This window comes from Sinohyriopsis cumingii, chromosome 1 (genome assembly GCF_028554795.1).
Source record: "Sinohyriopsis cumingii isolate HCF-2022 chromosome 1, ASM2855479v2, whole genome shotgun sequence".
NCBI lineage: Eukaryota > Metazoa > Mollusca > Bivalvia > Unionida > Unionidae > Sinohyriopsis > Sinohyriopsis cumingii.
The window spans coordinates 176,240,218-176,371,930 of NC_142961.1; the positions used below are offsets into that span (position 1 = coordinate 176,240,218).

Sequence of the window (131,713 nt, forward strand, 5' to 3'; positions counted from 1 at the left end):
AGAGTATATGTTGAATGATAAGGCACCTCTTTATCAACGAAGGTTCGAAATATCACATTGATATTGCTTTCTACAATAATATCATGCGACTCTGCGCTCTTCAAAACACCTAGACAAAAGTTTATCTTTGCTAACTCCTTTTCTTGCAAAGTCAAATATCTGAATGTCAAATACCACGGAGCTGACAATCGAGATGTCTGTAGAAATCTTGCTCCATGCTCACGTTTGCATTCCTCTAGAGCACGCATTAAGTAGTTTGTCCCTCGCAACACAGGAACGCGACTACTGTAGTTGCTGTCTGGCACGACTAGCATTAGACAACGTTGACTTTCCACATTTGGCAGAATGTTACTTTCTATTTCAACTTCTATGTAGCCATTATATGGTAACTTCTCTCCATTTGCACATTCAACATTCAAAAGGCCTGTAATGGGCTCGATCGGAGTCGTCTTCAAATTCTTGTTATAAAATGCCTGACTAACTCTTGATACGGTCGATCCGGTATCAAATAGTGAATTTTACTCTAATACCATTGATGACAGCAGAAACCTCATTAGCTTGTCCTACTAGCTCTATCGTGTCCATTCCTTTATACTTTTTGGGGCAACCCCTTGAAAAGCATACTGCTTGCCCCCAGCCATAGGCCTCGTGAAGTTTTAAATCCCGTTTTGAATGGTCAAATAGAACACGACAAGCAGAAGCAATGTGTCCGATTTGCACTCAGCGCCAGCATATTCGGTCTCTCCTCTCAGCAGTATTAACTATCCTAAATCTATTCATATAGTGTTGCTGGTTGTTGGATATGTTGGATGCTGAATGCTCCTTAGGCATCTTCACTTCATTTGACAGCTGCTGGACAAGATCCCTCAATTCACTTATCTCCTTGTTTTGTGATGGGGTTGAAGTTGATGCCATATTAAGATTGGTAGTTTTCTTGGCGCGTTTTAGCTCATATTCCCGTTGCCTGTGTTCAGATTCAGTACGACGAAGAGCTACTCTCAATTCGTCAAATGTCTTGAGTCAAACTTATGGCCAGACACATCCTTAAGTATCTGTTTAAGTCCTGACCACAGCATTGCCCTTAGCATATCATTTGTCTCACTGGTCTTCACTAACCCTTTTTGGACGGCTTTGTTCAACAAATCTTCCAGCCTACAACTCCATGTAGAAATAAGTCCTCTTTCTGGCGAGCACTGTAGAAGTCTGCTAACAAAGTCTCTTTCAAATCTACATTGCCATACACACTCTCCAGCTTTGATAATAATTCCTTAATGGATGCTGTTTGACCCAATCGCATAGCAATCTGTCCAGCTTCTCCTCTCAATGAACGTCGGATGACATGAGATACCAACTCCTGTGGATACTTGCCTTGTTGCAAGCATGTAACTTCGTATCTCCATAATTCATACGATGTTTCACTCTTCTTTTCCCCTGAAAACACCGATATCCTTAATTCATGTGGTAGTGTGATAGATATAGGACCATTGGCCACGGACGCCATTGCATGTGATGCTGTCAGCTCTTCCTTAACAGGATATGCACCCAACGAAGACGTAAAGTCTGCCATCCACTTTGCGAAATCTTGAGGTGTGCCTGCCTTGGGCTTGACCTTTAAAGCCTTAAAGGCCCCTACTATGTTTTGAACTTTGTCCTCTGTGAACTCCATATCTGCTAAAGAAACGCGCGATCAAAACGACGAAAATCTGTGCAATATCTATATAGGGCCAGTTAAGCAAGGATATTGCAAAAATAAGGAACGCTCTGTACGAACAATTTTTTTTGTGTTGTTAATAGTAAATATTGTAAAATTGAGAAAAAATACAGCCTATGGGAAAATAGGTTCTAGAAGAATCAATTGAACCAGAACTACCTGTATTCTAACTCTGGTATAAAACAGATTTTAAGATGAAACAAATTTCCAAACATATTTACTAAAAATGTACTAAGGAGAAAAAAAATGAATGGCAACAAAATTAAAGTTCAGGAAGGAAATTCCATTAATATGAGCATCTGTTACGATGGATTGCTATATGATAGACTTAAGATATAAATGTACCAAAATATTCATAGATGTTTCTGTAATAAATACATATTAATTCAACTTGCACTGATGACAACCATTTTTACCTACTTCAAAGAATAATTTGGTCCACGTTAAATGAACAAACAAATTGTAGTGTCATAATGAGTCAAAACACATAAATATCAATCTATATAAGTATAGAATGAATATCAGTCTATATAAGCATAGAATGAATATCAGTCTATATAAGCATAGAATGAATATCACTGTTAATCATAAGGTTCAGATGATCCACAAAGTCTCAATGAAAATGCTTCACAAAACATTTCTTGAATCACATGAATGAAACAAAATAAACACAGCCGGAGTTCCATGTGCATTCTTCTATGATGTTTTCATAAATTGATATGACTGGAGTACCCACATGTACACATCCACTGACAGCGTGATACTGAAGGGAATTGCATCTCCGTCTATTCTTGTTTAACCCACTTGGTCCAGTCCTCCTTCCATCATACACATATAAAAGCATGTCTTTGGTATGCCTCAGTCGGGGTTCGAACCCACGACCTCCCGCTTCCGAGGCGGACGCTCTAACCACTAGGCCACCGGAGCGCTCACGGCGGAGTAGTCCCTTCTAATTTATTCCATTGTGCATTATATCAGCCCCAATTGCAATACTACTCGTGGAATCACACGATCAATTCGCACAAATTGATATTAATAGGAATTACTGAGTTACACAGAGTCTGACCTGAACTCACTAACATTGCACTCCTTGCTCCAAGTATTTGCCTAATAATTAGGGCTGAGGACTATCTCCCCAGTCTTCCCATAATCATACAAGTAATACAAAATATAAAAAAATTCTTAAATTGGAGTCTTATCAACAATTGCGCATACTCCTGATGTAATACAATATTGACGTTTCATTACATTACGAGCCATGTAATTGCACCCTTGAACGGAGAAACCCTGCCGTTTTCCACATGTGTACGAATTAATCGGATGTTGATTGACAACATCTGGGGATTAACCGATTTCAGTCAAAAACTTGAACACAATATTTGATGACATCACCGTTGTAAACACAAGAAACCAAAACCATGTCATATCGGATACAGTAAGCGATCCTTTTTAAATACGATATTCTCATTTTGCGTTTATATGATGCAGTACTCGGCCTTGCATTGACCATTTTTTTTTGTTTAAAGGCAAAACTGACATACATTATTTTTTACAAGTCCGTGTTGCATGCTGATCGGTGAATACGAAAATCAGCCCACAATAACTGGGTTTATCTTCAGCCCAAGTTCGCCCTTCAAAGTGTTACAGCTCCCCAGCTGATCACCTATATTCATCAGTCTTATTTTTATCTAATGCCTTCTTTTCTTTCTCAGATCAGCTTTAAAAAATGTGGACATACCTCTCTTCATTCCATCTCGAATCATTATGTGCGCACGTGCGACAATTGTTGTTATTAAATAAGCTAATACTCGCTCTCGTTTCTGCCTTAGTTAAGCTTGTACTTTCTACACGTAAATGATTCCAGAATGAGCCAAAGGCAGGAATCTCGTCTGCGCATGGCACAGTTATAGTTTTAGTGCAATTTTGGTACATACAATATTTGATTCTGAAAAAATTGTCCCTTTTATTCCTCCAATCAAACCAGAAGAATTGACATAGTCTCCAATGGCCCCGACTTCAGGAAAAAATGTACAAAACGGAACCAACTCAAGGGGAAAAAATCGGAAGAGATAAAATCATAAATAATCAAATTCTTATCTCAAAGTCAATTTGGAAACCAAAGGGTATCCGGGTTTACTGAATCATTACTATCTGAGGACTTCAAGTGGGAATTGCATATTATCAAATCGACAAAGAAAGTATACACTACACTAGCATTTCTAAAAGAAAGCTCAGACACTGTCCGCAGACATGCAGATGAACTACCTATCTAGCACTAGTCAGATCCGTGTTAGAATATGGTTGTGTTTTCTGGGATCCATGCTACATTAAGGGTGTTGATAGAATCGTGAAAGTTCAACACCAGGCAGCAAGATTTATTTCTAGCGACTGCCAAACCAGAGAAACAGGATGCGTCACCAAAATGTTAACTGACCTGGGTCTACCAAAACTCCAAGACAAGCGTAATGGGATTCGTTTGACACATCTCCATCAAGTAGTCGAGGGGTTAGTGCTGGCCCACTCACCAAATATATTTTTAAAACCATTAAGACAAAACCCCAGATTAAAGCCAAATCTTTTCCAGATTTGAAAATTATAAACATTGTATATAAAAAACGAGTATCAAACAATAGTAGATGTTTTGTAGTTGAGCAATGTAGAACAGAACAATTTTGAAATGCTTTCGTCGTAAAAACAATTGTGAACTGGAACCATCTGAGTGAGAGTATTGTGTGCGTTCAATCAGTAGAGAGCGTCAAGACAGCTCTTGAACATTACTACTAACTTCTAGCTAGCTCTCTCTTCCGGTGCAAAGTTATGCCGTAACTGGCCCTGCAATGTACACATTCAGTTTCCGGTGCAAATTTATGCCGTAACTGGCCATGCAATGTACACATTCAGTTTCCGGTGCAAATTTATGCCGTAACTGGCCCTGCACTGTACACATTCAGATTCAGATTTAGATTCGAAATATAGGATAGGGATTTAGAAGGAAACGTCTATTGCGAAGAATTTTTCTCTCAACTGACAGAGACCATGACTGTCAAACATGGAGATTAACCCCGCCCCCCAAAGGCACAGTGTTCGAGCTAAATTTTATCAGGATATGCTGAATGGGTGTTGAGTATATTCCAGTAAAGAACAATTTCGATTGATGGACATCAAGGCATACAGCTATCAGGAATGAAGTATACGAAACTATCCACCTAAAAGGCACCTACAAATATTCGTGATAAAATGCATTAGATTATGTTAAATGATACAGAAATATACTATTTGTGAAGATTTAAAACTGCACGATAAGGCACATAACTCTTGTAAAAAAATGAAGTAGAGGTACTAAAACCAAAAAAAGAGAACATCTCAAAGTTGGAAGACAGCGTTCAGACAAAACTGTACAATCTGAATGCATGAGCTATGTGGGTTAAAGCGAAATCAATTAAAAACTGGAATTGATCAACAAGGTCCACAACCTAAGTAAAACGTGAAGCAGTGGCGATCGAACCCCTCCAAGGCGTTGGTTTGGTTTGCAGTTTTAAGGCACAGCAGCACAAGGAGGTTATTTTGTACTGAGGTAATTAAAGTGCCTAGCCTAAGGACACACCATGGTAGCTGGTTTGATGGTAGGATTTGAACCAGAATCCAGCACGCTAACCACTGAGCCGCTCCTTTCATCAAAGGCACATCTAGATCCATGATGCGGTGCACCCACGAAAGTATCGTGTTACTTATTCCCGAGTTATGCTGGTTAAAACAAATGTGAAGATGTATAATTAATTCAAAGTGATCCAAAACAGAACTTAAAAAACCCAGCCTTAAAAGACATGTTCCCGTATAAAGCAGCTCACCTACAAAATAGGACTGAACTGTGTGCAGGGTAAATGGGCTATATTATTACAACTAGTGTGAACGAACGAACAAATGGAAAAGATTACAACTATTCGGCTATCACATCAAAGGAGTTGTAAAAATAACTTTTAATGTCATATAAATTCTGCAAAATTGAAAGATCAAAAGATTATAGGATTATTGAAATGCAAAATTATCTGATATAAAATATTCACAAAATCATATGAAAATTTTAGAAAAGCTAGAATTGCAAGTGGGTAGAAGCAAACATGATATCATTTATCTGGAAAGAACCTGGTTTTGCAATATTACGCAGTCCGGAAAAACAACTAAAAGAGTCGGCGTTTTAGATTTTTTTTTAAAGCAACAAATTCTTTTCAAGATTCACCCACTTAACAACTTTGATTACCACTGATGAAAATAGTATTAAGTGGGAGCTACAATAAAGCAGTTTCTCAGCTGTTAGATACAAGGGTGTTAGGGTTAGTTTGAGTGTTTTAGAAAAAAAGTTGCAGATATGTTGCAAGTCCTAAACCGTTATCCGTCATGCAAAATGAATAGTGTGGAAAAAAAATGAACGTGTGGAATGGGTAGCAATTTGTCAGAATGAACGGAACCGATTATATTATGGTAACTGAATATGCCAGATTAGTTATGTTTGGTCTGTTGGGCAGAACCTGGAAATCAGAATATGGAGTTATGTCTCCACAAGTGCAGCACAATATAAATTGTATCAGGATGAACAGATGGACAAAAGAAGATCAATATAACCAAAGCTGGGGTATAACATTTTTAATTTCTAAAATAAAGTTTCAATGGAGCCGAGATCAGGGTTAAACAAGAAAAATGTTCATCCTTGCCATCCCACCCCCACCCCCACCATGGGTATAAGTGCAATTATTGCTATTAAAAGTGCCAAAGAAGGTGTCGTTGTTGTTGTTGTTGTTGTAGGGGTTAACGCCATTTTTCAGCACAAGATAGACTATACATGGCAACCACTATAAATGGTAGAGGAAGAAAATGTAATGTAATTTGGTGAAAAAAGGCACAATTTCACTAAAAAGTGTAATGGATGACATTGTATGTAAATTCTATGAATTTTTGTACTCCTCCAGCAGCAGAGAGGCTGAACAAGCTCTAATTGGTTCACTCTCCGTTTCGCAAAATAAGCCTTCTTCGAAAATCGAAAGAAAAAAAATCACGATGAGACAACCCTGTCAACGAACTCTAATTGACTTACCAAGCCTATCGCGAAAAATCGCAGAAAAAGTCAGCGATCGCGTCGGTGCCAAGTTTGAGGCAGCGCCTCTCTGCTGATGTAAATTAAATCATTATTATATCAATAATAATGGCTAACCTCGGTGAAGCATGTACCACTAGATTAGCTCGAGAGCGACTAGAGACAATAAAAAAATTTCTTCACGTACGAGATAGTGTCAAAGAAAAACTGCAAGAAAGACAAGAATCCAAAGTTAAATTCGCAACGGGTGCAGAACAATTATTTAAGCCTGTTACAGCGGTTACTGAAAGAGTTGCAACGGCTACTGAAAAAAAGCAGCGAGAACTAAACAAACAAAGAAGATTTTACGAGCACTTCCAACTGAGATGGCTGCCGCACAACCTCAACCTAAAGAAGAAGGAAAAGCACCTGAAGGTGCTACTGGTGAAGAACCATAAAAGGGAAAAAAAGGAACTGGTTTTATGGAGAAATTTACTGAAAATGGTATACAAATAATAAAAGGAATTCAACCAATGAAACCTGATAAAATAGTCGAGTTTGGTGCGTTTGCTGCTAAAAGTTATCATTCAAGAACAAGTTTTTTTAAAACCTGAATATGTTAAAGATGTAATTCGTGATACATGGATTAATTGGGTGTTTAAAATAAATCAAAATGTTGATCAGATAGACAAACGAGAAATATTTTATACCACATATTTATCAGGAGTAACCGAATATGATAAAATGATGCAAGAACAGAAACAAAAACAAGAACAAGAGCGAGAACAGAAACGAAAAGAAAGGGAACAAAAGCGAGAACAGAAACAAAAACGACAACAAAAACTTCCCAGCAAAAGTCTTCCTATCAGCTTCCTCCTCCATTGCAACAAACGGAAAAAGAATCAACTGAAAACTTTTATAAACTATATGGAGAACCTACAGAAGAAGAATTTTACGATATACCTGACACCGGTGTTACTGGTAGTGGTTTGGGGAGTGGTCTTATTGCCTGTCCTAACAACGTCCTTTCTGACGTACACCGACTAGAAATTCTGATTGGTGGTAAACGAGCTGGAAATAATTAATAAATAACCAATGAAGCAGCTGATATTTGTCGACGATTATCATGGACATTAATGTTTATTGGGAACTCATTGATGAAATCGTTGATGACTATCATAGTGACTAGTTATCGCGATTAGATAAATGAATAACTAATAAGATGATTATACAGAATGCTCATCGTGGACCTGTAGCGGTTAGGGTGATAAGTTCGCGATTACCAACCTATAAGGCAACTTACGGAGTTGGACTCGGTGATGCTGTTCATGGTTTATTTAGAAAGATAGCCCCCAAAGCAATACCGATCGCAAAACAATTATCAATGATAGCTAATGACGTTGTTCGTGATAAAGCTCCTGGTGCTATTGGTAATGTTGCCAGTAAAGCGTTCTTGGCAATCAAGGACAGACTAGCACGATTAATACGCAGACCAAAAGCGGTCAAACCACAACCAGTGAAATTGCCAAGCACTGAAGTGATGCCTGCAAATGTCAGTAAAGTAATGAATCAAGCCGCAAATAAAAAACTAGCAGCCTTGATAAATCAAGGGGCTGAACAAATAAATACAAGTCTGATATCAGGAAGTGGTCAAGGATGAGTCTGTGCTTGATTATCAGTATTATTCTTATGAAGCACGACAGCCAAATCAGCGTGGACGAATTGAAATACAAGTTCAGGATACAAGGAGATATTTCTTGTCCGCTGAAGCATTTATTAAAGTTGAAGGTCAAATTGTAACAGACGTTGTCGCTAATACAGAATACGGAGCTAATGTCAGAGTTGGCTTTGTTAATAATGGCATCATGGCGTTATTCAAAAGTGCTATATATATGATCGATGGAAAAGAAATTGAGACAATCCAAGATAATGTTGGCGTTGCTACAACGATTATGGGTCTAGCAAGATATTCAGATGATTATAGTAGATCAGCTGGTCCGACTATGATGTTCTCCAGGGATAATGCTGACCATCCTGATGGCAGACCTGATATTGTAAGACGACCTAGAAACTTTGCCGACAACGCTGACGCTGATGTATGGCTGGTGGTTCATAACAACCCAGATTACAATTTAGGATTTAGAACACGTCAATTAATGCTGAAAACTAATCGTACATGATTTTCATGTGCAATTCCACTGTCCCACATCTTTGGATTTTGCAGAAATGTCAGAAGGGTCATTTTTGGAGCCAGACATACGATTGTACTTGTGCGAAAAGGTGATGGTAATGATGCTATCTGGCGAGAAAATGGCGCTGCTGCTGGTAAAGTAATATTATTTAAACGTTCGTTATGGATGCCGGTAATGACTCCATCACTCGATAAAGAACAACAGCTACTTTCTTTTATGGATTAAGGCGGTAAATCGATATTATCATGTTTAACAACAACTACCGATAGTGTTCAAAGTTCCATCGATGGTTTATTTGTCTGGCATATATCATCGCAGCAAGGTGATTCTGCACCAAGGCATATCTTTGTTGCTTTTCAAAATGCTGCGCGAGTAAACAATCAAGAAAGGAATCCAATGGTAATTGACAACCTTGGTGTCTCTGAAGTATCTTTAAGAATAAACGGACATCAAGAACCATCTGAAGATATATTATTGAATTTTAATCAAAATTATGTAGCACGTGCATATCATCGTTTGATGACATTTATGGTACGTGATCAAAATATTGATACTGGTTTGCAAATATCACAGTTAGATTTTACAACGCTGTACCCGATTTGTTACTTTTCGCTGGAACATCTTGATTTTGTTAAGCAATCTGTCCTTGATATTCATTTTCAAGCTCGCGTAACTGCATTACCTGAAATTGCAGCTGGTCCACCAGTTGTTTATGGTCCTTACAGAGCAATTGCTGTTATACCCAGCGACAAATCAATGTTACTTGAAGATGTTGGTGGACGAATGAGTCATTGATGCCCCAGTGGAAAATATATAGACAATTAGATCAATCGCTTTAATTATAAAAAATGTCATATACTGTCGATGTTACCTTGACTTCTGGTCAGACGAAAAAATTACAATAAAAAACGCAAAAATATGTGGGGCAATAATAACATTAAAAATGAGCAAATTGCTAATGGTGGTCCAAATAAGTTACCGTTGACTAAAACTCAACTAAAACATTTCAATAAAGCGCGAGAACCAAAAGTCGGATTTCAACTTGATTTAGCTCCAATTGCTGTAAAAAAAAATGGTTAAAACCGGTGGTATATTTCCACTTCTCGCAGCAATACCAGCATAAATTGCTGCTGCTGCGCCAGCTGTCGCAAAAGCAGCCGCGTTAGGCGCTGTTGGAACTGCTGCTGGAATGGCATTAAAGAAAGCAACTGGGAAAGGAATTTTACACAAGGAAAGGTTAAAAAAAATGATCATCACGGACACAAAAACCAACAAGGCGCCCAAAAAGTCAAATATGCCTCAGCCGGGTCGTCTAAGACTACCAGTGGAAAGATACGGAGCGGGTCTAAGACTTCCAGGAACTCCACCATCATGGTACCCCAAACGTTTTTGACGCCTATGTCAAATTTTGATTTACTTGATGCTGCTAAACAATTAAATATAAAAATTTTTAGAGGTGTTTTTATGCGAGATCAGTTACCACAACAACCAAACAGGGTTGAAACATGAATTATTAATCTTAATAACAGCGATGGTCCAGTAACTCATTGGGTTGCCTACGCGATTGATCCACGTGGAATTGTTTATTTCGATTTGTGAGGGTTAGCACCTCCAGTTGAATTTCTAAAATACATCAACGGGTTTCAAATTCAAGTTTGGTACTCAACGCTACCAACACAAACATTAACCGATCCACCAATATGTGGCCGTGAAGTAATTAATGTACTTGACGCGTTATCAAAATCAACCAAACCACCTCACAAAGTTGTGCATGAGTATACCGCAGGTAGGTTTGTTAACTCATAGTCGTTTTAAACAGCCCTTAAAGATAATAATGGTTGATATTTACGGAAGACCTCTCAGCGAAAGTAAAGGCAAAAAACGCGATGATATTGATTTATCAAAATATGCGACTAAAGATGTAATCGTTAATGTTATGAACCTCTCTGGAATTGACCGAGATGAGGTTGTTGTTTTTCAGGATAAATACGGTGTGTTAAAAACCAGCAATATCAAATGGAATGACATAGTTCGACGAGTACTCGGTGCGGTCACGGATAACATCCCTGTGTTTACTGGCAGCGGAAAAATCAGAGACTCAAGTATATCATTTACAACCATCACAGATGAAATCACAAAAAGTGTTGCTAATCGCTTAAAAAATACCGGTGACACAATGACAGGTGAATTCAACATGAACGAAAATAAAATAGTGGTAAATTATCCACGTTGAAAAATTAATGAAACCGCAGAGGAATTCTTTGGTACTCCGCTCACCGCTGACATAAAACTTCTGATATAAAGACAAACATTGATACGATTAAGAAAACGCAAGAAGATATCGTAAGTGGAATTCCTGAGATCGTTAACAAAATTAGTCTGATTAAAATTCCTCACAAACAGATCATAAGCGTGGTATACACAGTGTCATCGGGATTCGCAACATGGTCACAGCAAAATAAAACTCTCAAGTATACCACGGAAGTCACTGGAGTGTATAGGCTGTCTGTGTTCAGTGCTGCAAAATTTGAGATATTTACAACGTATCCCTGGCGGCATTCAACCGACAAGTTCTCCGGGGTTGTGTCTGTTGTGTTAAATAGCGGAAATAAAGAAATATTTATTCTGGAAACAGCTGATAAGAAATTAACCGCAACATCTTACTGGTGGTGTCTAGAATTTGTAGCTGAAACACCTCAATTGGTTACTGCGTAAAATAATAATGGCCTTAACGGAGTTAAGAACACCATTAAATGTTCAACAATATAGATGCGATCAAGTACGTGAATGGCAATCAGAGTTAAAAACCATCATTGCCCAGTATATCAGCTTGTATCCGACATGGAATATATTAACCAGCGAGTAATCCAGGCAACAATTGATTATACTGACAATATAAATAAATATAAACAACGATTTTTAGATGCATACTCGATAACAGAAGCTGATCTATCAAATTTTAAATTTTCTGGATATAACGCAGACAAACTAAAAAAATCAGTCAATGATATCATCGATGTTTTTTTTTTACTGAAATACTTGAACAGTGTAAAAAACACTACCGCCGGCAACTATTCTCCGATACAACAATAATCCACACGGAGAAGGTCGTCATGTGTCCTCGAAATCGTAAATATAACTCCAACGGTCGCAGTCAATCTTGTGTGTGATGTAATTGATGGAAGTTACAACACAGACACAACAATATCAAATCCAGCGCAGCAAGGATCTATTCTTTATTCGTTCACACCGAAAGAACCACCCGGATTTCTGATTGTACAAGAACCGATCAATCCGGTCGATCCACTGTTATCAAGAATAAATTTCAAACTAACTGACCGGTCCGGGCACTTACTGGATTTAAGGATTTGTAACGCTAAGTATAACTTTATATGTGAAATCCTAAGGATTTTCAATCGTAAAAATCTATGATTTTCAAATCTAAGAGTGTTATCAAGAAAACAGTACAAAAAAAGTACTCCGTCCTTGATATATATATTTTTTACTGACAAATAGACTAAAATCTGACATACTTACATTATCATTTCCACGATCAAGGGGAGTCTAACTTTCATTTTCATTTCCGGATATAATCTTTCTTAGTTGCCTCACGCGAGAATTAATTGTCTGTTTTGCCTCATATTCACGAGATAATTCTGATCTAATGTTTTCAATGGCCCGAGAGAGACTGACAAATTCCTTTATTTCACTTTCTTTTATTGTAGCCAGCGATTGACAAATAGCCGTCTGAATTTCCTTTACAAATCTGTACTCAGATGGCAGCGTTTATGCTCTGTCCTCTTTTTATTCAGATAAATTTATGCCGTCGCGCTCTAATTTTTTAATAGCAGAAATTACACCGTTGATATTTTCGTAATTCATTATACAGTATATTATATATACCTAATATATATTTAAAAGAAAAAATATTTTAAACCATTATGTGAACTACTAGGTTGCCATATAACATCCTATCAAGTCCAGAATGGTGTGTTTTTTTCACTAAAGACGACACAATCCCATGTGAACTCCTAGAATGCCTTGTGACATTCTAGCAGGCTCATGGTACGGAAACATAGCCCCCCTCCATGTGAACACCTAACCTGTCAAACAACTGTCTAGAACGCTCAGGAGGGCGTGTTTACAAGACGAAACATTCCCCATGTGAACTCTTAGCTTACCAAATGATATGCTAGCAGGCTCAGAGGAATACATATAATCTTAATTTTAACTTATCATAAGGACAGCACAACATACAACCTTAATTAACTTAATTCTAAGGACGGCACAGTACATATAGCAGTATATTTACAGCAGGTACTATTTACAGATATTTACAATATTTACAGGTATTTACAACAAGGACAGCACAGACAGACACGGGGTTATTTTCTATGCTCAACAGAATCTGCACATCCTCCTCCAAATCAATCCTGGGAGGTGAAAATAGCACCACCACGTGGTGACATGGCGGAAAGGTGTGTTTACCTGTTGAGTTTCGAAAACCCCAGTAAGAAACGAGTTTCATGGTATATAAGCTGAACTGATACTTGGAAACTCACGCGATGGGTGTGGTTTATTTGCTGCTTGTTTTCTTAAATATAATCGCAGAAAAAAATACAGATGGACCAGAAAACCAGACGGATTCAGTAAAACAAGTATATTGTCTGTGAAAATAAATATTATCTTAAATAAACGATTACACCTGCCCTTATTGACAGTCCTTGATTTTATCTACGGGAAGTAATCGTATATATTTTACTTCCGTGTTAACCCGTTACCACTTTTTACAGGTATTCTGAAATCAAGGACAGAGAATTATTTACCTTTACATTGAGAAACTGTAAGTGGCTTATTGATTTGGTGCAGAGAAACTAGGAGACGGTTAATCACCAATGCGCCACAGAACCTTGTTATTGATATATGTTATTACTGTTACTTTTGGATTGCAATAAAATAATAGTTACTTTTGGATTGTAAAAAAAAAAAACATAGTACAACTTGAATTTAGTTGTACTTAACAAGTCCGATGTTATTCTTTTGAGAAAAAGCCGATTTATATATTTTATTTGCGACTTTTCGTTCGGAAGGCAGGCAGATGTCAAAATACTTACCGGCTGCGTTCATTGATTGAAATATTATTTCTTCGCCGGTTTCTGTATTTAAAGATTTAACGACTCTAGGAACTTTTTTTTACATCTCCCATTATTTCCGAATGTACAATTTTCGCCTTGTGTAATAGCTCGAAGGTTAGATAAATTTTTATTAAGTTTTTGTCCATCAATATGATCGATCACAAGACCGTCTTTGATCTCCCCGTAAAAAAAAAACCTCGAATATGAACCTATGATTGTAATACCTCTTTTCCCAACAGTAAATCTAAGATAACCAGCATTATCAACTACACTAACTGGTTGTTTACGCTGGCAGATTCTGATTGTACCATCAAGAGATGCTTCATAATTCTTGACGATGGGATGTGGGACAAATTCTTTTTGCTCCATTTATATGTAATATTATTTATCTTCAAATCTTGCTATATAGTCTTCGGGGGTTCATATAACTTTATAAATTACCTTTTTCTTGTCATAATATCGCTTCAATTCTCTATATCTCTTACCACCACATTGCGCATATATCTGCGTTTATCCTCTAACTCCAACACCACATCTTAAACACGGCTGTGGACCAAGACTTCCTCGTCGTACGCTTTGCAAATGTCGACCGCAGAAGTCACTCACGCAGGATTTGTTACAAGGAATTGAAGATCCTACCATCAACCACTTGCACTGATTTCGTAATTGAGTCATCTTATATATATATATATATATATATATATATATATATATATATATATATATATATATATATATATATATATATATATTTATTTATTTATTTATTTAAATACTTGTCTGAAAGCCGAGTGGTCTAAATCGCTCACCGTTACGGATCACTGCCATCTCACCTCTGTCTGCGTCGGTTCTAGTCTCGGATTCGGCTAATGTGGGTATGTGAGAAAGCTTGCCAGTAGCTTCTCGTGGGTCGGTGGTTCTTTCCGGGGTTTTTCCGGGTTCTTCCTCCACCATTAAAACTGGCCGCCATGTATAGCCTATCACGTGCTGAAAAATGGCGTTAAACCCTACAACAACAACTTGTCTGAAATATAATATGGAAGAGTTTGAGAGATTATCCACAATCAAGCCTTGGAAAACTTCCAGATTCGATCTTGACAGATTAACCCCTGACTTGCGGTAACGAGCTCTGGCGGATCTGATTAATATTATCGAAAACGATTATTGATTACCTTGATATTCATCAAGGCGATCAGATATATTATTTTCAGAATAAAGTTTATTGTGCTAGCAGATTCCACTACGTGGATTATCCGTGACAAACGTGACCCTGTCCTTGCTAATGGAAAAAACTGTTGTGTGAAATAAAAATTCCAAGCCAGGAACACAGACTGGTATTGACAGACCATATTATGCTCGAGCGTATCCTCTGACCGCTGTTGTTTATGGAATTTATCAGCTAAATGATAAACTCAACATCGATGATCTTGCACCAGTGAGATTGTCAAGGTTGATTTGTGTAGCCGAACGAACAATCGAGCCTTTTACAAACGCGAAGCGTGGAAATGGGTTAACTAATCAGCGACGTGATTAGATAAACAAATGGGCTGAATCGGTCAAGGATACCGGAGCTACAATAAATGATGTCGCTGTGTTATGAAGTAAATTAAATTTCCAATGATAATAAAAACGTTAACCGGAGAGATTTTATATGAATCAAAGAACAAAGGAAATGGGACACCAATTGAAATTATTGATCACAATGCACACGCGTGGACTAACGCAGTAACAATATTTCCATGAGATCGAACTGTAAGATTTTAACCTCCAGAGTTTTCTGGGGCGAATATATTTGATTTTGTTCACGAAATAATTAAAAATGATCCTGTATCGGTATGGTTATTTTCAAGTTCAGATGATAAAGAATACGATCAATTTGTTCGACCCAACGGCGATTTATACCGTGAAGAATCTCTTCATGAAACGATGAGAAATCTCGCGCAAAGTTATTCAAAAATACTGAGCAATTATTAAAAAATTGTTTTACAGTTCCGTCAGTTGCTGCCCACGCTGCCAGAGAGAGAAATTCATGGAAACCAACGCGCTTTGAATTTCTTAAAGATGTGCAGTTAAGTTGTATCGAATATGGACAGGGCCACATGTATGACCACAATGATGTTATTTCGGTGGATATGGTCGCGTGTTATCCGGGAAGTTTTCTTGGGTTGGGTGAGTGTCATGGGTATTTTAAGAGATTAGGACATCCCTGTCATGAGATGACTAGAGTGGCAATTAATGGTCCATTACCTGATAATGACTTGACAGGATTCGCTTGTGTAGTGTCGTTCGAATTCGCTGAAGATCTTCATCCGATCTTTTATGTTTGGTTTGGTAGACACTTCTCAGAAAAACGCTGAGCACCAATAGTTTTATTACGAGATATGATTGATTGTAAATACTGATTTCGTTGACGGTCAGTGAGGCAATTATATCATATCGGAAACAAACCGAAGTTTGGTTACCTACACCTGAACTACTCCCTTATCCTGCTGACGCTGACGACTTTGATGTGCGATTAGACATTTTCGCGAAAAATACCACCAAAGAAAGCATTGCAAAGAATCTCGGTAGAAAATAATTGGTAAATTTACCCAAAGCGGAGCATATGATCCCCGACGGCATCACGCACGATTAATTCAAGATGATACTGAATATGATTTTATAATCGCTGATGCAACATTGAGAAATACATATTGTAGTCGAGAAAACACTTACTTATCCAACGGAAAAAAGTTAGGCACAATTGTTAGTTACATTGATGGAGAATCACCGCAGTGTACACATCTAAGATCCTCAATGCTCACTTATGTTTCTATAAATTCATTATTAATGATAAATAGATTTCCTGACACCGCGGTCAGAGTTGCCACGGATTCATTTTATATCGATAAGAAACATTCAGAATTACTGACTCGTTATATAAGCACCGATTTATCATGGGGGTCATGGAGAATAAAACAAGAAATGTTACATGATTATTCAGAATCCGCGGATGTTACGATCAAGGATAGTTATCGCAGCGATCAGATATCAGAATTATCATATGCAGAGTCCGTGTATGATCCGGTATCCAGACATAAGACGGTTTAACTAAACGGGCCGGGAGGTTCTGGTAAGACGACTCGAGTGATCGAATGTTTTCGACAGAATTCATATGATATGATTGTGCTAACACCAACACACAGACTCGCGAGAGAAATTAAACAACGAGGAGTGCAATCGTGTACTTATCACAGCTTTTTCAAATACAGCGGTGGCACATGGACTCCTGTTCGAATGGGAGATAAATATATTCCAAAGATCATCATTTGGGATGAAGTGTGCACAGTGTCGTTAGAAGCATTAAAAACATTTCTTGATTGGTTGTTATTGAAACACACAGCTGTGATAATGTGCGGCGATCATGGTCAACCACCTCCGTTTGTTGGACCATCTCCATATGATTGGCTAAAGAATTTTGTAGATTATTACTCGGAGATAACTGATGATCACAGATCTCTTGATGAAGAATTAATGGAATTTAAGAAATTAATCAGACTACAACCGAATAAAATTCAGTGTAAAATAGCGCGTAAAATTATTCCAGAAACTTTCTTGAACGACTTTTGGGAAAGATGGAGACCAAACGATTTGATAGTGGCAAGTAGAAAAATAGTCAGAGACACACTTCAACAGCGGTTATTTCAGTTACACAAGGAAAAATTGTCAGCGTTGCGTGTACCATTGTGTTATAGACCAGCTGATACGCGACGACAGAATATCGACCTTGATAAACCAGGACAGACCCGAGTCAAGGGAGAAACAGAATCTCGTATTAAATGATGTTTTGGTTCTTGTCAATGTTGTTGAAGATGCACTACACGCTGACAAATCTCCGTGGACGCTAGGATACGCAATGACGAAACATTCATCTCAAGGATTAACTATCACTGACACAGTTGTTTGGATCGTTGATGATCGTATCGAAAGGTCGAATTTAGTTTATCTTGCAGTGTCCAGACTCAAAAGAATATCTCAGCTGCGAAGGATTGTCATGGACGCGTCAGTGATCAATGATGATATTGACAGCGATATAATAAGAAAAAAATTAGTTATAAACAATGTGACAAAAAAAATAAAAAATATAAACGCGATTTTAATCTTGACGCTGAATTTATCAACGCGCTGAAACAACAACAGAATAATCATTGTGCAAGTTGTAATTGCATAATGTTGTGGCAGTACTCGAGTAATAATCCAAGACAATTTACCGTGGATAGAAAAGATAGTCGCGGTCATACACGCAAAAATACGATGTTGACCTGTCTTGAATGTAATCGGCGTAGGGGTGCTGGCACCCTTGGTGCTAGTAAAGTGATCGTGGTGGTAATTGAGTGTCTTCGGGAATTACTTGTAATTGTTCACGTGTAATTCCGCGTTGAGGACCAGTTTAATCTAATCTGTAGATTGCAGGTCTACCAGTAGATCTTACCACGCTGGAAATTTTATGTGATGTGATACTCCACATAGGATCAGTCGCTCTTTTTTTACCACCTTCAAGTTCACAAGGTTCATATAAATATCTTAGTCACATTACCTAATACTGGCTGTGCTGAAAAATCACGTCGGTGTATTGATATACGCTCGCTTGTAATTGCATTAACGGGTTTCAACGCAGTTGTTCGAGTTACTTCATTATTTAGCGCAGCTATCACACTTGGTAATCTTGTAACCCATTCACGAGATGTCTTGTCTTGAATGAATTCCTTCGCGTACTGATATCCAAATAACCGCTCAGCAAGTGTTCGATTAAATCGTTCAACAATTGCCTCATCACGATGAATTGCAGTATGTCCTCATCTGATGATGACGTTATGTTTTTTTATTAAAGATGATATTGCACCCTGAAATTCTTTGCAGGATCAACCTGTAACAGCTGTGGCCATCGCAGACCACTTTGTTGATAAATTCGTTCAAACGCAGAAGCAACTTCAGTTGCTGTCTTTGTTGACGTCTCTGCTTCTTTGCATCTACTTGCAACGTCAACGACAGTTGACGCGTATTTGTGTTTTAAGTCCACGTGCTTTAATAGTATCGTGTGGTAGAAATAATATATCAGCCTGATGAACTTCATTTGGCACCAAAATGTGAAAAGTGAATTCGTTTAGGTGGTGGTAGATAAATTTGCCATATTCCCCGTCATGCTAACCACGCTTCTGCAGCAGAATGTTCGACACCTGCTGCTTCGCCGAGTTTACTAATCACTGCTCTACCTTTCCAATATCCTCTTGGGGAATAATAAATCGATTCCATTGTATTAATTATCGGTTGATTAATTACCAGCACCTAGCACTTGTTTACCTTTCATTGTGGATCTTACTAACCAAGTAGCTAATAATTCCTTAAAAGATTTATTCGTAATGGAATTTAGCACATAAATTAATTTTACATCTGCGATATGTCTATGCTGCAGATCTTTACTTTTATAAGCTACATCATGAGCATGGCAAGCTTGATCAATTTCATTTATCGGATATTCACCAGGTCTTGGTTGATCTTGATTATCAAGTCTGGCTCCAGGGCCACAATAATTATATCCTGGGAGTTTTTTTTCTCCTTGGTATTTAGCCCACGGAGTCCCGGGTAATTTTCCCAATTTTGCTGCAATATCACCTCCGTGTTTCTTTTTTATTAAACCAGACTGTGCAGGAATAAATTTAAATTTCTTTGTACCACATCGTTCACACTTACATGTAACTGCTGATCTGTTATTTTTTGTTGTAATAGTCGTTAGTGTACTTGTTGGGGTATGCGTCCTGCATTTCACACAATATAAATCCACATTTATTTATTATATTTCAAAACAAGAGCTGGTCAAGCATCATGCAGCACTGCCAAATTCTGTCCGTATGATTATCATAGGTCCATCTGGAAGTGGTAAGATGCAACTGTTACTTAATTTGATGAGATGGCTCAGGTGGGAGAAGTTGTACCTGATTGCTCGATCTGTAGATGACCAGCGTTGCTATGATGTACTTAAGGATTTTAATGAAAATGCAAAATCATTAAATGAAAACGGCGATGATGTTATCAAGTTTATCACTGATATCGATGATGCGCCATCTGTAGACAATCTTGATGGATTCGTTGACAATTTAGTTGTATACGATGATGTAATGCTGGACAAACAGGCATACCCTGCTAAAATATTTTCTACAGGCAGACATAAAAACACAGATGTGATTTATGTAACCCAGTGGTATACACAAATTCCAAAAGCGATCAGGGATAATTGTAATATTCTTGCTGTGTCTAATGGAGTTGACACTCACACGTTAAGAAATATTCATCAGACCTGGTGTTGCGGTGATATGGACATAAGTTTAGAAATTTATTTAGTCAGGCTCAGTTATCTCTGCATGGATTTATCACGATAAATTTACATGATCCTTGAACATGTTACTGAATTGGTCTTGATAAAATTTTTGGATAATAGCAGCAGAGAGGCGCTGCCTCAAACTTGGCACCGATGTTATTGCAGACTTTTCCCGTGATTTTTCGCGATAGGCCTGGTAAGTCAATTAGAGTTTGTTGACAAGGTTGTCTCATCACGATTTTATTTGCGATTTTCGAGGAAGGCTTATTTTGCAAAACGGAGAGTGAACCAATTAGAGCTTGTTCAGCCTCTCTGTTGCTCCTCCTAATGTGAGGAGCCATAAATATTGTAGTGATAACTTTTAATCTTTTGAGACAAAGTATCCGTCTTTAGGTTTTACTTGCAAGCAACTGGAAATTTCTTAAACTACTCCTTATATATCTATCTCAAACTGACATTGATCTTTTAAGTTATCAGTTCAGTTCAAAAGACCAACAAATTGCATTAAAAGTATAAATTTGTATTGCTTCTATATTTCCTTGTAAGAAGGAAATGCTTAAAGTTTAAGCAACTGTTAACGAGAACCTTGTTTTATAGCTTGATAAAGTCAGTTACAGAAAAAATTGTGTGTCAAATATTCAAAACAATTATAAAATCGAAATAAATCTGTACCAGTTTATAATGTAAACCGACAAGCATTGGTAATTCTTCACCAAGATGAGGAAATCCCGGAGTAACCTTGTCTCGGTTGATGAGAAGAACATCACAAAATGCAATTAATATAACCCTTCAGCTAGTCGAGGTACCGTGTAAAAGATTCTATTAGCCTCACCTGAAAATGTACTTTCATATATTTCTTATAAAAGCCTCAACACAAACAAGTGACATTGTTATCAATGTTGCCTTCAAAAAAAACATTATCAACCAGGGCTATTAGGGGTGTGCACATTGCAATGGGTCTTGTACTAAAATTTGCATGGCATCGCTTTCAGATGAAGAACTTGCACTTGTAAACAAACATTTGGACAAGATGGACATTCAGGGATCCCAATTTCTTCCTAAGTCAGGAGGATGGCCCAACAGGGGCCTTAACTCCAATAAATGTTGTGGAACGCTTCAGATGAAATCCCTCAATGAAAAGGAACATTAAATATGGTTAATTCCAAAAAGATACTCTGGGGGAAACCAAAGTTTGGAAGATGGACAATCAAGGGCCACAACTCTTCTAAATGGCATTGCAGAATGCTGGAGCTCATTTGAAATCTCATCAGTATAAAACCACATGCCCAATCGGGTAAAAATCCAAGAATTCTTAAAGTCAAATGGCAGAAACCACAAGTTGACAGGACGAATAGGGGATATAACTCTGTTAATGAACCAATGATGAAATCTGAACTTCTAGGTCTCATCAATATAAATCTACATGCCAAATCTGGTTTAAATCCAACAAAGCAAGATATGCTGTGGAAACCCAAGTCAGGAGGACAAGTAATCAAGGGACATAACTTCTGAAAATAGTCGTAGAATGCTGGAAATTTAGCTCATTCAATAAATAAGATCTCACTGGATAGTTTTGTATTTTGACACCTTCCTAATTGTTAAGGTAGAAGGCATGAACCCATTATCACAAGCCTAGCATTTATAAATTCACACAGAAGCTAAATCTGTAATGTCGTTTACATCGAGTTAGGCTTGGAAATGGGTTGGCTTGTTGGTGACTGCCTGTCACAGTTGCACAAGCATTGGAGATCAATGTGTAATTGGGCTGCAAATGAGCAGCCAACTTACATATTTACATGTGTCTGCTACATAGGTAAACATCTACAAATCTAGATGGTTGAGGGGTGATGAAAAGTATGCTAATTTGTTATTGTGGGGTTTAACGCCATTTTTCAGCACATGATAGGCTATACATGGCGGCCAATATTAATGGTGGAGGAATAATCTGGGAAAACCCCCGGAAAGAACCCACGACCCACGAGAACCTACTGGCAAGCTTTCTCACATACCAACATTGGCCGAATCCGAGACTCGAACCCACACAGACAGAGGTGATATGTCAGTGATCCGTAACGGAGAGCGCTTTAGACTACTCGGGGGCCCCCGCTAATTTGTTATAGTACTAGTGAACTTTATTCATGCATAAGGCACATACCGATTCTTTTAACTGCCTTGTCATCAGAAATTATTCAAAATAGCTCTTTGCTGTCAGAAATGAATGTAAAATTTAGGGGTTGGTGGCAGTGTTGGTTCATTATAAAAGCCACCAGTTGCATCAGGCATTAACCTGATTGCCGCAGTCAAAATCTCGCACTGATGCTTTCTACAAAAATCATTAGTTTGTTTTTATTTGTATCTTCAGTGTATAAGTTTGTCTCATTTTTCTCCAATAGGTCATTTGTTGGATGAAAATTCTCCAGATAAACTGTCCAGTGAGACCTAAAGTTCTGCATGCAAAACTTGTTTGAAATCTAACAAAATCACTTGGGAACTATTGCAGAAATGGCAAGCAGATGGATGGGCAAGCAGGGGCTACAACTTTAAATGATGACAAAAACTGAACTCGGTCGAAGTTTCAATATATAAAAGCCTCACATGAAATTTGTTTGAAACTCAGCAGTTCCCAGCAAAGTCTTATTGTGGAAATGAAACTGATGACAGATGGATACAATTACTATAGGTCTCTGTGATATTCATCAAAATCATGACAGTCATGACATAATTTCAGAATCTTTTATAAAGAAATGAAAAGAAAAAGAAACGTGCTTGCATTTAAGCCGGTTTATTACAAACTGAACTTTCCAGTCACAATATGCATCATTCTGTTCTCATCATTTTATAAACCACAATTATTTTTGCAATAAATAGTTCTGTTTTTTTCCAAAGAATTAGTGTCTGCACAATCACTTGAAGATTTTTCCCTGGTTGAATTTCTTTCCTCCAAAGTTTCCTTCCCAGGCTAGGTATTCCTTTACAACTGTCTTGGTCTCCTCTACATCAGGATCCAGTTTTGTCCAGGTGTAGGATTCATAATCCACTTGCCAGTCTGTGCTTAGCTGGAACAATTAAACAGTTTATCAACAATATTTTTTTAACATGACAACCATGCTTTTACAGTCCACTACATAGAAACTTGTAGGGCATTTTGACTCTGCATACAATTCTTTAATCGATATCAATTTTATGGATATTTGGTCAAGGTTTGGGGTCTTGAACAAAAGTTACTGTGCAGAAACCATTATTTTCTTGTTAGACTTGACATTACCTTTATCTCTGACCTCTAGATTCTCTAATCTAAATAAAGTTTTTTTTCATACCATAAATGTAAGCTGTCCACCAACAGGGCTCTAAATTCACTTGTCCTGCCCCGATAAAAATAGGTTGTACTGAGAAAAGCAAATACTTGTTGATCTAAGAGCTGTGCATATGCCGACTCGCACTGTGAAAATAAATCTATGTCTGTTTGATACAAATAACTGAAGTTGGTTCAACACTGCTTTAGATTAGGCATGTGTGAATTGCTTGGGTATCCAAACACAAAATTTATACTAAAAGAGGTCCAAACATGAAATGTTACAAGTCAAGTGAGCAGGTTTAAAAACCTTATCATAAATGGTCCCTTACATAAATACACAAGACACAAGGTTTGTATTCTGGATTGAGAAATCTCCGATTAACATCAGGCCCCAATTTCTCAATGATATTTACATTTACAGTAATACTTTTAGGTAAACAAAGCATGAAGTCAAAAATCTAAAAAATTTGATACGCAACAAGAGCCAGAGAATATATTTTCAAAAAAAACAACAGATTATCATCAGTGTTGCACTTGCTCCAGATCACCAGAATTTTCAAGACAATACCTTTACTAATAGTGACTGTGCAAAGTGACAACACCAGCAGACATTTCATTAGGAATGTAAATCTTTTCACATGTCTTTGCTGATTCACCCAGTTTCACATAATGCATGCAACTGTAATTTATTCAGAAAGCACATATTGTTGAGAGAACATGTTTTTGGTCTTAATTTAAGCAGGGTCATTATACAATAACCTTCCAACACTTAAAGCCAATCAGGAATCCCGGTGAGGAGTTTAATAGGCGAATAATGTAGCTCTCTAGAAATGAGTATAACTAAGCATACGTGTTGGTGAAAATGGCACAAAACACTTGTAATTTTTCTTTCCAACGCAAGTCAGTGACATTTCTTTTGGTGTTCAAAATAGTAATTAAATATTGATAAAAAATATCTGCTGGTAACTCTGTTTTGGCATGCATGGGGCCTTGGGTGGCCGAGTGCTCAAAGGTGCACAACTTTACAGATCTTGTGTACATTTGAACTCTGTCCACACAAATTTGATCCTCAGCTTGACCAACATGGGTACACAAGAAAGCTTGCCAGTAACTTCCCGTGGGTCAATGGTTCTTCCTCCACCAAAATATACTGTCTGCCATGTACAGCCTATCATGTGCCAAAATGGGGTGTTAAACCCTTAAAAACCAAACTAAACCAAGCCAAATGCTAAACCCTATAAAACCAAACTAAACCAACTGCTAAACCCTATAAAACCAAACTGAACCAAGTAAATATGCTTAAACCCTATAAAACCAAATTAAACCAAGCCAAATGAATTGGCCTGACAATGCATCAATAAAATCTTGAAAACACATGTGACCTTGGCAGAATTTACAACCATTCGACCAGATGAAAAATAAAAAAAATGTCAACATCTTCAACTTCTCAAGTTCCCAGTGTGCAATATTTAAGATTTGTGCAAGTCGATAAATGGATGCAAAACTAATGTAGGAGACAAGTTTACTGATTTGGTTTGGTGTTGCTGGGTTAAATGCCATTATGCATCACATGATAGGTCATACATGCCAGCCAGTATACTTGGGTGGAGGAAGAAACCATGGGAAAGCTACTGGGCAAGCTTTCCAACATACCCATGTTGGTTAAGCTCAGACTTGAACTCCTATGGACAGAGGATGGATTTATTGAAGGATTTGTACAAGGTGAGTGCATCTGAGCAATTGGCAACCTGATGCCCCTGGGAAACTTTACTGTGTTGAGGAAATGATGACAGGGACAAGTATCTGTCCTACTCATTCATCATCCCAGTGAAGAAAATGCATGAAAAATCTTTCCCCAGCCCTGACGATTGTGGTCAAGTCAAGGAACCTGCTCACGAATAAACTTTATTCTTCACAACCCATATTTTTTTTAAAGGCATCATGATGACCCTGACCATTGATCTTTATACTCCAAATTCATTATAACCTTCCAGACCATAAGTGCAAGTCCTCCTCAAACAATGGTCTAGCAATGTAGTATAGGATTAAATGTATGATGCAAAAAGATTTTCTTCATTTGGTCCATGATTTTGATTCTTTGACCCCTCAAATCAATAGGCTTATTTATTAATCTAAGTGCAAGCCATCCATCAAGTTGATTCCAGGACTGTTATGTAGAACTCCAGTTACTGAGCCGATTTTTATTCTACCAGGCACTGACTTTTGGCTTTGACCTCAAAATCAATAGGTTCTTTAATGGCAAATATGCAAGTCATCTACAAACTCTGGTGAAGGTACATGGTTGAAGAAAAAAAAATTGTGTACAGAAGCAATCCCGTCCAACCTTTCAGTGACCTTGACCTTTTGAATTGTTTGCCAAGAATCAATAGGGTTATTCCGTACCCCAAGTGCAAGCTATAGACTAAGTTTGGTCATTGTTCATTATGCAGAACCTTTGTGCAGAAACTGTTCAACTTTCAATGACGACCTTTAGGACCCTCCAATTAAAGGGTCATTTCTTGTCCTATATGCAAGCAATTCACAAAGTATGGTAGCTGTAGATGATTAGGAAGTGAGGTTTTCGTGTGGAAAAGATGGACATAGCAAAATTAACTCCACCAAAAGACCGTTTTTCCAAAAATGAGGCCAATGTTTGTCCAAGTGCTGAACAGTTGGTCTAAAAAATCTGGTTTAGTATGATGCTTTCTGTAGAAAGTGCAGTGCAAAAACGCGTTTGAAGGCTACCCTATTTTCTGTTACTCCACTACACATTTGAAAGTACATCAGCATCACTGGTCCAATATTCAAAGGGTCTTTTTGTCAGAAGTCTTTCTTTATACTAAGTGTTTTTTTTTTAATAGGGAAAAAGGTTATTTAAATGTCTAGATTTCAGTAAATGTAATATTTAATGGAGAACAAGCTATCCAGTTAACAAATTTTAAAAACTTTCAAGTTAGGATTCCTTTTGTCAAATTTGGTCAAGTTCTGTTCACAAGTTGTCGAGACACTGTAAAAGGTTTGTCTACTTTATTAACACTAGCCATATCTGGTAGTTAATCAGCTTTACCTGTACACAGTTTAAATCTAGTTATACCAGCATGCTTTCTCTTCAATTTGGTAAAATACAATTAAGCAGTTTTCTGACAAGATATTTAACGGTTGATGTGACTTTAGCAATAACAGCCAAAATGTAAATCATTTGTAAAAATCTGAAAACCCTTCATGCCAGGTTGCTTTCCAACCCATTTAGTCAAATTCTACTCAGCAGTTTTCCAGACATCATTTCAAGGTTTTCTATTTCGGTAGTGGCTGCCAGATTCTGATTTAAAAATCAACCTCAATTAAACACAATTAACAAGTTCTTTATGCCACAATTTTCTTTTGATAAGAGGGTATTTAAAGATTTTTCTACTTTTAACAATGGTGACCATACTAAATGTTGAACCAGAAACAAATGTACACATTTTACAACCTTTATGCTCCCTAAATGTTTATTTGCAATTGGTCCAATTTTTAAGGGCATTCTTTACGAATTTAAAGTAGCAAATTGCGACAGACAATGCATGTCTGATGCAAGAGTATAGCATAAACTAGCTAGATTTTATGCATAAATAATTACTATCATTTACAGTGTATTATTTATACTTGAGCATAGAATCAAACATTGTACCTTGTCACAAACCGACTTATCGTGTGCTGACAAATGGCATTAAACCCCACATCAAGTGAACCATGTGCTCTTAACAAATTTAAGAACAGAGAATGACACTTGAGAATGGTTTAACTTCAGTTTTTTTTCTCACTTTATACTATTATACATGAACATGAACTTTTATTTCTTCAAATTCATAATAATATCATTAAATCATCTTCCAGTTTTTGTGAGTGTTGCTTCTATGTTCTTCATATGTTGCAGTCCAACCACTGATTTATACATTGTGACTCACCTACATCTGAATGCAATGTTTATCTCCCCTCTACAGCAAATACTTCAACTTAAAACTTGATACTGCCTCTGCCTACTCTCTATGCTCACAGATGCAAGGTACAATGGAACCGATACATACATCTGATGGCATTCTTTCACTTGTGCTAATCCATAACTTTAAGATACAATCATCAGTTTTCCTCATTTCTTGTCCTAGATAATGTTTACATTCTAAAATAATAAAACTGCTGATCTACGACGAAATAAAGCCCAAAAAATGATCAATATGCATACTGTTTATACTCACTCTGAAGCCTACTCCAGACAAGACAAACTGCAAACACTGACCCTGATCTGTCTATGCATATTTTACTGGCGGATCATGGTCAATGTTGTTTGTTTTACCGAGTACTCCCAACAAACTGAATAGATATGGGCATTGCATTTGTGGCCCTGTTTGGAGTTGGTATATGTCGCTGACCTAGTTATATGGATTACCTCTTTAGATGGATATATAATACTTTGAATTAAGTTGTGTGTACTTGTGTTGGGTGAGAAAGTGAAGATGTAAAATTTGCGAAGTGTGGCAAATTTTAAAATCAATGGGGGAGGGATATACATGGCCAATTTGACATCCAGCATACAGACTGTAGGTTTTGGTAAAAATTGAGGAATGGCATCAATAATAGTATTAAAGATTAGCAGAAAGAACCTACCAAAAAAGCAAGGTCCTTGCCTCGCCATATCCATACTCCTGATATGGTATTGTTGTTATCTTCACCAAAAATACACATGCTGCCAAAGGCACATTTTCTCATCTTGTCAATACGCTGGAACATACCTGAATGATAAAAGATTGATACAAATTATTAGCCAAAATTCCCATGTTGGATAGTATATTTGCTTGTAATTACAACATGCTTTGCTGCAAACAGCATGGACCCAGAACTGCCATCCCATAATGCATCACAAGAGTCCTGATTTGCAAGTATATCATGTAACAGCAATCTAAACCAACCGACTGACAATCTATACTCTTCTTTTGAATGACAGTGGATATGTCAATATGGCATCTTTGGTCGATAATTACAATATTTACATACAAAGTTTCAAAGCAATCCATCAAAAACTGGGCAACTAGCAGTGTTCACAATATCTGTGTGCTGAATAGTGGCCATCAGAATCCCTACAGTGGTAGAGGGATACAAAAAACTAGTACCATGAACAATAAATTATGTGCCTGCTTTGTCTTTAACAATCCCATTGGGTACTATAAAAAGCATGAGCTAAATTTATTGTGCAGAAACCATTATCATCTTGTAACAATGACTCTGGCCTTTAGACCCCAAATTTAAGATTTTCTTAATTAAAGCGAATACCATACAATGAACTTGTTCTAGAACACAAGTAACTATGTAAAACCCATTTTTCTTTGTGTATCAATGATCTTAACCATGGGCTTTTTTAAAGCAAAAATCTATAAGCTTTTTTCTCACTTTATTGCAAGCTTTTGACAAACTTTGGTGAAGTTATGTGGTCTATAACTAAAGTTGGTACCCCCCCCAATTCTTTTTGTCAGTGGCCTTGACCTTTGATCTATTGACCCTTATATTATTTTTTAAAACCTAAAATAATTACCATTCACAAACTTTGGTAATGGTGAATAGCTGCGAGGTAAAACCAATTAGATGTTTCATACTTGCTCTTAACTGTTGAAAGTTTGACACACAAAGGGGCTAGTTTCTTCTTACTCCAAATGCAAACCATCCATAAAGTTTTGTCCTGATCTGTGTAGAGCTCAATTTGCGCAAAAACCATTTTACAAAGTCAGTGATCTTGACCTCTTATATAAAAAGCGATGTACTACTTCTTTACCCCATGTGCAAACCATTCACAAAGTTTGGTCAAGGTCTAACATGTACCAATTTCACTGTATGAAAACCTTTGTCTTTTCAACCAGTGACCATTGACCATTTCCTCCATCTCCCTCCTTAAAATTGGGCTTCTTCCTTCATCCAACTGCATGCCATCCACAAGAATGGGTAAAAGTAGACGGTGTAAAACAAAAGCCATCAGGTGGAAACAATAAGGTACCAGATGGATTGACTGATGGACAGTGTCAAAAATTTATATGCTCACTGACCTGACAAAACGAGACCTTTGTAAGGGGTTGATTTTTTTCTTAAGTTAGACCAATTTTCAGTAACCTGTAACACAAAACCATGAACTGCTTGTCATTTTGGAAACAATGCATATAAAATTTCAGAAGTGTGACTTCAGACTGATGCAGCTATGGTAAACATCATTTTCAAATTAAAAGTTTGCAAAGTATGCTTAGGCCTGAAGTACCCTCCAGTAGTTTCACAAACTGCAATTCCGATGCTAAAGAGCTCATATCTTCTAGTTATCTCACAACTTGACGTAACTAGATTTTTAAAAATATATTTCATGTGGCGAAGGCAATCACCTATCCTGCTATGTGATATGCTTAAATCAACACAAGACATCCAATAAATATTCCAGCTTTCTCCTCCAAGAATCTGAGTTTTCCTTTTTTATTCTTCAGTACTGACCATTACAACCTTTTAAAAGGCTTTTTATACCTTTCGCATAGAACATGTATTATTGCTTGCTGGATGCCACAATCAGAAAGTTCTACTAACAGCTGCTGCATCATGCAGACATTTTGTATGAAAAAATATGTGCAGTTTAAAGTGTCCAAGGAACTCCTGTAAATTCAGTCTGGTTTCCTGACCAGCTCCAATGAATTCCAATATCTGAATCAAACACGGACAAGCCAGCATTTGCATTTTACTGCAATCGTTTTGCCAATTTCCACTTTTTAGTTCTGAAGTCCATATTTTAAGGGTCTTTACTGCAAGATGTATGGTAAATTGTAAGAGCTGGCAAGTCTGTGCCACACCTTTTGGTATATACAATTTTTACACACCTTATATACCTTACTTTGAGCAGTTCATTTGCAAAGACTGAATTTCAGTATTATATGTGTAAGGAGTTCCAAGCCAAAGGAAGCAGTTATCATTGGGTCTCAACAACAAAATAGTGAGGTGCACAAGGGTTTGGGTAATGTTGCCGAGGTACTATAGAAAACACTTTACAGTGCACAAACGATGAAGTACTAACATTTTGCTAGAAAAGCTCACTAACTTTAGGTTCACTACAATTTTGAAACTTGCATGCAATCGAAGTGGAAAGTCATTCTTACACGCACACATTTTCAATGACAGACTTTAACAATGAACCAGGTGCATTAATCAGAATATTCTCATAAAAGTATGGTTATAAATCAAACCCTGATATCCTGCAGGTTTCTGGGTATAATTCTTGGTTCCATCACATGTGTGAGTTGTGCCCTGGCTATCAAATATCAGTTTTCAGGTCAAAGATTATGACAATCATATAACTACCAGATGTTCAAGCCACAAATTGGAACTTGTACAACAAGAGACATGGCAATGAAAAAGTTCAAAATAGACATGGTGGACTGGCCAAACCTGTCACATGGATCATTTCAAGATTTATAGCTGGGTGACTTGTACAAAATGTATTCTCCAAGATCAAGGAATATGAAGATCATCCTGAAAGCATTTTTGATCATGATTTGCAAGGATGTTATGGTGTTACACAATATCCAAGTTTTATATGCAAGTACAGGGTTCCTGCACCAAAGTAATTTTTATTTGCTGGAGCTTTTAATGAGAAAATGACAAATTTCAAAAGTTACTTTTAAAGTCTGATATTTAGATTAAAAATGCAACACTGCAATTCAAGGCATATGTACAAATATCTCTTAGTATCAGACTCAACCATGGCTACTGATGCAACATGATGATCACTGCAAAATCGTTCATTGCAAAGATGCGGTGAAAAATAACATTTAGTCTAAAAAGTATTTTTAGTTCAGCTTTTTAATATTAGATTTCAGGAAGAAAAGTAACTTTCAAGGAGGTTTCCATGATATTTTCGCTGAATTTAAAGTTGGATTCCATAACCTTAAGAATCTGGAGGCTGTGGAAACCCTGGTAGTCAATTTTGATGGTCTGCACACAAGTCAGGGTTTTCTTTAAGCAAAAAGATTTCAAGCTCTCAAAGTTTAGGGTACAGGAACAAAATCAAAATCAGAAATTTCAATGCCAAACGTCGAGAATTCCTAATATACATATTGGTTCAAAGAGTTAATGTTGAAAGTTCCATTTCATATGTTGAGTATTTAGATTTCATCTGTTGAATTACACAGTGCTGGTTGAAAATTTGGTGCCTAATGTCTATTTTTAAAAAATACTGTATCTTCTGAATTACATGGCTGTTGTTGAAATTTTAATGTCATATGTCGAGAGTTTCAATTTAACATCTTGAATCACATTGATTGTGCTGAAAGTTCCATTTCATATGCAGAGTTTTTAGATTGTAACTGGTGAATTATACAGCGGTGGTTGGACATTTTATTGTGCTTATCAGATTTTTTAAATTATAAATATGGTAAAATGATGTGTTGATGTTAAAAGTAACATCACATAATGTCCACTTTAACAATTCAAAATAATATCGAGTATTAAGATAAATCATTCGTTTATTTAATTATGAGGCGCCATTATGTTTCATGCATTGACAGTTTGAAAGTTAACATTCACAGGTCAATAATTACTATGAGTTTCTTCGTTAGTGGTCGCTCTTGTGACTGGACCACATTATTTTTAAACAAGGAGGCTGCTTCTCGTTGCTGTGAAACTCAACCTATGAAATCTAAATACTCACCATATGAAATGGAACTTTCATCACAAACAGTTACATATGTGTGAATTAGGGATTCTCGACATATGATATTGATATTTCAACCACCGCTGTGTAATTCAAAATACACACTGTAAAATGTCAACATAGGAAATAGAACTTTAAACCACCACTGTATAATTCAACACATAAAATCTGAACTCTCGATCTAGAAAATGGAACTTTAAGGACATGTAATTTGATCATCGACGTGATATTTGATTTTTCGACATACAATATCGAAATTTCAACAGCAACTTCTTCATTGGACCAGCTTTTGTCCGCTACGGAGCCTCATACCTTTAGCTTGTATAATAACCACAAATGAAACAGGATAGAGATAACAAATTGTCCATCAAGACTTCCTCAAAAAGTATATGCAAGAATGCTTGTCAGTAACTTTCTGTGGGTCTTCTACATGATATACTAGCTGTCATGTATAGCCATACATCTGTTGAAATGGCAGTGAACCCACATAAGAACAAAGCAAATTGTCTTCTTAAATTCTTTTCTTGTATGAGAGAGAGCTACATGATGAAAATCTGCTAGCATAAATTTCACTCACCGCTCACCAGATTACATGTCATGAAGACAAGCTTAAGTTCCTGTGGATACTTGTATTCACAGAACCAGATAGAATAGTTTTCTTTGTCAAACTTTTCCCATAAATAGGGCAGAGCTTGAGTAAGTGTGTCTTTATTGGAATATTCCCTCTTGAAAGCATCCATATCAAAGGTGCTGAAAAAGAGAAACATGAAAAGTTATACCTCACAGAATGACAGATACAGACATCAAGGTAAATAATCATAAGTTATTTTATTTTAAACCTGTTAAATAACCCAGGGATGGCAGCTTTTAGACTGCCCTTTGAAGGAACTTACACTAATCCAGGAATTTGAAAAGAAACCATTTCTTCCTTTTAACTGTAGAGTGTTGAAACCATCTCCAACATAATGCAGCAAAAAAAGAAAAAGGATTTTCAAATTATCTTTTTTTGGTGCATATATTGACGTCAACTTGGCACCATCTTCATTTAGAACAAAGTAGACATTAGAAGTCTTTTGGTAAAAACCCCCATGTCATAATAATAATCTGTTCCGAAGGATTAGTGACAAGATTTTTAAGCCAGTTGCTATTGTGGCCATATTGGATATATGACTTTCACCATTTTCTTTTAGGACCAACTAGGTATCACAAGTCTATTGACAAAAACCCCATTTTGATATAGCCATCCATTTGGTAAAGAGTAGAGATAAAAATATTTTCCAAGATACGACTTTCCATTCAATAGCAGTAATAACAAGTTTTTCAACATGGCTGGTCTGTGATTAACATGGCATGCCCTCAAGCAACGCACTTCACTGCTATTGCCTAAGCACTAAATAACTTGATACCACAACATTATTTACTGCAAAAATTAAACTCAATATCCAAAGAATGGAATATTTATCTACACTGTTTACACATTTGGCAGTGTTGAATTTCGACTTGGGACTAAAAAAAAAAGATATTTCTCAGACTCAAGTACAATGTATATGAATCTAACCTTACAAACTGTCGAACCGATGAATTTATATCTTACATATGTTAGTTATTCATTATTTTTTTTAAATCCCAAATTCACACAATTAGTCACAAAATTGCATCAAACAACTAATCAATAATGACAAAGTCCATCTCTTATTTTGCTTGATACCAGTAGCCATTTTAAACATGCAAAAAAATAATATTCCGACTCTAGTGATTTAAACTCCTTATCTAATGAAACATTTGTTAACAATCTTATGTTTAATCTTTACCTTTAAACTATAAATGATTCTAAATGTAATATCTAAACTTTTAATCGAGTACTAAAAGGGATGCATCTGATCATCTAGTTGGACGATTCTAACAATGCTCAAGACAAAGCAATGAAGTGAAGCATGAAATATGGGTCATAGTGAACTATTTTTATGAGGGTGTAGTAATCAATACATTTCATGAACCTTGGATAAACAGTATGTACACAAGTTGCTTAAAAAAATGTGTTTGGTTCTAAGCCATGTCTAAAAAATTAAACACTGGAGGTGTACATATGTATATGCTATTATCTATGTTGACACTGATGCTAGTACAATTGTAGAAGTAAGCTAACCCACCCCTACCAAATAAAACAAAGCAAAAGGTATTGCACATTTACTCATTACTGAAAAAGGAACATAATGGAAGAGCAGCTAAAAGGAACCACCTTTTTGTCAGAACTTTAAATGTGACTGAATTTGTGTCAAAATTGGACATACTAGTTTAACATGGAATAAATTTCTGCACACAGGACATGTTTGGGCTAACATTATTTTGTTTTACTTTTGCCTGGCAGCAGAAAGACCATAGAATTAATTTAAAAAAAACAACTCAAGTTATGACCATTCATTCAACGGAGTAGCAGTAAGACTATCAAGATGGCCCAAGTGTTCAAGTGGCACCATTTATATTTAGGATCAACTGGACCAGGAGGTGAACAAGTTTATACAGTTTCCTTCAAGTAATAGGAGTAGTTGTGATAACAAACTTGTGTGCTAATGGATGGACACATGAAGGAAAACAAACCATGACCAGTTCTTTTGGTCATGACCAGTAGAGTTAAGAACAAGTTGCTTGATTAGGGCTGTTGAGGAATTTTAAAAATGTATGCCAGGGCCCTCATACTACTTCCGAGTTCATATGAAAATTATGCAAAACGAAAAATTACAACTTCACATTAAAAGTATCTTCCCTGGGTCCCAAGTATATTTTACTGGAAGATACCGTAAACAGAAATCTATATATCTGATCTTTAAGATGCGAACTCCTGTCTCTTACCTGGCCATAACACAATCCTTTTAAATATTTTTCCTACATAAACAGAAACACAGCTGGTAAAACATGTTAAATAAAACATACAAACTCTGCAAATCACATGACAGTTGGCATCACGATGGCTTTCAAAATGGTTAGCTCAGTATCAATACTTGTTATTACAGTGTGACCCCACTATAACACAAATTCTGATACAACATGGTCGCGGTGCAGCTCCCAAAATGCCAGAGATCACGTATGAATAATACAAGACAATTGTGGCATGCCTCCTGAAATTTTATAAGTATTTTTCTTGTACACAAAAAAGTAGTTTTTTCTTCTTAAAAGTATGAAAAATAACGTGTAAAAAGTTTATTCTGGGATCACATAGGGCTTTGCCAATGTCATAAACTTGGATTTTTTTTCTTATTGGTGGCAAAATATACCATCTGGTGATTTTTTTTATTGGCAACATTGTTGGCTGTTTCAACTTGTATATACAACCATTGGTTTGGAGTGAGAAATTCAGAGGCCACATGAAAGGAAGCTGCAAACTGGATATAAAATGCACTGAAATTTATCTATTGTTACATAAAACAATTCTTTGCCCATACTGACAAACCATCTAAGTAGTGCAGTGTTATATCATAATCCACTCATCTTGATATCTAGCATGAGTTTTGAATGTTGTGAGATAACCGCTTTTTTGTTGTTGACATTTCTGGTAATGGAGATCAACCAGACAAGGCATTATCTCATAATCATCTTTCATCGGATTTTAGGCCACTCTCTAGTAATTAACATATTTACATAGACTGACATTTGTATGTGGATGTAAAATTCCTCTTCTTTGCAATCAGAATTAAATCCTTCAGAACACTCACATTTTTGTAATAATCACTGTCATCAGACCTGAACGCGTGTGGAAGGCAGCATCACGCTGCTACCAGAAATAAAAAAAAAAACCAAAACAACAACCCATCTTAGTTATTGGTTTATTCAATAAGCAGGGAGGAACAGTAACTAGAATAGATCAAATGATGGCCAATTCCTTTAAAAAATGTACCCAGATAAAATAGTTCGCTGAAATTTCAAAGAAGACAGATTACCTTTGAAACACCAAACTGTCATGAAAATGAACTCAGCAAATGGAAAATTAAATGGGACACAATCATACAATACAATTATTTGATGTTGCCGCCACAATAAGAAATGGGCATTTGTTTAGTTCTCCAAAGCTGTCCTTTAGCGGTGACTTCAATAATGCAAGCATCCTTCATCAAAGCAAGCCGACTACAATCTTCAATAAAACAAAGAACCTTTATTCAAAGGAAGTAAGTACCAAACTTAAAAGTAATGGAATCTGATGGATTTTTGCATTTTCCAATGTGACTAGAACATGTTAACTGTGCCGTGAAAGTTTCCTTTTTGCAGGGAAAAAGTTTATGCTTACGAATGTTACCAACGGCAGCTTAAAACGCAAACTAACTTTTACGGACTTGGGACGTACTGAAAAGTAAATGTGCTTCATCATTTGTTGTGTGATTGTGCTAAGTTTATTTCCCACTGAATTCAGACCAATATGACCTGTGACAAAATAAATATTTTAAATCTCTGCATGTGCATCTTTTCGATGGACTCACTTGTATTGTGGATTCAATGTATATGATGAGATTTGCTGTTGAGTACACGGTGTTGATACTCTATTCATGCTATACATTAGAAATGTATATATGAACAGTATTCACATGTATACCAATTTGTGGTTCTCTAAACAAAGTAAACTATTATATATGCCTTTGATGTTTTCACTACAGGTGTATTTCTCATTTAATATGCATCGATTTAAGATGGTAGTTGTGCAGATGAAGCACGTAATTTACTGCCCGCATTTATTACCTACCCCCCCCCCATATTTTTGGGTATATGCATCATTTTCTTCAGCTAACTGACCTGGTTATTTATAACACGTTCAGGTTCTATGGCTCCCAACTACCGTGTTATAGCGGGGTCACACTGTACATATTGCACTACACTCATTGATATAGCACTATTTCATCTGGCAATATTCACCACCACTGGACCTACTTTTAATCTCTGTGAACAAACTCTTCCCGATTAACTTTTCCTGAAAATTCACAGCTGTACAGGCAAACGTGTCCAAGTCATGGGTAAATGTATTTTCTTTTGCATCAACTGACACAACTATGATGAACCTGTCACAGTCACAAATCGATACTCATGCCTTGTTTATCTACTTATGAAGCAAGTCTAAACATTTACCCTTTTGGTAACTGGGCAAATGGATCTTTTGACTCCTTCTCACGAGGTATACCATCATCATCCTCCTCCTCTTCTTCTTCCTTTCAAGGAAAGGAAAGAAAATAGCAATAAGAATTAATTATGATGATGTTCTTAAAATATATAATGTTCCAGATTTACAGTTACAGGTTTATGTCCAAACAGGACATTGTCAATTTTTAAATAATCTGCTTTGGCAAAAGGCTACTGTTGTTTGCTGCAATCAAGTTCATGTTTCTCCATGGTTGCACCAAAATTTATAAAAGTTTGGGCTACATGCCCTGGTTGCCTCTAGATAATGAGAGGGCCAACTAAGTAAATAGGATATGGTGGGAGATCAGGGTTAATTATGAAAAACTTGCTAGGACCAACAAATCATCATAAGAAGTATTCTGCTGGAAACTCCATACCGATACACTTTCCATTCTGGAGAAGAAACTATAAAAAGATTTTCAAGATGAATGCTATGTTGGCCATATTTCTATTTAGTAACAAATAGACATCTTAAGAAGTCTTTGGTGAAACCTCAATGTTGATATGACCAGCCATCAAGAAAAAAGAGAGAGAATATTTTCAAGATGAAAAAATTGTGACAGTCACATCTGAAGTCAAATCAGCATCATTTTCAGTTAAGACAGCTAGACATAAGGTGAAGCATATCAGTAAAAATCCCATGTTGACATGACCATTCAGCCAGAAGAAATTATGACAAGTGATTTTCAAAATGGCCACTATGGAAGGCATATAGCGACTGTCAGAATGGCTGAATTATGACTAACCAGACGTCATAAGTTGTTTAGTAAAAAATCCATCTTGATAGAACCATCCATCCATTCATGAGTCACAGCAAAAATATTTTTAAGATGGCAATATTTGGAAACCAGATCAGCAAGTTTCATTTAGAACCAAACAACATAGCATCACAAGTGAAAACACCATGGCATCAAGACTTTCTATCGTGTGTGAGAAGCAATAAAAAGGTTTTCAAGATGGCCACTGTGACGGTCATAAGAGACATCAGATCAGGTCCAACCATAACAAGTCCATTAGGAAAACACCATGTACATCTGGTTATCCATCCAGGAGGTGTAGTGATAATTAGATAGCCACTGTGGCTGCTACATGTTTCAAGGATTCAGTTTATTTCGGTCCAACCAGACATCACAAGGTCTTCCTGTGATATACTGGTCACCAGATCATTCCCGGTTTTTATTATGACCAACTAAACATCCCAAGAAGTCTTTTAGTGAAAACACTTAATATGACCATCCATTCAGGGGTAACGACAATATTTTCAAGATGGACACCCCAGTAACCATACTGGACATCAGATTGACCTCAACTTCATTTATGAACTAGAAATTATAGGAATATAGGAAGTCTTTTAGCGAAAACCCCATGTTGATATAACCATTCATTTAGGTAGTGACAAGATTTTCAAGATGGCTGCCATAGACTGACACCCTTTATATTTATGACTAACAAAACATCACAAGAATATTTTTGGTGTTAAGCAAATGTCAATTCTCCTTTCCATTAAGAGCAACAATAACAAGATGACCGCTGTCAAAACCTTATTGGATATCAGATTGCCCCAATTTTCATGTATAACCAATTAGACATCACAAGTCTTTTAGCAAAGCCCCTTTGTTGATATGACCATCCATTCAGGATAAGTAGCAATAACAATATTTTCAACATGGTCACTGTGGCTGCCATAATGGTGTCTAAGTAGCATGAGTTTCATTTAGGACTAACTAGACCATGGGATGAACATGAATGCGATTCCCCCAGTAGTTCAGGAGAAGTAGCAATGAAAACTAACAGGTGCATGGATGATGGACAACAGATGATCCCCTAAGCTCTTCTGGTCTATGACATGTAGAGTTAAAAATAAATCACTAGGCTGCCACATATAGAGACCACACCACTAATTCATTTCCCAAAGAACTTGATAATACATTAAAAAATTAAAACAAAGTTCCTCATTAATTGGCATAAAAAACCAGCACACTCATTATATATCTTGAGAAAATGTGTTTTTTTTTCTAGCCTTCAAAAACAGGTGTTTGGCAGCATGTTTTTGAATGTATACAGGGCAACTCTGGCCTGTACCAATAACAGCCTTTGACCAATAGTCCATTAAATATTTTCTCATTAGAAAATTAAAGACAGGATATCAAAATAAAAGTAAATATTTTGTTGTCAACCATAGTACACTGATTGAAGATTATGAAATGTATAATGAAAAAAATTAAAACCAATTACCAACCAATGGGTGCAGCTCAAAATATTACTTTTATTTTACTTTATCTTCACCACATTAGACTGGTCTTTGGCTGTAATATAAATAGTGGTTTGATACCTGTATGTAACATGTAGATATTGATCACCACCACAACTACCTCTAAGCTATGAAAAAGAATTGCAAGTATGACTTGTTTCATCAGTCACAAGGCTCCATAAATCTGTCCCACACACCTCAACCCGAATACAGAATGATAAAGAAAATCTTTAAAGCACAAATGGGACAAACTAACTTTCAGGAACAAATATGACTACTTAATGGATAGGTATATTATTTATAGGACATTTCTTCAGTTTCAATAAAACAATGATGCAGACATGACCCTTCCCACAGCAAAGGTTGGTGAACCACTTTATCTATCATAGTATTCTTCCTAGTCAGTGAAATTCTTAAAAGTTTAAAATCGAAGTAGAATAATGCAAACTGTCGATTAAATTCAGCGTGACGATTTCAAACAGTTTCTTTTGCCAGTTATACACCTCATAAAAATGAAAGACAATATTTCGTCACAAGACCTGTAATGAAAATTGGAAAGTGAATCGGTCTGGACCATCATTCATCAAACTTGCTCAGTGAACTCAAAATGGCTTGTATAAAAGTGCTGAAAAACATTTGTATTTTTCTGTTGTTCATGCTGAACACTTTCAGTATTATCTCCCTCAAAAAAATAAAGTGCATTGGTCTGTTTCTCCATTATGTCAATAGTAGGTCTTGGGCAGGTGACATATATAGGTAGGAAAGTAATCAAAACTTAACATTCAATAATTACTTCACTGACTGGTATCCAATTTTTCCAAACTGAGCCAGCATAAAATTTCAAGTATAACATGAAAAGCTGCATGCAGTGCAAGTAGCATATTTCAGAATTTTGCAAGAATCGTGCATCCTTGATCCAATCCTGTTCTAACTGAACTTTGTTGATCAGTTAACACATTTGAATCTGTGCTCAAAAGGGGATGCCAATTCTAGACAATTTCATTTCTTCTTTTCAAATGGCAAAAGTTGAAATTCTCCGATATTCTTGACCAACAAGACTTTCATATTAGCTAATGTGGCAAACACTGGATGCCAGATTAGCATCCTTTTCATTTAGGCCAAACAATACATATTTGTTAACTGTGGCAGTCATATTTGAAATCAGATCAGCACCAACCAGACATCAGTTAGCCTTCTGCTGAAAAACCCACGTCAATGTCTTTCCATTTAACGATAGCAAGATTTTTAAGAAGGCCCCTGTAGTGGTCATATTGTACATCAGATCAGTAAAAATATGTTATTAAGACCAGCGCAACAAAGCAAGCATGTTCCAGTGAAAACCTCAGGCTGATACGACTTTCCATTCAGGAGTAGCATTAACAAGATAGCTACTGTTCTGACCATATTTGATAACAGATTGCAAACTAGACATCATAAGAAGTATATTAGTGAAAACTTCATGCTCATTCATATTAACATTCATTCAGGTTGGGTAGCAATAAACATATTCCATGCTGGTTCATATGGTGGACCATACTGGATGTCTAGCCATCACCAATTTTTATCTAGGACCAACAAGACATTTGATGCCAATCCTGCAGTAGTTATGGAGTAATGACAAATATGCTACTGGACAGACATATCACAAACTATTTTGCTGTTTTATGACCAGCCGAGTTGATAAATGAATGTTGTTCTTTTTGTCTAATTTTTATTTCATCCCAACCATTCCTTGTCTGATGCAACAGTAAACATAATGAAAACAATACAGTACCAGCTCTCATTCAGACAGAAGATACATTCAAGCAAAGATTGTCAGAAATCAGGGTTCGTTGAATATCATCACTACAAGAACTGGTATGTATAGGTAGGTAGTTACTTGGGGTGAGGTGATGACACTGGATGTCTGATTGGCAACCTTGTCACTTAGTATCAAGATGTCACAAGTCTTCTGATGAAAAACTACAATGTTCACATGACATTCCATCTAGGAGGTAAGATTTTCAAGGTGACTGCTGTTCTGGCCATATTGGATTTCAGATCAGCCAAAGAAACATCGTCAGAAGTCTTTTAGTGAAAACCTTATGCTGATGTGATCATCCACTCAAGTGGATCAGCATTAACAAGATTTGAAGATAGATCCTGCAGCAGTCATTTGGCTGGCTGGGATTTTCATCGAGAACCAAATGGACATCATGAGAAATCATCTTGTGAAAACACAAGACTGATTTGACTTTCCACTCTTTAGCCCCAAGATATTGAAAAAATGACTTCAATTGTCAGATTGGCACTCTTCATTTAGGACCAACTAGACATAAGTCTTTTAGTGAAAACCCAATGCTCAGATAAGCATCCATTCAGGCATGATAGCAATAAAATGTTTTCAAGACAGATACTATAGTGGCCATACTGGAAGTCTAAGCAACCCCATATTTTTTGTATCTAGGACCAACAAGTTGTTGTTAAAGAGTTTGTCAAGTTTAATGGCCATCCTGCAAATACTTACTGAATACTGATAACATGCTATTGGGCAGACAGACCACAGACCAGCCTACAAGTTCTTCGGTTCTATAGCCTGTAGAACTAAAAATTGAAGCCCCCCACCCACCATTCCATGATTAATTCTAGTAAGCATAGTGAAAGCAACACAGTACCAGCTCTCATTCAGACAGAAGATGCATTCAAACAAAACTGTCAGAAATCAGGGTTCGTTGAATATCATCACTACAAGAACTGGTATGCTGTTGCCATATTGGCCCTATTGGTCAGACTGACATAATTATCCTCTAGGATCAACGTACATCATATGAACTCCTTTAGCGTAAACACCTTCTTGACCATTTATTGTGGAGTAGTAGGACCATTTTCATTTTGGACCAACCTGACCCTAGGATGGATGTGCTAAGTTTCATGGCAATCCTAAAGGTCATATATGTGTAGTGATAATGGATGGACAGAACAAACACTCGTTAACTCTTCCAATTTACTACCAGTAGAGCTAACAATTACAATCCCCATAACGATTTGCATATAATAACAAGTACAAAATGTTATGTTGTAACACTATTAACAAAAAGGTAATTTCAAGCAGCTGCTACCTTTGGCTTTTCCTTCTTTTTCTTCTCTTGTTTTGGTTCTTGTTTTTGCTGCTGTACGGAGCCTTTGTCCTTTTTCTCCTTTTCTTTCTTTCCACCACTTCCTCCATGAAGCTCAGCATACTTCTTGGCTGCAAAGAAACAAAATACTTTAGTCTCTGACACAAGGTCATCTTATGTTAGTGTTCTATCCAGGAAAATAGTTCACATGGACTAATGGCCACATACCAAACTGAAACCGAGGAATAATGTACACAAAAACTGACGCAAATAGTGACATGTGAGGCTGCCACATTAATTTTTCAAATTTAAATCAACAGTTGGCTATTTTACTTTGTCCTTTAAAGCTTTTACTTGTAAACAAGACCATATTTAAATTCAGTCCAAGTCTCCATTGTTATTCATGTCACCTGTGTAGACTCATGACCAAAACAAAATTGGACATAGACTGATCACCTTCTTCACAGCTAAATGCAAGGGCAGATGGCTAAGCATTGTCCACTGGTACATAGCTGCCAACCCTCACAAATTTGGTGTGAATTTCACGACTTTTTCAGCGATTCACGGATTCACGCCGTAAGCCAAAATTTCACGAATTTTCCAATCCTCAATTATTTTAAATCTTTAATAAAATAACAGATTTCCCGTTAAGCGCTAGTCATGATATTTGCAGTTGCCGAAACAGTCCGGTACTGCTGATCACGATTTTAGTAGATCTACAGCCAATTAGTACAGTTCGTCCGGTAGCAAGCATTTTAGTCTTTTTTAGTCTATATGTATAAGAGTAGTTTTACAAATGCCTTTGAAAGAAACTGGGGCCTAACAGAAAATTTGCTCAGCACATGCGTCAAAACACTGATTTGAGTTACCGTTCAGCATCACATGTAAGATCTTGAAAATGTCTTCACCACCAAGGAAAAAGAAATGTATTACTCAAAAAGTGATGTTTAATTTGGAATATATCAAAAATTGGCTGTGCATTCTGCCATTAAACATTGATATTCAATCATGCTTTTTGCACTCAGTGTGCCATCGCTGAGACAATGTGAGGTAGCTAGATGTGAGGAAGAATGTCGGTTGCAAAAAACACACAGAAGTTTGGGAAAATTAAGAATTCGCAGATTTCAGCTCTGGAATATTTTAAACCATTGGCGGAAGACCTGCAAGCAACCAACACTAAAGCATTATTTGCGAGTTTTCTTGTCGAACACAATCTACCTTTTAACCTTTATCAGCTGGAGACCATGCTAAACATTTGTTCTGACAAATCATCAAACGTTCCCGGACTCGAAAATCGCTTCCAAATTTTCCTGTGGAAAAACCAAAAATGCTGCACCTCCTGTGCATTCCTCACAGCAACAGTGACAGCGAAAGATTATTTTCTTTAGTGAGGAAAAATAAGACAGACTTTAGGGCTTCCGTAGCTGCAGAAAATTTTTCAGCAACTTTAGTCCCCAATATCAACCAGCAGGCAAGAAATCGGAACTGTTAGAAAACAAATTTACGATCAAGCAGTTGAGGAAGTTCAAGTCTGCCACAGTATCATGTCTTGATAAATAAATATTTCTGCATATATGTAGTCTTTTATTTTTATTTTTCGAACTTGATATAGTGTAGTATTGACGGTCAGTGTGGATGGAGTGGTCAGAGTGGATGGAGTTATTTTCATGGTATTTTTCACAAATTCATGTCCAAATTCACAACCTTTTATCCCTATTTTCACTAATTGTGAGCCTGGAAGGTTGGCAGCTATGCTGGTACAATGCTTTCCAATATTTAAAATGTTCTGAATTTGTTAAGTGGCTATATTGGTAGGCGATTTTGGCAAACCTGAAAACTCGACACCAGCATGATGTTACATTCTGTCAGCTTCTGCTGCTCTTAGTTTTTGTGTCTGAAGAAGTTATGTAAAGGTTTTTCACGTTTTAGTAACAATGGCCATATTGAATAAATGACCAGAATCGGAAAGTCTGAAAGGTTTTATGCCAGAATTGTTTGTCCAATTTGGTTAAACCATGTTAAGCACTTTTTAGAAATAAGTACGTTTTTTTACAAACATGATCACATGTGTAGAACTGAAAAGCCAGCATAACAAGATGCTTTTTGGCAAATTGGTCAATTCTGTTTAACAGTTCCCGATTTTTAAAAAAATATTTTCCTATTTGCACTGTCTTCATATTTGTTAGTGGACATTCACACTAAAATAGGTCAAACTGTCCAGTGACAAAGAGCAGCTTCTAGAGGTCTCAACTAGAAGCTTCACTAGAAAAAGTTGCAGTCTGCTCCCAAAAAATGTCGAATTTTGCATATTAGAAGAACCACTGGTTGCCATAAAGATTAATTTTCTACAATCTTCACACCACTGCCAAATAGCTCTTGTTTGTCCATCAGCATAGCTGCCAACCTCCAAATAAAAAAATACTCACTTCTTGTAACAAAAATACTGATTTTCAGGAACAAATACCGATTTTTAAAATTTTAATGCACATGTAATTATTTACAACATATACAACCATCAGTAAAGTAGGACAGTGCTTTACATAATTATTTAATGTCAAATATGCATATGTGGTACCATATTCCATTTGGATGCCCATTCAGAAGGTGCAAGAGTGTAACACACTCAGACACATACTTTTTATAGAAGCCTTTTCCACACCTTATCTTGTTCCAATTATTATCAATCTGAATGTATCAACCTTTGCTGATGATTTCTATTCTTCTTATTTAACTGTTTTTGTTCTAGCATACGAGTAATCCTTTGCGATTTTACTGTCTGGAAAACGTGTGCGAAATAAATCGCCAGCAAGACTAGTAACTGAATGAGGAAGGTTAATTTCCAAAAGAAATTTAATAAACTGAATTTCGATCAAATTACATCAAGTTTCTCTCTGGTATTTATATACGTCGCAAGTTCAGGCTGAGTTGTGTATGATGAAGCAGCAAGTTGATGTTTATTAGCTTTTTCGTGCTCTTTATTTCATAGGCGCCCAATAGCGAAATCACGTTACACAACTTGCAAAACGTAGTTTTCTCCTTTATTAGATGGTTTCACAAATCTAAACAAGACAGCACAATTGTCCTTCTGGTTCTTTTTTTTTTTGGTCTTTCCTGGAGATAATTCTCAATATTCTGCTTTCCTATTCAACATGATTAGAAGCTGAATATTACGAAAAATGAGATACAGTGACAGCGGTAACTGTTTGCGAAATCCAATATGGCGGACAAAGACAGGCATTGTAGCCTCAATTTCGAATGAACTAATCATATCGTAGAACTGTATTCCTATGTACATGCGATACATTTCTATAAGAATGGAACCGACAACCTGTTCAAAAGTGAAAATTGCAGGGAATTTTTTCAATATTTTTTTAAAGACAGAAAACGTATTTTTTGCCAAAAAAACGTGCATTCGTATTCAGGTCCAAAATACGGGACAAATACAGAAAAAACGGGACACTTGGCAGCTATGTCAGAGTGATAAATTTATTCAATCCAAAGAGATCCTTATTCCAAACACTAAGCCAGGCATCATGCACTTTCTTACACTGGCTTCTATCCTGTCTGAACTATCAGTGCAAGCAACTTAGCACTCTGAATCTCATTACAATTTTCATCAATTTGTCATTTAACCCCAAATACTTATCCAAATGTGCAAATGGCATTTTATCAAAGTCTCGACAAGTCTTATTTCGAGGTCATCTGCACTATTTATTTGGTTGCATTGAACTACGAGTGCTGCTGTAGAAGTTCACTGCTATGCCTGGCTGCTGTTGATCACTACTGCGGTTGATGATATCGTTTAGTTGATGATTTGAGGATATCGGTCAATTGTTTCTAGTAATTTTTCTTGTAACTGACTGTTTTATACAATGAAACCATACATATAAAAAAGCTAAAACTACATTTTGTCTGTGTGACTCTTTTACTCAACTGGCTTTCACAAGATTGATTAGAACTCTATGAATTTAGCATAGAACACACTATCTGTAACACTTTGTCATTATTTTATACAGCTACATGTCAGATCTGTACAAATATTCAGGCCTGCCAACCCAAACAAGATTGTCTCAGGAAGGCAGCTGGGTTTTTTCCTGTAAGTTTGACCAGTTTTCAGTAAGGTGTAACAAATTCTCAAATAGTGCTATTGTCAAGATGGAAATGTGTATAAAAAAAGTTTGGTATTCCAAACTAATGCATTGATGGTAAACATTATGTTCACAAGTCTGTAAAGTACACATACACCTTAAGTTCCATGCCCTATACAGCACATTGGCTCATTGCTATTTCTCAGCTTGACTTGATTCTTGGAAGAAAAAATTGCTCCATTTCAAATGACGGCATTTATTTCCTACTCCATGCAACATATTCAAATCAACACATGATGTCCCTTAAACGTAACTGTGTCCCTTCCTGCTTTCATTTAGAAGAATCTGAATATTTCTTTTTATTCTTCTGTACCAATTATTAAAACTTTTATTTAAAAGGATTATTTTTTCCTTTCATCTTTAACATGGATTGATAGCTGGATGCCATTAAAAAAAATTTATATAATCAACAATTTGATCATGCAGACGCTTCACATGGAAAAACGTGCATTTTAAAGCATCTATAAGTTAGTCTGGTTATCTAATTCCACTTTAGTGGTCCCCCCCCAATCAAACATGGAAGAGCTAATTATCATAATTTTACCCCAAAAATCATAATTCCGTAGTTTTACCTTTTATTAAGTCCGTATTTTAAAGGTCATATTCCTAACACTTGCATCAAAATGATATGGGCTAGCAGGTCTGCATATTTACAACTGTTTAATTGGTCATTATGTTCTACTATTTCTTAATCTGCTGTTGGTAATATTTGTAAAAACAGGTTTGTTTTACACAGACAAACATCACACCGCTTGCACAAGATAGATACCTCATGCTGCATCTTCTTTTTTTTCTTTTTCAAACTAATGCTTTCAATGAACTTGGTGACCTGCAGAACACATGGCTGTCCTATCCACATGTACTGTCTTCATCGTCTGATTCTGTCTCAATTTCCGACAGAATAGACAAAGATAATTTGATGTCGCTGCTAACACTTCATAAAACAATATCACCAATCTCATCCTCTGAAAATCATAAATATTGTGATTCTGAATTGTTAGCTAAAGTCATCGTTTCTAAGGTCAACAACCATATGTATTTATCACGTTTGACAAAATTCCAGAAAATCTGTATCTGGCAGCCATATTTAGTAAATTACATTTTTCAGAAGAACACTCATTTGTAAACTGTTTTGATTAGGTGAATGTTCTTTTACTGTCCATTGTTGACGAATTAAATCATGTGTAACATGAACATATAGCACAGATCTATCTCTCACTGGGGTCTATAGCGCACAACAGGCAAGTAGATATATCCGCTATGGCGGCTAGCAGTGCTTCCTTACAAGCAGTTTTATCAGTCGCTGTAGAGGCAAGTCAAATGTATGTAGTCGATATACATGCCAGTGGTAGGGAAAGTGTTACAATGAATGACCGTCTGACGACTTTGATTACAGGTGGCATAGTTGTCTGAAGTGCTTGTCCCTGCTACATCACCTCCATCTGCGTGGGTTTGAGTATCAGGTTCAGCCAATGTGGGTATGTGAGAAACTTTGCTAGTAGCTTCCAGTTGGTCTTGCTGGGTTTTCCAGAGTTCTGCCTCTATCAGTTATACTGGTCACGATGTATAGCCTATCGTGTGCTGAACAATGGCGTTAAACCGTAACTTTGATCATTACTGGTAATTATAGCGATAATTAGCACCAACAAAGTTTTTTTCTTCTTCAGAAGTCTTTTTTTTAATAGTAATGGCGGCCACATTTAATAGTGGGTTAGCATTTACGGTAAAGAATTTTAAAGGTCTTTATGGCAGGATGCTCTCCCAGCCAAGTTTGGCTGAAATTGTTTCAATGACTTTTGACAAGTTAAAAATCATAATTGTTGACATAAATGGACTTTAAGCTCGCATAGCCATATCTGCAGCTGAAACCTGCACGTACAGTCTTAACACTGTAGGCAACTTGTCAATAAAGTGATATACATTTCTCTGCTTACTATATATGTGATACAGTTTGCCCATGTGAGAAAGGTATTTGTGATGTTGTGTGTGTGATTAGATTTTTAACATAGCTTTAACAATTTGGGATGTAGAAGATAATTATATAAATAGGGAGAAATCAAATAATTTACTAAAATCATATCTGACAATACCATTAATTCTGGAAAAGTGAAACATCTCGTCATTCACAGCTGTGATAATATATCTGAATCTTTCAAAGCAACCATTATTTGCTCCAACTTCCCCATCCCAAAACTTCCCATGCAATCATACCATCAAACTCTGCCATCTTTTCACATAGCTTGAAGTCTCCAATCACCTTCTTGAACTGTGGCTGGTTGATGAGAGTAACAAACCATCTATTCACATTGGTATAGGCTTGTCGGAAGTTATGGTCGAGGACCTGCAACACATGATAGCAGTACATCTCAACTCAAACCAAGTTCCTTAAATGAACAAATCAAGAAGACCCTGACTAAATTGTCAACTCTGATACTATAAGCATGGAATAACAGACTTGTTTACCCTAACAGATGTCGACCAGTTGTTCATCTCATTCAATTTGTAATTTTACCGACCTACAGTTTGCCATACTAACATTGACAACTGTTCATGATTAGCGGTTTCAAATAAAGTCACAAAATATGCATGTGGTTATTTCTAGCATCAGTGATCCTCTAATTAGCTCACATATCATCCTTTCTCTGCCATAGTAGTATGCATGAATTGCTAAAGTAAGGTCACAAATCTTCATGTACAACTTCAGTTGCTTAAAGACCATCTTATCTGTTGTAATAATCACAAAGCCCAGCAGTTTTTCTCAGCAGTTACTACAGCATCAGATTACTGAGATTCACAGATAATGTCCACACCGAGTGCTTAAGTGATGAAGAGAATTCTGGCATGCATAATCTTATAAACTCAATACTCTGAACCCCATTCAACAGAAACTATGGTAACAGTGAAACAGCTCTTGGGCAATTACAGACAATAGACTCACTTTAAGTCAAAGCAGTGGCCCAAGTACTGTTCAATGGCTTACCTTTATGGAACATTTTAGATGCCATTTCAAATTTTAGGTCACCTAGCCCCAACAGTTTGATTGTTGTATCATAGCTGCCAACTTCAAGAGGTTCTGTTTTATTGACAGGGTGACTTATTAACATTTTTTTTAGTACAGCTCATCAAACAATAGCATAGCACAAATAATGAAAATATCTAGCCAATACCTACAAATTGCATGCAAGTACTGAACATTTATGTTACAATAATACAAGTTTTAAAAGTAAAAGGAAAAATTCCAACAAATTTAAGCATTAAACCACTTTCAATAGCTTAAGTTATTCTACTGGAATATTATCAGCCAGATTGTCCCTAGCTGCACTTTTATATTCATGTTTTTGACTATGCTCCATATCTTAAAAACAACCATCAGTTGCCGCCATAATTTTTCTAGTCATGATACTTACTGTTATCAGTAGACTGGCTTGATTTAAATTCTGTTTAGTTCTTGTTCACAATACTAAAGATCCTCTCATAATCCAAGTTAGAATGATATATTGCCAGTACAGCTTTGCTATCTCAGAATCCAAGTTAGAATGATACATTGCCAGTACAGCTTTGCTATCTCATAATCCAAGTTAGAATGATATCTTGCCAGTACAGCTTTGCTATCTCATAATCCAAGTTAGAATGATATATTGCCCATACAGCTTTGCTATTTCATAATCCAAGTTAGAATGATATATTGCCCATACAGCTTTGCTATCTCATAATCCGAGTCAGAATGATATATTGCCATACAGCTTTGCTATCTCATAATCCAAGTTAGAATGATATCTTGCCAGTACAGCTTTGCTATATTATAATCCAAGTTAGAATGATATATTGCCCATACAGCTTTGCTATCTCGTAATCCAAGTTAGAATGATATATTGCCCATACAGCTTTGCTATCTCATAATCCAAGTTACAATGATATCTTGCCAGTACAGCTTTGCTAACTTTTGCCAGAGTAGGAAACTTAATAGTATCTCACAGATACAAGTACAGTTTTGGATCTTTCTAATCATTAGTACCATCCGTGACATTGATTTCAACATCATGATGTGCCACAGATAGTCAAAGTCCACGTTCCACAATAAATTAAGCAGGGGTTGTAAAATGTGAATTCAGTTTGCCACTAGATTCCACAACTTTTGCCTTAGTAGAAACATGTCTTTAATGTCACTGAGGCCTTTATAGCTTGACAGCTGATAAATTTTGCAGAAACAATACCTTTACCCAAGTACAATTAACCGATTACATCAGGGCGAGTCTACACATATTTCTCACAGTATTTCTGTCTGATTTTTGTCTTGGCTTTACACTCTGCTATATCTGGTTGTGCATACGTTTTTTTTTTAAATCATCATCCGATATTCTCACGCTTTTTTAGCATAATAACATCATGATGATACATGATTACTGGAAGGTCCCAATATTACACGTGGCTGGCAATGTTCTCAATGAAACAAATTTTGCGATGTCATGCTCTCATGGAGTTCTGCCCTTGTTCTTGAGAATGTACGGGAAGAAAAGCAAAACAAGGTAGTTTAGAGAAGAGCTTTTCGGTTCTGACTTAAAGTTTTGAAAAAAATATGAGAAGACAATAATTTGATTCTTTTTAGAAACATTTGGAATGCAGAATTATGGAAACAGAAGCGATGGCAGGTATGCCTTAGACATTGATTACAGAAATCAACTGAGCAGTAAATGAATGGCACAAGATTAAACAAGGGCTTCAAGCATATTAAGAAATAAATATAAAAAGTACAAGGTTAAGAAATAAATATAAAAAGTACAAGGTTAATTTTAATAGCATACATAGACCTCAAAGAAGTGTTAACAAATATCTCCTTCATCCTCAATTCACTACCACAAGTTCTCTAAACCATCTCTCTATATACTACCTGGCCTCAAATTCACAGACTATGGGCCTTAGTCTTCATCCATCACAACACCAAATACACGTTTATTTTGTTTGAAAACTATACATACATGGGATTGTACCTAATTTTGCCCTAAAAATGGAGGTGGTTCCATCTTTTGGCCAATTATGGAGCATTATGAACCCTTTAACACCTGCTGCCTTGATAACTCGTACTTTACCTCCCTCATCTCCCAAGTGCCTCAATAACGTGGCTGGGTTTACCTAGCTTGTATCCTGGGCGCCAAGTTTGTGTCAGTATCTGTCTAGGCCTGTATCCCACATGACAAGTTAAATCTGTGCAAACTATTGGTTGATTTGAAGCCATTTCCTAAGTATGCAGGCAGCTTAACCAATAAAATTTTAGCTTACACAGAGTGAACATTTCTAAACAAAGGGAGAAGAAGAAAACAAATGACTTCGACAGCAGCAGAAATAGTAAAAATATTGACGAGAATCAGTCACTGGGAGCAGACTTTTACTTTACAGATTCTGACGTAGAATTTTCAAGATTTTCTTCAGATGAGATTGATACTGATATCGAAATAGCTATTGGAGATAACAGCAGTAGTGATGAGAATGAGAATATTGAAGAGGATGGAGAAGAAGAAAATGAAAGAAGGGCTGATCAATGGATTGTAAATGATAAAACACATTGACAAGAGGCCATACACAGGAACAACTGATTTAAACCCTGATGCAAATGAATATAAATTTTTTTCAAGTTTTTTTCCCCCAGCATTTTTTGTTTCAGCTGATTGTAGGTGAGACCAATCTCTATGCAAGATGAAAGCAGGAGGAGAAAGACCCAAACTGGAGAGATGTTATAGAGAGAGAAACTAAAGCATGGATGGGGATGAGTTTTTTTTGAGTATTCTTCAGCTCCCCGAGATAGCCATGTACTGGTTAACAGATGTCCCATTTGGAAACCTAAGTGTGAGAAGAATCATGGGAAGTGATAGGTTTGATAAAATATCACAATATTTTCATACAAATGATATAGGTTTGATAAAATATCACAATATTTTCATACAAATGATAGTCGTCGTAATCCTCCCTGGCTTCAACCAGGTCATGACAAGCTGCATCACGTGAGGCCAGTGTATGATGCCATTCAAAACAGCTGCTTAGAAAACTACAATCCTCATCAAAATATAGGTGTAGATGAAGCCATGATAAAATTCTGAGGTAGGTTAGCTTTTCCCCAGTATCTACCAGCCATGCCGACAAAGTATGAATCAAGGTCTGGATGAGGGCTGACCCAACGAATGGCTACACCGATGAATTTCAATTCTATACAGGTAAGAATGCAGGTACCGGAGAAGTTGGATTAGCAACATGTGTCGTTATAAAAGATTTGGGAAAGAAACCACATAGTAAATGTAGACAATTATTTCCACAGTCCCGATTTATTTGAAAGGCTTCTACAAAAAGGTATGTATGCACGCGGAATTAAAGATCTAACAGATATCCTAAACAGCATCTTAATAAAAGAGATGTTAGGGTTCACGGGGAATTCAAAACAGTAAAGCGAGGGGAATTAACAGCCTGTGTTTGGATGGACAAGAAGCACATCTACATTCTATCAACAGCAGAAGATCCAGCAGCCATAGAGAAGACAGTACAGTGCAAATCCAGAAGTGGAGAAGACAGGGACATCATAGCACCATCTATCATGCCAGAGTACAACAATAACATGAAGGGAGTGGACACTGCAGACCAGCTGAGAAAACGGTACAGTAATAGAGCAGCCGAAAAATGGTGATTGTACCTGTTTTAGTTTTTGTTTGATATTGCAGTCACCAATGGATTCATACTAATGAGAGAATCAGAACATCATGTCAAGCGGAGCAAGAACACACAGATAAAATCACATTCATTAGTTGATTTTAATATGAATCTGGCAAAATTGCTTATTGGAGACTACCAGGAAAATGACATAGCAGCACTATCTACAAACGCAGAGGCCACTATCCTAAGAATGGTGAAAAGAGGGAAAGATGTTGACAATGCAGTAAATGAAAGCGATGCCGGGGAGTTATGAATATTCATAATATTGTAATATTCATTTCTGTTTGGAGTTTTAAACCATATCATGTGGATCTTTTGAAGAATCGTTAAATAAATGTTTGGGAAATAAACTGTGTTAGCATGAGTGTTCATAATTCAAGGTTTGTTAAGTGTTGTATTAGTTTTTAAATTTCAGTGAGAATTCTAAGGAAGAAAGGTAAGTAAAGAGCAAGTAAAATATGCCCATTTGTGTACAGTATTCACAGGATGTTAACTTTACAAGAGAGATGACAAGTGTAATTTCTGTGTACATAAAATAGAATTATTTAATGCGTTGATAGTGTTAATAATTCTATGCGAATTCATAATGGATTTTATGGATTATTCATGGCAAGAGAAGCAAATTGGTAAGTACATCATTTGTTTTCACCCTCATGCATAGTTTTATTTCTGCATGTAGCATGAAATTTATACTATTATGTATGTTATTTTATTGAGAACTGCTGTGCCAAATTTCAGTTTAATTAAACAAATACAAATAAAATAACAAATTTATTGCAAGTAGCCCCTTGTATAAATATCTGCAAGCCATGTGATGTTAGCAAGTCTCAGGGATACAGGCACTGGTAAGGCTAACACTGCTCTAGGTGACCTCTGCAAGTATGCTGTAGGGGACTGCCTGGCTGTTTGATTCAGGGGTTAATTAACCCATAGCAATGACTTAACAGGGCAGGAGGTAGTTGCCTATTGCCGAGCTCTGTAGCGTCATGATCATGCATGATACACTAAAGTGGTGGTATTATTGAAAGGTAGACTGATGTAGCTCTACAATGATACCAAATAATCTGGAATATCTAGTTGCACTACAAAATACAGATATAAAAAACTCATTTTTTGGACCAGCCTTTTTTCTACCCAAAATTCGCCCGTGGTTGAAATCAGATTTTGTGTCCGGATTGTAGACTTTTTGGTCTCAGATCTAAGGCAAACCGGTATGAACTGCAAACATACAGATGAGCCTTTGCAAAGAGTAGGATAAGATGGGTATTTGGTATAAAGAGTTGTCTCAATACAAAAATAATGGCTCCGTTTAGCAAAAAAAAAAAAAAAAAAAAAAAAAGGAATTTTTTAAAAAAAAACATCCAACTTTTATCTTTCTGCTCATGCGCAAGTCAAACAGCCAACACAACTAGGCAGTATGTTACTGAAAGATCAAAGGGGATTTGGTGTTTTCGGATTTATTCAGAAATAGCTTTCAAAATGTGTTTCCTACTCGATTTTCAGGCGAAGATGACAAAAACCTCCAAGGGTTAATGTGTTAAATGATCAAGATACACATTTTAGCCATACTTGTGCCAAAGTTCAACTATGTCAGACCTGCCAAACCTGACGAGTCTGTCTCGGTAAGGCAGTTGATTTTTTTTCTCTATAATATTGACCAGTTTTAAGTAAGGTGTAACAAAATATCAATAACTGCTATTGTAAAGCTGGAAAACGTAATTAAAAGTTTGATGTATCGACGATAAACATTATGTTCAACTGAAACGTTTGTAAAGTATGCATCCTTTATTTATCACTAGTACAGTTGCACAAACTCTAGTTCCAATCCCTATGCAGCTCAATGGCTTGTTACTATCTCTCAACTTTACATAATTCCTGGAAATTCTTTTCTATTTCACATGACGAAGGCAATCATATTTTCTCACACGAGACATACTCAAATTGGCATGTGTTAAATAAGCGTAATTGTGTCCTTTCCAGCTTTTATTCACAAGATTCTAAATAATCCTTTGCATTCTTCTGTGTCGATTAATAACATTTTTCTTGAAGCTTTATTTTCCTTTTCGTCTTAATGCATTGCTTTCTGGATGCCATTTTTAAAAAATTCTGTAATCAACAGTTTGATCATGCAGATGGCTTCGCACGAACAAATAGGTGCAGTTTCAAGCATCTGGGGTGCTGCTGTAAAATTAGTCTGGTTCCCGGACTAATTAAATTTCACTATATCTAAGATGAAACCGGTATCGAAATAGAACATGGATGAACCAATTATCCATATTTTTCGGCAACAATCATTTCCCCGTAGTTTTTGCTAGTATGCCTCAAGTCCGTATTTTAAGGATAATTTTCTTAAGACTTATGGCAAAATCTTAAGAGTTGGCAGGTCTGCTATGTGTCTCAGCCATTAGATCATTTTGTGTCTGTAACCCCTATTTTAAGCTAACATCAGTGCTGAAAATCTGCAGTGTTGAATCATAAAACCATTGCAAAAGGAGTATCAATTAAATTCTCATTTTTTATGTTTACATTTTGGGGTTGGGTGTAAACCTGTAAGATGTGAAATGCAGGTCATACTGAACCATCTCTTGTTACAGATAAGGTATTAACAAAGATGAATACAATTATGATGTTTGACAACTGTTGCATGTACATGTCTAGAGATATAACATAAAACACCCAACCTTTATCTAGATCAATGCAACATGAGGTATGGATCACAGCTATTTGTGTAATGAAGATTTAGTTCTCAAAATATGTATCTCACCAAGTTTTACAACTCAGGTACAACACTGTATACATGGTTAAAAGAAATCTACATGGTCACAAGCTAATGACAATTTGCCCATTGCCACTAAAATGTGAAAAGTTGGCTAGTGACCTTTTTTTGCAAGGGTTTGGTGATAATGATAATAATGATATCATTTATATATCAGGCGTTCACATTATTGCCATGTAAATTATGCACATAGTCCTTATTTACAATATAGCCCAGGATGTAACAGAGGCAATCAATCATCTAGTTTAAATAGTCTTGCTGGAACAGAGCTTGAGAAATAAACTTAAACCAACAACAACCTCCCAGTAAAATATGAATCACAGTGAACTACTAGTTTTGATGATGGTGTAGTACACATCATAATGCATCTCCTCACAATTCAAGTACAACAGCAAGTACTAGAGCTAAACAAATATCCACACATCTTATTTAGAATAATTTTTGTGAATTTTCCACAACAAAAAAATGATTCAAATATCTGTTTAACTAGCCAGTTTGACCTTGTAACAAACAGAATGTAAAGTATGCAATATTAAATCAATCAGTTTATAATGCTACACGTGAACCTGCATAATCAGATTAAATTCAAACTCTGGCTCACAAGGAAATCACAATTTCTAAATTCTTAATAGTCATATTTCTCACAGCATCACCAGTTTCTAGTCATTATAATAGCTCTTATGGTAGACATATTTTATGTTTAAATGCACATTGCATTTATGATGATTACATTTCAAATGATAAAAGACAGAACTAAAACAAATTTCACGCGATAAAAAATTATTTTTTTAAAGTGGTGCCTACAGTAGGCTAAAGTGACATTTACATTGGCTGAAATTTCAATATTTTGAACTTCTGTGTACTAAGATTGTAGTTTGGAATAAATGTAACAAATAATACCACTTCTTCCTAAAGTTGATCATTTCATAATGTTGATTAAAATTTCCAGGTCCTATCTACCATTTTCGACCATAAAACAAGTGATATATTAATGTTTCACTTAACAACAAAGTTTAACCAATAGGGATCATCTTTTAAATTTATTTTCTGGTGAAAAATGGAATCCACACCTGACTCTGCATTATAATTGGTTCACAAGTTATCAGGGCATTATTTATTGAGTGGTGTATTGTGAAAAAGACAAAGGTATCGAGTCTTGTCTTATTTTCAACATCTACTTGTGTATGGATGAAGGATGAAAAATTTACAAAATCTGCAAATTCTACTGGTACTCTGCATTGACTTGTAGGCCACTAGATATGGTAAACCGAGATCACATCTATATTAATTTACTATTTCATCTGTATCTTCAAAAGACATAGCTAAGTGTACTGCAATTTCATTTTCAATAAATTTTGACGACTTAGTTCAGTGTTTTCAATGTGGTTTAGCTATAGTGCGGATGCCAATAACTACCAAGGTAGATGAAGAAAACAGGATAAATATGATACTTTTAAACTTAATACTATTTCTGAATACATCCAACGATTCTTCAAATACAAAACTGTGGTATTCATTTCAGCTTTAGTATGAACACTAGATTAAAAAAGACTAAATAACCAGAGTTAAACAACAGAAGAACTTAACCTAGACATAAACCAGTAGAAGGTAAAGTGCAGGTCACCATCACCTTCTATAAGAGTTACATGTAACCATCCTGTTTGATGATTTCATCACAAACAGCACAAAAAATAAACTTGAGAAACAATTTAACCCAAGCCAATAAAGCATGAAATGGCTTCAGTGACCTTTGCGATGAGTGGATGGTCATCAAAATGCATCCCCTCAAGTTTCAGGATTCCAGGAGACATAATGAGTGCAAACCCCCCACCCATGCTAAATGCAAAAACTTGTCAGAATGTATGAACAAGATACCTAAATGCATACATCTGACCAAGAATGTATCAACATGATGAACACAATTATCCTTCTCCAAGCGAGTAGGTACCAAGAATTCCACTCCAAGCTGTTGCCTAGGAACTTGGAAAAAGAATGTTGCAGATGCAGTAAAGCTGTTTTTAAGCATATACTTTTACAAGGATGGATGCTGAGATCATAGTATAGTACCAGTCTATATTCTATATGGGAGGTAAAAAAGATCTACATCCTGATGGCTGTTAACATTAGCAAGACAAACTGCAGACACGTGGATTGTAAATATTTGACGACTTTTAGGGCTGAATTCTGCTGACTGGAAAACTTAGTCATCGTATTTTTCATGCATCAAGTTCCAGTTGTTTTCAAGTAAACACTGTATAACATTCAACCAGATGGTCATAAGAATCAATGGCAAGATGGTCAAACCTGAAAGGGGCCAATCCAAGTTCATACAACTCACCACAAAACATTGCATCTTAATTTAGATACCTGCCCAATCTAACAGCTGTTCCTGGTAAAGTAAGATTCTTCACCAAGTCAGATAAACGAAAATATTCTGAATGACCTTCAACAATTTTTTTTGTAATGTATGCAATTGATAGACATTATGATCAGTAAACAGAAGCTGAGAGAGAGAGAGAGAGAGAGAGAGATAGAGTTTCGTACATATTGGTAAGCAAGGAGAAGGTTGCAGGCTACAGCAATGTCAGCCTGAGAGATCCTCTCCCCAACTAGGAAGGTGCGGGTCTGCAGGTGATGATTCAGCACACCTAAGGCTAACTTCATTTGCTCCTTAGCTTTCTCCGTCTCCTGCAAAATGGTGGAAAAGTATTCAAGTCACATCCATAAACCTGTGCATCAGGTCCTTTTCAAGCTTAGCATGGAATGCTAATGGTGCCCTTCTCAATAATATTTTGCCATGTAATTTTCAAAACCATCAGCTCATTTTTTTATGGCAGGCAGTTGACAAGGCATTCAATAACACATCACAGAAAGGCGGTCTTCATTTTAAATTTAAATCAATGATCTTTAGCTGATTTCCTTATGTTACCAATGGCATGCAAAGAAATATTTCAACATTTCCAGTTATCTCCTCATGTTTCCAATGGCATGCAAAGGAATATTTCAACAGTTTTTTGTGTGCAGTAACTGATCTTTTCTATCCTAATTCAAAGCCTGAAACTTCTATCATAAAATACTTGGAACTGATATCTTTGAATGGAGCACTGTATATTGTAAACGAGTTAATCACACATGTGCAAAGGAACGTGTATAATCTGGACTCCATGTCAAGGTAAAAAAGTCAATGGCAGTTCAGCAGAGCATCAGATGCCACCCCTCCCTCCTTAACAGTTAGGCTGGTTACCTGTTTGTTGTACTGTGTGATGCCCAGGCATGGGAAGACCCAGGTGCATGATGCTGGAAGAATCTCATTGTCAGCAAAGTTGATCCACTGCTGTATTCGTGCCTGGTCTTCCTGTGCAGATCCTAGCAGCTTACTGTTGCCCACTGAAACAAAAACTCGTGTGACAATGACTTACTATACCAATTGTTTAAGTAATATATGCGCACATAAAGAATATTGAGTTCCTATTATTATGTCATTTATCTTCAAAAATATAGTTCAGCTGCACAGCCCTGCATGTCATATGAGTTGATTAATGGAGGCAAGAGGTGTAGTGGGACAGGGGTAAGCATGGTGGACTTTTCGTAAAGAGGGAACAGGTTAAAATCCTATCAGCCCAGACCTGCTACCTTGAACACTAAATAACCTATGCATGTTGCAATGTCATTAAACACCAAACCAAACCTTTCTGTGAATCTTTCAACAAACGAAACATGTTTTTCACACTTTATTACCTCAGGGCTAAATGTACCCTTATACATTAAATATAAAATAATATTTATTTTATAACAAACTGTCATACCAAAGCCCATATGTCCAGATTAACAGACTGGACAACAACTATGACTGCAGTATGTTACTCTACCTCCACTTTTTACATGTCAGTCACCATTATACTAACATGCCTTTGAAAGGAGGACATCAGGTTTATTTATATCCAATTTGTAAGCAAAGTTGTGAGCCTCATTTAATGCATGTTGTTGTCTTACGTCAGGTTTAATTATTGCACATGGATGTGAGAGACTAAATTATTCATTATTGTTTTTCAATAGAAGTCTTTGCAAATTTATGATCAGAGTTTTCAGTTATGTTCAGATATAATTTGAGAAGAATAATTTTTGTAATTATTAATTGGAATTACAAAATGCCTACTCACATATTGTCTAAAACACTATTATAGGATTGTAGTGAATTTACTGAAAGACATTCTGGATTTTATCCTTGTGATACACCAAGACTGTACATCATCTTATTGAAGACGATTGGTACATCAACACATTCAATATTGGAATTCATTCAAACACAGGTTACTTTTGGACTTTGGATAGAACATACAGGATTATTTCAAACTTAAATCGCTATACTCAAGTTCCTTTCATATTTTCACTTTGTAAACAAGAGAAACAAATAATATTTGTTGATTTTAATTTAACTGGTTGGTTTAACTTCTTTTTATTACTTAAAGATCAGAAAGACATAAAACATCCCAAGTTTCAAAACAAGTACCATGAAATGCTCATTATATTCCATACCCATGTTTAACAGTACTCTGTGAACTAATTGGGTACAGGAGAGAAATTATTGACAAAAGGGTTGCAGTGTTGTTAAACACCAATCAAACCTTTACTCAAATCTTTTGACAAAAGAAACAAGCATTGCATATCATGCTTATTGCCTTTGTGTTATCAAAGCACAAGCAATTCATAAAACGATACACAAGTCTTTTTTTATATACAACAAACTGTCATACCTAAGCACAGTTGTCCAGATTAGCAGACTGGACAACAACTATGACTGCAGTATGTTACTTTACCTCCACTTTTTACATGTCAGTCACCATCATACTAACGTGCCTTTGAAAGGAGGATATGAAGCATCCTATATTAAAACAAGTACCATGAAATGCATGCTATTTATATTCCTTACCTATGTAATAGTACTTCATGCACTTGTTGGGTTGATTCTGTAAATTAACGATTCAAGGAATGGACTCTAGAAGTAAACTAGATGTGCAGAAACCAGTGCTGTCGTACTACAATGAGCACAACAGATGACCTTGAGACCCCAAATATAAAAAGTTTCTTTCAAATATATCTTACTTGCAAGCCATCCACATTAATTTTTTTCAAAGAATAAACTTCACTCTGCAAATCAGATATTTGACCCATAATCACTTCGATTTTTTTTAACCATAAAATTTTACCTTTTTTTGCAACCAAATCAATACACTTGTTTCCAATTCAAAGTAAAAGCCATTAATGAACTAAGGTGTAGGAACATGACTGACAACTGAAATTTTAGTAAAGAAACCATTTAGACCTATCAAAGGGGCCGTCACCTCTGGGTCCCAAAATCTGCTTTTTTCCCTTACCCCATGTGGAAAGCATTCACAAAATCTGGACCACATGTGATCTAGAAGTAATAATGTTGTACAGAAACCATTTAGATAAAAGTGTTCCATTTCATACTAAGTATTCAACAAATCTGACAAGACAAAGTTCTGAATATTTAAAAGTTAAATATTGTACTGTGAAATCTGAAATTAAAGAGGTCAGTAGAAAATTACACCAAGTGTGAAGGGGAGAGGACTTTTTGGATGAACACCGTACCATAAATTCAAATCCAACTACAAATAGCACAGACCCAGATCTGCCAATGCATACATTTTTTAAAACGCAGATCTGAGTCTATGCAGTTTAGCACAAGTATTAATTGGAACAAACAGAATGGTTACCACGTTTTATGAAACAGTAATTTTAAGTTTTTCCTGGAGGAACGTTTTTTCCCCCTCAAGGTTTACTTGTGACACTTTTAGAATGAAATTCAAAAATATTTTGGCTGAGAAAAAGTGGTTTTCATTGTGAGAATCTCTCATAATATCTGAATCTCATAATCACACCACCATACTAAACTACTGGATGCATCACTAATATAACTAACTAAATCCATGCATGTAGATCATTATCGGAACAAAAAATGTTCACTTGAATTGGCTCTAATGCATATGGTGGTAGTTTCATTTTAGAAAATGTTCACTTGAATTGGCTCCAACGCATATGGTGGTAGTATACCATAATGCAAATAGCCAAATCCAGGTCCAATTTCAGCAATGATGTACTTTTATCTGTCAGCGGATTAAAAACATGACCAATGCTATGCTCACTAGTTTTGAGAAAATAAATCTATTCCTACTGATTTCATGCAGGTACATCTTGAGAAAGGTTCTTCAAGTTTGTTGGACTGGCAAGTAAGTGGCTACCCCATGCAGACACCAAATGGTGTTGGCGATTTCGATAGGAAATGGACTCTGACCCAATACCCCAACATAACTGTCCAAATATCAAAAATGGGGTTGCAAGGGTCACAGGAAACTGACTAGGAACAACGCAAGGTATACAAGTGAGCAAATGAAAATTCTTGTTTCATTGTCTGACAAGGGTGCGAATAAAATAATAGTTTCTCATGAGAATCACTTTAAAGCACATGTTTATTTTTTATATATTTCTTCGGTGTGGTAATATACGGTTCTAACGTCCTGTTTCTACAAATGATCCCACAGTTACAGGTCACATAAGGTCAACTCCAGGCTCTACATTCGGTAATAACCTTGTCTTATGATAACATTAACGTAAGGAACTGGTGTGCACGTTTTCTCTGTTTGGGAGAGTTGTGACCTAGCCATTAAGTAATTAGACCAAACCTCCATTTTGTGTCAATCAGAGAAACAACATTGAGGTGCGCCAATTTACGTACTGGTGACAATTTTTGTGCATCAAATTGGAAAAGTCTGCGTACTTGATGCATGACACATGGGCAGATAAAACAATGACGAGATGAAAATTGTACATCTTCTCAAAGGCAAATGTTTTTCTTTAGCGAAAAGATTTTGAATAGTCAAATCTATGAAGTCATTGAGCTATCTTTCATACTGGCACAAAAAGCAACTTCTATTTGTGCTGCAACACATCTACATTCCTACCATCCAGCAAACAAACAGTTCTGACCCTTTACCCCAATGATTAAACTGCCTATCTTTCAAATCTGACAGACTGATGCCTTCCAGTCACATTATCGTCACAATTGGAATAAAGGCGAGACAATAGCTAATCAAAGATTCACATGGTATTCCTTTATCTAAACAATACATTCCTCAAGAATGATAAACTGAGTGGTCACGCAAGGCAGATGACCATTACATAAAGGACATTTATACCAGAAATCTACTGTGGGTGGGTGGGGGACATTAAAACTGTTGAAAAACATGACTAGATTAAATATGACCATCTAGGCAGGCCAAGTGTATTGAAAGCATTCTGATGCAAGATTTATCCCTGAATTATGCTGTGGGTGGGTGGGGGACATTAGAATTGTTGAAAACATGACTACAGATTAAATATGACCATCAAGGCAGGCCGAGTGTACTGAAAGCATTTTGATGCAAGATTTGTTCCTCTAACTTGATTATTTAATTTATTTAAACAGATAAAGATCTGAAGTCCATCATCAAATGGACCCAAAACTCTAATCATCATTAAGGTAAGCGACAATGCTGTGATGACAAAGACCTGGTTGATTTCCATAAAGAACTTATCAATAATTAACAAGATTTTATGTAGACAATATGTGGCAGTTTCAGTCTTGGCAGAACTCATGTTGGTCCAAGGTTAACTTTACATTGTAGCATGGTACTGTGCTGGATGTTGAAACACGTTTGCCAAAAACAATGAGTGCAGCATGCTATATAAAAAACATCCTATACTTGTAAATTTAATGAGATTGTCCGATTCAACATAAATTGTTATCTATTTTACCATTTTTTTGGTACACATTTCTTTTATTCAGACAGATTTAAGAGTAAAATCAAGATCTTTATGGCTATACAATTATTTTTATGCTTTAAAATCAGTGAAAAATTGTAACAAAGGCATAATGATTGCCAGATGTTTACGTTTCACTAAATCAGCCAAATCTAATAAACTTTAACGAAAAAATCTGTGGCCTCCATTTTGGACAAAGGAGAATCTCAGAGTTCCTAAAACAGCAGATTACTACTATATGGTATAAAAAAAAGGCATGCGATATGACACAATGGTCATTTACCTTAGTGTCTCCAGTTTGTAACAGGTTTTCCCTGAAGGTGGTACAAAGAAAACGCTAAAAACAGCCGACACCTAATGTAAGAGTTGCATTGTGCTTTTATGCAGATGGTGCCCAGGAATTCAAATGCACTTTTTTGGAAATTAGATCGGGGTGTCAAAAGGCACTTCCATTAAAATGTGGTGGAGGCATCCAAAAATCCCCATGCAAATTGAGAAAATTAAAAGTATATGTAATTCTGTACTCATTTTAAAAGTTTTGATATCAAGCCTAAACTTCACCAACATGTAAACTTTAAGGCATATGATTGCCCAATGCAATTACATTCACTCAAATTGCTGGGTTAAGAATTAAACATATATTCAGATTTCAATTCTGCAGTGGAAATCCAGCAATTGCACGAATTTTCAAAACAGATATTTAGATAGCTTGCACAAACATTTCAAACATGAAGAGCCACAGCACTAATACTCATTATCTTTGGGCTGTGAAAAGAAATTTAAGGTCTGCCAAATCTAAGAGTAATCAAACATGGGGGGAGAAGAGAGAATAATGATCAAACAAGTTGTGATTGTGCACCTCCCTGTACCTGTCATCCACAAACCTGAAGACAGTGCAACACACTTAAGTAGGTTTGTTAATATACCTCCAGCTCTTACACATCTGTCACTTCACAGTACAAACATGCCTTTGGTGGAGGACTCTGTTAATTTGGTCAATCTTTGGGAATGACCGTTAATTATCAACTAATCAGTGTATCCCCTTGGGGTGCAAGTTTGAGAGTAAAAAATCTCCTTGGTGCCAAAACTGGGGGTCAAATTAAAATTTGGGGATCTATGAAGCGCAAATGAGGGCAAAAGGAAACACTAATATATATATAATTATTGAGGTCTGTCCCCCTTGCAAATCGGAGCAAAAATATGTTGTTTCCACTTTTACATGAAGGAGGTAATCTCAGCCTCTCCTCCCAAATTAAGCGATCATTCACATCAACTCGTGTGGAATAGTGGTAACACCATTAGCTTTTCATATCTGCAATGCACGGTTTGATTTTCAATGCCATTACAAAAAAATGTTGGCAGTATGCCAACATCAGGAGGTGTGTGTGTGTGGGGGGTGTTAGGGTAGAAAAAAGGCAGGAAAGCTATAGTTCAATATGCAGCGAAAACTTAAATATCCATCTCTCTTCAGAGGTCCCACTAGAATTTTAAAACAGAGCCCAGGACTCCCATTTTGGTAAAAATAGGAGTCCCACCAGCAAAAGTTGCAGTCCCTCCAGGAGTCAAGCTAGACTTGAATTTTAGGGTGAAGTGACTTCTCCTTTTGGACAGAACAGGAAGTGAGAGCTCAACATGGAGAAGTGGATGCAAAGCAAGAAATGCAATATATATATATATATATATATATATAAAAACACATACACTTGTATGTTCTCTTATTTGTATTAAGCACTCTATTTCCCAATATTCATATTTGCATTCAACTTTGGATTTAAGCAACTTGTTTCAAGTAGACAATTTTCAGAGTAATTTTGGGTATATGACTCTAAAAGAAAATAATAGAAACTACATTGTAACAAATTTCAACTGAGTAACTAGATTACATTATTGTAATTGCAAGTTAGTAAAAATGCTTAATCAACTACTCTTAATCAATTGTAAAGTTCTTTTATTTATTGATACTTTCTAAAAGATCACAATAATGGCACTTTCAAAGACTTCTAAACATGTTTGAAACAACCCCTGTACCATGTACATGAGGACATATTCACATGTGTCTTCATATCATACTATTCGTCATCATTTCTTTATTGCAGATAAAACATTACCGTAACTATTCATACATAACACACCAAAATGCATAAAATTACAGATATGTCTCCTTTATAGTCGGTATATGAACTAAAACCTTTCCTACAGAATCAACACAGACTATTTTTAGGAGAGGTTTTTGTAATGTAATCACTAATATAGCTTCATTAGAACAGTGCATTGACAGGACTGCAAATTTATGGTTTATTTGTTTGTCTACGGACTTGCAGTAATTTTAGGCAATGATTATATATTATCTGCTTTGCTGCTTTTTTCCATATTTTCACAAATACATGTAAAGTCAGAAAACAACTTGGACCTTTCAGCGCATCTCATGAATTCCTCAACACAGCATTACCCATATGTTTCTGACCAATATAATTTGCATTTTAAAGGTAAAGCTTTAGTAAAATAATACCTAGGCTTTGCTTTCGATGAATTGTATATTTTTCTTAACATATTTACCTGATGATTTACAAAAACAGACAATCTAATAAACTGGTACATACTAGTCCTACAATGTAAGACATAGCACATGTTTGTATTAGTACCATCACCCAAAGAACAAAAATATAAGTTGATGTGTCTTACATTGTAGGACTAGGTGCATCCCAGACTTAGCGATGTCCACCATTATTTCCCATTAGGCTACTGGTTCACTTAGTTTCAAACTAATTTTATGAGGAAATAGTGTACAAGAGGCAGTTAATATATATCTAGGTCACCGATCCTGATCTTAAAACACAAATTGTTTTTACACACTATTGTTCAAATTTCAAAACACAAGTTTGTATGTTTTTATCATCAAAGGACAGCATGCAGAAATTGGGCAGTGATAGCTGGTACCTTACTCTGGAAAGGGTTAAGGGTCAATCAACTATCAAAACACAAGTTTGTTTTTATCATCAAAGGATAGCATGCAGAAATTGGGCAGTGATAGTTGCTACCTTACTTGATCAAGGGTTAATGGTCAATCAGCTATCAAAACTAAAGCTGTACCGATTAATTGGCCATACTCATAATCGGGTCGATTATTAGAACAATCGGTTATCATCAGTACCAGCAGAAATAATCAGTGCCAATGTAAACAAATTTCCAAAATATATATTCAATCATAACATTAATCCTGACATGCCTTGAATTTTAAACAGCATACACATTAGTGGAAAGCTTGGCAGATTAGATAGCTAGTGAGATTTCCAACTACTACAAAACTATGACTCACTAAAGTTAGTCTATTATTTAGCCAGTCCTGCAACGCTGCCATACAAATATTATGTTAGTTGACATCAAAACACCACACAGAACTGTTAGTCAGGCACTCATCAACCCCCCCCACCCCGAACAAAAATATCGCGTAATGTGTCTTACATTGTAGGACTAATTGAATGGCACCATGTTCATTCAGAACCAAGAAAACACCAAAGAAACTACTAACCAAAAGCCCTATGTTGATACAACCATTCATTTACTCTCTCTCTCTATATAATTTATATATACATGTGTGTGTGTGTGTGTGTGTGTGTGCAAGGTTACAACACTTGATTAAAACTTAACAAATATTCAAAATATTTATAGTAATGATATGAGGCAATAAATTGTGATGCCAATAGTAACAGCTTATACCCATGCTTGAAGGCAAAGTGTGCAAGACAAAAACACTAGATAAAATGGCAATAAAACCTCAAAACTTGCACAGTAAGCTTATAATTACAGCAAACTTGCAACACAATGAGGCTATTATTGCTGTAATAATATACAGAAAAACTGACCAAATGACAGAATGCATTCTGTGACATAGAAAAGGTGAATCTTTGGAGAGAGAATTTGAACACGTCTAAAATGAACAATGGCATCCATGAAAATGTCGCATCAGCCTATGAAGTGAGTGTCTGACTTCTTTCTATTCTTGACTTTCTGGAATATTTCATCTAACGGGAGAATGCAAGTACCTAATTTGGACATTTCTAATTCCATTGCAGAAATGGTAAGCAAGGCAAATAGTCAGAGTCATGTGTTACTTCTATTGAGTTTTATTATAATTTTGGCTTAAAAAATCAAAAGTGTCAAAAGCTCCTTATGCCACTGTAATCATTAAAAGTAGGTATATGCATCTTACCATAATGTGCAATTGCATTACTCTCAAATATACAGTCCCCACTTGACGACTCGAATGCTGGTACCTGAAACACATTACAAAATAATTAAATTCAGTTTCTTTCAAAGCTGTCGAATTTATATAAAACTTCTTAAGTGTGTATAACAATCACAGCTATGATACCTCTCCCATCCCAAACTACCATACATTTATAAAAATAATATTTCCATATTCTGTTGGTAGTACTCAAGTTCTTTGCAGATGGCTGTGGGTAGTCTTAAGAAAGTGGGCATTTTACGGGAAGTCTTTGCAAGGTTAAAAGCTACATGTATTTTCAGAGCAGTATAATAAATTTCCATGGAATGGAAAATCTAAATAAGAAATACTACTTCATAAAGTTATATACTTACTACGTTACCTATGTTGCAGTGGTAAATCTTATCATCCATACATGGACGTAACTATATGGGTAGTCATGTGACTAGTAATGCAAATGCTGAATACCAGATCATAAATGCTTTTGTTGTATTCTTGTCCATTAAACAAATAACAAAACTGTACTCTCAATTTCTGAGAAGATAAATCATTTTCCTATCAAATTCTTGAACAGGTGGCTCGATGTAAGGTCATTTAAGGGATATTGGTATTGTGAATAGGCTTAACAACAAGGTGTATATTTGGTTTAGCCAAATATCACATACAGTACTTAACAAGAAGATGAATTATTGACTTAATAACTCATCTAAATTTGCACGTATAACCGGTTTTGTCAAAAAGGTATTTTTATGAACTAAAACACGCAATTTTATATTGCATTTTGCACGCACTAGATCGAGGCATTGTGATAGTACTGAGCTATTGCACTGTAATTGTTATCCTACATGAAGACTAAGCAAGATGCAATGAGCTTTACACTATTCGTATTCGGCCTTGGTAGAAATGCAGTGGTTGTCAAGGAATGTGAAAGTCTGCTGAAGGTGGGATTGGTTTAACGAAATGAATAAAAACAATAATGCTGACAAAACAATAAGCAACTTCATTTCCTGAAAGAGACTGGACTCTCATTTAATTTATTTGGACCCTTGACTAACACTGCATTCATCCAATGAAACATATGCCAACGGAACTTCAAAATGAACCAACTTGCTTATCAGAACACGATTCCATGAGGAAAAAGACATCAAAGTATATTCTAACACAATCAGAATTAAATTTGTGGACAAATGTTAAAATGTGCTGCCAAGCGCTTAAGACATTCCCTAAAATTTAGCTTGTCACTCCCATCAGTTGACTGGGGAACACGTTACACAACGCGGTTTATTCTGAAAGTCACACGTCAACATAAACAACATAAATGTCAAGGTAGACGTCTGGCATTCTGGGACTATAGTTGTTCAGTACAGCAGCATAAATAATATCCACATCTGAACCTCGGTTAATTTTCAGGCTGGTATAATTGTAGTTAAAAGTAACTAATTTATTTGGGCACAAAGTGTTTCAACACCATTTGAATCAACATTAAGTATACCATCTGATTAAATCTGCTAAAACAGGGCAGTTTGTTTTTAAATGTTTAATCACATGAGTCTGACGTATCAATAAAGTATGGCAAAATCTCCGACATGAAATCACCGTATCAGTAATATAAAAAAACACATGCAGTGCAAGCATGACCACAACCCTCTGCTTGATTTGGCTTTTCTTGCATGTCTTTTATTGCTTCAGAATTGCAATAAGACTGAAAAGCTACACATATACATTCAGAAGACAGTGACGTACCAATGCACAACTCTTGGACGACCATCGCATGAATCCAATCCAGCGAATTAACCTTTATTTTCACCATTACGATCACAAACCCTTTCTATTATAATCCACCAGATGGAAGACTAAGTAGCCTATTCTACCAGATTCTACCCTGCAGTAAAAATTCATTAGGGTCTAATAATCGTACCGAACACAGCACAGAATCTGTGTTATCTTTCAGTAACAGGGAAATTTAATAATGCGGTATCATTAGTTGTTGTTGTTGTTGCAGGGTTTAACGCCATTTTTCAGCACAAGATAGGCTATATATGGCAGCCAGTATTAATGGTGGAGGAAGAACCCGGGAAAACCCCGGAAAGAACCACAGACCCACGAGAAGCTACTGGCAAGCTTTCTCACATATCCACATTGGCCGAATTGGAGACTCGAACCCACGCAGACAGAGGTGAGATGGCAATGATCCGTAACGGAGAGCGCTTTAGACCATTCGGCCACTCGGGGCCCCTGGTATCATTAGTTGAATTTCCTCAAAATAATGAATGCATCATGAAAACATTATTTATAGTATTGCAACTATTTTCAAAAGTTGTAAATAAAATGCTCTCACTCAGCAAATACATACATGTATTTGAGAGTGAGATCGAGAGGATGGGGGTAGGTTTGAAGATTGAATATTGTTTAATCTTCCAGGACCTTTGAAAGAAATTCTTCAGGTATTAGATGAACTATTATGATTTTGGCACAAATCTTTATATCGTTGGCATGAGCAAAGTATTAAACAGTGAAACATGTTTCTCTTCTCTTGCCTTCTTCACTGTCATCATTATTAACAATGGTAAATCTCTAGTAAACAATACTGTATTCACAAGTTTCTTCTTTCTCATCATCACAAGTGATAATGTTATCATTCCGTCCTTCACCACCATGTTTTTCACCTCATCACCAATGATATAATGTCAATTAAAGTATCATTTGTACCTATCTAAATGCTAAAAATAAGCAATTTTTTCATTTGCCATCTGCCTTTGCTCTCTCATCATCGGAAAATCATTTTGTTCTCTCGCATCGTCATTAATTGTAATGTCTCATATTATGTATTGATTTTATCCATCATAACTATTTTCTCTCTCACACACACATAACCATCAATGGTTAATCAGTGGTATAAAGTATCAGCTTTTTTCCTTTTCTACTGTTTTTATCTTCTGTCATTATCATCCTCATTATAATAAATAGTACATCTCTCATACAAGTATCATATTTTCTTCTTCACTATTATTTTGTTATGAAAAAACATCAGTACAAACAGATGATCTTACCATTTGGCAACCTCTAGAAAGATGACCAAACACATTTTTAAATCTACTTGGTCCAGCATCCGTCCTTAATATTTGATGTGATGACATCATCAACCATTATTTCTATCCGAACTTTAACTACATATTTCTAATCTGGAAATTTATATAAAATTATAGAATGATACAATATGAAGAAGAAAAAAAACATTTTATCTTGTGAAATCACTTTCATGTTATTCAACCCATGGTAGAATAGACTACTTTGTATGGTGGGTTCTAATAAGAAAGGGTTTGTGACCGTAATGGTAAAAAAAAAGGTTAATTCGCAGGATTGGATTCATGCGATGGTAATCCAAGAGCAACGTCACTGTCTTCTCAATGTACGTGTAGTTTTTCATTCTTCTTGTGATTCTGAATCAGTAAAAGATGTGCAAGAAAAGTCTAATCAATCGGAGGGTTGTAGTCACGCTTGCACTCATGTTCATTTATATTACCGGTAAGTTGATTTCATGTCAGAGATTTTGCCGTACTTTATTGATAAAATGTTTAGACTCCTGTGGTTTAAAACCTAAACTTTGATCAAAGTTTTCAGTGATGCCATGACGGGAGAAATTGATATGTACTATTAAGGAACAAGCAACTTCTCTATTTGACCATAATTTAGTTGTCTCCTTTGATTTCTTTGCAGCATCAAATATGGACTCCTACTACTTCCAGGACTCATCCTCATGACGAACATGAAAATTACATGTACACGTCGTTTTTCAGCATGTACAGAATACTGCTAGGCTGCATGTCAATACGAGTTGTTTAAATCATTTGTACACGAAATAAATTCAGTACTTTTAGAGTCAATTTGAGACGCAGACGTGAAAATTCACTGAGAAACAAATCTCAGATATCGCACGGCATGATTCATGATTAGTCCTTATTCCTACATGTAAGACATAGCACATGTTGATTTTGTTTAGGTGCTATGACTTATTATCCAAGTAACGGCCTTGTATAGCATGTTCCGATGTCAACGACATCGGAATAAGTAATCAAAGTTTCAGAACATCTCACACACTTGGCAGCCTATATCAATACTCTTCCACTAATTTATGTGTAATTAATATACTTACTGTGCTGTCTTTATCCTAGCATAATGAAAATATGATACTAGCAAATGGACACATTTTCACGTTCCGTTGACATGCATTTGAATTTGTTGCAATGTGACAGTAGTTGAGGTATGCCGAAGTTCAAGTAGGTACGTGTTGGGGAAAAGTTTCTTGAACAAAACGAACCCTTTTCTTAAAGTTTTAATAGGCATATATTTTTATTCATTTCGTTCAAGAATATTTCAACTTAACCCGATTTTGGCATTCCTGACTTTCATCCCTTTCCAGCCAACTGAAATGTAGGCCAAAAAAAACTTGAAAATAGGTCCATTTTTGTGAGAATTTGAATTTATTAGAGAAAAGACATCAAAGTAAAGTCTGACTAAAACATTAAGACTTTACTTTGTAGAAAAGCGTCGTTATTTTATTTGTCATATCTTTAAATATTCCTGAAAATTTCACTTTGTAACGATGTTAGTCGACATCAAAACAAGTTACACAGCGTCATTAGTTAGGCTGCAAGACCCTGACGCCCACATCAAATATCAGCGTCAGGTCTTACATGTAGGACTAGATTAGTCCTACAATATAAGACATGGCACATGTTGGTTTTGTTTTGTTTTAGTGCCATGTTTTACTATCCAAATAATGGCCTTGTATAGTGAGTTCCGACGTCGTAGACATCAGAACGAGTAGTCAAAGTTTCAGGAATATCTCGCACATTTGGCAGCATATATCGACACTCTTTCACTAATTTATGTGTAATTAATATACTTACTGTGCTGCCTTTATCCTGGCGGAATGAAAATATGGCACATGCAAATGGTTGCATTTTCATGTTTCATTGATATACATTTGAATTTGTTGCAATGTGACAGTAGTCAAGGTATGCCAAAGTATGTTTAAGTAGGTTCATGTGGCGGATATGTTTCTTGAATGAAATGAAATGTTGGTTCACAATATCAATAGGCAAAATATATTTTTATTCGTTTCTTTCAAGAATAATATTTTAAGTTGACCCAATTTTGGCATTCCCGGCTTTCATCGCTTTCTAGTCAACTGAAATGTAGGCCAACGAAACTTGAAAACCGGTCCATTTCTTTTCTGAGAATTTAAATTTATTAGAGAAAAGACATCAGAGTAAGTCAAGTCTGACAAAAACATTATGACTTTGAAGAAAAGCGCCGTTATTTTAGTTGCCAGTTGAAATATTCCTGAAAATTTGACTTTCGTTACTATGTTAGTCGACATCAAAGCACACTACCCAGCGCCGTTAGTCAGTCAGTAAGACCATGACGCCCAAAACATAAATATCAGCGTCAAGGTCTTACATGTAGGACTAGATTCACGATGTGCGGAACGAACGACAATTACTGACATGCCATGATAGTTCTGTGAAATGTATCGCACCTTCCCAAGAGGAAACTTGGCTAAAAAATCATCAGATTTGTTCGTCTCACCGAAAACGAAGCTAGTGTCAACGGTCACTTTAGCGCCACTGTATTCTGCGGCGATAAGTGCCTTGTAAGCTCGGAAGTTGCCTGGATACGTGTACAGGGTCTGGAAAAAAAGGAAATAATTCCATATTTACACTTTTTGCATTTGAATAGAAGTACTGAAAGTGTCAAATTTAAGGAAGATAAAGAAGAAACATAAAGATTGTATTGCCATTTATATATCATTATTCTGATGAATTGTGATATTTCATTCACCCTTTCACACTTACACCTGAAGCCATTGCACCGGCAGGAAAAGGAAGTTGCACATATTTACATTTCCGTTCCTGCGTTCTAGTTTACCGAATTACCCACTTGCCCGGATGTGTCTATAAGAAGAGATCGACAGCAAAAACTCTTAAACAGTGAAATTCGATTAGGACTACACAGTAACTACAGCATTAAAGATGGTATGTGGAAAACATCACTGCAAACTCAGTCAAAGAGCGCACTCATACCTGATAATAGTACTTATTTATATCAACCGTATATTCCAATAGAAAATGCGAATCTTGGGCAGTAAAATAATGGGGGTGGGTGTTAGATTCTTAAAATAATTGGTACGTCAGCTCTGGTCATCTCTGGTTTGAACAGTTCAGATTCATAATCGTGATTATTTCAAAACATTAATGTAGAGGCTGAATAAATATTTGTTTTTTTACTCTTCGACCAACAGGCTGTAACGGTGTACTATTTAGAGTTTTTGCCTTTGCGAACAGGCTTCATGAGTGGGTGGGTGTGCTAATATTAAACTTGATGTTTAGATCGTATTAAGTGGAAAATGCTGCATTATTTACTTAAAAATTAATAACAAACTTGAGTGGAACGTGCAGGTGCAACCTGTTTTGCTGAAAATTTATTTATAACAGCTACAGTTATCAATTTGATACTGCATTGTATGGACATATATAACAGCAAACATAATTGAGTGGTTTGTAATTATTGCATTTCATAAAGAATAAACAAGCAGAAATTAGTATTTTATGTTGCATGCACAGATAGTCTTGCTTACACTGCCTAAACATCCCAATGAAATGTAATAGATGCTGCCATTTTTGGTCTTTTTCCATTCAGTACATTCCCATCACCGAGTCATGTTACACGTCTGTAACCTAATCACTATCAAAGTTTCCATGTTAAATGTACAGTCGTGGTGATAGCAAAGAAAATTGTAAACTTGCACAATACACACTATGAATTGAATTATATATTTGCTTATATTTCACCACCTTGTCCATAATAGATATGCTGCATAGTTCTGTAAATGTTATTCTGTCAAACTTGACTCAACACCCATATAAAGATAATGAAAATTACATTAGCTCTATGTTGTAAATATGCATTCTACTTCTTTCTAAGCCATATACATATATATTGATTTTGCTTGCAACTTTGAGAACAACAGTACAGCTCACACAATTTTTTGAAACCCAGTTATCATGGTGGTCACTTAATCCACTCAAGTTATATTCCTGATGATCACTTCTGTTTAAAAAACAAACAGAAAACCTTATTTTCACTTAAATACAAAACATGTTTGGCCCTTAAGGGGTAATGGCCCAGTCATATGGGTAATATAAATTTACATGTACACATTTATAAACTAGATAATTGTTCATAATTAATCTGACTTCAGCTTATTGTTAAAATGGATAATAATTAAAGAATTTTCAATTCATAAAGAAATGACTGCTGATGTGGTCTAAGAGGTTAAGGTACCAGTGGTGGACATCGCGATAAACTGCCACATTGCAGACATCATATTGATATGATTCAAATTGTTAAAGCAATGTTTAATATCAAAATCAAACACATACACAATGACAGATTAACAGATCTAATTCTTATTATTTTGATTCAGGTATTAAAGTATGTAGTTTCATGTTGTAACTATTGGAGTGTTTGGCTATTGAGAAAAAAACCAACATGCAAACTAATTTCTTTGAATAATACTTAGCATGTTTCTGCATGTGATATACAGCTTTGCATCTACTTAAGTTAAGTCTTAACTGTTGCCTAGTGAATAAAGCCTTTGACACATATACTCAGATATGCATAAACACTTGATTTTTAATCTGAGGTCGTATGCTTGAGCCCACAGGTGGGAAAATGAATTTGTTTTCCTCTATGACCCTGATGTCTAGTACTTTATTAAATTTTTTTGCCACTTATGAACATTTCCTGATTTTAGTTTTTGTATGTGTGGTTTCATAAATGGTTGAATTTTTATGTTAATTTTGAAGATTGCTCAGAATTGTCAACATATTCTGCATTCAAAAAACATTAATGAACATTTTATCAGTTTTTTAAAACTTACAAAACATAATCAGAATCATAAAAATTTTTTTTGCCAGCAACATCTATATGGATTTGTCTGTTGAATTGTAAAAGACAGGAATAAATTTTGATACAAGATACATCTATTGCAAGGGAGCCAAATAACCATGTGCTGTTGGATTCATTATTAATAATAACTCATCAGATTAATTTTTTGTAAGTACGGTGTGACCTCTCTATAGCATGCTCCATTATAACACAATTGTGGCATGGCTTCTGTAGTTTAATAGATTTTTTTTTGTACACGAATTAGTTTTTCTTTAAAGTACAAGAAATAATGTATAAAAAGTTTATTATCATTTTGAGGAAGGGACCATGTTTGAATTTGAATATAAAAAAATCATGGCATGGCTCCAGAAATTTGTACAAATTTCACCATTTTCTTGATGTTTTGTGCCAAAATAAACATTATTAGAAACACCAATATATGAACCAATGACAGTGGGACTTTCGAGAACTTTGATCTTAGTTTATTGTTGAATGATATCAGCTCATAAGTGTTGATCTTTTTTTTTATTACTGATCCATGAAAAAAAGATCCATATCTGTGTTTGTCTTAAATGCATTCTATGTATATTTGTTGGCATATGTTTGTTCTTTGAACTCTGTATACAACCAAGCATCAGATATGTGGTGGTTGATAAAAGAATCATGGGATTGTGCATTCTTTTGTTGTCTGTGCTGTAGTTAACTAAAACTTAAAGTCTAAAAGATGTCCAAAAATATGAAACACCCAAATAAAATAAAACACATTTGCCATTTAAAGCTCATTCAGTGAAACAAAATGGGAATAAAGTCAGTCAGAAGTACTAAAAAGTACTATTCACTTGGCATGTAGCTCAAGTTTGCTATGACCTTCGCCACCCAATTTGAGATATTTTGACATTTTTGTTATCAAAATATCTAAGGTGAGGTAAGGAATGTCAGAAAACTCAGACTGCCCGACAGATTGCTCAGCCTCAGATGAACTTGGCCTTCAGAGTGTACGTGTCAAGAGCTCTGCTTTCTCAGAAGAAAACAGTCAGTGGGAACTGGTCTTGTCAGGAGGAAAATAAATTCTGGTTCCTCTGGCATCACAAATAACTGGTTATGCACTCAGCCTTGTTCAAGGAATCAGGGTTCTGATGATTTATAGGGTTATGTATATTTACTAGTAATCTTTCTGGTACAATTAATATTCTGTTTGCTTGTTTCTCATGCTACCAGTGGGTAAATAAGATGCCTTTGAATAAAGCACCTGAATGATTAGCTGATTTCATGTATGCCATATAAGAGAAAATCATTAATCATATAAAAATTAAGAATTAATCTGGTAAGATATGAGAAACTGCATACTTTACATGAAGTTCATTTCTTTTGATTTGTGGAATGTTATGACTAACTGATCATGAATTGTAAACAAAGTATAGTGCAACATGGTCAGAAACAGGGAGTTTGACATGTATACAACCATGTACTCTACAGTGTAATCTAGTGTCAATTAGTTCTTGTACAAAGGAAAAAGTTTAAACTTATCTTTGATTTGTGGATGTACATATTGTTGCTTTAGTGATATAACTTGCATTTGTGATAAATATTGATTGTTTTGTGTGTGTGTGTGTCACATTTTGTATCTTGTCACAGTCTAGTCATTTGCAATGACATTGGTACTTTAGAAATAGAATTTATAGTGATCCAGACTTACACATTAAAGTCGGCTTGCATAGGACAGAAAAATTGAGCTTGTCCAAGCTTGATATCTAAACTCAAGTACAAAAATAGATACTAGTACATGTAACATGAAATACGGGTTATTTTAAGGAAATCAAGTTATGTTTATTTTAACTTTAGTTTTCTTTTATCTTTGTTGGTACTTTAAAACAATATTCCGATGACCAAAGTTTAAAATTTTTTTTATAGCATGTTACATACTGGTATTTTCAATTTCAGACATGATTTTTCTCCATTTTAAAGTGGAATATACTTTTCTACTGACGAAAAGTCAGATTCTTCATGTAGTCAATTTTTTATATCATTATTGATCTGGTTTTAAAAATACTGTCTGTCTCATCCCATTCTGCAACAATCCTTGTAAAGTATTCATTTTGTGTATTATTTAACAGATTAATGTTATTGAAGAACAAGTTGATGTGACAATGAACGTTGTGAAATTCTGAATGTTGTTCAAAGTTTTGTAATTTTGTTATTTATTTGAAATGACTTTCTTTTGAATGAAATAACATGTTTGCAATATATTATGATCATAATGTCCACCTGGAACAGTTTTGTATGACATGAGGTCTCACTAGGATTTTAAAACTATGAGTCCAGGACTCCTGATTTGGCAAAAATAGGAATTGCAAAATGCTCATTAATGGTCTAAACAATTAATACGGAATTATACTGAATTAAGTTGAGAGCATCTTGGATTGTATTATTGTGTATTTATTATTGTGATATATTAAAAGACTGTTATCATATAGCCACATGCCAGGCCATTGGCACATTCAAGACTACAGACTACAGGCACATCAACACATTCAGTATTGGAATTTATTTCGAACACCAATGGAATTCTATTGGAATTTCAAACGTTTGTACGTAGGGTTAGGTGATAGAAACTTTAGGACTGTTTGGAATTTAATTCACACACTGTAAGTTCCTTTTTAATTTTCACTTTGTATTCTGTGGATGGCTATTTTTGTCCACTTAGATTATGCTTTTTCCTCACCAGGGGTTGGCATGTATGCTTTTGGGAGGACAGTACTGTTCCGAGAAAATGAGTTCACATTTTCCCATACAAATTACAAATGCAGTAACCTTTTTATTATATACTCATTTTTTTATTATTTATACCTAAGGCTTATTTATAACAAAATACACACTTGAAGCAAAAAAGTAATTCAATTAATGCTGGATTAAAAAATCAATACACAATAACAATATTAATGCCCACATAGCACCGCCAGCGAAGTTTGAGATTAGTCATGCACTTGATAGTTAGAATTGTCGTTTTGGTCTATTTACCGGTAAAATTTAAATATAGAGTCATATCGTGAATGAATGCACATTGAAGGAACTCTTCCATTTGGTCTGGAATGGATGAATTTTGTTTTTATGTTGATTCAGTTCAAATTGGCTTTTGTGATTATGATGGACTATGTCGATTCATTGTAGAGTTCAGTTGAAAATGTACACAAAACTCCAGTACAGTTTTGGTGTGTATCAGGTTTTGCAGGCCATGTCATTTAGATTTTCAGAACTAAGAAAGTACATTTTGAGGAAATTCAGGATCCATGTATATATGTATGTTGATTACCATCTTATTATGAGCTAAAGAAGACATATTTGTGCCGTGTCATTTGCATCTTGCTGTTGGAGGGACCCCCAGCTAAAATCTGTATCATACAGTCTCTAAGTACAAATGGTGCTGACCTGACATCCAAAATGTATGCCATGGCAGCCATCTTAAAAATCTTGTTATCACAACTGTATGTGAATATAAAGTCTTACTGACTTGTCCAGTAGCTCTTCAGTGAAAACGGTGCCAATCTGATATCCAATATAGCCACCACTGCAGCTATCTAAAAGTTCTTGTAATTGTTGATGCCCCTGAATGGAATTAATGTTTTAAAAATATTTGTATCTCTACTCTGTCCAATCGGATAGCCAGATCAGCATGGGGTTTTAACCAGTAGACTTCTTATGATACAGTACTAAGCGTATTGATCATCAAGACATGCTGTCGTCACTAAGAGACTTTTAATGACGTCTACTTTGCCCTCAGTGAAAATGTTGACAAGCTGACGTCCAGTGTTTATACCACAGCAGCTAATTTAAAAATCTTGTTCATGCTGAGGAATATAAGAGATGGTTTTTTTAGTATTCAACAGTTGAAAGGAAAAAATAGTCTTATCTTGAATTCCTTAAAATTCTTTTTGCCCATTAGACATTTTACAGATATTTCAAGCCCTGATTGTGCATAGAATGGTAATACTTATGCACATGATACTAATAACAGATTACAACTTCATGCCCCTTTGCCCAATGGCATTTAAGGGCATAATAACCTTTACATATTGGAAGTGTAAAAAATATATATATATTTGGGGTTTAATAGCGTGCCCTTTGTCAGGTTTGGTTTTTGTTATTTTATGGCACATCAGTATATTGAAGATTATATTATACCGAGACAAACTGAATTAAGTACATTGCTCCACAGACAAACCACAGTAGTTGTTCCAGGCAAATCCAGTAGTGGGAATCAAACCTGTGCCCTTCTGGTCATGAATCCAAGGCCTTAACCACTGAGCTACTGCTGCTCCCTGTTGTCATATGTACTCCAAATATTGTTGTGAGGAAGAATTCAAAGCTAAATAAATGTCTCTAGCTTTCATGTAAATATAAATCTTAATACAGATGTGTAAAGTTTTGTTATCTATTTCAGGGTAATGAAACTTCACTTCCGATGGAATTATGCTCAACTTGTAAGTACTGTTATGGCTTGCTATATTGTTTAAATTTTAGAAAATTGCACATTATAAAAATACCCAATTTCTCGATTTGGACAAGAAATTCCCACATGAGAGGAGTTAGGTTTGAGGTTCAGTTTTTTTTCCCTTGAGACATTACTGAGTGAAATATTAGAAAGAACTAATACAAATGAAGCATGTATTCACTGCAGTTATTTTATGAGAACCATTTGACTATACTGTAATACAGGACACCATTACTCACACCTTGTGACTATTCAGTCCATAGTAAGACTGCTTGCTGGTTGCTTTATGGCATTAAAACACTGCATTCTGGTCGGCAATACACACAGTCTTTTTGTTCTATTCCAGACATTCCTGTTGAGCTCAAGTATAAGCAGATTTTACCAAATTATAAGGGCCCAGGGCCCAACTTTGGAATTGTAGGAAAATCCTTGAGTGGAATTCTTGTTTACGGTTAAATTTTCTTTTAATCACTCTTTGCTTCCATAACATGCTGAAAGACCAATTTTTGTGTCTAAACCAATAATCTCAATCATTAGATTAGAACTTGTAGTACTGTTTATTAACTTTAAATGGCAGTAGTTTCATGTGCAATTCACTTGAAGCATGGAATTAACTTCATAATTTGTATATAAAAAAAGTAATGTACTTTTTAAGTGTTTTATGACTCAGCATTTGTTAACTTTTGTTTCAGTTGATGCAGAGGAAATAAAAAGATTGGGAAAAAGATTTAAAAAGTTAGATTTAGACAATTCTGGAGCTCTGAGTGTTGATGAATTTATGTCTCTGCCAGAATTGCAACAGAACCCACTGGTACAACGAGTTATAGATATTTTTGACACTGATGGAAATGGAGAAGTAGATTTTAAAGGTCGGTATTTCAGAATATAAGGTTTTCATAGCTGAACTTAAGCTTTATCATTTGAAGCAACTTGTATATCCATGATACAGTGGAACCTGTCTTGAAAGACCACCCCTTCTGCCAAAACATAATGGTCTCTCATGACAGGTGGTCTCTCATAACAGGTTATAACACTATATAATCTCTAAATCTGTACATGGAGAACCTGGTCTCTCAAGACAGGCGGTCTCTCATAGCAGTGGTCTCTCAGGACAGGTTTTACTGTAGTTGCAATCAAAAATGAAACTTTTAAAAGAAGCATGGGAATACTGTTGATGAGTTTTTGTCTTTGCAGGCCATTCTAGTCATGTGATTCGATACAAACAAATTTCTTGTGTGCTATGTTCTTATTTTGTGGTGGCTTCATCCTGTTTAATTATGCCAAATCCATTTTTTCTGTTGTTTTAGTGTATAATTTTCTCGTTTTGAATATAGCTATGTTCTTCCTGATGGTATACAAAGCGAGTTGCTTCCCTTGGTCAATTTAGACAGTTGACTGGTTAAGCTTATTCATGAGTTGACATCTTTGTCTCATTTCATTTGATGGTAATGAAGACAGTTGTTTCATTGATTGACATTATTATCATACCATGCCGGGGGCCCCAAGTGGCCGAGTGGTCTAAAGCACTCACCGTTCTGGATCACTGCCATCTCACCGCTGTCTGCGTGGGTTCAAGACTCAGGCTCGGCTAATGTTGGTATGTGAGAAAGCTTGCCAGTAGATTCTCATGGGTCGGTGGTTTTCCTGTGGTTTTCCAGGGTTCTTCCTCCACCAATTATATTGGCTGCCATGTATAGCCTATCTTGTGCTGAAAAATGGCATTAAACCCTATAGCAACAACAATCATATCATGCCATACAAGATCAGACTTGTTTAATTGGATAATTACACCGATATGAACTAGTATGTACACTAAGCAGATGCTGAAAATATGAGACAAATGGATGAAGATGTTGAAGTTATGTCAGGTAATGACAGCCAATTAAGCATTGTTGTTTTGGGTTTAATGCCGTTTTTCAAGAAATGATAGGCTATACATTGCAGCCAGTATACTGGGTGCAGTGAGAACCTGAACAAATCCTGTGAAGAACCACCAACCATCAGAAAGCTACTGGCAAGCTTTCTTACTCAACCATGCTGGGGCCCCGAGTGGCCGAGTGGTCTAAAGCGCTCTTCGTTACGGATCACTGCCATCTCACCTCTGTCTGCGGCGGTTCGAGTCTCGGATTCAGCCAATGTTGGTATGTGAGAAAGCTTGCCAGTAGCTTCTTGTGGGTCGGTGGTTCTTTCCGGGGTTTTCTCGGGTTCTTCCTCCACCATTAATACTGGCCGCCATGTATAGCCTATCGTGTGCTGAAAAATGGCGTTAAACCCAACAACAACAACAACTCAACCATGCTGGGCAAGCCTAAGACTTAAACCCACATGAATGGAGGTGAGATGTCACTGATCTGTAAATGCGAGCACACATGGCCCTGCCAGCAAAGTGTCACACTTACCATAGCAACATCTAGGGATAACATTGGTTGTTGTCCCATGGGAAATGGGAACGTGTTTGACTTTGATATTTAGTGGCAGGATCATTCTCCAAGTGAGTAAAGTTATTCACAAAAATGTTGCACTGACAATGCCCTGGTCATTGAACTAAGGAACATTCATTCCATCACCAAGACATTCGTCATAGTGGGCTAAATGAAGCATATGTATTTGGAAACATTATCTGATTATGCTTCCCAATTCTACATTTTTACCATGATTAGTTTCAGATTTGCAAAATACATGAATTGGAAGTGTACATATTTTGAACCCTTCCCAAGCAAATCTAAACCTGCCACATACCAGGTTAATTTACATCATCTTCTAATCTTCAGCAAAAAATAGTTGCATTGATGGAAAATATTTTATAGCTGACAGGAAAATTGAACTTACCAATGGGAGATTTGAAATTTGAGCTTGCCTAAAAACAGGACATCTCAAAAAAAGTTTAAAAAATTAGGTAAAAATTAGATCATTTTTTTAAAGCCTTGTTTTAATTTACAAATAAACAATTTATTTTTCTTTTTTTCTTCATAATTTTTGCATATTAAAACTTGTGCCAGTTATCATATTTGTCAAAAAGACACATCTAGTAGTATATGTAGATAGATATATTGTTGATTTGTTTTTTTCTTTTAACCCAATATTGGCTATGTTGTGCTGAGGAAATGGGAGTTGAGTGCCTTTCCTAAGGCAGGCTGAGGAAACTGACCTGAAGTGGCCTGGGCATATATTGAACCCACAACTGTTGTATTATAAGTCAGATGCTCGACCAACTGAGTTGCTAAGGCAACCAGATATGTACATAAGAAAGAAAGGAAAGGTCTGAATTGAGAATATAATGCATAGATAGTTGTAAGGGAAAGACAGACAAATTGTGAACAGAAGACTTGCTTCCCCATCATCAGCAATAATGAAAGTCTGGCTTGGACTTTATAGTGGTTTGTGATGATTCATTATACTCCTGAATGATGTGGAAACATTTATTCATAAAACTATGTGGCTCTGGTCTCCTGTAATTATTTACATAAACAGTAGACGATAAACACATTTTGTTGCATAGCACATGTTTTGGTACATACATAATGTACTCAGAGGAATTCATGTGACAGATCCTTGGCCTCTTATTTCAATGCATTTCTGTAACAGAGCCCTCATGAGTTATTATCAGCAGTTACCATACACACCTGTAAGAGCTGTTATGAGTTATGAACAATTATTATCTAGTCGCCTTGAATAGTTAGGAAGCTCAGCACATTTCATTGGACCTGAAAATCAACCAGACAATTTCATTGGACAGCAGAATAATTAGTGAGGATCGCACTCATTCACTGTCTGCGGCTAGGTTTGAACTAGACATTGCAGATCCTGTATAATTCCCCCAAAAATCAGAATTAAATGTAATCAACAAAAAGTTCAAATATAAATCTTTATTTAGCATTTGTCAAACATTGTTTGAAATAGTAAGCTTTATACCTTTATCCTCTTTAGATATGCAAATGCTAAACTATGTCTATTTTTATCTTTCTTGTATATAGTTTGCATTGTAGTTTCCCATCTGATGTGGCAGAACATGCTTCAGGTCCCTTCTAATCTGGCCAAGTGCACTTCAGGTGCTCTTTTGTTCAACTATTGACCATGCTTTTTTTCCATGATCCATACAAAGATATTATGTGTAAGGTCCTTCATTCTTTCCTATACCATTGAAGCTAGGAACTTGAAACTTGGATCCTTGGTAGTACTACATGTACTAGGTTCCCAGTAAAAATGTACAGTAGTAGCTAAAATACATAAAACATCTAAATTTTGTTAGTAATCACTACACACATCCCCTTAGTGCAACAATGATGAAAAAGCAGTTTTCTGAATAGATGATTTTATGAAATTTAGTAGTCATCTGAGATAGGGAAAGTCATAGCTTGTGGCTGTATTAGGTACCACAGATAGGAATATAAGTACTATCTGTTTAGATTGTGCCAACACTTTTCATTTTACTTTTAATCTCAACAGGAGAGGAAACATAATGGGTTCATATGTTAGAAACATGGCATGAAAAGGTGCTGCAGGAAAACTTGTGTATAGTCATCATGAGCCCATGGGGTGTTTTGTAACCCACAAGATGTCACTTTGTCATTGCTTGGAATTTATTAAGATCTTTACTCTATACATTTCTCTATTTCTCTCCCTCTTCTATATATATATATATATATATATATATATATATATATATATATATATATATATATATATATATATAATAGAGAGAGAGAGAATAAAATGCCTTATGGAAATATGTTGGTCATACCTAGGAATTCTTATTTTCATTATCTTCAAAAATAATAAAAACATGAATTCCAAAGTACAATCAACATGTGTTTATGTTTTTACCCCACCCCTAGTGACATAGCCGCTGGGCAGGGCTGAGTAATTATGATAATCTGATGCCTGGAACAAATTAAAAATATTGATCATGTTTGTAAATGTTTACAATCTTTGTATGGCACAGATTTTTTATTCAAAATGTAACAGTTGCCCTAATTTACAATTGATCATTTAATTTCTTTGAACACTTGCTCTAATAAATTGTTGATACACTGTCACCTACATTATCAGTCATTTTACTGCTTGACTTGATATTGTTAAAGCTTAGCAACATTTACTGATCATGTCACGGTCCAATAAAAATATTGATAACAAAAACATCGCCACTTTAAAAAAAATCATAATGCTGTCTGACTCTCTAATCCAAGTGATGTTTCAATTGGTCATAACTGACCTTGTTTACTAAATAGGTGGAAGATTACCGAGTTGGATAATGGATCAACTCTTTGATTTCATTTCGGTGAGTCATGTGCTATCAATTACTAAAGGTTACTTTACCATCTTGCACATCTGTCTCATTTCTTAGCTAATTAAAAAAATCTTTCAATTACATTTAGTTTATATGTGTGAAGTATTGTTCCCAAATTTTCTATCAAGTACCTGTATAGCCTATAGGAATTTGCCTAATAACAGGGCCTTCTATCAAAATATTTTATATGACATACGCTTCCCAGTCATCAAGACAAAGAAATTTTTTATAGATGCTTAGATCCATTGATGATTAAGCAGCATCACTAGTCCATCTAGTAAATTTTCAAGAAAAAAATCAACATATAAGACATGACATTTGATTTCTGCAGGAGAGATCTTGAGAATACACTGCAAAAATAAAATCTAATTCCTTTTTTCAGAATTCATAGAGGGAGTATCTCAGTTCAGTGTAAAAGGAGACAAAGAGTCAAAACTTAGATGTGAGTATTCATTTCATTAGGCTAAATATTTAGCATGCATTTAACAGAGTGCAGTATGTAAATAGTACTTTCCCTGTGGTAACAGGGGCAGCATCATCAACATCAGTATTTTGTGCTACAAGTTTTGGAAGGACATAAGGAGTAGGAGTACATGTGAGACTTGTTTTCAGGCATACTGTTACATTGGACACAACTCTTGTGCTTGAATTTCAAATTGTAAAGTCATGGCACCATTTTAAGTTTGGATCCATTTTGATAAAGAGAAGAAAAAATGTGGAGATTTAGAGTCCACCATCATGTAAAAGAAAAACTGAATAGTACAAATATAAGATAAAACTGCTTGAAACAATTTACTTTCAAAGGTGAAATTTATGTATGTGATTTTATTTACATTTAGCTTCTGGTTCATGTCAACATTGTTTTGATGGGAAATAATCCGTATTATTTCATCTGTCTATTAAATGATGCTGTGTGCTTTAACTGAACATCTTTTATTAGAATTCCCAACAGCAAATTATTATTATTTTTCTGCTCAACTGGTTCTAGACCAGAAGAGCTTATAGGATCATCTGTCATCTGCTGTCTGTCAATTGGACCAAGTTTGTTGTCACTACTTCTCTTCAGCTACTGGATGATTGCCTTAAAACTTTATGTACATGTTTGTCGTATGGTTTTATTGGTCCCAAATAGAAATCATGCTGATTTGATGTCTAATATGGCCATCATAGCCATTGTCTTGAAAATCTTGTTATTGCTACTTCTCCTGAAAGAATGGTCATATCAGCATGGGGTTTTCACTACAGGATGTCATATAGACTTCCTAAATAAATATAGTTAAGATCTTATGCCCAGTGTGACTGCCATTAAAAAATTTTTGTTACAGTTACTCCATCTGAACAAAAAGTCATATTGACATGCAGTTTTCACAGTAAGACTTATTCTTATATGTCTAGTTGGTCCTGAATGAAAATGATGCTTCCTTGCGAATCCAGTATGGTTGCCACAGTCTCCATCTTGAGAATCTTGTTATCACTAATAATTCTGAATGGATGGCCATGTCAGCATGGGGTTTTCACTACAAGATGTCATACAGACTACTAATTCTGAATGGATGGCCATGTCAGCATGGGGTTTTCACTACAAGATGTCATACAGACTAATAATTCTGAATGGATGGCCATGTCAGCATGGGGTTTTCTCTACAAGATGTTATATAGACTAATAATTCTGAATGGATGGCCATGTCAGCATGGGGTTTTCACTACAAGATGTCATATAGACTAATAATTCTGAATGGATGGCCATGTCAGCATGGGGTTTTCACTACAAGATGTCATATAGACTAATAATTCTGAATGGATGGCCATGTCAGCATGGGGTTTTCACTACAAGATGTCATACAGACTAATAATTCTGAATGGATGGCCATGTCAGCATGGGGTTTTCACTACAAGATGTCATATAGACTAATAATTCTGAATGGATGGCCATGTCAGCATGGGGTTTTCACTACAAGATGTCATATAGACTAATAATTCTGAATGGATGGCCATGTCACCATGGGGTTTTCACTACAAGATGTCATATAGACTAATAATTCTGAATGGATGGCCATGTCACCATGGGGTTTTCTCTACAAGATGTCATATAGACTAATAATTCTGAATGGATGGCCATGTAAGCATGGGGTTTTCACTACAAGATGTCATATAGACTAATAATTCTGAATGGATGGCCATGTCAGCATGGGGTTTTCACTACAAGATGTCATATAGACTAATAATTCTGAATGGATGGCCATGTCAGCATGGGGTTTTCTCTACAAGATGTCATATAGACTAATAATTCTGAATGGATGGCCATGTCAGCATGGGGTTTTCTCTACAAGATGTCATATAGACTAATAATTCTGAATGGATGGCCATGTCAGCATGGGGTTTTCTCTACAAGATGTCATATAGACTAATAATTCTGAATGGATGGCCATGTCAGCATGGGGTTTTCACTACAAGATGTCATATAGACTAATAATTCTGAATGGATGGCCATGTCAGCATGGGGTTTTCACTACAAGATGTCATACAGACTAATAATTCTGAATGGATTGCCATGTCACCATGGGGTTTTCACTACAAGATGTCATACAGACTAATAATTCTGAATGGATTGCCATGTCACCATGGGGTTTTCACTACAAGATGTCATATAGACTAATAATTCTAAATGGATTGCCATGTCACCATGGGGTTTTCACTACAAGATGTCATATAGACTAATAATTCTGAATGGATGGCCATGTCACCATGGGGTTTAATGTCATTAAATGAAAATGGCATCAATCTGACCTACAGTATGGTTGCCACAATGGCAATCTTTAAAATCTTATTATTGTTAGTTCTCATAGATGGATAGCCATACTGTCATTGTGCTTTCACCAAAATACTTGTATGATGTCTGATTGGTCCTAAATGATAATGGTGTAATTCTGATGTTGAATATGGCAGCCAACTTGAAAATCTTGTTATCATTACTCATTCAAAATGGAAGTCATATAAAAATGGGGTTTTCACCAGAATTCTTATATAGCCTGGTTGGTCCAGTGAAAATGGTCTTGTTGCTATTGCTAGTCCTCTTAATTATTTTGACATGGTATTTTCATCAGAAGACATCTGGTGATGTTTAGTTGGTCCTAAATGAAATTGATGCAGACTGACCCTTGGTATGGTCACCATTGTGACACTCTTGAAAATATTATATTCTCTAATCCTTCCAAATGGATGGCTATTTCAGCAGTAGATTTCTTCTGATACTTAGTTGATACTAATTGAAAATGGTGCCAGTTATATGTAATATGGCTGTCATGTTGACTGTCTTGAAATTCTTGCTGTCATTCCTGAATAGATGGTTATATTGACATGGGTTTTTGACTCGAAAGTTTCCAATAATTTCCACTGATTCAAACAAAAATGGAGCCTAGCTGAGATCCATTGTGTTCATTATAGTAGCTATTTGAAAATCTTTATTGCTGAAGAATATCAGCGATGGTTTCAACACTCAGTTGTTAAAAGGAAGAATTGGTCTTATCTTGAATTTCTGGGGGGGGTGGTGGGGCTGATTAGGCTTTAGAGCATTGGTCCCTTAGAGGGAATGTTCTTTGAAAGTGTCTTATTTATTGTGCATTTTATCAATTTTAATGCCCCCATTTTGCTTGTAACAGTTATTAGCCATATTCTGCGGTGACTCTATATTCTTAGTTGAAGAATGCAAATTAATTGATAAATACAAATTTTGCTTAAATCTGTTTTGAAAGAGGGAATGTTCTTTGAAAGTGTCTTATTCATTGTGCATTTTTTCAATTTTAATGCCCCTCCCGCTTTTGCTTGTAAAAGTTATTAGCCATATTCTGCAGTGACTGTCTATATTCTTAGTTGAAGAACATAAATTAATTGATAAATACAAATTTTGCTAAAATCTGTTTTGAAAGACCACCTGACATTTCAGACCAGGTCTGGAAATTAAGAAACTTCTAAGCTTAAGTTCAGCATTGAGTTTCATTATCATCCAATCAAAACACTTTTTACAAAAGTAGGACTCTTTGCAATTGTTGAGTACAAATCTCAAGTTCACACTCAAGGAGTTTTGTTATTTCTATGCCAGATTTTTAGTACGCCAATATAATTTATGTATATATATATTGTTACAATTTCCATTGAGCAACCAGCTGTTTAGAGAGACATTTTATTGGCAGAAGAAGTGGTCTGTATTAATAAATGCAACTCAAATTTTTTATATTTTCTGTCTGTGGCATTATAGACAAAATTTGAATGTGTATCTATTGTTTCAAACTAAAGAAAAATAAAGTGGATTTATAATATTATGATCTTTCATGGTTTAAGCATCTCTCTCTCTCTCCCTCCCTCTCTCCCTCCCTCTCTTCCTCCCTCCCTCAGCCTATTGTCTTTCTAACAATATTAATATTGATGAACAGTTAACAGCCACACTGGCTAGTCCAGATCATATCTAATTCGAGATCAAAGCAAGTGATGCTTCTTAACTTGGCATTTTAACTTTGTACTGAGGTCATTAGACAGAAGCTTGGATTGTTTATTCCTGAAACTTAAAACAGGACTGAATTCGTATTTTAATCTATGACCTTACCTTCAGTTTATAAAGTGCACATTATCTTTTTCAGTTGCATTTAAGATCTATGACATGGATAAAGATGGATACATTTCCAATGGAGAGCTGTTTCAGGTTCTGAAGATGATGGTAGGAAATAATCTGAAGGATCACCAACTGCAGCAGATTGTGGATAAAACAATAATCCATGCTGATACAGATGGTGATGGCAAAATATCATTCGAGGAATTTTGTGCGGTGGGTCAGAGCTCATTTTGTTCTAAATCATTGAGTCACTGTGCTATTTCCAGCAATTCTGTAAGACTTTTCAGATTAAATGGTGCTTCTGCAGATTGATAGTGTTGGAACTGGATTTGTGGTTCTGTAGTTAGGAAGTGTTTGTCCTATTTTCTTTTAACTCGGTTGGATCAGAAGGGCATACACCATGCTGACACAAGTTTGTTAATGATACTTCTAATCTACTGGGAGGATGGCCATGAAACTTCTTCCGACCTTCATCAAACACATTCTTCACAAGAAATAATTGGTCCTTGATGAAAATGGTATTGCCATTGAGGCAACCAGCTTGATTTTTATTTCTATTACTTTGGAAGTTATGGCCATATGGATGTGAGGGTTTGTCAGAAAGACTTCTTATACTGTCTTGTTAGCCGCAACTGGCTGACATGGTGAATATCTTGAAATCTAGACCTGAAGCAGATGGTTGTATCAACATGGAGTTTTCACTGAATGATTTCTTATGATCTTGAGTTTGTCCTAAATCAGAATGGTGAGCCTCAGACATGCAATGCGTCCCCCACACTGGCCATGTTGGAAATCTTGTTGTCAGTGTTCTTACAGAATGGTTTATAATATTAACATGGGGTTTTACTTAAAGACTTTTATGATCTTTAGTTGGTTACGAATGAAAATGGTGTCAATCTAAGGCTCAGGTTGAGCTATCATGGATGCCGGCTTGAAAATTGGTTGGCTACTCCCAAACAGATGGTTTTATTGGTATGGTTTTTCACTGTTAGACTTTGAATAATTTCTAGTTGGTCTGGAATAAAAATGGCGCCGCTTAGACATCCAGTAAGTTTATCATGATGGGCAGCTTGAAAATCTAGTTATCAAACATATTTCATTACTTATTCAATATGTCTATGGTATCTTAAAAACACCTGTTTAGGTACCAGAATGTTAGCACAATGTTTAGAGGTGCAAAAGGCTCTACAATTTCAACATTATACAATAATTACCATGCATAAAAATGCCAGACTTTAAAGGTCAGTTCAAAAGGGCTAAAAGGCATGTGTTCAAGCCTTGGGCTTGGCTAATGTGAGTATGCAAGAAATCTTCTTTGTAGGTTTCCGTGAGTCAGTGGTTTTAATGGGTTCCAGTTATACTCTCTGCCATGTATAGCCTATCATTAAATGCACCATCACAACAACAACAAAAGGAGAAACATATAAACAGATCCCTTGATGGGATGATGTTCTACTATCCAAAGTGAATATCCAGAAATCCAAGAAAATTCGGATTTTCTTTTTAACTGCTGAATATTAAAACCATCTCCCTGAGATTATAGACTTCAGTTTTTTCATATTTGTCATTAAATTAAATTATCATTAAATCAAATTTAAGTGCATTTGTTCTCAGTTTGCATGGAGTTGAGTGTTCTTGTTAAAAGTGTTTTATGTCTGAGAAGAGGGTTTCCATTGTGGACAATGTATTGGATAAAATACAGATTTCAATGATTAATTACAGAATTAAATGTAGATACTGAAGAGAATGCAAGCTTCATTTAGTTGTGAAAGAAATGACTATAAAATATGTGGTGTTTTTTTAACTTTAATCATGAATTATCCCTTTGAGCAACAAACCTTATAAAATGTAAATTGCTGCAGTCACATTGTTTGTAAGCGTTTTTCAAAAATAAGTTCCTCACTTGACTGTGATGATATTTATTGCTGTCAAAATGTTAAATTTACTGACCATTTGTTTATTTTTCAGGTTGTTGGAAATATGGATGTTCACAAGAAAATGGTTGTGGATGTATAGTGATTTTAGAAAAACTATTCTAACTTTTTTCAAATTTTTATAACTATTATTATGTTTTTAAGAAATTTCCTTCCATGACAGGATTTGTGTCATTTTTGTAACTGTGTGTAAGCCTGCAGCAGTTTTCTTCAGTCTCCAGCTTCTCTGTCCTAGCGCCAAATGTGGGAGTTCTCTCAGGTGGAAGATCTGATCGCTGGAACTTGAAGTGCTCTCCCTTGCCTTTTAGAAAACCTGCTTGTTGAAGTATTAGACAACTTTTATTCTCTTTGTGGATAATACATCAGTGCGTTACTTTTCACTTGCTACATTTCAGGCCTGGAAATAATAAAACTCGAGCTTGAGATTTTGTTTCAACCAACCACAAACAACATTACTTCAGCAAGAATGTTTCTGATTGACTGTAAGTGAATACTCAGGCTCCAGGTTTTATGATCTCCAGGCCATGGTCTATTCTGTTCTTTTGCAGCCATAAGTAAAACCAATCATGTAAATTTGCCAGCAGATCTGGTTCTATGCTGTTTTAACTTTGAACTCTATACATGCCTAAATGCACAATTATTACTAGACATTTTTTTCTTTTCTGGATGTTGCTTATTTTTAGTTAGTTTAGTGACATTTTATTTACTCTGTCTTAGAAGACTTATTCTTGATTTGATTGTTATTCCAAATTATGCTGTAATTAGATAAAGATCAAGCCAAAATGAATAGTTTTAATCTGTTTTTGAAGGAAATGAGTCTTAATTGTACAAAAAAAAATTAATTGAACTTGGCTGAATTTCCTCAAAAGCTGCTTTCATCTAATACAGTTTCCACTGTACATCTGCAACTCTTTAACGAAAGAACTATATTTTTATTTCATGTGTAATTATGTGCAATATACGTTAAAGATGAAGTCTGACACCTTTCAGTAATTCTTTTGAATGTTAGGATCGATACCACACAGAAGAAACTTATAATCAGTTCTGTCTTTCATATATACTGTTTATTTCTTTTTACTTTATCACCATTTGATCATAATGAGCATATTTATTTAAATTCAGTTTGTTGAAACATTTTAAGATGTTAAATCTGTCTTTTTTTTATACCTGGCTTGTCAAGCCAGCATTTGTTTATTGAAGCCATCTATGCTTTTTAAAATGTTATATTTTGAAAAGAAATGTCAGTCATTTTGGGAAAATTTAAATAGAAAATATGCGATTCATGTATTTTGTGTAAATTCTGTTTGAAGTTTATAAGAAACAATTCTGCTGCTTATTATAAGCTTTAAAACTTTTAAAGACAAGAAAACTGCAGGACAGATCTAAATGCATCCTGTGCTTATGCACAAGAAATATTATGAAACAAAGTTTGCATACATTTTTGTATAAGGCTGTAAAGTTTGCTAAAATATATTTCAGTGTGCATGGTGGAAGATTTCAGATATAATTCCATTCAAAAGACAGTTTCGTCTGTATGTTTTAACAGCAGTAACCCATTAAAGCCATTTTACATATCAACCTCACTCCAGTCAGGATAGTTTTTTTCTTCTTCTGCATATCATTCTAGCCTGCAGTTTTCACACTTATATTTGGTAAGATATGTCTGTATTTAATACGTCTTGAAAATGTAGACAGAAGTGTAAAGCTCCAGTATGGTGATGACAAGGTTGGATTTCAACAACATATGCCCTTTATGCTCTATGATGTAACCAACATACTACTATAGCGTAACCTAGACAGTAAAAGAACTACATGAGGAGATATCAAAGTACGTTTTTGCAGAGCATTCGGGTGGGTACATATTGGGTTTCATGAATTCATACAGTTAATATGGCTAGTTCACAAATTATTGACAAACATTTTCATTTCAGTTACCAATTTGTAAATATTTAGAGAAAGTTACTTGGTCATTGAACACTTCTTCGTATCACATACTTACATTAAATTGATACAGCATTTGGAGAAAAAAATTCATAACTTTTGTTACCAGTTATTACTTTTACGTATAGTAGATCTTCTTTTATATTTCTTTTATTTATGTGGATTGATTTGTCACTATGTATCTACCTCTATTTATTAATCTGAGGGCAAATAAAGTGCAAAACTTTGATAATGTCATTTCATAACACAATATCTTGATATTTTTGTAATTCATAAAAAGCGCTTGGCCATGATTGCATTTGAATTTAAGAACTTAAGTATACTGACAAGCAAGTCTAGAAACCTTCATCTGTTCTGCACAAAATCAGTTTTTAAGAGGTGCAAAGGACACGGGAGAAGATGATCAGTTTATGTGACAGATTAAATCATACGTGCTGTGTTATTTATTGCAAATGTGAGGTTTTCATTTCGTTGCATGTATTGGCAAATTCTACAAAACCTTTTCAGTAAAGTGTTTTGATCATTCCAATGCAAAATTTGCACATAGTCTTACATCTGTTAAATCAGTAGCAGATAGTCTTACATTTGTTAAATCGGTAGCAGATACTCGTACATCTGTTAAATCGGTAGCAGATACGCATACATTACTTGCAGTAAATGAAGATAACATCTACATCATAAGCATCTTTTTACCATCCATCTTTGCTCATAAATTGAAGCCAACTGCAAGTAACATAGACCTTGATCTGCCATTGCATGTTTTCTTTATTCTTACTGATTACTCCTAGAAAAATGCATAGACCCAGATCTGCTTGGATATTGTGTGATATCAGACCTGGGTCTGTGCAATTTAAAGTTAGACTTTTCAACAAGTATGTGCGGTGTTTCTTTTCCAAACTAAATGAATGTATTTATTCTCTATGGAAATGTTTTTATTATTTAACATTTTCAGTTGATGTATAAATTTGTCATTTTGTGATATTGTAAATGTTGTTTTATATAATCATTTGGACTGTTCATTTTATCTCAAATATATTTAATTTCTTGCTTCTGAATGTTGTTATTACCTGTCTTTGTTATTACCAAAGAAATATAGAAGGACACCTTGCTCATCGTGTCCTCATTGTATTGGTTCTTTCTTCCCCCTCTTATTTTTTTCTGTTAAAATGCATAATCTTTGTTTTCTTAACACCACTGAACAAATGATCTATAAAGAACACAGATAAATGGGAAATATAAGTAGAGGTCATTTTATGCCTCTGAAATGGGGTATCTTGCATTTGAGTTGTTAACTTGTTTGCATGTGTGTTGGTGGAAAGCTTTTCAATTTTTTTTGAGGCACATGTAGCTCATTAATCCTCTTATTTATTTCATATATGGAATATAATATCATCATGTACACCCCTCCCTTTAATATAACTCCTGTCCTTGGGTTGTGCCTATGGTGGGCCATGGGGTCAAGAGTTAAGATGTGGATAAATTTTTGGTTTTATTTTTAACATATTTTCATGACCACGTTACCAGGCACTTAATGTTTAGAATATAACATCATTACCAGAGCTTATCAAATCCTATAGCCCAACATCCTGGACTACTAATTTTTAAGGTTGGGCAGGAAAAATTGTACAGGTTACTGGTCTGGGACATATGGTTTTTCCTATTTTAAAAAGTCAGGCAAGTAAGTATTTTCATGCTTTAATCACTTATCTAGCTACATGTCGCCATTCATGCCCTCTGGGTTCACTAACACTTGGTTCTACCCATGTCCATCTATATATGTACATCCTGTAATCATACCTACCAGTGGTCATCGATAACTGTTTCATGTGTAAATTCTTTTACCTGTTGACTGCATTTTGGGGCTAATTAAAACGTGCCAAACAAAGCTGGTATGGATAATTATCAATATTCTAAGTGGCTTTGTTGTGTTTACGCAAACCAGACCCTTTTAAAGGAATCACTCTGATTTTAATACAGCAAGAAACATTAATTAAATGAATGAAATGAACTTGCCCAATAAATTAATGAAATGATCTTGACCAACATTACTGTTGGTTTCTTTCATGAAGTTGTTAAACGGTAATAAGGATCTATTGATTTTTAATTGTTTATACAGATGATTAACTTGCACAAGCAATATTGCCATTGAAGCAAAACAATTCTGCAAATTAGTGAGATGTCTCTTTGTATTTAAATTACATGTATGTCACAATCACTTTAGATGTAATTGCTTGGCAAGCTGATATTTACTTTGTGGATAAAATAAGTTAGCTGAACTGTTTTTGCAAGAATGGTAATAAGAAAGTATCTGAGAAAGAAAATTCATGTGAAAGTGGAGAGATAAGAAATGAGGTTGCAAGAAAATATTTTTCCCAAGAGACATTAGCCATAATCTGTGACAGCCCAAAAAATGTCAAACATGACATAACTAAAAGACAAATTTGTAGCAGCATTTGGCTGATTGCTATTCCTGGTTGAATTTACTGACTTAGAAGGAAAGATGTTTTACAGTTATTATAAACCGACACGGGTTGGAAATTCAGTGAGTGTCAGCGACTGCATGCATTTTCCTCATGAAAGGTTATGTCTCATGAAACAGGAATGAAGACTTGCAGGTTCTTCTCATCTTCAAGTTATTTTCAAGAAGGAAGACCATGATGCCATTCATCAGCAGTATTTACAGTTCAAAGATGAGGGTAAACAGTCACTGGATCCACCTGCTGAAATTCTTGTGAATATTCTTTGTGAACACTCCACCTTCTTTCACTATGTTATACAAACTGCTGGAAATCATGTTTGTTATAAGCCTTTCCACAGTTGAGTGTGAACAAGGACTTAGTTCATACTTTATCAAAATTTTATTAAGGAATTCATTAAACAAGAGGCTTCAGATTCTTATGAACATTTCAACAGATGGACCAGAGCTTGAGAATCAACTGTTGGCTTATCACAGGTCCTGGTGGCAGACATTCACGTGGACATTTTTTCAAATCCAGCAGCTAAAATATATATACCTGAAGCAGTCAAATGGGTAGGTTATGGGATTAATAATTATAATGGTAATTTTGGTTTAATTTTTTAGTTGCATTCAGTTTACATCATGTATGGAATATAACATCATCACAAACTCATCTTTGGATTTTATTACTCCTTCCAGTTGGGTGGGGTCTTTTTTATCCAATTCGCTGAAAGTTTGGAATATTATGTGGTCCTAATTTGGACTAAGGCACTCACAGTTACCAATCACTGCCTTCTCACCTCAGTCCTTGTGGATTTGAAAATATGGCTCGGCCAATGTAGGTATGTGAGAGAGCTTGCCAGTAGCATTCCATGGGTCATTGGTTCTTCCTGGGTTTTTCCATTTTTCTTCTGCTAGTTAATCCCGGCTGTCATGTGTAGCCTATCATGTGCTGAAAAATTATGTTAAACCCACAAGTCCACAAACCATATTCTGTGTTGCCCCTGGACTACATCCCAGAATAAGGTTGTGGTTTCAAGAAGTAGGAACCCCTTTTTAAATTTAAAAATGTAATAGTTACATAAACTCCGTACAAATCATAGTTTAATGTGTGATCAATCCCTTTCTTCATGCACTATATTTGCCCTGGGGTTGTGTCCCGACCATGGAACCATGTGGTCAAAGAGTAGGAAATGTTTGATTAATTTTATTATTATGATTATTTCAGTGAAACCTTGTTAGATTCTGTATATTTTGAATATAATGTCACATTTTTACCAGTCACGTATAACTTGGTAAGATACTTTTTTTATTATTTAGCTTCAAGGGATTTCTCCATCTCAAGCCTCTGGCATGCTTTTGATCCTATGTTACTAAAAGTAGTTTGTAATAATGGGCACATTTCTCTGTTCAACTCATTATTGGCCTTAAACAGCGAGTCAACATGAAATTACATAAAGGTATATAATTCAAATTTATTACAAAAAAAAATATTTAGATATTTTGACTGATCATCTCCCTTAACATAGTTTGATTGTTTCTCTTAAGGCCTTCAAACAAAATCAGTAAAAGAAAATGTTTATATGAGATCATTACTTACAACTTGTATATTACTTTTTTTTAAAAACAACTTTTAAGCAAATCTTTTGAGAGATACAGAGCAAAAGATTTAAAACATTTAAAATTCAGATCTCATGGTTTTTGTGGAATATTTGTATTTGTTCATCAAAGAATATCTCACATTTATGTTTATCCCTTTGACCTTGCCTAATGTCCCAAACTACTGTAACCTTACATGCCATCAGTATTCTCAGCACTTTGATTTGTTATTTTTTAGTTTAAAATATACATCAACATCATATACTTCCCTTGCTTCCTCTTGTATTCCTATCCTTTGGTCATGGCCCTGATTATTTTTCTTGAGGCCCTGGTGTTGTGTATATTGACAGCCATTTTTTGAGGCATACCATTTGTTTCCTCACTGTTCTTATTTAAGATGATTCTGTGTTGACTTGAATCTAATACCTAGTGAGTGTATATTATGGTTTGGATACCTATTTTTTTATACTTCTTTTATATGATGGCTTACCCAGTTTTTATTAAACTTGTAACAAATGTTTTGTTAGGGCATACTACATCAAACTTTTGGCTGCTGTGACTCTTCTAGAAATAGTGTGGCTTTCATAGCAATTATATGGAAAACATCTGAATCGGTAAACAAATAGATACAATTTTATAGGAATTTTCTTGTGTTTGGGATGGTTCTCAAAGACACTGACTTCCCTATTGACCATTCTGGTAGACTGAGTAGTTAGAGCATCTGCTTTGGATATTTGGAGTTTGTGGGTTTGAACCCTGGTCAAGTTATACCAAAGACTTATTACAATTGTATTAGCATCTGCCTCGATTGGCACTCATCATCAAGAGGATAGTGTTATGACTAGTTGGCCTGGTATCAGGGTAATGTTACTGGGTGGGACATGATGCTATGTGTCTGCAACATGATTCCCCAGTGTTACACATCACTATAAACTGCCATGCTGCACACATTGTAGCAATCTGAATAAAATTGTTAGAGCTACGTTAAAAATCGAGATCACTTAGACACGCATGCTTCCATAGCAACAGCATTGAAAGACTAGTTTTGACTTCTTGCCTTGATTAGTTGAGAAAGTTTTGATCAAACTTGGAGTGTTTGATAGATATGCTGTATCATAGTTTTGTTCTGAATGACTGCCCCACTAAAGATGTGGTTTCAAATATGGAAACCCTATTTTCAGCTTCAGAAGTGCTGAAACCAATTTTGATGAAAATTTGTAAGGGTTTGTTAGGACATTTTTGTTTCTAAATAATTTGTCTCTGGTGACTCCTAGCAATGGCAGGGTATTGCTGTTAATTCGGTGGACTTATTCTTTCATTATCTTCTCAGACAGCTGAGCCAAGTTAGATCAACTTGTTGGATTGTTAGTTTGCTCAGAGCTGTGTTGGGTGTGGCATTTCTAATAATGGGATGGTGTCCATAGTAACTGGGTTGTAAACACACGATAATTTTTTCTCATCATATATTGCTATTGTTAATAGTACATAAAAAGCCTATTACTAAACAAAACTGTTGTAATGCCAGGACAAAAATGTGATAGATTGACTCTTAGCATGAACACCTTTCACATTCATCCAAATGATACCAATGTAAGATGCGGGTGAGCAATTTTAGGATCACATGGTCCTCTTGATCATGACATATTCCTATTTCAGTACATGTTGATATTAAGTGTAACTCAGATGGCTGAATGGTATTCTGTTTGATTGAATTTTATTTTTTTTTATTTTGGGCCAGTAAATACATTTTTTTTGTGTATGTGTGTATTAAGTCACATGCTAACAGTAGGAGAATTATGCACCTGCAACCACAGCAGAAGATGTCACAGACAAAGACCACACAATTTTGTGCACTTATACTGTTCACTTTTCTTTATGCATGATTTTGCTATACAGAAAGCTAGACTCCAGTAAGAATTGTAATTTAAGCAAAGAACTCTGGGCTGGTAGCATGCATCTATAATAGAATCAGGACTGGAAAAACCTCTCATCCAATGTTTAACTTGCTAAACACTGATTGGCATGCAAGATTTCTGTGCTTGAATGGAAAACATCAACTTGGAGTATGTGTCCAAGATTCAGAATTTTTCAGCCCTGTGGAATCAATCACTGAAACTGAATAGAAAATAGTAAATTCAAATACAATGGTAATTTTTCCATGTTAGAAGTAAAAATTACCTCTAAAAGTACAAACTTAGCTATTGGAAAAAGACTGTATAATTATTTTACATGCTAAAAATTGTTGAGGTAGAATTGAAGGAAGACAGTGTGAGAAAAAGTCTCTTGCCTTGTCAAGGATGGAGATGTGCTAAATATTTGAAATTTGAATATACCAGCAGCTTCATTCTGAATGCAAGAACTGACTCTTGTGTGGTCAAGGATTATATAATTGCTTGGAGAGATGTTATGTCAGGATGGGACTTAGAAATTGAAGTATCGCTTTGACATGTGAAAACCATTTGATATAATTGCTTGGAGAGATGTTATGTCAGGATGGGATTTAGAAATTGAAGTATCTATGATGTGAAAACCATTTGATATAATTGCTTGGAGAGATGTTATGTCAGGATGGGACTTAGAAATAGAAGTATCTCTTTGACATGTGAAAACCATTTGATATAATTGCTTGGAGAGATGTTTTGTCAGGATGGGACTTAGAAATTGAGTGCTAAATTCCTGACAATACCAGGAACATTGATAGATATGGATAAGAGTCGAAAATGGTGTTTTAAACATTTAAATTTTCATTTAATCAATTGATCCATTATGTACCCATGAATGACAAGAAAATGAAATGGTATAGAACTGTTAAGGTAAACATTATTGCCAGCTTCTGACAGCTTTTTGTGTTGTTTAGGAGCTGCTCACATTTATCAGAAAGAAAGAAAAAAATATGCATTTTGCAAATCAGTGCAATTTCAACATGTAGAAGTCTAGCTTAAGTCTTAGGTTACATTATTTGTATGATGATGCTGATCCCATCAAAGTGCAACAGAAGGTTAACTTCATTTAACAGTTGCAAGAGGATGAAATGGGGAAACCTGAACCCTAATGTTTCATACATTTTAAATTTGTATAAATTTGATCCAGATTGACTCGGTGTGAAAGATGCTGGTATTATTTTAAAATGATCAGAAATCTTTATTCCTGTCAAATATACAATCTGTGACAAATAGTTAGTATCTTTTTTCACCCTCATCATGGTAAATGTCATGCTTCAATTCAGGGAGGTAAGAAACACATTATCACTGAAGACTATCCACAAAATTGGAACTTTTTAGTCTGGAAACAAATTTCTATGCATAAAAAAATAATTGTACATTTTATGAATAGACTGTATATGAAAAATTAAATGGCAGTTACACACTTACATATCCTATGGTACAAGCTGTAAAGCTAATTAGCATCATTTTATGTTTCTGTTAATTTTGATTACTTTCATTTTTTTTGGTTAAAGCAGAAGTATTATGCATCACATTCATATGAGACTTGACGTACCATATGTACCCACTAAGCAGCATAGTTCCCCATCCGCATAATGCACCAGCAGATTAGGGTCTATAATGTTTGCTCTACTGATGACTTTCAACAAACTGCATAGACCTGGATGTGTTGGTGCATTATGTGATGGCAGATCTGAGTCTATGCATGTGGCATAAACTTGTAAAGAAGTATAGATGGTAATGCAAGTTTTTCTATAGCAGACAAAATCTAGATTCTTGTCGTATTGTTATTACATTAGATTATCATTCAGCACCACTGATATTTAGGTATTTTTATGTATATTTAATTTGCATTGTTTGTTAGATTTTCGCTTCCGCATTATATCTTATATATAATTGTATTTTGGACTTGACCTTGTCCAAAATCACACCTATTGTGTACCTGACCAGTAACTTTTATTTTGTAAACAAATAATAACATTGTTAATATTTCTCGATGTCTGTGGATTAAATATTAGGATCATTATCAACGGAAGTAAACATGTTTAGTTAGGATTTAGTGTAGAGCATTTGGTATTCCCCATCAATAAACCTGTAATACCTGATATTACCATGTTCTTAATTATAATGTTATTAGCTTGTTGACAACTTAGACTATTCTAGGAATAAACCTTTGACCCTCATGCTGATTTTACGTTTGTGTCCTAGCTTATTTTGATGTTGTTTACTTGAGAAATTACTTGTTCTTGCATTTAACATCTGAGGTAGAATCAGTCTTACTATTGTATTCATTATTTCATTTGGGTGGAATTATTTATTCAATTTATTATTCACTGGATATACAATATGCTCATCTATAATGTACTTGGACTTGAACATTAATTGGTAATTATAGTGACTTCACACAAGAGTGTTTTTAGGTTATATTTTTGTGATTTATCAAAAGACTGGTAGCACATCATCACACTTCAGGCCATTGGCACATTACCATATTCATGGCTGCAGGCAAATCAACACTTTCAGTATTGGAATTTAATTGGAATACCACATTAATTTAGTTGGAACTTTATACATTTTGACTTGTGATAAAACGTTTCAGACTATTTGGGATTTAATTAAAAAAACTGTAAGTTCTTTTTAAATTTTCATTTTGTATTCTAAGGAAATACATTTTTTGTTGTATCAAACTTGTCAGTTTTTGGTCTTGTATATTGCTTAGTTTAAGACCATATAGTCATAATAGTATCAGATATATGTATTTGGCAAAATGGGTACAGTGGATAGACAACTGTGTGAAACTGGATTAATGGACAGATAACTGCTGTAAAATATCTATAGCGCATTGTTTTAATAGGAACTTGCTCATTGTTCTGATATCAAATGTTGTGAATTTATTTAGATACTTTGTATCCTCACTTATAAGTTGAGTCTAGCTGCATGCAACATAGACCCAGATCTGATGTTAGATGAGGGTCTCTGTTTGTTCTGCTGATTGCTCCAAAGAAACTGCATAGACCTGGATAACCCGGTGCATTTTCTTTATAGCATATCTGAGTCTGTGTAGTTGCAGTTGGACTGAACTTGAAGCAACTACACATAGTACATAGAAGTACAAAAATCTTTATTTACTGATGTGTTAGAAAAGTTTCTTGTAAAGTACGGAAGGCCTAGCAACAAATAACAAACATTACATTCTTTATACAACTATGAAAAATACTTGAATTTGAGCGGTTGCCTTGAAAACTCCATCAGTTTTGAACACTTTTGAATCGATCTAATAAAATACAAAGCATTAAAACTGAATAAAATATATCACTATATTTTAAAATCACTATTTTTTTAATTTATGTATTTTCCAAAATTAATAAATTTGTAAAATGGGATAAAATTGGATCGATCAAAAAAGCACATGACGTGCCAAGGGTAGTTACCAGATGGAGTACTGTTGGTTTGCAGTAGTGTCATGCTAAATATGTTCTTTGTTCTTCAACTTTTGTATAGTGACGTAGTAACATTCAGGGTCTGTATGTTCAACCATGTCTTAGATGTGAATAGCCACTTAAAAAGTTAGATCATTAGATCCTTATCAGGGTAAAAGAGAAAGAAAAATAATTTTTGGGGCTTTCTATGCTCATCATTGAAGCAATAAATTAGAGATTTCACTACTTAATGCTCAATGTTGTTTATTTGCACATACAAAGATGCAAGCTGGGTTTGAAAATCTGCATATTAGTTTTTCAGATTTGTTTCTTATATTATTTCTCCACTTATGTTTGTGACTTCATTAATTTTACCTCAGAAACCTACAAATAATTAATTGTAGTAGATTACAGAGTAAGTTTTAATGACTTTGAGGGGTAAATCACATAGACAAAGTCTAGAATACATTTTTTATAGACAAAAATTGTCACCATATTAAAAATTGAAACCAAAACATTAGAACATACTTAAAAGGATATGCTGGATGCATGAGCGGAATTTGATAGCATTCCAATTTACTTTGAAACTGTTAATTTTACTGGCAAGTATTTTGGCACATGCCTACTGCGGGTTTCGCTATTTTGCTAAATATTACATGTATTTAAAAAGTTAAAGCCTGGATGCAAATCATAAACCTAGATCAGGTGTAAAATGTGCCATAAGATTTGATACTGATATGTATGTGTGCTAAAGACTTTCTAATGTATGTGTGCTAAAGACTTGGTAATATATGTGTGCTAAAAGATTTGGTAATGTGAGTGTGCTAACGATTTGGTAATGTATGTGTGCTAAAGACTTAGTAATGTATGTGTGCTAAAAGATTTGGTACTGATGTGTGAGAAAAGATTAGGTAATGTATGTGTGCTGAAAGGCTTGGTATGTATATACTGAAAGATTTGGTACTGAATTGTGCTAAAACAATTTTTACTGATGTGTGCTAAAAGATACAGTGTATTAAAAGATTTGGTACTGATGCATGCTAAAAGATTAGGTACAGTGTATTAAAAGAACATTCAAATATTGATATGTGCTAAAAGATTAGGTCCTATGTGTGCTAAAAGATATGGTACTATATATGCGATTTGGTCTGTGTGCTTGAAGGTCTGGTGAAATTAATTTTATTAACAGATATTTGGGAACTTGCTACTTCATGTTTATTCATACAGACTGGGTTCTCTGGCATTCTGTACTGAGTCTAATATGCAGAATTGTTCAGTGTCTTCATGATTTTTAATTTGACATTTGATTTTGATCTCTGAACTTGCTTATTTTATCCTATTAAAATGATTCGAATTATATTTGAATATGAATGGCATTTATTGGTCAATTCCTAAGTATGCATAATGATGTATTTTCATTTGTTACTTTCTGTCTTGATAAAAAGATGGTTTACCATAATTTTTTTGTGTAGATATTTTAAGAAATTAAAGTAAATAAAAACAGGTGCAACACAGAATAGGCTTATGCAAGTTATTGTTCAGCAGAACATTATTTTTGCTTCTGTTTAAATTGACTACTATTCATTAAGGGTCAATTAACAACCTGTGGGAATGAAATACATTGGGGTTTTAACAGAAGGTATGGCATGGATTGTAAGCCACATAGGGAATGTAGCTGTTTCAGACAAGTCTGTTGCTAGTGTAATGACCCTTAAGAAACTATAGTTAATGTAGCTGTTTAAGACAAGTCTGTTGTTAAGGTAATGACCTTTAAGGGACTGTAGGGAACATAGCTGTTTAAAATAAGTATTTTGCTAGTGTAATGACCTAAGGGACTATAAGGAATGTAGCTATTTAAGACAAGTCTGTTACTAGTGACCTTGAAGGGACTATAGGGATTGTAGCTGTTTACAATAAGTCTGTTGCTAGTGTAATGACCTTTAAGGGACTATAGGGTGTATAGCTGTTTAAGACAAGTATGTTGCTTGCTTAGTGACTTTTAAGGGACTATAGCTGTTTAACGCAAGCCTGTTGTTTGTTTTTAATCACCCTTAAGGGATTATAGGGAAGACAATTTTTTTTCATTAAAAGTTGTTACCACCAAGTTTGATGTTGTTTCTCAGGACTCTTAAATTTGGCATGTTTTTGAAAATAAGATTTCTATCATTCCTCACACCATTTATGAATCAAATATTTTACATCAAGTCTCATCTGCAGAAATTGCTCAGTGACTTTGTAATGTTTAGTTTAACATTTTAATTTAATATCTGAAAATGAATTACTTACTTTGGGAATAGTGTTTGCAGTAACAGTGTATTTTATGTTACTTTACATTCTTGAAAACTAAACATTTACAGGGATCTTTTTTCAAGACATATAGCTGTTTGATACTAGTACATTCAGCTTTATGACCGGTAACTGTTTAAGACTAATATAATCAGCTTCAAGACAGGTAACTATTTAAGACTACTCAATTTTAAGACAGTTAACTGTTTAAGACTAATATCAGCAGCTTTAAGGCATTTGACTGTTAAAATAATAAACTTTAAGACAATTAACTGGTTTCGGCTAATATAATCAGCTTTGAGACAATTAACTGGTTTCGGATAATATAATCAGCTTTGAGACAATTAACTGGTTTCGGCTAATATCATCAGCTTTGAGACAATTAACTGGTTTCGGCTAATATAATCAGCTTTGAGACAGTTAACTGGTTTCGGCTAATATCATCAGCTTTAAGACAATTAACTGGTTTCGGCTAATATAATCAGCTTTGAGACAATTAACTGGTTTCGGCTAATATCATCAGCTTTGAGACAATTAACTGGTTTCGGCTAATATAATCAGCTTTAAGACAATTAACTGGTTTCGGCTAATATAATCAGCTTTAAGACAATTAACTGGTTTCGGCTAATATAATCAGCTTTGAGACAGTTAACTGGTTTCGGCTAATATCATCAGCTTTAAGACAATTAACTGGTTTCGGCTAATATAATCAGCTTTGAGACAATTAACTGGTTTCGGCTAATATCATCAGCTTTGAGACAATTAACTGGTTTCGGCTAATATAATCAGCTTTAAGACAGTTAACTGGTTTCGGCTAATATCATCAGCTTTAAGACAGTTAACTGGTTTCGGCTAATATAATCAGCTTTGAGACAATTAACTGGTTTCGGCTAATATAATCAGCTTTGAGACAATTAACTGGTTTCGGCTAATATAATCAGCTTTGAGACAATTAACTGGTTTCGGCTAATATCATCAGCTTTAAGACAATTAACTGGTTTCGGCTAATATAATCAGCTTTAAGACAGTTAACTGGTTTCGGCTAATATCATCAGCTTTAAGACAGTTAACTGGTTTCGGCTAATATAATCAGCTTTGAGACAATTAACTGGTTTCGGCTAATATAATCAGCTTTGAGACAATTAACTGGTTTCGGCTAATATAATCAGCTTTGAGACAATTAACTGGTTTCGGCTAATATAATCAGCTTTAAGACAGTTAACTGGTTTCGGCTAATATAATCAGCTTTAAGACAATTAACTGGTTTCGGCTAATATAATCAGCTTTGAGACAGTTAATTGTTAAAGACTAGTATAATCAACTCTAAGACAGATATCTGTTTGAGAATAGTACAGGTATAGTTAGCTTTAAGACAGGTGACTCTTTAGGACTTGTGTAATCAGGTTTAAAACTGTTAGCTGTGTAAGACGAGTAAAATCAGCTTTAAGGCAGGTAGCTGTTTAGGACTAGTTTAATCAGCTTTAATACAGGTAGCTGTATAGGACTAGTATAATTAGCATTAAGACAGGTAGCCGTGTAGGGCTAGCATAATCAGCTTTAAGGCAGTTAACTGTTAAAGATTAATTTAATCAGCTCCAAGACAGGTATCTGTTTAAGAATAGTACAGGTTTAATTAGCTCTAAGATAGCTGTTTAAGACAAGTATAATTAGTGTTAGGTAGCTGTTTAAGTCTAGTATAATCAGTGTTAAGACAGGTAGCTGTGTAGGACTAGTGTAATCAGGTTTAAAACAGATAGCTGTGTAGGACTAGCATAATCAGCTTTCAGATCGGTTGCTGTGTACGACTACTATAATTAGCTTTATGACCGGTAACTGTGTAGGACTAGTGTAATCAGGTTTAAAATGGGTTGCTGTGTAGGATTACTATAATTAGCTTTATGACCGGTAACTGTGTAGGACTAGTATGATCAGGTTTAAAATGGGTTGCTGTGTAGGACTCCTATAATTTGCTTTATGGTATAACGGTACCAATTGCGCAAGTCCAGGTGGGCGGAGCTTAAGGTGTATGGAACATTGTATTCAGAATTAAAGAACAAAACTAGCTGTGATTGGTGCATTATGTAAGACTTGTGCTTTCTGTTTGGCTTAAAAAAAAGTTGAGCCTCTTGGCAACATGTGAGTTTGTGTTAATTTCTATCTAGATCATATTTTGTATTTTTTATGATTTTTTTAAAATATGGTACACATGACTGAAAATGTGCTTGTTGTGACTAGATAACTCTTACCCCTGTCTAGTTCCAGTAGAGTTATCTCTCTTAAATGCAATGGAGTACCTGGTTATGTCATTGTCAAATTGACAATCTAGCATTGTTCTATATGACAGCGTGTGACATGCATGCCCAAGTAGGACAGAAAGTATATTTATTTCACAAAACATTAGCATTGAGGTATATGGAAAAACAATTGGTACCGTGATACCTAAAGGAAAGAATAGCCTCACAGTGTTTCCATAGAAACGCATACATGTGGGCGGCATTTATGAACTATACTAGTTTGATGTAGGAAAACAAATGTATGCTGAACACTTTTGGTCAAATATTGAAAGTTCTTTAAGAATAAAATGTATGAAATCTTTAGAAAATAGCACAAGATGGCTTTGGATGGGGACTTTTGATAACTATAGCTATGATAGATATAGACTTGTGTTACCTGATGCCTTTATGTATGTGCTGTTACCTCCTAGATTGGAATGCATGCAACAAAATAAGTTATGGAAACATAATATAGTTGATTTTGGCCAAATATTGGCTATTGTACCTGCAAAAGATGAAAAATCATGTGTACAAAAACAACTATCTTGTTCTTGTAAGGCATGCCATAAACCAGGATAGAGAACATTCTAAGTACACTTGTAAATAGATCACTTGTATCATGTGGGATGTTCTGGCATGAGTAAGTTTTAGGTAATTTATTAAGGATTTGGTATTCCTTCCCATTTTGATTTGAATTGTCCTGCTCTAATTGTCCCTTTTTTTTTTTTACACTCTCCTGCTTTGAAATTGTTCATGTAGTTAGTTCAGTTCTCTTGCATTCCCTTTTGTTGAAGTAGCAGTGAATACCAACAAACAAGAACAGTTTCCTTAAGTCAGCATTTCCCATTGGCACTTATATAAGCCCAATTATAATCTACTATTGACTTTCAATTAATCCTATTTCTTTCTGTCAAGCTGCTCCTGTGGAATTTCCATGTTTGGTCCAACATTACAGAATGATAACCATTTTAGTCACACAGTGCGTATTCATTCCATTCAAATCCACACTGTTCTTGAAACTTTGCATCCCATCGCAAGAATCCAAATTGGCATGAGATGATATCTGCATGGTTATGGAAGGCTGCACTCTACATGCCGGCATTGTAGAAAATATGAACTATGTGATATGAAAGAGCTGCGTCATCTTAGAAATTAAAATTACATGACTCTTGAGGTCTCCACTAAACATAGGAGTCTAAATGTTAGGTTCTCACTTTGTCAGTAATGTATTTTGAGATAATTTAATTGCAATGAAGTTAATACAGGTTGTTGATGAACTCATCTATATTACATGGATAATGTATTCAAGGTTACCACACCTTATGTATATCATTCAGTTATCTCCCTTACACCAGTCATAACATTTCAAGGAAATAAAATCTCACATTTTCAGTGACTGATTATGAAAATAAAGAGAAGATTTGTGAAGTATTATATTAGCCCTCAATCTTGATGCAAATGTAAGTAGAAGCAATTTGATAATTTCTCACAGTAAAGTTTACAAGTTTAAAAACTGATAAGGTATGTTCTGCTTGGCTCTGAGATAAGTTTCTCTCTATCTTATGCCAATTATTATTAAATTCTTATGTAGAAGAAATATACTTTATATGTATCTATATTATCTAAATTATTCACCCTTTTATATTAGATGGAAATGAACACAACTTCACTTGAAATTTGGGTCCTGTAAGGGATGTTATAGCACAGTTGCCTTTGGGCTGTCCTTGGACCTGTTGGGCCCTGCCCCATATATTTGTCCAAGGTAAGGTCATCAAACTTTCACTTCTCATTTTTCGCATTGCTGACTTTGCCACCTTTAATTCCTTTATCATAAGCTACCTCTCCCTTTTAGATAAACACTTTCCTCCTGTTTTTAACTCCATTTGATGTGCTATACTTAGTGTTTATATTTGGCATTTTTCTGTATTTTATTCCCCTAATTTCACCTCCCAATCCAAACATAACCACTTAGAAGCTGCGATTTACTATATTTGGTGACTGACTGGCTTATTGAAACAATTTTATTCACATTACAAAGGAGGAAAGCTTACTATTTGTGTTACAAAGAGGATGGGTAGGTGGACCTTTGTGTGAGGACTGGTGGTTAGTGACCTCTTGTATCTGTAGATAGTGTAAAGTGGTCAAAGCTTATACTTTATAATAAGATTGGGTCATGTCCACCTGTCTCTGATGTTAAGTTCTGCACCTACCAAACAAATATAAATTCCTTTCTTTTAGGTGAATTGTACATTTTGAAGTAGGACAGGTGCATACTATTTGGTACATTGACCTTTGACCTAGTTATTACATAATATGATATAATGTGATTTATCCCATATCACCTATGTGAAGTTCAATAATTGCTGATATGAATAAGATAGAACTCATAGTTGAAAGAATTCATTTTATTTCAAAAGATGATTTTGATGGTGAAGCAAAAGTATGAAAACAATAGTTCAAACAGCTCAATGACATTTCTATACACATTCATATAAGACATAGGTTAGTACCTCATCAAATTGTTTTTCACAAGTGAGACTAAGTATATTTGTTACTTATACAGTCCCGAACTATTTCACAGATTATTGGAAAAATTAAGGTTTGCTATAGGTATAACGGTACCAATTGCGCAAGTCCAGGTGGGCGGAGCTTAAGGTGTATGGAACATTGTATTCAGAATTAAAGAACAAAACTAGCTGTGATTGGTGCATTATGTAAGACTTGTGCTTTCTGTTTGGCTTAAAAAAAAGTTGAGCCTCTTGGCAACATGTGAGTTTGTGTTAATTTCTATCTAGATCATATTTTGTATTTTTTATGATTTTTTTAAAATATGGTACACATGACTGAAAATGTGCTTGTTGTGACTAGATAACTCTTACCCCTGTCTAGTTCCAGTAGAGTTATCTCTCTTAAATGCAATGGAGTACCTGGTTATGTCATTGTCAAATTGACAATCTAGCATTGTTCTATATGACAGCGTGTGACATGCATGCCCAAGTAGGACAGAAAGTATATTTATTTCACAAAACATTAGCATTGAGGTATATGGAAAAACAATTGGTACCGTGATACCTTATGACCGATAGCCATGTAGGACTAGTATAAACAGGTTTAAAACATGTAGCTGTGTAGGACTAGTAAAATCAGATTTAAGGGACTCTGGGAAGACAAGTAATTACTTGATGGAGATGGTCTGAAAATTATGATTTTACTTTTAAGTTGTCATCTTTGAGTTTATCTTATATTCAGCAAGACAGGGACATATCAGCCTTGCTGATGAATAGTTATATCAATATTTCCTCATGCAATTTATCAAGCATTTTCCTTTGAAATCGTTAAATGTTGATGTTGTTGTATCCGTGTCGAGTTTTACTGATCCGCTAAATGCTAGATGCTTGTTTGAATTTTTAACACTGTAAAGAAAATATTATTATGTTATGTATGAATGTTCTTTTGACCCCAGGTGATTCCCTTGTGTATTTAGTTCTGTGTATATTGATGTATGAAATTTTTCCTGTTATTGTATTTAACTTTTGAATGTAATATCTTGTGCATATTTTTCTCTATTTCTTAATTAATAAATTTCCTATATTATTCAAAGATTGTGTTCTCATTTATAATATTTGGAAAGTTTCTCGTTAAGAAGTTGACTACATAGGTAACCTAGTGCATCTTTATTGTCGTTGTTGCTTAGCTGCATTATTGCAAACACACTCTGAAATTCTTCAATTTTTCTCTTCTTATTTAGGTTAGCATAAACTTGCATTTTTTGCACCAATGACCTTGAGATGGGCTTCATTCTCCATTTGGTAAAGATTTGTCTCCTCATAAAATGCTTGGCAGTATTGGTCCAGAATATTATACAGTATGTCTTGATTTTATCCTACAAGTTACAAATCTGATAATATCATGCACTGAAAATTGATGTTGGTAGTGTTGTGGAGGGAAGGAATGGTTTATTTTACTCATTATTGTTGATATTATGCCTCAGAAATGGGAGCTAAGTACTTGTTTCCAATAACGTAAGCATAAAAATGGGAGAGAATTTATTCAAAGAGATGAAAACTTTAATTTTATTGCTTTTCATGAATAATACTTTTGTAAAAGTTTCTTACAGAAAAAAAGTCATGATCATCAGTTGTTACTATGCTAGATTTGCAATTAATGAGTTGTGAGTTCAAATCTCTGCTTAACCAATTTTGGCTACTGTGATATGTCTCTAGGTAAAGCACATAACAGTAAAGCACATAACACCTGTTGTATTGACACCAGAAAGCATTTATATGCCAGTGTGTTATTAAATATCAGTCTTCCATAGGAATAGGTTCTTAGATTATTCAAAGTTATTGATTGTTAAAGGAAAATCAATCATACATCCATAACCAAACTGAAAAATTAATTTAACTTGCTGTGGTCTGCATACATTTTGTTTTCATATCACCTATCAAAGCATAGGGTAGACATGGATATATTCTGGAGATAGCATCATCAATATTTACAATTGTGTGTAAAGTTTTCAAAACTAGGATAAATCAGGAGCATATCAAAGCATGGTTAGCTGGCATAACAGCATTTACAAGAATAGATTTATACTCCTTGCTGTATGCAATCAAACAAGTCAGTTTTCCTTACATGAGAGTGATTGCTTTTACAGACGGGTGCATAGTCCAGAACTCAAGAGATGTGTCGTAGATATGGTCTCCTAGACAGTGCTAAGTTTTAGCAGTGGCACTTTTCACCTTGGAATCTTGATTCCTTTGTCAAGTGCAACACTTAACAAAAGTAAAACAAGACAAAACAGAAACCATTAAAACATAAGTATTGTATGCATTGTAACACACACACACACACACACACACACACACACACACACACATATATATATATATATATATATATATATATATATATATATATATATATATATATATATATATATATATATATATATATATATATATATATAATTTAGGAATAAATAAAGTTTTATTATTTTTATTATATATAATGCACATTTAAAAATATACCTTGATATATTATTCAGAACTCAAATTTTGTAATAAAAAATTATGATCTGCATAATACTTATAATCATATAAATAAATAAATATTTTATAAATAATTCATCACAATATATTGAAATTATTTTTAAAATGCCATTCCTAATCTTTATCGATATACTGTAGGCAGCTGACCCAAATTGCATAATACATTTCACAATAAATCACAAGGACCTGAGTGATGTATAAATCTTGGCAGAACAGATACAAATTTTTCCTCTTATGGGTTTACAGAAATAAAATTAGGTAGATGTAGTTTACAATACAGTTCAAAAGTCATGCAATGATGTGCAAAAGGTTTGTTTGTGTTAATAGACTTTTTATTTTTGTTGAGCTTGTTATCACTCTGAAGTCCATATTTCTGATTTGATCTTAAGCTCTTTGATGTGTTGAACAATGCTCCACTCAGATGAATGTGATAATCTTGCACTTGAGTGGTTCTCTCTCTGGAGCTTGTATTTCTGATCCGATTTTGATCAGATGTGGTATGTAAGCATAGCCTTATGGCATCAAGATCGCTGATGAGTTCGATTATGAGTGATTTCCACATATACTGATTAATTGATTTTGTATCTGATGGCTGAACTCACGAACATTCTAAAGGTCATATTTTGTTATATCTGATTTTGATCAGAAATGTCACATTAACATGTATCATTGAGATCGCAGTGTTAAGTATATCTATATTTTTTAACTCCTAGTACATGATTTTGTTTAATTTTTGTATTTTTTATTCATGGCTGTAAATGTTAGTGATTATATTTAGATGAAATTTCGTACGGACATAAAGTATATTTTAAAATATTAAAGAATGTAGAATTGCATCGGATCTATAAATAGATAGTTACATATGTGTTGAGTTACTAATAATAAAATTATGCGTAAATATGTGTACGAGATTCCGCCTTTGTCCTAATGGACAGATCGGTCTGATGGGTGGTATCTTAGAAGAACTTAGTTAATTCCTTTTGGAGTTATGTGTATGAATAGATATTTTAAAATATTAGACTGATTAGTAAGATCTGTCACGTAGGGTATTTTACGAGAACTTTTCATTCTTTTGGACTTTAATAAAACTTGTTCAAGATTATTCCATTGCTTTGCGTTGATCTTGAATAATTTGCTTTGACCTTGAATGATTTGCTGGAGCACGGGCTTGAATAATTTGCTTTGAGCTTGTGCTGGAATAATTTGCGTTGGGTTTGCATAATCTGGTTTGTTGAGCTTAAAGAATTTGCTCAGAAAATTACAAGACAGGTACAGAGCAAGGGAATGTATGTGTCCATTGACCACTGTTTCGGAATTTTGACCAGCAAGCATGTCAGCAATGAAATGGTTGCTATCTATAAGCAGATTAAAGAAAATAAATTAAAACATGCAATACATTTTTTCCAAATAAAGTTTATGAATTAAATTCGGGCTCTGCTAAAATTGTTAAAACATATTCAAGTGTTCAACGTTAACCTAACTTTCACATTTCTCCAAATAGACTTCTTCTCCCCAACCACTAACATATCAACCCCATGTGCTTATTACTGATACGCAATAAGTCCGCTATGTTGAATAGTTTTTAGATATCCCTCACTAACATATCAACCCCATGTACTTATTACTGATACGCATTAAGTCCGCTGTGTTGAATAGTTTTAGATATCCCTCTCCCATCGAAAAAGTTTTTACTTTATTAACTTTAAAATTGAGGTTGAATTCTAAGCTTATAAATGTTTCGAGAATATCGTGTTTGGCTATATTATCATTATTATGCATCCTACACCAGTAAACATTACACGTATTACACTCTTATGTCGTCTAAATATATTGGCTGTCTACCTTCCATTTGAAGTCAATTATGAACCCTTGACAGTTGAAGGATTACACATTATGCTTCTTCTCTTGCTTGTGTAAATATGTGTCCAAAATCAATGTTTGAGTTTTACCATTCAATAAGTTCCTGTCACTTCTAATTAAATGTTTATGTTTTGTATCACCGCTCTTGATCAAGTACAGTAATATTTTAATAGTAGGGTCTGTGCTTTTTATTTGTTTCTCAAATTATGATAATGTCCAAAGATTATATATCGCCTGCGAAGCAAAGGGGAGCCAAAGGTATATTCAGAGGATGGAATCATTATAATACTGTATTTTACATAGCACAGCTTCTATCGCATACTCCCATCACCGGCGACGAGATCATTCATTTTTTGACAGGTGTCCTTTAATCACAGAATGTGTGTGTGCTGTTAATGGCGTTACTGCTTTGTTTAGTGACCTTCATCCAAACCCATTTTGTTGATATTATTCTCTAATACGTCTTCCATCCGTGAATAATTGTCATTAGAAGTTCGAGTCCTGTATATTAACATCCTGAAATTGAAACATTAAGTGCTGTTATATTTTCGTTATGTTAATACACATCAGTACGAATATGACTAGTACGCTTTTCTGCCAAAATGAATTCAATACATACATAGAACCTGCTAGTATAACATGATGCAGTAAGTAAACCCGTAGATTATAAATCCACAGACATCCGACGTTCTCGTAATTAATTTCTTATATTTTGCATATTAATAACAAAGTTACAACATATTGTATTACGTTGTATACATTAGTTATTGGTCAAATGTTAGGTGCCTGTGATACGATTCAGTGTCTGCCTATGCGACGAGCTTTTGCTTGTAAACTTTGATATAAAACTAGCATTGGCTTTTGATGCCACTATCAGGAAACTCTGGTTCATCCAGCTCTTGCCTATTTTTTTTTTCTTTCTTTCTTCTTTAATAGCGAACATTTATTTTTAATAGGCTGTAAAAAATATTTGCATAAAATGGTGTTCTCCCAACTAAATTAAAGATCTAAAGTAGCATATTATATGATACAAATGATTCAGTATCCGTGTTAGATTTTCGCCATGTGACCACAAAGACAAATGTGTTGATCTTGATTTCATGTAAAGATGCTGCGGCCAACATGGAACAATGGCATTTATCGTCCCTTGAAATATGGCTGAAATAAATGAAACATTTCTTTTTGAACAAGAGCGCAAAATGACACCAAATGATTAACATCCTTCCAGTAGCCAAGAAGAACAGAACTTACACTAGAAGAAGTACACAAACAAATTGTAATCCAGCAAAAAGGATGAATACTGTCCCGGTGAAGATGGATGCTGTAGCTGAATAAATGGTATTCGTCAGGACAGTGCTGAACACGTTGCAGATCTGATTCATGGCTGATATGGTGGAGAAAATGGCACCTAGATGAAAGAAAAATCGCATAGTATAGTCACAATACATACTTCAGATCGAAATGTTCTTGTTATTTAACAAAATACAAATACAAATATTATCTCATCTGATCAATGGACATAAGCATGTGTAAAGTAACATATTTGGAACAACTTTCGCGTTTAAGGGCTATTTCATGGTATTTGTCGCTCTTACATCCTGTTAAACAGTTTTGTAACATTGTACGGTCTTTAAATCATGGTTAATTGCTTTTATTTTAATTAATTTTTGAAAAAGTTAAAATGTGGCTTAAATATAAATATTCATATTTAAAAGTTTTATAAACAAGGTCAATTACATAGCATTTGCCGTTGTCAGAAGCTACAAAACAGATTTTGACACTATACTGCATTTAAAACATCGCATTGACATAGCGCCTTAGAGCATTTAGTTTTAATGCGCTAGGTGGCGTGCATAACGATAGTTATAGTGCTTAGGAACCTGTATTCAATATACGTTACTAACCTGCGTTTGATAATATTTATGCATTTCAGAGGCTCATAGATAAATATGCTTTGTACCAGGCCGTCGATGGCATCAATAGCGTTTTGAGGGCTTTTAAATTTTCCCATGAAAAATCGGTTTATAAATGCACTATTGGTTTGACTGGGCGATTAATTAGGAGAGAAGATAGAATTGATGGAATCTTACTGTATACCTCATTGGTGTATTTAAAGTTGGTTTCTGACACACCATACAAATATGTCTCATTTGTGAATTTATTATATAAAATACCTAAAACGAGTTGTTTGTTGATATCTCCAGACTGTTTGCCTATATCTTTATTATCTAAGCCATTAAATAAAATGAAGTATATTTTGGTACATCATAAAATAATTAGGTTAGATACATACTCTGACATTGTTATTTAGTGCTGGTGAAAACTATTTGTTTATTTGATTCATATTATTGAAATCAATATTTACATCATCAAATATAATTATTTAATGGCATCAATATCTAACTCCTCAACAAATAAAATATTTCAGAAGAAATGAGAGCCAAAGTTTAAATCAGTTTCCTTTTCTAGTACATCAAAACATTATCTCAGAATACACTACTTTTGTTGGTCATCACTGACTGTATAAATATTTACTGTCATAATAAAATTATTTTAATAAATTAAATAAGTAAGACGTTTTGTTTTTATCATTTCCAGTTGTGCCAACGAACAAATAATTGCAGTAAGACAGTAAGAAGTGGAGTTAATTACCTTTGACTTCATTATAATCAGCATCAAAATTAATTATTTCCCTTATGATTAATTTTAATGTCGATTATAACAAAGTCGAAGGTAATTAACTCCACTTCTTACTGTCTTACTGCCATTATTTGTTGGTTGGCGCAATTGGAAATTATAATTTCTAGCATAATACTTAGTAACGTGAAACTAAATTTCTTCATTTCCATTGGACTTGTGCAATGTTAAATATTTCTGTAATGGAATTACATAGACTTCACTCAGCTGGAATCATTTTATTTCTTCAAACATATTTTATTGTTTGGTTATCATTACCATGTATATAATTCATAAATCTTGCCATACTTAGAACACAATCGTCTTACATAGCCATGTAATTCTTTAATGTTACTTGTATTAATTAACCTTAATATTATTATGATATATTAAACAGGAAACCCGAATATTGATGTAATAACGTCAAACTAATATTGATCGTTGGTTCCTATTCTAATTATTGTCAATTCTTTAAACGATATTTTTTTTATTAAAGAGGATTCCAACAACACTTCCATATATCTGTATTATAGGTTTTTAATGAACTGAAATCTATTTCATGATAATCACAAAAATTATCCCTGTAAAATTAAACAGGAAGTAAATTTCTTTTGTTGTTTTTTTAAAAAAAAATACGAACAGATATTACTTCTTGCATGGCAACACACATGGTTTCCACAAAATTATGCTTTGGGACTTTGATAGAGTACAAAAATGCTGCTACAATTTTTTTCTTTTCCATTCAAGCTCTGGTATACTGTTAACTAACTGTTTAAACTGTATCCTAACATCAATAAGATTTTGCCGTTTACGCTATCTACATATGTTCTCTCATCAACTGGTGATACACCAAAAAACTTTATGTCACCTTTGAAAATTTTAATTTTAAAAGAGGTAATTAAATTTCTGCATAATCTTTGCTTTTATGCAAACCTGCCGCATGCAATTTTGATTTAGGGATTATTGCGTTGTATGATATAGCCGTGTCTAATTTGCCTGTCATTGCATCACCATTTAAGAAGAAAAAAAAAAAACATATCTTTGTTTCACTAATAATTTTGAGCATGTCTAAGGTCGCGTTTCTTCTTGATCAGAAATAGTTCAGGTAAATTGATTATTGTTTTAATCAAGCTGATATTGGCAAAAAGAACCTGTCTCGGTTTTTAGCTCCATAGTAAACTGTTTACCATCAGTTTTTATTACCAAGCCAATAAATTGAATATTTACTGGCTGTTTTTCGTCATCATAGCTAATAGTTTTACTATTACCAAGTTTAACTATTTTTTCCTCCGAGATCCATCAATGCAACCAATATATCAATCTGACCAGGTAATTGTCCAAAATGCCAGTCATAATATCACCAGGTTGCGTCAAATAAATACATCTAATTTCTGTATTTATTCATCGACTTTTTGGATTTGGTCATCAATTAAATTTGTCATAACAGTGTTGATATTAGAATTAGCATGTGAATTTGTTTCCGCATCAGTGGTGCTAACAGGTTGTTCTAATTTTACTACCTTATTACTGTTCAACTTTGCAACAATTCTGCTTAATTCATTTTTAACAGTGGTAACTTCGTTTCCTGTTGCATATTTAGTTGTATCCAATTGTGTATTAATAGTATCAATACATGTATCAAAACTGTTATACCTCATTATAGTATATAATTATATTATGTTTAAGCATTATGAAGAAGCATTGAGTATACTCCAAGTTACAAAAATATTATTAAATATAGCACTAAGGCAATGACACAGTGTTGGTGATTAGTTATGAAATGGCAAAACTAGTAAAGTTTAGTTGTGACGTGACGGGTTGTTATGCCGCCACTGTGGTAGGTGTGTTATGGTTGGGATGGGGTGCTCCCAATACTCTATTTAAATTATCACAGAAGTCCCACCCAGGCTCGATTTTGGTTGCAAGTTAAATTAGTGAAAGATCGATGTAAAGCTCCGAGTCCCCAGTCAGCAATACCGACGGTTAAATGACTGAATATACAAAAAAGTGAAATTCAACTCATGGCAATTTAATAACAGTTCAATAGTCAAGTGCTTCAAATTTCCCAAGTACTCTCCTTCCGCGCGACCCTATGATAGCCTATTGCATCATTTGATTAGTAGTGTGAGATAGCTTCTCACCTGTCCTCGTATTATACTCATCTGTGTATTCTTCTCTCCTATTCATACTATTTCTTATCTTCCTCCCGACTTTCTCCAAATTCCTTCTCCTCCTCGGCCTCTCTATGCTCCTGCTCCTTCTCCACTTTTCCACCTCAACTACTTTCCTCCTCCTCCTCGACTCTCTCCACCGACTAGACTAGTCGACTCCGACTGCTCTACTAGTCTCACTTCCGTCTCCCTCTCAGAGACTCGGGACTTAACAGAACCGGAAGTTCTGTCCCCCAAAATGCTTCCTTTACAAAGCTTTGTCTTTCCTTAGAATCTCCTCTCTAATTTTTACCGCCAAATTACGAGTGGCTTAAACGGAAAAAACCTATATTACTCGGCAAGCTTCCTAGGCGAGACTAAATTTTCTCTTACTAGTTAGAAGTTGTAATTCGGATCAATATTGTTATCACAATTCCAATTGGGTGTCGCTTTGACCCGATCCATTCAAACTTAGTGGACAATGTCCTCTCTCTGTCTGTCCACGTGGGGACGGGTTTAGAACACGCCCCGTTGCCTCGCGGTCACTCTGATCTTAGGACAAAGCCGTAACACATAGGTGCCGATCCAAGATGCCGGATCTTCTCTCTGGTCACGCTAACATTGCGTACGAGAGTAACTTTAGCCTGCGGCTTGTTGTTGTTGTTGTTGTTGTTGTAGGGTTTAACACCATTTTTCAGCACACGATAGGCTATACATGGCGGCCAGTATTAATGGTGGAGGAAGAAACCGGGAAAACCCCGGAAAGAACCACCGACCCACGAGAAGCTACTGGCAAGCTTTCTCACATACCCACATTGGCTGAATCCGAGACTCGAACCCACGCAGACAGAGGTGAGATGGCAGTGATCCGTAACGGAGAGCGTTTTAGCCCACTCGGCCACTCGGTGCCCCCTAGCCTGCGGCTATGTTAAGACTTCAAACCATGGCTTGTAATTATACCTTAGTTTATACACGACTTACGAACTGAGGTTGAGCAAACGTGACAATAGTGTTATTGAAGCTAAATATGATATACATTATATAAAGGTATATTACATACCAAGAGAATATCCGTTAGTTCCAGAGAGGATAGATGTTGCGAAATAATGGATAAGTGAATACCGGGCAGCATTAGCTAATGAATTACAAATCAACTTTATTAATTATAATAAATGTGTCCTAAATTTAACATGAAAAATAAAATAAACAAAAACATAAATACTTCATTTTTGTTTGAGAACATTTATTAATTTTACAAAATACACTATTGGAAACGTTATGTACAAGCAGAATTTGTGAAAGATCACTGTCCTCAAATTATTATAAAATTGTGGGACTTCTTTTAATCGATATAGCAATGTAGTCGCCACTCGAACTGGCACAGAATTGAAAGAAATATCCACGCAAACCGACGGTTTTGCTTACAATATATAAGAAATACAAATCTATGTTTTTCTAGTAGATGTAAAGAAATATTCCATCATGACATAGGTCCTTATATCTACTCATAAAACGTAGATACGTAGTAGATGTAAGGAAATATCCCATCATGACAAATGTCCTTATATATACTCATAAAATGTAAATGTCCTCTAAAGCTTCTAAAAACGATAAATACTATGAAACAACCAAGTTGTGAAGATTGTTGAATGGTAAATATATTTAAAACTTAATTAAAATTATAAAAAAAACTAAGCATGTTTTGAATACAGTACAGTGTTTAAATAGCAATGTTTGATAAGATAAAAGAATAACAAATACCATGAAAAAATCACTAAACACAAGAAAAACAAGCTGCACCAGCTGGGATATTTCACACCTACTGACACAATTTTGTAATGTTACCTTCATCCAATGATTTTTAAAAATCTGCACAGTTCCAATCTGATTGGAACAACGATGTTAAAAATAGTGAGGAATTTTAAATCTAGACTGTACCTTGTTTTTCTGGCGGTGTTAGACATGACATTATGCTTCTTATCATTGGGATTGTAAGATTTCCTCCAGTACCAACAACCGTAACTGAAAATAGATATAATGAAGTCAGTTTGCTACTTCTTCCATATTAAGCGGTAATAGATAATGATACATTAATGATAATGATGTTGACTGTGGTATTACCTATAGCGAATCAATTAAAAATTTTGGCCGAATTATTATAATGATGTCATACCCCAGAACTAGATAGTTATAGAAATATATCAAAAGAAGAGAGGTTTAGTGTATCATGTACTCGAAATATGATTGAATCGGAGTATCATGTCACACCCTCATATCATAATCCTCTATGCATATATTTACTTATGTCCTTCGTTACACAAAATTGAATCTCTCTTGACTTCACAGTCATGATGTATTTTGCAATGAGACAACATACTATCTTGATCGCTTCCGTCTTTGTTTGCTTCTTGATAAATCTTTATGTAGAAATTCTGCAATTTTCTGAGATATTAATGTGATTGTTTTAAAACTTCCATAATTCAGTTTCATGATAGGTCTGTGTGAATAAGATTATTTGTACACTCGTCACTTGATATTGGAGTGTACTAACTTCAATCTTCTTTCTTATGCTAAATTTGCAATAAAAATGTTCATCTTGTTATAAAGTCATTTTAAAAACTAACTTAACTGTAAACCCAATAACCATGGTTACAGAATATCCTGTTATTAAATATATAAGGCCAGTGTACCTAAGGTTTTAAGTGACTTCACTTGAAATCTGGCCTTATGATAACGCCTGTCTAAAAGTTTCAAGTCGATTCGGTCCCTTAAGGAGAACTTTAAATGATAGCTGCGATAATTTCCACTTTTGAGTCAACAATTTGTATCAGTTGCAAACACTAGGCCTACATTTACCTATATCGTTTTGAATAATGTGATATGTTCTAGTGGTACTCTGCCTAATGCAAGGACGGGACTATTGACTTACTAAAGTTCCAAATATGTAAACAAATTTTGTTTTCTATTAACTGCAGAAAAGTCTTGAAATACCCTGATAGCAACTCAATGTCTTATTGATTTAAACGTACGTATTAATGGCGTATTGTGCAATTGATATGGGTAGAAACAGAAATAAATACCTAGATACAGCATTAAATCATTAGAAGCCAATCCTTCCAGCGTGTAAGAAGCTACACTAAAAGCTGCACTGATGACGGCTATAGTTTTGTCAGAGAGGTGCATCTGCGCAGGCTTTACAAGTAACATTCCAGCAACCTGCTGACACCCAATGCTTAGAGCTGAAAACCACCCAATTTTCAAAGGAGTCCAGCAAAATGGTGTACTTAGCTGGTAAAGGGGTTCAATAGCAGAGCTACCAATCCCGCTTAATGCACACAAAGTAAATATTAATAAGGTCACAATATAAATCCATCGTTTACCCGAGTTTGCTGGATCAATATAGAATCCAATCGCATCTTTTAAGTTCTGAAGCTTTGGGCTATATGTATGCCTGTTCACAAAGGTTTCCGGTAATATGAATACTAACAGAAGCGACATTAGGTAGAAACCAGCAGCAATGACCGATGACCAAAAGAAACCCGTCCACTGAATCGCATAACCAGAACCAAATCCCGCGCTAGCTCCAGCGAGACCAAACGATAGTTCCATCAACACAATTCCAAAGGACCTTTGTTTGCCCTTCTTTGTAAGGTCAGCCACATAGATGAAGGTCACCTGAAGCATTGTGGACAGTGCACCACTGAAGCCTTCAACAGTAAAAGGAATGATGTAGAACAATATGTTGAGATCAAAATGCATAGCAGCAGCAACTAGACATGTCCTTAACAGGCTTCCGAACGTACCTATGTAAAACAAAAACTTTCTACCGAACCTATCTGTATAGGACCCCAGCACGAGATTTGAAAAGACTGCAATGATATTTCCAGCAAGCGAAATGTAAATTTGCCAATGAGCTGTTTTCTCCTCCAAGTCCGTGCGAACCTTGTAGTTTTCAGTACTTTTATTCACGTTGCAATTGGTCATGTTATTCTGAATGGTGACATTGGGATAGTCCGTGCGTTTAATTTTATCGAAGATAAACTGAGCGAAGACATTGAAAGACATGATATATCCGCAGATGTATAAGAAAGCTATTGGTCCAACAAGCCAGTGTCTGAAGGTTAGCTTGACAGAAATTTGTTCCTCTTCAAAAAGATCATTCCTGGGAACCTCTGTTGCATCTTGCTTGGATTCAGTCCTAGCAAACATGTCTGTAAAGAAAAAAAAAATAATTATTCAATTGCATCAATTTCGTTTGTGTCAGCAAATTGTTTCAGTAATTTATGGTATATTCAATTTGCATGTTTGACAGAAACTATGATCTATGATCTTTTGAAATGTTAGTTAAATCCGCCACATGCCTATTACTTTACTTCCTATGTCGACTTTACACACACACACATACAAATATACATATACACAGACATATATATATATAAAAAGATTGCATGAATTGAAGGTGTACATGATGGCACCGAAGCGATGGGGTGGGAGGGCGTGGTAATTAAAATTAGCTATTTGATTTAATAAAACACGTTTGAGAAACTAGAGTACAAGTCGGGTTTTATAAATATGTGGAAGGCAATCATATAGAGAACTTCTACACAAATGAAACATAAATAGGATTTATTTATTACAAAAATTGTCTAAAATACAATTATAAAGGACCACAGGTTGGGCACTTAGGTGTAACATAATCGAGCTATCATTATTTCAGACTGAATGAGATTTAGAAAACATCAAAAAACATATGTAAGTGACAATGAAAACAAAATATTATCCTCTCGCACTAATGATTGTAAAATAAAGAAACAGGACACTGAAATAAATACAAAGGTACATAGTATGGATCCAATGGAAAATAATGATGAAGAACAAATAAATAATTATTTGTAATAGTCAGTAACTCTGTGATGTTGTCTTAGACAACCAAACACTACCGTGCCTCTTGTCTCTATAGTCAACCACTATAGTGACATTTCTCTTATCGTGAAAAAATATAATGACATTTCTGCCTATAGTCGAACACTATAATGACATTTCTCCCTATAGTCAAACACTATTATGACATTTCTCCCTATAATCAAATACTATAATGACATTTTTTTCTGTATATTAACACTATAATGGCATTTCTGAATATAGTCAAACACTATAATGACATTTCTCCCTATAGTCAAACGCTATAATGACTTTTCTCTATAGTCAAATGCTATAATGAAGTTTCTCACACATATGACCAAAGTTTACTTGACATTTCATATGATACCCTTGACCCGCTTTCTCGGCTCGGTCACTTTAACTATCCAGGCTTTTTATGCACACTAACGATGGCACTTCTCCTGCCTGTCTTTCATCTCTCCTTACTACAGCGGCGTCTAGCTACATCTAGTCAGCTGAATACTAGGACACAACATTCCAAATAATCTGCTTTCTGATTATCATTTAGATTAATAACATCTGAGCATTTCAATCAAACCAATATCAACATACCTGAAAGATTTCCTTACGTATGACTTTCTGTACTGTACGAAAGACATACCATTGATTGGCTAAATAAAAAACATTTGATATGCGAAAACTCTAAAATATATACAAACATCTCCAATATTAGTTATAATAGCAACAAAATAACCTACAAACAGGATTACTGCATATATGTTCATATCCCTGTTAATAATCCGAATCGTACCATCTCTCGCTAACACATTACATAAGCCACACACTCTTGGTGAATAAAACTAAAAGTATGATAAAACAATGCAAGCCTATATTATAACAATGAACATGTTTTGCGAAACTGAACATTAATTTGAACTAAAAAGAATACAACTCACCCAATTTGTTGGCTCGAACTCGGCAAAACTTAATGGCAATCCCGTCCCGACAGCTAAACGTACAAAGAGCTTCCCTCTAATGACTGTCCCAATCAAGATCCCTAAGTTATATATATCTATATATATATCTATATATATATATATATATATATATATATATATATATATATATATATATATATATATATATATATAGTCGCGCGCGGTAACATGTATTACGCCCGTTCCGCGCAAGCAATGTTAGTGTCACGCGATGCAAGGTAAAAGTACAATTTTGCTCCAGCTTTATAGAACCATAGACAGGCAGCGAGTTTATCACAAATATTTAGCTATCCTTACTGTTCTCTTTACGTGCATGAAAACTTATCACTGTCGACGTGAGAGGAAAATAAATGGACATAAAAGAAGTCGTCGAAGTGACGCCATAGAGTTCAACGGAAATCTAAAATGTGCATAGAAATCTACTAGTTAAATCAGTATCGTGTATTTACCTATCGGCACATGGAGTAAAACTGCTTTTCCATTTTCATCTTTGTTAGGATTATATTTGTTTGTGTTGCAGCTGTTTACTCCTTCCATTGCTCTGCGACACATGAACTGTTTTGTAGAAAAGCCGTCTTGTCCTAGAATTTACATTAAAACTTGGAGAGACGTCAATGAGACATACTGATATGTTTCAATCCTCATCTGACTCACATATATTAAACATGTTTATATATATATATATATATATATATATATATATATATATATATATATATATATATATATATATATATATATATACAGGTAAGATAGACACGTTCGCTAAATCCAGATCATTGGACTCCAATGATAAAATGAAATCACATGGTTTGATTACCTTGTTAGCCTTGTGCATCAACGATTTACAAATCTTTAGGTCAATATAGAGAGCACTTTAGATAGGTATACATGAGTCCATGTCACTATATGTGTTATCACATATGGGATAGGACAGTCTGTGCATGATATGTAAAATGTCATGTAAGTGCTTTAAGGTTTGAGTGTTTTGTCTGCAGATTAATGTATTTGTTGCTGCAGGCAAATCATGGAAATGCAGCCACGCATTTCACTGCCACATATATGTAATGACACTCAGTCAGGGTCAGTGTAATATCGATATAAGAGGCATAAACAAAAGACAGTTATCAGTGATATTCGTGTAGAGCCGGTACAAAAATTGAACTAATTTATAGAATCTACTAAGTAAGCGGTACGAGTAAAATGACACCAGCCTTTACTTTACAGACGACTCGAATTTATCAACTATCATTGTGAATAAATCCACTAATATTCATTTAAAACAATTGATTGCTGTTTTACTTTACTTCGAAAAAGGTCGTGCAGCTTTAGTACATTACTGTGTTTGGGTCGTGTTTTGTATTCCATCACCTGACGTAAATGCATTAATTTTCGGCTCGAAAAGGCTTACTAATAAGTCATACATGAGAAAAACATTGTAACTGTGTATGTCAGTGAAGGTTGAATATTTTGTTCAAAACTCTAAAATTCATAAGATAAATTCAAATTACTTATTCGGTTTTTGTGGGTTTTATTTTTACAAAGGAATCTTGTTTTTTTTAAATCTATGAATATTATTTATACATTTTCCATTACTTGCACAAATACCTCTGAGAAAGCCATACCCATTCACCAATTTTAAAAGAAACTTTATGCACGTTAAAAACCAAATACCAATAGTTCTATTTATACAAGTAAAGCTGAATCTTCTAAATGCATTTCAGTTCTATCCCATCCATTTTGTAACAAAATAATTTTGTAAGGCATTAAAAAAATACAGATCAAAATTAAAACCATTCATTTCTCCATTCAATTGTCACACAGAATTTTATTTCATTTAAAAAATCGGATTGCATTAAAAAATAACTATACATATCAGTATTGTTACTAGAATTTCAAAGGTTAATGTTGAGGACTCCAACACCTGGAAAAATGTGGAGTTCTACAGAAAGAAAATTGCAGTCCCAGTCCGTCGATCAGGATTACATAAACCGTTTTTATAGCTATGAAATGTTAGAGTGGCATAAACATAAAATGTAGTGCCCCAAACGTAAGCCATATATTTTTCTTTTGAAAGTAATCTAATTTAGTTCAATTAACAAATGAACTAGATGCATTAACAGGGGTCAAAATGAATGTTATCTGTTTTTTTTTTAGGAAGAAGTTATATAATTAAATTAATTATAAATAACAAAGTAATTAACAACAAGGAACATTTTTAAAGTTTTCTGCCAGTAAATTCTTGCCCAGTTTGTTTGACTTCTTCTTTGGATTATACAATCCCATATTTAAAATTATAAATGACGAAACACGACTTTAAAACAATTTTGTTTCACCGTTCAGTATTACTAACCAGGTTTTTTTCTTAATGTGAGAATATTTGCATTTGCAATATAAAATTCAAGTTGGTTACTGGACTCAGTTCCATTACAGTTACTGGTTATTTCGTTTAACAAAGAATGGTAACACCATGGAAATTGATGCTCTTTAGTTCGCTTGCACTTGACTTTAATATATTCTTTGAATTTTTGTATCACCAATTATTACCATGTTTTAAGTAAAATGTATTCCTTTTTTGAATTACTTGATCTTCGGAAACTAATTATGTTTGAAATAATATTACTTTATTTATTTCTGCAGAAAGTTTCCTGCATATTTCGAGTTGCGTTCTCAATAAATCAGCCTCGAATGTACGCTGCAATAGCGTTCGACAGTGGCTTTCCAATCTGATTCCGCTGATTATGAGAAGAGATACTGAATTTTTTGTTGCAAAATCTGTTGTTTAAACTCAAGCAAATTACCCCATTAAACAATTATCCCTTCCTTTGACGATCTAATGCACGGTATCGACTTGGTCGCTTATTCTTTGTTGAATATAAACGCTTCGAAACTTTCTGGCCCTTCGATTCATCCACAAGTTTCATTTCAGACGAATGTATGTGATCAGATTTTGCAATGGTGTGTAATTATACAGTCGTATACTCTGTACATACGTTTCTCATATTGTTTGCATGAAATTGGTCTGGGATATGGTCACTACTCTTTGGGAGCCTAAATAGCTGATTTTTGTCAACTAATTCATATCAGAGTGTTCAGCTAATATGCGAGGCATATGTGTATCTATTATGTATGCACACAGAACATTATGACTATTTTTACGCCATATCCAGCTTATTGGACAATCTTGTGTAACATTTTTACGTACTGGATTATAGCAGCGGAAGACACCATTTTATAAGGCGGGAGAAATGAATTGTCGATTTGCTTAGAAAGACAGCGTTACTCATTTGCCGCTTGTGAGTTGATGAAAAGTCCCCGTCATAGCGTCTTACGTGATGTTTGTTCTTTATATGCCCTTATGTTTAATATATGTATCCGATATCACTTAATGTTTGAATATTTGTTGTTCTTCTTCCTACATTTCGAAATTAGACATTTTTCGGACAAGAACTAGTTAAACTGGTATAACTTTACAGATTTTCAAGTGTACTAATCTTGTTCTTTATCGATAAAAGACACAGTATCTTTTGTTCTGTGACTGAAAACTGATTTTATAGGAGAATCAGTTAATGGTACCATATATACATTTGTCTGAAGTTGGATGCTCATTATCAAGACCCTACTGGAGAGCTTTTTGCTTTGTTCTGTGCTCAAGTATTGTGTATGCAATGTTTCTTTCTTTCATGCAAAACTGGAATGATTCTAAATTGAATTGCTTGTGAAACTCGAAGCCACGACATACAAGGCAGAAAGAGAGGTCGTACCGCACTTCTACACTTAGGATTGTATGATTAATTGTGTAATGAAGGAATGTACCGCTTTTTATTATGTCATTTGGTTCTATACTTTATGTGTTTGGTCGCTCTTGATAGCTCATGTAAACTGGTTTTTTTTGTGTACTTGCCATCTAACATATTCCTCCATAGATTCTTACTCACTTTTCAGGCACAAAAACAACCTATTTCCCAGTTATCTCAAAGCTCCATTCCGAAAATTAATTAATTTCTTTGTATTCTATATATGTTGCAAATGTGCTATTTTTTCATAGCTTCCCTATTCGTTTAATAAATAATTAATGTTGTAGCCATTTACTTAATATATTACAATTTTAACTAATCAGTTAGTATATTATTTATCCATATATATTTAGTAATAGTGATATATTTATTTATTTATTTTCACGTAACTGTTTACATTTTCATTCATGTCATAAAAGTGGCAGTCAACTTACAAATTTCAAATTAATCAAAAAGGTTCTTAATACAAAAACTAGCAATAATTTTATGTGTTTATATTAATTTTCTCTCTTAAAAATGAGAAGTTAAACATTCTAAGAAATATTTAGATAGCAACTTCCTTATGCAATATGACAATATGACAAAGCTGGGCTTAAGTCTGGTCTGTATCGGACAGACACTCGGAGCGTAACATCTTTAAAGAAAATATTGTAATGATTGTGAGATTATTTGAAATGAGTTTCTTTCTTCGTTTTGTTACTTTCTACATCCGGACATACAATTCTGTCCGACGTTGGCAATCTAGCAGTCGAGCTCAGTAGCAGATGCTGTATCAAATTTTCGATTTTTAATTAATTTCAGTTTGCGTTCAACACTAATCAGTACCTGATTTATCCATCGTTTTCCAACATAGTGTCGGTGACACAGGGCAACTGATCATGTAAGCTTTCAGTCATTGGCAGTTTCCATAATTCATGTAGAAAACTAATTATGACAATGACAACAATATTAGTAATGGAGGCCATAGGCCCATAGCACTATGATTACACAACCCTATTGGTAATGTAGGTCATAGGCCCATAGTACTATATTTACACAACACTATTGGTAATGTAGGCCATAGGCCCATAGTACTATAGTTACACAACACTATTAGTAATGTAGGCCATAGTACTATAGTTGCGTAACAATATTGCAATTATGTTGAGTGTCATATTATAAATATGTTTAACATAGTAAGCTCAAAAAGGAAAGACGAAATAGATATATATATATATATATATATATATATATATATATAGAGAGAGAGAGAGAGAGAGAGAGAGAGAGAGAGAGAGAAGATAAAAGAGTACTAGCATTATGTAACTACATAGTTTTGATCTTTCATACAAGTAGAGAAAAATAAAACAAGATAAAATAATAATTTAGTTGCTTGTACATTTGATCTCTTCTGTGGTATACTAAAAAGACGAATTGTGCGAATTGAGATATTATGAAATGGTTCAAAAACTTCATCAAAGAATAGAAGATTTATTCACAC

General features: G+C 35.1%; 3 protein-coding genes and 1 non-coding gene across 6 annotated transcripts; 1 reads left to right on the plus strand and 3 right to left on the minus strand.

Moving 5' to 3' along the window:
* Positions 1-2,565: 2,565 nt before the first annotated feature.
* Positions 2,566-2,638, minus strand: Trnap-cgg (transfer RNA proline (anticodon CGG)). The gene has a single exon. It is a non-coding gene; the product is annotated as a tRNA-Pro (tRNA).
* A 20,589-nt stretch (positions 2,639-23,227) lies between these two features.
* Positions 23,228-74,578, minus strand: LOC149808437 (elongation factor 1-gamma-like). The gene is made up of 11 exons (XM_089977185.1): positions 74,494-74,578; positions 74,178-74,327; positions 68,621-68,684; positions 59,834-59,976; positions 59,134-59,277; positions 49,329-49,458; positions 42,973-43,100; positions 37,573-37,652; positions 33,041-33,213; positions 28,401-28,525; positions 23,228-23,517 (listed from the first exon to the last, which is right to left on the minus strand). The coding sequence occupies exons 1-11, from the start codon at positions 74,503-74,505 to the stop codon at positions 23,365-23,367; spliced, it is 1,302 nt and encodes a 433-aa protein (XP_089833311.1). The 5' UTR covers positions 74,506-74,578; the 3' UTR covers positions 23,228-23,364.
* On the plus strand, positions 74,573-95,900 carry LOC149808438 (calcineurin subunit B type 1). Its single transcript, XM_089977200.1, has 6 exons — positions 74,573-74,673; positions 81,027-81,066; positions 81,770-81,946; positions 86,747-86,806; positions 90,999-91,183; positions 92,939-95,900. The coding sequence occupies exons 1-6, from the start codon at positions 74,671-74,673 to the stop codon at positions 92,984-92,986; spliced, it is 513 nt and encodes a 170-aa protein (XP_089833326.1). The 5' UTR covers positions 74,573-74,670; the 3' UTR covers positions 92,987-95,900.
* Positions 95,901-113,821: 17,921 nt separating this feature from the next.
* Positions 113,822-127,596, minus strand: LOC149808439 (lysosomal proton-coupled steroid conjugate and bile acid symporter SLC46A3-like). Of its 3 annotated transcripts, none has more exons than XM_089977211.1 (6): positions 127,257-127,596; positions 126,886-127,017; positions 123,638-124,768; positions 122,496-122,579; positions 116,983-117,139; positions 113,822-116,247 (listed from the first exon to the last, which is right to left on the minus strand). In XM_089977211.1, exons 2-6 carry the CDS (start codon positions 126,986-126,988, stop codon positions 116,145-116,147), a joined length of 1,578 nt encoding a protein of 525 aa, XP_089833337.1. In that variant the 5' UTR covers positions 126,989-127,017; positions 127,257-127,596; the 3' UTR covers positions 113,822-116,144. The 3 variants fall into 3 exon arrangements, with proteins under 3 accessions (XP_089833337.1, XP_089833329.1, XP_089833344.1); XM_089977203.1 differs by lacking the exon at positions 127,257-127,596 and adding an exon at positions 127,182-127,211; XM_089977218.1 differs by lacking the exon at positions 127,257-127,596 and adding an exon at positions 126,395-126,495 and having other exon boundaries at positions 113,823-116,247; positions 126,886-127,087.
* Between the last annotated feature and the right edge of the window lie 4,117 nt (positions 127,597-131,713).

Excerpts from the sequence above, each read along its gene's own strand:
- LOC149808437 (XM_089977185.1), bottom strand. Across the intron at positions 49,459-59,133 it reads TTCTCCTTGCTTACCAATAT|GTCCTCGACCATAACTTCCG; the intron begins GTACGAAACTCT and ends CATGTGTTGCAG. Across the intron at positions 23,518-28,400 it reads GCAAGGACCTTGCTTTTTTG|CTAAGCACAGACTGGCAAGT; the intron begins GTAGGTTCTTTC and ends TAATTGTTCCAG.
- LOC149808438 (XM_089977200.1), top strand. Across the intron at positions 81,067-81,769 it reads GATGGAATTATGCTCAACTT|TTGATGCAGAGGAAATAAAA; the intron begins GTAAGTACTGTT and ends CTTTTGTTTCAG. Across the intron at positions 91,184-92,938 it reads CATTCGAGGAATTTTGTGCG|GTTGTTGGAAATATGGATGT; the intron begins GTGGGTCAGAGC and ends TTTATTTTTCAG.
- LOC149808439 (XM_089977211.1), bottom strand. The coding sequence starts at position 126,988 with ATGTGTCGCAGAGCAATGGAAGGAGTAAACAGCTGCAACACAAACAAA. Across the intron at positions 124,769-126,885 it reads TTTACTCCATGTGCCGATAG|ACATGTTTGCTAGGACTGAA; the intron begins GTAAATACACGA and ends TTTTCTTTACAG. Across the intron at positions 122,580-123,637 it reads TGATTTAATGCTGTATCTAG|TTACGGTTGTTGGTACTGGA; the intron begins GTATTTATTTCT and ends ATCTATTTTCAG.